General features: G+C 36.1%; 7 protein-coding genes and 4 long non-coding RNA genes across 16 annotated transcripts; 7 read left to right on the top strand and 4 right to left on the bottom strand.

Annotated features, from left to right (window-relative positions):
• Positions 1-38291: 38291 nt before the first annotated feature.
• Positions 38292-39638, top strand: LOC130049652 (uncharacterized). The gene has a single exon (XM_056147531.1). The coding sequence runs from the start codon at positions 38292-38294 to the stop codon at positions 39636-39638; it is 1347 nt and encodes a 448-aa protein (XP_056003506.1).
• Positions 39639-42105: 2467 nt separating this feature from the next.
• Positions 42106-46350, bottom strand: LOC125675261 (uncharacterized). 6 transcript variants are annotated; one of them, XR_008798046.1, is made up of 5 exons: positions 45939-46350; positions 44099-44230; positions 43624-43757; positions 42722-43425; positions 42106-42575 (listed from the first exon to the last, which is right to left on the bottom strand). It is a non-coding gene; the product is annotated as an uncharacterized LOC125675261 (long non-coding RNA). The 6 variants fall into 6 exon arrangements; XR_008798043.1 differs by having other exon boundaries at positions 43294-43425; positions 43889-44230; positions 45939-46342; XR_008798044.1 differs by having other exon boundaries at positions 43294-43425; positions 43952-44230; positions 45939-46339.
• On the top strand, positions 42138-44510 carry LOC130049513 (uncharacterized). Its single transcript, XM_056147283.1, has 3 exons — positions 42138-43460; positions 43573-43700; positions 43885-44510. Exons 1-3 carry the CDS (start codon positions 42138-42140, stop codon positions 44462-44464), a joined length of 2031 nt encoding a protein of 676 aa, XP_056003258.1. The 3' UTR covers positions 44465-44510.
• Positions 46351-46756: 406 nt separating the features above from the next.
• On the top strand, positions 46757-48091 carry LOC130049653 (uncharacterized protein K02A2.6-like). The gene has a single exon (XM_056147532.1). The coding sequence runs from the start codon at positions 46757-46759 to the stop codon at positions 48089-48091; it is 1335 nt and encodes a 444-aa protein (XP_056003507.1).
• Positions 48092-59496: 11405 nt separating this feature from the next.
• LOC125661313 (uncharacterized) lies at positions 59497-62254 on the top strand. Its single transcript, XR_007364862.2, has 3 exons — positions 59497-59634; positions 61504-61611; positions 62141-62254. It is a non-coding gene; the product is annotated as an uncharacterized LOC125661313 (long non-coding RNA).
• A 14820-nt stretch (positions 62255-77074) lies between these two features.
• Positions 77075-78390, bottom strand: LOC130049654 (zinc finger MYM-type protein 1-like). Its single transcript, XM_056147533.1, has 2 exons — positions 78321-78390; positions 77075-77934 (listed from the first exon to the last, which is right to left on the bottom strand). Exons 1-2 carry the CDS (start codon positions 78388-78390, stop codon positions 77075-77077), a joined length of 930 nt encoding a protein of 309 aa, XP_056003508.1.
• A 6841-nt stretch (positions 78391-85231) lies between these two features.
• Positions 85232-85822, top strand: LOC130049655 (dentin sialophosphoprotein-like). The gene has a single exon (XM_056147534.1). It carries the CDS (start codon positions 85232-85234, stop codon positions 85820-85822), a length of 591 nt encoding a protein of 196 aa, XP_056003509.1.
• Positions 85823-86640: 818 nt separating this feature from the next.
• LOC125663021 (uncharacterized) lies at positions 86641-87408 on the top strand. Its single transcript, XM_056147535.1, has one exon. The coding sequence runs from the start codon at positions 86641-86643 to the stop codon at positions 87406-87408; it is 768 nt and encodes a 255-aa protein (XP_056003510.1).
• An 11619-nt stretch (positions 87409-99027) lies between these two features.
• LOC130049518 (uncharacterized) lies at positions 99028-99599 on the top strand. The gene is made up of 2 exons (XR_008798060.1): positions 99028-99143; positions 99527-99599. It is a non-coding gene; the product is annotated as an uncharacterized LOC130049518 (long non-coding RNA).
• A 5889-nt stretch (positions 99600-105488) lies between these two features.
• Positions 105489-107435, bottom strand: LOC130049520 (uncharacterized). Its single transcript, XR_008798062.1, has 3 exons — positions 106944-107435; positions 106362-106446; positions 105489-106029 (listed from the first exon to the last, which is right to left on the bottom strand). It is a non-coding gene; the product is annotated as an uncharacterized LOC130049520 (long non-coding RNA).
• A 16965-nt stretch (positions 107436-124400) lies between these two features.
• Positions 124401-125592, bottom strand: LOC130049514 (uncharacterized). Its single transcript, XM_056147286.1, has 3 exons — positions 125280-125592; positions 124995-125108; positions 124401-124826 (listed from the first exon to the last, which is right to left on the bottom strand). Exons 1-3 carry the CDS (start codon positions 125378-125380, stop codon positions 124601-124603), a joined length of 441 nt encoding a protein of 146 aa, XP_056003261.1. The 5' UTR covers positions 125381-125592; the 3' UTR covers positions 124401-124600.
• Between the last annotated feature and the right edge of the window lie 1838 nt (positions 125593-127430).

Consider the following 127430-nt stretch of genomic DNA (forward strand, 5'->3'; position numbering starts at 1 on the left):
GGATCAAGTGGTATTTGGTAAAAGCCACTGGATGCATCTAACTTTGAGAAATATTGTGCTCCTGTAAGATTCGGTGCTATGTCGTCCAGGTTGGGTCGCATATAGTGTTCTCTCTTTACTGCATCGTTCAGCCTTTTTAAATCAACACATATTCGTACGTTTCCATTTTTCTTGACAACCGGAACCATTGGTGAACACCAGTCTGTAGGTTTCTCCACTTTCTCTATGATTCCTTCACTCTCCAGACGACGGAGTTCAGCTTCTACTTTGGTTAATAAGGGGAATGCAACCCTTCGAGCTGTAGTAAGGCAATACGGTTTATAATCTCTTTTGAGTGTAATTTCAACTGGGTCACACTTGACTAGTCCAAAGCTCCCAAACACTGGTATATTAGTCTGTACATTATTAACTTTCAGAATCAGACCCATGGTACTAGCTGTACATCTTCCTAGCAGGTTACTGTTACCTCTGATGACGTGCACAGGAAATGAGTAATGTTTGTCCTTATGGGTAGTTGCAGCATTGAACTTCCCTAAACATTGGAGTCTTCCTCCTGGTCCAAAGAGAGGTTCTGCTTTTTCCAGTGGTCCCGGATGATTCAGTTGACGAAAAGTGCCTTCACTGATTACTGAGGTGTCAGCCCCTGTGTCTATTTTGAAAGTTACAACTTTGTCACACAGTTTCAGGTTTACGTTCCAGGGCTCGTCATCATCCTTGCAACCGGTCACTGCTCCTAGGAAAAGTGGATCCCCTGCTGCAGGTGAGTGGTGCACATCGTCCACGGCCTGTCGAGTACAACAAACTGCGAAGTGGTTGTAACCATGTCAGCTGCGACATTGCTTCCCTTTGGCGAAACATTTATCTTTGTTGTGTCGCAAGTTGCACTTTGAACATCGGCTCTGTGATTGGAACTGGTCTGTGCTGTTGTTTGTACTACGAGGGTGACGTGTGTTTTTGGGTGGACCACGACGTCTCCGATTTTGTTGTTGACTGTGATTGTTATGGCTAGTACCATCTGTGCTTTTATGGACTCCTTCTACGTGTTTGTGTGATAAGGACTGATCCTTAATTTGTGATTTTACCATCTCGCTCTGTCTCGCTCTCTCAATAGCGCCTTCAAGCTTTAAATCTGCTGTTAGCTGAAGTTTCTCGGAGAGGCCCCGATCTAGAATCCCTAGTACTATTCTGTCTCTGATTTGGTCATCCCTATCTTTAAAATCACAATGTTCAGCAATCTCATATAGATTCCTAACGAAAGTTTCAACGTTCTCACCTGGATTCTGTCTACACTGATGAAACTTAGCACGTTCATGAATTATGTTGCGCTTTGGCACAAAATAGTCATCAAATTTCTTGAGGACTGGTGCAAACTTTTTAGTATCCTCTTCATCATCAAATACGAACGATTTAAATACATGCTCAGCCTCTTTGCCCATCACATAAATCAAGGTACTTATCTGTACACCTTCAGCTTCTTTCCCTAACTTGGGAGCTTCTTGGAATCGTAGAAATCGCTGCTTCCATTCGGGCCACTCCGAAGGATTTCCAAAGTTGAAGCTTTTCGGTGGATTAAATCGCAATGCCATGATGCTGAACTAACTAGGTATGTGTATAAGTCCTAGATCGTTTCGATCACACCGAAGGATCCCACTTCTGACACCATGTTTCGTTAGGAAATAAGAAAAGTCAGTGGGTAAATTCAACACGTGCTTTATCTAGCCATTACTATAAACTACAACATAAAACATGACGTAATACACAATACACACGTTACCAGTGTTGTATAAAACTAGGAATGAAGGGTTGGGTAAACATAGGCGTGTCCTTATACTAAACAGTGTTGTTTAGATATTCCTGATTATGTTGTTCATACATTGCAATGGAGAACGTCCATAGTGGAGAAAACAAGAGGCCCAAGGGCCTAGAATCGCTCTTCTGATAAATTGTACAACCCCACCATTTCTATTCTTAGCCTCTTAGTATTCTAAATCTTTAGTTAAATCCTAAGAATTCAAAAAAAGTAGGTCAATGTGACCTACTTTTTGGTTTACACATTTTGAGAACCCAAGAAATATCAACTGACAAAGTTTGATGATTTTAAGCCAATTAGTATCTGAATATTGAAATATAGCTGTCAAATTCCAATCGTAGGTCATGGTGACCTACTTTTTGGTCAGCGAACTCCGAACATGCAAGACCCAGCAACTGACAAAGTTTGATGACTGTAGGTCAAATAGTATCTGAAATATATAAATATAGCCGTCAAATTCCAAAAGTAGGTCAAGGTGACCTACTTTTTGGTCAACACCCTTCGAACATGCAAGACCCAACAACTGACAAAGTTTGATGACTGTAGGTCAGATAGTATCTGAATTATATAAATATAGCCGTCCAACTCCAAAAGTAGGTCAAGGTGACCTACTTTTTGGTCAACACCCTTTGAACATGCAAGACGCATCAACTGACAAAGTTTGATGACTGTAGGTCAAATAGTATCTGAAATATATAAATATAGGTGTCCAATTCCAAAAGTAGGTCAAGTTGACCTACTTTTTGGTCGAAACCCTTCGAACATGCAAGATCCATCAACTGACAAAGTTTGATGACTGTAGGTCAGATAGTATTTGAAATATATAAATATAGCCGTCAAATTCCAAAAGTAGGTCAAGGTGACCTACTTTTTGGTCGACACACTCCGTTGACTCAAGATGCATCAACTGTCAAAGTTTGATGCTTGTAGGTGAATTAGTGACTGAAATATTTCAATATAACTGTCAAATGCCAAAAGTAGGTCACAGTGACCTACTTTTTGGTCGATACACTCCGAAGACTCAAGATGCATCAACTGACAAAGTTTGATGATTGTAGGTCAAATAGTGTCTGAAATATAGTAATTTAGCTGTCAAATACCAAAAGTAGGTCACGGTGACCTACTTTTTGGTCGACACAAACCGAAGACTGAAGACGCATCAACTGACAAAGTTTGATGATCCTAGGTTTTACAGTGCCCAAAATATGCATCTAAAATTGAAAATGTGAAATTTGAATATCTGCAAAATTCAAAAAGTAGGTCACTGTGACCTACTTTTTTATAAATATGTTTCAAGGCCTCAAGATGCATCAACTTACAAGATTTGATGATTCTAAACCTCTCGGTATTTGAAATAACAACTTAAAATATATCTAAAAATGATAAGCCATAAAATTCAGAAAGTAGGTCACGGTGACCTATTTTTCAGTTGACGCATTTCAAGGTTTCATGATCCATCAACTGACAGGTTTTGATGATCATAGGCTTCAAAGTGTCCAAGATATGCATCAAAATTAATTTTAAAATAAATACCTGCAAAATTCAAAAAGTAGGTCACCATGACCTACTTTTGAGACATCTTGACACAAGGTCCTAAGATGCATCAACTGTCAAAATTTGATGATCCTAGTCCTTATAATGACTAAAATATCTAAGATTTAAGGAATTTAAAAAAAATTTAAATTTAGGTCAACTTTGAAGTGACCTTGAGACCACGCCCTTTGCCCCAGGGTAATGCCTTGAACAATTTTTAATCTACAACATATCCTCATCCTTATGTGTAAGTTTAGTGATAATCTGCCCTGTGGTTCTAGAGAAGAAGATTTTTTAGCAACCACTACTTTTGTTTGTATTTTCCTGATTGTCTCCCCTTGTTAAAGGGTCACATCCCTTTATTTAGTATGTATGAAAGCCCTTGGGCCAATGATACCCTGTAACAAATTTGAAAAAAATTGGCCAAGGGGTTCTTGAGTTATAGCCCTTTTTCTAAAAAGTTTACGCACACCGCACAAATGGCCATAGCATTAGCTCTTTGAGCCTTTGGCTCAGAAGAGCTAAAAATGGAAACTTCAGTGCGCCGTAAATGCAATAAATATTGACGTACGCATGAAAGAAAATACCGAGAACATCTTGTTCAAAGTTACTTTCTTTGTAACGACCGGAGCGATACAAATCCAAGGGAATTACAAAGACTGTTTTATAACTGAAATATTCCCATGCTTAATGACCCAATTTTAAGTTGACACCCCCAAATTGTAAGCTGCCTGCAAATCAAACATTTAACAATAGATCGCAGGTGGAGTGACATCTGCAGACACTGTGGTCGGGGGCTACCCCAGAGAGGTGCTTTGATAACAATAACAGCCAATATCTCCAGGCATTCTTTAGATCTTGAGGAAGCCCAGTTTTCCTGAGTTTTGATAGCAATGGCCTGTCCACATCTGCTATTTTCTTGTAATTCAATTGTTTTTAAAAAGGCCCCTGAACAATGCAATTTCAATACAATTGTAATTTTCCCCTCTATATACCTGTACATGTATTATAAATTACATAACCAGAAATCAAACAATAATTTGCACAGAGAGAGAGAAAGAGGGGTGGGTGTAGAATGTGTTAGCTACCCTTAGGAATACAACCATTATTCAAACACCCCTTCAGAAAATGGAATGTCATTGAGATATAAAAGATTTTATTGTGAATTACTACATGGAAAGGAGGGGGGTAATCATAGGTGTCAGGTAAGTAAGTTTTTACGCACTTGGTAACAGTTTACGCTTTCTTATAATCCGCGAAGCGTAACTGACCTAAACCAGGTTATAATCGTATTAACTTGCCCCAGAATTAAAGTCATTTCTTAATAAACAGAGAAACTAAATGCATTTTAAATTTAAAAAAAAAACTAGAGCAAAACTCGGTCCTCCGTCGGAGCTGTGTAACATAAAAACCTTGAGATTGACAATATGTCCTTGGGTCAGGTCCTAATGCAGCCTCAGTTAACATGAAACTATGTTGTAAGTATGAAATATAAATGTTTCTTCATTACTTGATATGGCCAGGACAGGGTTTGTATTTCCTAAAAAGTGAACTTGACAATGTGGCCATGGGTCAAAGCCAGGACATTCTTTGATCATATGGAAACTTTTATCAGTATTAATTAAACATGTTTGCCATTAGTAAGATATATTAAGACTATAATCAATGACCTTACATTAAGAATATTCATGTTATGGTCATTAATAATCTTTATGTGAAGAATGAGCTTACGGTGTAGTTTTAAAAGTTGTAGTCTGGGCACATTTGCACGGATAGACGGACTTGGCGATATCTCAAACTTTATTTGCTGGGACTATAATTAGTGTTCGGTAATATTGTTGTCTGTTCTTCCAGCTTGAAGAGGCAGTCTCTTTTGTTAGATTGTCAGATATTAATGGGAAGGATTTATAAAAAGTAGTGTTTTATATTGCATATTGTAGATGTCATAAAAAACATTGCTTTTCCGTAAGCGGCAATGGGCAATAACGGTGACGATTTTCCATTGAATTTCAATGCCTGTTTTTGGACCGATAAAATGCTGAAAATTGTAACTGATGATGTTTTTCATCCTTGTGTGGAAATATGTAACACCATTCCCCCTCCCCTCGACAAAAATTGTTATCCTGCTTTCCCATTGCATCCACAGATACAGAGCAGAGAAGAGTGGTCAGAGAGAGAGGACTAATATTAGTTTATTTCAGACCATACTTCGAGTCAAAGCACCGTATCCTCCTGGTTTTTTTTTTTTTTTTTAGTTCATCCTCGTGATTTTATGATTTATTGTAGATTTTCTACGTCTATACTGGTCTTTGAAAATGTCGACATCTTTGGGTTTCTACGTCGGGGTAAGGGGCTTAAATCTCGAAGCCCGCGGAGCAGTTTTTTTTTATTCCATAAAGATATATGTAATTCAGCATCTGATTGGATTTAATTTAACAGATCTATTCTTTCCATTCTCCTGGATGACGAGTTCCTATCATGCTCGTCTGAGCAATTTATGGAAATATTTCCTGAATATACCTTCGTTGAGAATTTGAGAGTTAAGGGGAAGAAGAGATCAGTGGTTGTGTCTATGTAAGCGAAGTTTTATAGATATAATCAAGAGATGGAGTTTGATATGTTTCAAAGAGATAAAAAAAAATGCCCTGAAGAGGTTGTAATGGATAATTGACTTTCTGTAGCAGCGAAAGAAGAATTTTTGTTGTATCTATTCTGTTTTGCAATATTAACTTAAAGCTAAGAAGATGGAGAATTGAATCAGATTTCTGTCAATTTTTGTAGCGAGAAAGAAGCAGAACCTTCCGACATTAAGACTGCAGAACCGTCAGCTGACAGTCTACTGGCGGAGGTCAATGCCATGCTCGTAGAGGGAGGTAGCTGTAAAAAGGGGATGTAGAGCAGAGGATGTACATGTAATGATGAAACCTGGTTCAAAAAGGGGTTGTAAACCAAATTTGCATACTATTTGAAAGATGTAGTCGGGCAATGTTTTTGATATGTATTTAGTGATTTCAGTACATGAAGATAATGTAAATAGCAAGGAAATGTTGGCAGTTTCAGTCATTACGGATAGGGAAGATCAGTTTTATTAAATACTCTAGACTTTAGGAATTTTCTTTTCTGATAAGGGTGATATTTAAGTCCAAAGGCTCAAGTAAGCTTTTCTACTCAAAATTTGTCCATTGTCTCTCGTGATCGTCATTGTCTTAAACTTTTCAAATTTTCTATTTTTCATCAAGAACCACTGGGCAAAGCTGATTAGTAGTGACGGGTAATCGGACCAAAAATCATAATCGATTATCGGACACATATAATCGATCAATAATCGGAATTACCGTTCAAGTGTTTTTCTAAACTTAACCAACCCCCCCCCCCCCTCATAATGATAACAGAATCATTAAACATGTATGGAAACAACATTTGAATTCTTCTTTGTTTCTTTTGTTCACATGTAAATAAATCAGAATTTCAATATATCAAGTAATTGAATTTATTTACAATCACAATGTGAATGTCTCAAAGATATCAGAGTTCACAACCAAGACAATCTAATTGAAATTAGATGTTAGATCCGCTTGCATACTCGCTACACAAACATCTAACAACATCCCGTAGAGGGTCACGTCAGAGGTCAAATTCGATTGACCAATGAAATCACCGCTGGCAAAATCATTGAATGTTTGTTGAATCCGATAAGTCTAGAGTGATACCGAATTTGACCTCTGACGTGACCCTCTAATGGGATGTTTTTAGATGTTTGTGTAGCGAGTATCCGAGCGGATCCAACATCTAATTTTAATTAGATTGCAACCAAGACAAAATAAAATTTTCTATTTGACTAGAAATACTCTAAATAAAAAAATTATGATATTGACTGACTAGAAATGCATAATTTGTCAAAATTACAGAACAGTAACAACTGTAACAATAACAACAAGTAAGTTTTCTAACTAGAACGGTATCAGAATTCAGAAATGAAAATAAATTTCAATCAGACAATCACCAATACTCAACGTTTCTGTTGAGAAACACAAGGAGGTCAATGTTGTTTGCACTTAACCTACATCTTTTTTTGTTCATAAGGTTACCACATAAACTGAAAACCCTCTCTGAGGAAACAGATGAGGCGGGTATCGCTAAATATTTCCTTGCAGTGTTTCCAAGTCTAGGATAAAATTGTTCATGACATTAAAACTGATGATTTTTCAACACTATACACGACCATTCCTCACAATAAATTAAACACTAGACTTTTTGACATCATAGACAGTTGCTTCTTCAACAAAACTGGAAAACGGAAATATTCATATCTAGTGATCAGTCATTCAAAAACTTACTTTGTTAAACACCACTCCGATTGCACGCACAACTCTGAAGTTGAAATTAAAAAAATATGCTAGAGTTCCTCATTGACAATATCTTCGTGGTCTTTGGTGATCAGGTCTTCCAACAGTCTGTTGGAATTCCCATGGACACGAATTGTGCTCCTTTGTTAGCTGACCTGTTTCTATATTCATATGAAGCAGAATTTATTCAAAAACTTCTACGTGAGAAGAAATAATCGCTAATCTAAATTATGTGAAAGAAGTTTTAATCGAGGATTGTTTTGACGTTTTCCGCCACACTCAACAATTTTTCAGTTATCTGGTGGCGCCCAGTTTTTACTGGTGGAAGAGAGAACCCAGATACAATGTACCTGGGAAGAGACCACCGACCTTCTGAAAGTAAACTGGGAAATTTTCTCACTTACCGGCACGAGCGGGACTTGAACCCGCGCCGACCAAAGATGAGAGGCTGTGTGATTTTGAGCGCGATGCTATAACCACTCGGTTACATAACTGATATAAAAACCCTGGCTTACCCCTGGGATAATCAAATGTACAATTTTGGATAAGGACTACCTGCTCTTAAAGTATAAACAGCCCATAAGGCTTCAGTGATTCTGGGGTCCTGAAATTTAAAATGTATGTACCCTATATCTAAAAGATGCTATGATACAAAATTTGAAAAGAATTAGAATGGTAGTTATTAAGAAGTTTAAAATGTATCAATTGTTAATGCACAACGGATGATATATAACGTTAGATGACAGATTACAACCGATTGCAATAGGGCAAATGTCAGGCGACATAGAAATTCTTGTTCTGAATATCAAAGATAAACTTTATCATTAGGAACAGTATAATGATAAAATGTGTTTTTAAAACTTAAGAAATATGTTTGTAAAATGTTATTAATTGGGTTTATATACTTTTAGAACATAAAAATCACGGTACTGGAGGATATGGAAATTAGATCCATAAACAGTCGGTACAGTGTAACTGGTAAAACCAACAAATTCCTGCTAGCTGCACTCGTTGAAGACGAAATACAAAATGTTGGTACATTCAAAGAGGAATTTTCAATGAAACTTCAAAAGGGGAAACAATATAAAATATTCCGCATTCAATACCATGATGTCTATGGTTTTGAGATAAAGAAGGATAGTGTGGTAAGCATTCAGTTTTTCAGACAAATATCATTATACTGTTAATTAAACATATTTAAATAAACTTAACAACATTTGACATATAGTAGCTAAAACACCCCTGTTAATTAAACATATTTAAATAAACTTAACAACATTTGACATATAGTAGCTAAAACACACACACCCCCTACACACACAAACACATATATATACACAAGATAATTTTGATGCAAAGCATCAAATCGGCCGCCAATTTTTTAAGCATTTTTAATTATTTGGATTTGAGTAAAAGAAGAACACATGACTTTCTGCAGAAGTTTATTGTTTTTTTCAAAATCAGTATACAAAATTGCAAAAAGAAAAGAAGTGGTACTATACTTTCAAAAGAAAGAAAAAGATATCGTGATGCAAAGGTTTTGCGTTGTTGACATGCTGAAGGGATAATATTTTGTACATTAAATTATTCATTACACAAAATGAAAGGGCAATAACTCTTCGTTACACTCCCCAAAATGAATGTAAATAATGTATAAACACAATATTTTTAAAAATGTTAAGTCATTTGGACGTTAGCTTTTTTAATCATGCAGTTTACTAAGAAAATGTGATTTTGACATATACTTCTGTTTATTTATGTTTTACCCTGTTAAAAAAGATGGAAAAATATGCATTTTGCGTGATTACTGCATCACTAATTTGGACATATAAATTGAGGGTGGAGTCATCTTCATTCATGTATATAAAAATTAAACTGAAATAATAGGAATGTTTCATCATCAAAATGTTTGTTTGAGGATGAGAAAGAACAAAGAAATATTGTACAATGTATATACCCAAAATTTATAATTATGAATATGTCAATGATCTTTGACAATGAAAACATATGAATTTTAAAACTTGAACATTTGCATGTGGAATGTACACATCTTACGCCTTCCTTAAAAGGGATTTAAAATCGTATACTTGTAAATACAATCTCTCACCAGAGGGCGCTTTACGCTGCGCTACAACACCTCTGTCAACGTCTAAATGTCAAGATTCTTGGCAAAACTTACCTATACCTATAGCATCATGGATAATAATTTTATAAGTTTAAGTTTTATGCTTTAAATCTTTAAGTAGGTTCACAAAAACAACGAATTCCATGATTATACTAGTATTATTGAATGAATGAATATTTATATAAACCTTCTAATTCGCTCAGGTGTCTCATATTTACCATCTTCTGATTTTAAAAAAATTCAGAGAAGTGTTTGATTTGCTCAGATATTATCATTACAGTTCGATATGCTAAGTTAGTTTTTGTATGTTTTGATATAACTCTTTAGACGTTGACAGAGGTATTAGTGGAGCGTAGCGGGAACGATAACTCTGGGTAGAGATTGTTGTAAATAGTCAACAAACATGTTTTTATGGCATTATTTTCAAGCATGCAATATAAGTGTACATGTATTACTATTTCATAACTTATATGAATTTTGTTGTATAAAGTATTGTCATTAATTCAAAACTGGAAAATTATAACAGAATATTCATAACAGAACTTATATAAACATGTTATTAAAAAATATTTAACACTGTTAATATCATAACACTGTTGTGGATTTTATAAAAGGTCAACATGTTGATACACTAATGGAATGCTAGAAGATTTAAATGCATTATATTAAAGACTTTACCAGACGAAAAATTTTTTAACGCACATATTAACATTTCAGATGCTAAGAAATTGCGTAATGATCAATAAACGTGCAAACATAGAAAAGAGAAAAAAAAATTATTCTGTGCCTTAGAAAACATTATGCAGTCATTGACATGATACATGACAAAACAAAGGCATTGAACATCTACAATTGTGTAAAACATGCAATTTCATGAAATATGATAAAGTGGACTAAACTCCTTGTAAAATGTACTTATTAAACATATAGGTAATAATGCCACAACTGTAAATGTGTATTCACGCTGCCTGAAGAATGCAAATGTACATAAATCATTGAAATAAGCTTTGAAACTCTCTCTAAGTGCGAGAAATATAAAATATTGTAAAGTAGACAAAACTCCTTGTAAAATCTACACATCATACAAAAACATAAAATTACCAAACAGCAAACTTTCACGGCAAAAAGATGGTCACATGATAAGATTTACATTTTTTTCATGTTATAGAACTTGTTGTTTACCCTTTTAGCTTTAAAATGAACCGGGAGTTTCAGAGACAAATTGTACAGCAAGTCATCAGAACTGGCAAGAGTATGCTGATCAATTGAGAACAAAGAGCATACATCATCATTGAATAGGGATGCTGTAGTGCACACATTTGTATTGCAGTTTTCTGCTTCTACAGTAATTCTGCATCCGTATGTGTTGTTGGACTCCTTGCTACAAATAGGGCATTTGTTGTCAAGTATTTTTTTTTTTGCGACATCTTACAAGAAGGAAAAATTAGTATTCATCAGGAGATTTATCCATGAAAAAAAAATTGGAACAATAAGGGGAACTCCTTTAATTAACTGAAGCAGTCTTCTCTGAATCTTCGGTTGAACACAAGTTTTTTGAACAGTTGAAGAGTTGATGTATATGTAATCTTATAAACAAACTTTACTGCAATTCAACATTTACCTTCACTTGAACAGCACAAATATCTGTAGGCATCAGAAATCATATTTATCTGAAAAGGTTCCCCATCCGCAAGATCCTCTTCTATGTCAAAATCATGATCCTCAAGAAAATCTTTCTCTGTAACAGGTAAATCTTTGAAATTGTCATCCTGGACAAACTGAAAAAAGATGTCAGATACAAGTAATGTAAAAGAGTAGTACTGTAATTTATAAAATGTATATTATATAAAAGCAGATTCATCTATAGTGAAAATACTGAAGCATCAATCTGCATTTCCATGGTACTTGTTACAGGGATATAAATAAATGTAAAACTGTTTGTAGCTGCTGTAGTACCTGGCATTTTGTGCTGACTGATCCTGTCAGTTGCTGTGCACCTTGAAAAATCTTCGGATATACGGAAGTGACTTGTAATATTTGATCCCTTTCGAACTGCATTTCTGCTGTAGATTCGAAAAGGCATATCTTTGCAACACCAGAAGTGTCTTTTAGGGAGATACTCCTTACGACGAGGGTACCATTTCTCCTTCGTTTAAGTGGAGAGATCTATAAAATAATTTGCAGGAAACTCACAGAATTGATTAAGAATAGAGAAATAGTACAATGGTAAACCAGAAATGCACAAAATGGACAAATACCTCCCCACTTGAATTTTTAGAAAAGATACCAAGTAACCAGAAGTTTTTTATGGATCTTAAGGTGTTTACAATTTGTTAACATCAACAGTGAAATTTAATTGCTCATTGTATTTTTCTTTTTTTTAAGGAATGATAAACAACTAAACCACAGCTTAATAAAACAGGGGAAAAAATTGTTCAATCAAGATGAAAATACCAGGTGCATATATTTATATGGTGAATAATGAGAGTACAAATTTTCAGACAAATGCATGCAGTAGTCTCTAAGAACATGTCTGGACAAAATCATGTCTACAGACAGACGGACATCCCAATTCCAATATACCTTTCCTAAACTTTGTTTGAGGGGGAATAAAAATAGCTCTCATGGAAATAATACCTATACAACCTTCCCTTTAACTGTAGATTTGTGAGGACAATGTAGTGCATCCTTCAGACACCTAGATGCTCCTTCAGGCTTCTCATTTTCAGGGAGTTCCATGTCCAATGTGGTGACATTTTTCAGAGGAGCAATACAACCAATAGTGGTGGTACTGACAGCCCAGAATGTGTCTCCTTTCTTAATCATATCTGGAAAATAAGAATTAAAAAAAAGCAATGTTAAATACAATTTGTAAAACCAATCGTTATTTGGCCATCTCTGTTTTAAAAAATGTTAATACACCTAAATTTCAAAATCTTGAACATGCATGTCTTATAAAATGGAGCAATCTAAGAAGTTAATTTGTTTTGATTATTTTCTGTGCTTTATATACCTGGGGATAATTTCTGATAGTTGCATCTTGAAATGTTAGATGCCTCAATGTCCCAGCTAGTTTCTTACCTGTGAATCTGTATGACATTCCTTCTTTGATGAAATTATATTTGTGCTTCAGATATACTCGAACAATATAAGTACCATCTTTGTTGGCTGCTACCAAATTGAAATATGTCACCAAGGAGTCTCCTTTCTTGTAAGACTGCAAAGCACTTGATTTTTTAATGATTTTGAAACTTAAACTAACTTTGTCATCACCCTGGTAAAACATGAAATATTATCTCTGTATAAATCTTTTGAAGTTCTCATGAAAGTACACTAAAGTTGCACACAAATTCAGAAGTATTTTGGTTATACTATCATAATGAATGAACAATCTGAAATATTAACCACAGTATAATATAGTGAGGACCAATTTGAGCACTTATTTTGAATACTGAATTGAATGATACAAAGCATATTGCACTCTTTGTAATATGTAATATATAATGTTAAATTCTCTTAGGCATCTGTGATATTTAATTGAAAGGTACAGTTCAGATTTCTATATCCATGCGAATAAACAGTTCATATTTTGTGCTAAAGGTATCTAACCACAAGTGAATAAATTAATGTATTACAGGTATTGAAGAAGTTTTTAATCATGAAGATATATATAGATATCTTTCATCAATCACTACTTATCTTAAAGAACATTGTACAACTGAAATAATTTGATAATAAACATGAAAGTTTTTGTCACAAGAAGATAATGTAGATTGTCAAATATTTTGCACCATTTTCACTCTCTAATACATTGCAATATCTTACTTTGAAGAAAATACTAAAAAAACAAAAAATTTCTTAATCTTTCATATTCCTCTAAAACATCATCTGGAGGTACCACAACTTTTGGATCAAACTTAAGTAAGATAAGTCCATCTAATGTACGTAATCGACTTAATGCGACATATGCCATTCCTTTTTCAAAAATATTACTGCCTATATCCAAAGCAAGTTTAGAAAAAGATAAACCTTGAACTTTATGAATAGTGCAGGCCCATGCTGGAATTAGGGGAAACTGTTTTCTAACAATATGTCTGCCACAAACTGTAAAATGATGCTCAAATCTTTCTATACTTATAGAACTACTATTGTTAAATGATGACTGATGTAAACGACCAACATTTCTATCATCAAACAAAACATTGATTTCTGTTATTTCCTCTCCAATCCAAGTAAAAGAGACAGTGCCCATGGCACCATTAACTAGTCCATCCTTTGTATTAGTGTTTCTGATTAACATTATTCTGCTATTTACAGAAATTTGTAATGTTTGCAAAAGTCCACCAGCATCACGCTCATCAGTAGGTATTAAATAACTTGGTATATTTTCACCTGGGTTGATATCTGCTGTACAAAAATAATGTTCTGCTATTAAAGAATATGTATGTTCATCCATACCAGTCAACATTAAACTGTTATATTCTGCAACATTTCTTCGTAATGGAAAAATATGTAAACAGTCAGTATCTCTAACATTAACTCTAGTCAAAAGCAACTTTACATCATGTGATGTTAGTAGACCAACACGTGCTCTGTTAAGCAATTGTGCATAAGAAGGATCTTCAATTTGACGAACATTTTCTGTTAAAAACACTGGTGAAAACAGATGCCATATGAGTTTATTATGAAATGCATATTTTCCTTTTATAGGTTTCAGCTGAAAAAAATCTCCAACTACAATTACATTTAATCCACCAAAAACAGCATTATTTCTTTTGATTTGTGATAACCTTCGACTAATATAGGTTAACATCATATCACTGACCATACTTATTTCGTCTATCACAATAGTATGAATATTCAAAAATTCTCGCTGCAGTTTACTGAGCATAAAACTTGAAAGTTCTTCATAAGAAGTGTAATTTTGAACTGGAATACTCAACAGTGAATGTAAAGTTAGCCCTTGAATATATCTAGCTACTGTACCTGTTGGAGCACAAACGACAACTGGATTTGATCCTGGTATCTTACTGGTGTACATTTCCAAATATGCAATAATTATATTAGTAATAAAGGACTTTCCAACTCCTGCACCACCTGTTATAAATAAATGCAAAGGTTCCTTTGCTGACTTTTGATAATGACAATGTACAATGTGAAGTGCTTGTTTTTGGCTCTTTGTTAGTTTTCTTAAATTTGTTTCGTAATCCTCAACAGACATTCTACAAGTTAAAGAGTGATTAAATGTCACATCTTCATTAAAAACAGGAATAGCAAAAGCATGTGATGAACTTTGTTGAAAATTTGATGGTATATCTACTATTATATCAGATTCCTGTTCAAGAGAACTATTGTCAACAGAATTAAAGTAAATTCTTGCATTGAAATTTGACTCGCTTTCACATAAATGTATTCTTCTCACAATATTTGATATTTGTTCAGTCAATGATAGGTACTGAAAATTGAAGCTAGTGTCAAATACATGTCGTTTTGCAAAAAAAGCTGCTTTTGCAGAATCATGTCCTGAAAGTAATTCCTCCTCATTCCTATGTGGTAATAAAAGAAGAATAAAACTATAGAAGTAATCTTCACTGAATAATGCAAAATTTGGATACCTCAATACAACAGGTTTTGTACGCTTTTTTAACCAAACACCATGTTTGTCAATATAAACTCTTTCACAAGCTTTTCTATGTAAAGAACCTTTTGGTGGAGTACATTTTTCATACCAAGAAGCAAATCTATAAAATGAAAAACTTTCCAATCCATGTGGTCGTTCATGATAGTAATCCATTAAATTTGTATAGAATATATCTGTACAATTATCATTCATTTCCTCAATAATTTTTTTTGGTTTTAACATTTTGAATCGCTTCCTTGGAAAACGTGTATTTATATACACAACTTTCCTTGTACTATGAATTAAATGTAAATTTCCAAGACGGTAAGCTGCTTCTTGTGCACTCATTCTTCTATGTTTTAAAACACAGAGACCAATCTGCAATAATTTTTGATACTTAGATAAATTTGGATTTTGTCTAAAAATTGAATAAATAAGGTTTCCTAGTGCATTTCTTAAATCATCTGGTTCTGACTTGCATAAATAGGAACAAACATAATATGCTGCCCCTTCAGCATTTTTAATTAACTGAATATCCATGTTAGCTCTCCAATGGCGTAAAAGAACTGTATTGTAATCATTAATGAAAGTGCTTTCTTGATTTCGCTTTGTTTCATAAAATTTGGCTTTTGATTTGCTAAGTAAATCAATATTTGGTAAAATTCTAGTAGTAGAAACAATTTTTCTAGGAAATCCAAACCTACAATTTAATCTGTATCCACGACTACAATATGATGAATGATGATGTGTTTGCAATTTCTTTACAAGTAAATTTAGTTCATAATCTTGTTCAACATCTGGAACATTTGATGAAATTGTTCTGTCAATATAATGAATGAATTCAGATGATGTATTATGATTAAGTTCAGCAGGTAACCCATCAATCCATAAAAACATGTGAACATGAGGACTCCCCCTATTTTGAAACTCGATGCGTGCAAAGTAATCCAACACTGTTCCTAGAGGTTTAGTTTTTCCTAAAATAACATGTTTTAGCAATGCTCTAAATCTTCTATCAAAATGTGTAGCAGCAAGTAAAGGATCTTTCCTCATTGACTGAAAAAAAGATTTTCCAAAAGCATCTTTAAAATTTATATTTTGAAGTGTCATTCCCAATTCTGGCCAATGTAAATCATCAGCTGACAATGTGACAAAGAGTGTAGGAGGGCCCAAGCTTTTAAATATTGCCAAAAGATCATACAAAACATTTCTAAAGTAAGCAACGGTACCTTTAATGTTCTTCATGAACATGTAAGAATTTTCAAGTAAATCTGAATTTTCATTCATATTTTTAACATCACCAGCTGTAACAAAAGATTGGTCTCCCGAATGTACAGTCTTCAAAATTTTCATGTGAATTCCCAACTCTTGTTTTAATAAAGACATATTATAAGATGCAGCAGTATGCAATAAATATGTCATGTTTTTTCTGAAATGTCCTTTTTCATTGTAAAGCCTCACTTTGAAATACATCGATGGATTTATTTTTAGGGGGCGCTCTGCACAAAAACCATTTTTTCCATTTACGAATAGCCAAGGAAATGCTAATTCTTCTCCATGTTCTGTTAACAAGATATTTACAGGTTCAGACTTACTTCTTTGAACATGAATATATGCATTTTTTGAAATATTGCAACTATTATCCACTGGAATCATTACAGCTTCTTCCAATTCTTCTTCTTCCTTATTGTATGTACTGAAATTTTCATTCAACTTGTTTAAATCATTAACAACATCACTTACATTGAAGCTCAGATCAGTGTAGTAACAATTATTTTTGATTAACCAATGCATTGCTTCTGCATACTTTTTGCTTCTTATTTTATGGTGATTACCGACATATAGAGATCCATTACTATTCTCAAACTTAAGTTCTATAAGAGGACACTGTTCCAAATTCTGTGGAAATTGTTCAATTATGTTTTCAATATTCACTGGAAGATTTAAAACCAATCCTTTCTGAGCATACTGTCCCCCAGGAAGAAAAATTAATGTCATAAATACATTTATTTTACTAAGCATTTTCTTTTCAAGAAGAGTTAAACCTTCTAGCTCTCTGGGGACTAAACCTGTGTCTAAATTATTTCCTTTTAGACTAATGCTTGGTATTTTATTTTGTTTCAACGTAGTTTTACATGTGCTACATAAATCACTGCTTACATTCAAATCAATACTTTTACATGCATCATTGACCTCGGACATTAAAAAAGTTTGATCTTTAAATAGAATTCTAAAACAACATGAACAACACTTATCAGGGGACTCTCTTATCCTTTCTTCATACTCATGTACATGAAAAGGCAGTTCCAAATAGTCTACATATTCAACGCTACTGTCTGTTGACACATTACATTGTTCACAAACATCTAACATATCTATTTCATAAACCATATAATCAACTGGTCTGTTTACATCAGATTCAATGGTTTCAGAGGCATTTCTATTTTCAACATAACAGCGTTTTCTCTTTTGTCGAGCTCTCTTTTTGCAGTTAGATTTTGAGACATATGAATGATCATTACAGACACATTTATGTTGTCCATCACGTTGATTGGGGTCAACATTTGTACTGTTATTTACCTGGTTGCTTTTTTCTACTCTTGTGACTGGAGTGAGTTCATAATTAAATGATGAATAGCTAGCACAAATGTAATGGTGCAATTCTTCAAAAGATTCAAAACTCAACAACACCGCCGCACCATTATCTGCATCTTGAAATCCAAATTGATTCCTCTGATGTGAATCAAATACCAATAACCGATTGTTACTTATATCTGCATGCAAAGCAATAGTAAGATCATTTAGAGTCAACAAGAAATTTGAAGATATAAGCATTGCTTGTGATAATGCATCATACAAATTCATTTGTCCAAATTCGTCATTTTGTGAAACAGTGACAGTCCCTGTATCTACGATTCCATAATAATAGTCAAGAAAATATTCCAAAGTAAAGTCGTTATCTTGGTAATTCAACACTTTTGGCATTTGATTGTGGCCTAAATATTGTAATGATTGAAATTCTTGAGAAATAGTGGCATAAAGTTTAGTGCCATCGTGCAACATCTGATCTAACTGAACACTACTGAAATCTGACGTGAAGTCAAACCGGGGACTTCTGAAGCAGGTCATAAATGTTAGCAAAGCAATGAGTGCTACTGCCGTACATTGCACTCCATTAAATGGTGCAAATATTTGACAACCTTGATGAGTATTTGCTAATACACCTCTTACCATTTTTGACGATGCGTTTCCATCGGCTGTCAATTGAAAAAGGACGCAGAATCTGCACGTGCTAATACCCGGATCTATGTCACGTGACGAGATGATTTTTGCAGAAAATGCTGTAACTTGCCCCGAAATGCGATATTAGGGTTGTTTTTTTCAAAACACAGGATAATGATGCACAAAAAGTGAATTTAAACTGAACATATCTTTTTTTTTACTAACTTTTGTCTTATTTTACTGAATTACTATCCGGAAACTCATATTCATAACGAGTTGCTTTTATATCTTGCACACTCCTCACCTGGGGAGCATTTATTGTAATAAAAAACTTCAATAGAATCATTAATTAACATCTTATGAACGTTAAGAAAAAAATAAAATAGGTTTTTAAAAATCAAGTAAGACTCAATATAGAACAATTTTAAAATATCTTATTCATGACTTTTATGACTGTAATTAATAAAATATCATTCTATTGAAACAGGAAAAATAACGTCTCATTTCCCCATGCGCACTTCCTAACACAATCACAAATAGATCTGCCGCTCCTGCGGCCGATAATAAGCATGGAAATAGGAATGAACTCTTAAATTAACATAACTACACAGCGAATTTCACATTATTTGGATACACACCCCGGGCAGGGGCGGAAGTGAGTATCCAAATAAAGTGAAAATTGCTATTATATATATATATATATATATGTAAAAAAAAAAACCTTATTACATATATATTCCTATACTTTCCATGACTTGATAATATGCATTTTTTAAAAATAATATATTTCATTAAATCTGTAGCAATGTTAAATTCAATATATAATTTGTATTTAATAAGTGTTCACAAGTTATTTCACACGCATCCTGAATCAAACAAGAGGTCCACAGGCCATATCAGTCGCTTGATTACTGGTTAAAAGTATCATTAGTCCTGAAGGCCTGCGGAATTTAAAAACAATTTCCTGTTCTGAATATGCAAGGTGAAGATAACAAACAGTGATCAATCTCATAACTCCTATAAGCAATACAAAATAGATAGTTGGGCAAACACGGACCCCTGGACACACCAGAGGTGGGATCAGGTGCCTAGGAGGAGTAAGCATCAAGATAAATTCTACTGTTCATCAACAGTATGAAACAGGATCTGTTCTTAAATCTTTAATGTCCTTAAAGGGACTGGTTCACGTTTTTCCAAAAATATATTTCGTTTTTGATGTTAAAAATTAAAAATATAACTCATTTAATGTTGGCAACTAAAATTTGGACTTTTTGAATGCAAGGATAAGAGCAGTATCTTTAAGCTTTGATTTTGTGTTATGTAAACAAAGACTCGAATCTTTTTATGTAAATAAACAAACCAGTGAAACCTGACTGTTGTAATTTAAAGCATCTTCATTTTGTAAAATCATAAATTCTAACTTTGAAATGAAACATTTTACCTAAAGTATAATTGAAATGTAATATATCTAATAAACTTGGATAAATATCCATTTATTTTGAAAACTTCGTACACACTAACGCACATTAATCATTGTTTTCAAAACAAATACTAAACTCTCTATAATGAGCTTCTGTCATGATTAATTAACCTTTAATTTCTCTATATACGAGAGACTATAGATTTTGATCATTTAAAGTGGAAAACAAAATTTAGGGGGAAATTGTGAATCAGTCCCTTTAAAATTGCATACATTGATGAACATGCAGCTTTACATTCAGAAGATTTGGTGACAGATGGAGAGAAAATATAAAAATGTCTGCCTTTGTAACAGAGAAGCCTCAGAAGACATATTTTTGACAATATAGTTCTATGGATCTTAAATTAAAAATTTATGTAAATCTGTCACAATTTCAATGTTTCTGAAAATAATCAGAATTTACGAATTTATACATCAATGTACTTTTGTTTCAGATCATGGAAATTCAATTTAACTGAATTGGAGAAAAAAGTAATGGAGGAGTTTTATACTCCTCCATTACTTTCACTAAATGATGCAGTAGCCATAGAAAATTAAAAGAGAATATCAATAGGGCCAGTGGGATTCCTGGAAGTATGTTTTTTGCATATTCCATGCCAATAAATATGCAAACATCTAATCGAGAACCGTATCGGCACCTCGGCCTTAGTGTTGATTCATTTAATAGCAGAGGAATTAAAGAGAACGATGCCAGACCAGACACCCGAGATCGAGACCCTTCGAGCGCAGTATCTTCACGACATGTACATCAAAATACGAGAAAATGCGTAACCTTTAATCTGGCCAACAATGAAGTGTATCTGCTACCCGAAGAAGATCGAAAAAGTACCTGGATGAATGTAGCCGCCGATCGATATCGATTCCAAAGAAGAATTCAGAGTCTGGAGAACATTTTAAAACCTATCTTAGAAAAACGTTTCATTTCTTTGTATGTGACATGAATAAAATATTGTTTAAAAACAGAGATTGTGTTTGTCGAGTCTCTCAGAGGAAGGATTTATTTTATTACTCGGGAGAAAAATCCTAAACGTGGATTGACAATCAGGTAGAATAGGGTGTTTTCTATTGTATTACAGGTTATTGGCCATTTTTATAGCTGTACATGTCCGAGAAATAAAAAGTTTAAGTGCCTGTGTTAGTGGATTTCACCCCGAATCGAGCGCTTTAATCTGTTTCTTTGAAGACTATCCGTCTTAGCAAAATAAAACTAAGCTTAACGAATTCAGCGTCTCAGAATCGATCAGATATAATCTCCAATTCAAAGAAATTGGATGTATAGAAAAAGAAAATGAGAAAAAACTCCCCTCTCGAAAGCACAGATATGGCATTTTGTCGGTCGCCATCTTGGCTTCGTCTCCGAAACGAGGGATGTTTTCGAAGAGGTCCGAGCTCTCGTTATATAACGACGTTCTTAGCAGTTCGCTTCACTGGTGACCCAGTAACATTTGAAGATTTTTAAGAACAACAATGTCGGAGAGCGGAGTGATCTTTGCCACCTTGCCGGGAATCAGATACCGGCTGCAGCTCGTTACCGAGCCGAACACCGGTGGGGGATGGGAAATCAGGAGCACCCGGGAATTGGCACAATTTAGCCCTCTTGATAGCGTGGGGGCTATGGAGCTCGTCAACCAAATGCGGCGGCGTTACGAGCGCCCTGGACGGGGTCGCACCCGTCGTAGGACAGCCCGCATGTCCACCACCCCCAACCAACAGACAGCCCATCTCAACCCGGACCCTCGGAACAGCCCTCGCCATCGATACTGGAGGGGTACTCGCCCTAATCGATGTCGCCGCAGCCGCCCACTAGCCCGAGAGCGAGCCTGGAAGCAGTGGTGCTCCAAACACCGACACCCCCGTCAACCCCTGCGAGACCTCGAGCACGACCTCGTGGTGCTGTTCGTGTCCTGTCACTCCACACAACACTGGCATCAGCAGGACCGCCGACAGAACACGAGACCGTCGTCCCGGGGTGGGCAGATCGAGTATCATCGATCTGGTTTACCTGCCCCATCTGTCTGCAAGACTCCAACCACTTGCAGCTAGAGTGTAGCCACTGTAAACAACGGGCGGTGTGCTGCGAGTGTGTGGTCCAGCTGGAGGGAGGACGATACAGGCAGTGCCCCCTCTGCATATTCATCGGGGTGTAGAAAGGCACAGCTACAGAGCAAATTCCCCGGCCCTTTATTTAGGGCCACCCACATCTTTTGAAAAGATGCTGTTTATCAGAATGATTGAGAAACGTACACAAATTAACACCAACTGCACTTTATTTCCCCCCAAACACAATTATGTTTTAATGACAATATATACTTGTTAATCATACCTAGAAGCAAAATCATGAATAAATTGTCTGTAATGAGTCCAATTTCCTCCCGCTAAGCCACAACCAATCTAATAAGGGAAGGCTAAATTTCTCAATTCACGTAAACATTGTTGAAACCATATTTCTCGCTGTTCGGGTGTATCTCGATAGCGGTGAATACGCTGAGTTCCTTTTCCATAATCCCACTGGGCTAAGAAACAAATCACATCAGGATCGGTAGCATTTGATAAGATGCGTAACATGCCAGGAATTCCTCGATCGGGTTCTATGGCTAGATTTCTATGGCCTAAGGGTTGTCGAGTAGCACAGAGATTCGCCCATGGAAATTTGTCCGCAATACTTTGACTTAACCCAATAGGTTTTACCGTTAAACAATTACATTGCTGTACAAGCGCATCCACTGTTATACTCCGTAAATCGCACTACACATAAATCACACTCATGTTTATGAACTGTTGCTTGAATAAGACACTATACATATCATTTTGGAATGACAATAAACACTTGTTTATCGTATCTCCGAGCAAAGTCTTGAATGAATTGTCTGTAATGAGTGGAATTTCTCACTAAACCACAGGCAATCTTAGAAGGAAGGGCTAAAGTCTTGTACGATAATCTGCCCAAATTTCGCAAGTACTGTTGAAACCATAGTTCTCGTTGTTCACGGGGGTCTCGATACCGCGGAATACACCCTTTCCCGTAATCCCATTGTCCTAAGAAACAAATGACATCGGGCTGTGTAGAACGATGTAAAATGTATAAACTTCCAGGAACTCCCCAATCGAGGGTTGATCTAGGAATTGCCAGTCTTTGCGTCAGGGCCAAATTATTCCGGCGAGCAATATTTCCATTTGCCAATAAATTATATTGTTGCACAATAACATCCACCAACATAGAATATATTATATCTTCTTCCACATAAGTCACGCTCATGATGTGTTTTTGTTGAGTGTCGATGCTACAGCTTTCGTTTTCATAAGTCACACTCACGAGGTGTGTTTGTTGAGTGTCAATCACGAAGGTTTCTTTGATAAAGGTTCGGGGGCCTATCAAAAGTGAATTAAAATATGATAAAATCGATTTTTCTCTATCGATCTAACTATCATAGGGGTTTCTACTACCTCACAGACGTGAGAAATTAAAGGGGTCGAGAAGAAACATCGAGCCTCGACTCGAGCTCTTTGATCTCTGTTTCGTTGAAGACTATGCGCTGTAGCAAAATAGAATTAAGCTTAACGAATTCAGCGTCTCAGAATCGATCGGATGAAATCCTCAATTCAAAGAAAATGAATGTGTAGAAAAAGAAAATGAGAAAAAACTATCTTCTTTAAAGCACAGATTCGCCATTTTGACGGCCGCCATCTTGGCTTCGTCTCCGAAGCGAGGGATGTTTTCGAGGAGGTCCGCGTTCTCTCGTTATATACCGGCGCTCTCGCCAGTTCGCTTCACTGGTTATCCAGCAAGCCTCTAGAAGATTTTGAGAAGAAGATAGAAGATGGCGTATTAGCTCCTAGCCAGGATAATGGCGAGGGTCAATCCGGTGGAGAGGACCGCCATGCCCCCCCCCCCCCTCCATTACCAACCTTAACGTGGTCCCGGGATTGGGAGGCAGAACTCCGGTTAGTCGAGCGGCCCCCGCGACGCATTGTGTTCCGACTGGACGGGTAGTGCGAGTGGCACTTCTTCTATGAAGGAGTGCCAGATGCACCCAAGCAACCCCTGAAGAAGAGGCGCCGCCGCCCCACCGAAAGAACAAGGCCGCCAGGCAGTAAGGGGGTAAACAATTCCCAGCCAGACAGTGTGGGGGCTTTAATAGCCCCCAGCCCTTTTAAGGGCCACCCACATCTTTTGAAAAGATGCTGTTTATCACAATGATTGAGAAACGTACAAAAACTAACACCAGTTGCACTTTTATTTCCCCCCAAACACTTTTTTGATGGTCGATAAAGTTGCACAGTTTTGATGGTTAATAACTTTCCGTGTTCTTCATAATCACCCGTCATGTAACGTAGTCTTTCGGATGCGAGACTATTCTCACATGCTTTCCAGCAACGCAGAGGATGAACGAAATACATCATGTTACGCTTCGTTCTTCGGTGTTTCATTTGAATCAATCCTCTTAACGTTTGTTGATCTCGGGTCATGATCAAATACTGGTATTCACTCTGAAGGATTTTAGCAATATCCTCCGGTCCTGCATTGTCTAAGATAAAAGTCCATGTTCTACTTTTAGGAGTTTATCTCACTCTTATAACTCTACTATAAACTGGGACCGTATTCCATTTTTTTGCAGACTGATTTCGTTATTAGGGCAAACCTATCTTATATAGGTACACACACAACACAAATTTTATTTTCTCCATTTTTATTAACTAGAACATATTTACAATGATACATAGACAAGTTTGTCCTTTATGCGTTCTAGGTTTACCAAACCTCTCTTTAAACCAATATGCTACATAAAGATCTCGTTGTAACGCCGTGCCTTTCCAAGGAAGTAAAGAATATTGAACCATTTTTCTTATACGATGTCGTTGATGTAAATGATACACACAATATTGTCTACAGACATCCGTGTTCAAAGCTTGATAACAATTCGTGTTATGAAGCCATGTGTCTCCGTGGCGTCGAATAAACTCTTTGATTTCTTGATGCGCCGGGGGTAATCCGTAAGCATCAAAATATTCTATGACGGGGCTGCTCAAATACAAACAAACCCAATGGGCTCCGGGGCGATGCTGGGGGTCCGTATTGACCACATCGCTTTTTGATGCGGCAAGACCTCCGGGTAATACGTCTCTAGGATACACGCCTCCAAACGAAGACCCCAAATCTCGATATAAGACGTCTCTCAATTGACACGTGTCCATCTTCAGTGATCGATGCTGACTTCTCGCTGTTTGTTGATTTCTAGCAAATTGTCAAAGACACCACGCAGTTCAAGGTCTCCGATACCTTGGCCGTGAATTGTACTTCCACTCTCAGGTTCCCCGTCTCTATGAGATGAAATTTATTATTGGAACCATAGAGACGAGCTGACCAAGATAGATGGCATTATAGTCAAGGGCCGCAAGATAGTTATACCAAGAGACTTAAGACGCCAGATGATGGAAGCTGTTCATATTTGGTCACATGGGTGTGTGGAAATGCTTAAAGAGGGCTAGAGACATTATATTTCGGCCCAAAATGTCAGCAGACATAAAAAACATGGGTCTGGAATGTAGAGTTTGCTTAGAGAGAATGAAGTCAAGGAGCCATTGATCAGTCATGGTATTCCAGACTACCCATGGGATACCATAGCTACAGATTTGTTCACATGAATTTTCATTAACTCATTCTAATTATCTCATCTATTTCAGCGTTTTTATATATATTTTGTCAGTGAAACATGTATACAACATATGTCAGATTCTGTTTGTAGGACTGTGTGGTACAGTGGGGACCTCACAAAAGGTGGCAATGCGGAGAGATAAGATATACATTAAGGAGATGGTGATGGATAAAGTAATAACAAGTAACCAGAACAGGGGGATGTGTAGTGGAAGCTACAGAGAAGTACATCTTAACAACAGAACTTAACAACAGAAGATCAGTGCGACAGACACCACAGAGAGGTACATCTTAACAACAGAAGATGAGTGTGACAGACACTACAGAGAAGATCTGAATAGGGAGAAAATACAACATCATAACGATAGGGCCAGTTTCGTCTTACTCCCTCCCACGTACGAGTGCTTTAAAGGATTGCGGCAGACCAAGGAAATATTCAAGTGTTTGGACTGCACTGGCATTGTGCAATATAATCAATGTCCCTATGGACATATTGTATCCCTGCGTGAATGGATGCAAAGACCCCGCCTTTCAAAAGTTAAATTTGAAAACTTCACCAGGTAATCCTATCAGTGACATCACAATCAAAATTATTTGGGCAAGTACATCTGTCCCAAAACTAAACAAGTCATGGACACCAAATCACTTTGTCCCTGTTGTGTCTTCGGCGTCAACGGAGTCAGGTTCCAACCAGGACAATAACTTTAGCTTTAAATTCCCCATGAAGAATAAATCAAAACCGAAACCTGCTTCCAAAGAAACTATACTTATTCCAAGTTCACCACCATCACCTCCTCCGCAAAAAGACACCACCATCATGTCCAGAATAAATGTTGCCGGTTCCAAGAAAGAAAAGACCAAGAGCTGCTAGGTTATCACCACACACAGAAAACTTCTAAGCCAATTACATCACCTTCACCCATCAAGACCTCACCAATGTCTTCACCTATGGGTTCTTTTATGGCATCCCCAGTCTCATCTCTTGACAGCAGTTTCCTCTCAAACAAACTCTAATTCTTAGAGAATATTGACAATCATTATATTATACAATATTTACAAGAATGCGACTATTACAGAAAAAAATGAACACTTATATAATACAACTGTTTATGTACACGAATTGTTTTAAGAGGTAACCTCTATATAAGTCCGTCGGATGGGACGTTAAAGAGTGTCCCGTGTCAAGGATCACAACCCCCTTGGCACGCAAAAGAGTAGGCTCACTGGGGGCCGTCAGGGAAACTCAAACACTCACAACCAAACAACATTCAATTAGTTAACCGCCGTAAAATGGCTGAAATATTGCCAAAACGGCGTAAAACATCAATCAATCCATACCATGCAGTATATTAAGGGAAGGACGTTTGGAGCCTTCCAATTTGGGGAGCTGTGGAGACATTCCTCTAGTTTATCTTCAAATTTATTGAATAAGTTCCAATAACATAATGACTATGTTCAACTTTATTTTAGGGTTCCAAGGACAGAACGATCTCCATCTTATATGAAGGATGCGCTGCAGGTCATTCACCGGATGTCTGCCCACAACGGGATGATTGTTACTTCTGGGATCTTTCTACAGATGAGGGTGAAGTTGTAGAACTCCAAATGACACATTTTTCTGAGGTAAAAAAAATGTTCTTCTCAAACAGAACAAGCTGTTTTAATCCAAGACGAACAGGATATCTTTGATCTCATTTCACAGCAAAATGGGAAGGAGAAGGAAAGGATAGAAGTATCCACTCAGCCAGGTGTTTGTCTGTTGTTCGACCGCCCCATCCTTGGGACAAAAAAGAAACTGCTCCTTGAGGGGTAATTCCTATCAAATATTTAGCAGTATTATGGTGTTTATAGTTTGACCATGTCTCAGCCCTTGCTAACAAATTTGAGGGTCTTTCAATAAACACCTCAAAACAATCAATGACGATGAACACTTTAACTCCAAAGTACTTTCTGAAGTCCACAGGCATAGACATTCGGCAACTCTTCACGTTCTGGCCACAGTATTAATGGCTTAAGCCGTACGAGCATCACATGAATGACGTCCTGAAATGTTTTTGATACACAACTTGTTGATACATTAAATCTGTATCCTATGTCTGGCATGCTTAAATTAAGTATAAGTTTCAGGAAGACTAACATCAGTTTCTCAAACTTTGTTAGAATGCTTTTTGAAGTTTCTGGTATGAAAGGTTCCAAGAACTTGAAAATTGCCATCAGTGTTATGAATTTTAACCCAGTGTAATGTTTTGTTTTCTCTTCATCTTTCTCGAGGGATTCTGGGGGTGAAGGTTGTTGCTTTCAATTTATCCTCAAGTGTCACATTTTCAATTAGAAGTCCTTGATATTCCTCTCGAAGATTTTGGACAATCTCAGGTTCTTCTGTTTGTTCACTCTGTCCCATATCTAATTGTGCAAGTAAATAAAAGTTGCATTTTTGGCCATCACATTCACTTTCAATTTGCTCATATTGACTTTCAGGTTGGAAGTCCAATTCTTTTGCTGCCTTCATAGTGACCTGTTTTTTCTGTCTGGTTTGTGCTCGTTCGTATCTCTTGCAAGTTGATAGAGTAGTTGCTGGGTCTTGTTCCATGGGACCAAGCTTAAGAGAGGGTGCCCAGTCAGGATTGTTTTTGTCGTACAACTCTTGTCTTTTTTTCCTGAAAAAAGAGGAATGCTTTAATATCAAATACATGGCACAATACATCTAGACTGTAAAATCCATTGTACATGAAGGTATTATTTTTCGTTTCTGTTTTTTTTTTTTTTTTTTGGAGTACCCGGAGAAAACCCATGTGTCTGACACCAACCATACCCAAAAACAATATTGCGCCACTGTCCAGTATTACAAACATTACAACATCTTTTTTTCATTAATGTAGAATTATATCTACCACTTTCTAATGCAAGTTTATGTGCACTTACTCTCAGATCTTTTTCTGAGTACTTCTTTACACATGTATGTCAACATGTAAATGTGAAACAAACCGGTTTTGTTAAGTAAAAGCATATAATTTCCATGCAAACATGAACTTATCGGTTATGAAATGGTCGGAACACACTTTAAAGTGTCTTTTGGTGGGATCTGGATCAAAGTCAGCACGGTTTATGCGGGCCAACCATAACATTCTCCTTTCTCTCGAGAGTTCCTCGGTCTGGTTTCCCTGGTGAGTAATTACTTTGGGTATGTCAAAATAGTGTCGTTTTAAATCACCTTTCACTGCACGATTGTTGCAACCCCATACAACACAAGTATTGAACATGTCTAAGGGATATCATATAGCTTAATCAGTTTGTTTACACCTCACTGCGTCTCCTTTGTTACTGCCTTACAATATGGCCACCGATAGAATTATGGGTATAAACGTGACGTCATAGGAAAACTATCTATCGTTCCAGTGGAGGAGGCATTGCTGGAAAGTTCTGCACGATGTGAACCTGTTGCTTCCCAATATTGATAAGTGAGCAGATCCACCACCAGAATTTTCTGCACTCAAAAATGTTAAAGAGTCAAAGACGCAATGGCTCAGAGCCGGATCTACACATCCACACCATGATCTTCGAAAAACAAATTAGCCCTAGCAGGTACAAACCACCGACATCTAGTGCGTTTTCTTCAGGACACACCAAGTACAGCTTATGTAGAAGTTTAACTACCTACCTCCAAAGAGTGGAAGCCAAACTAAATGCACCTCGAGCTAAGTTAAAATATGTCGCCTAAGAGAAGATAATTCTTAAGGAAAGGGCATACTTAGAGACGCACTGCTAAAAGTAGTAAATGCTAAATGTGAAGTGGAGATGCAGGGAAAACAAATAAGAGGCCACGAGAGAAACGTACGAAGTTGACAACGAAGACCCAGAAATGTCTTCAACAAGGCGGTAACGCACTGAAGAATACGTTAACAATATTCTTAATATAGAACTCACAGACGATCAACAGACTGGTACTTCACCTATAGTGGTCCAGAAAGTCAGAGAATTTGTTCAAGAGACAGATCAAGTAGACAGCTACACTAATGCACATTGCGGACACACTAACGTGGAGACATATTCTCATTCACCCCAATAGAACTTCACCTCGTAAAGCCCCGATGATCACATCCCCTGTTTACGTTCCAAATTTCATCAGTATATGTGGATATCCAACACGTGTCTCACCATCACCAAATGCATCTAACCAAATGACTGAATTCACCAAGTTCTTGGTGAAAAATGGACTTACTTCTGTCACGACTTACCAAGTATGATGATAATCCTATGCTATATTTTAGATGGAAGTTAACATTCAAATGCATAATGATGGAGTTAACCACTTCGATAATCGAGGAACTGGACCCGTTGGTAAGATGGCTGGGTCCCGCATCCGTTGGTCTAGAGGTTATAATGTTCGTCCCACACGCGGAAGGCCAGGGTTCTAATCCCGGCTGCGACAAACCCGAGTCGTTAAAATAAGATACAATCAATCAACCTATCGAAATAACATACAATCAATCAACCTATCGAAATACGTTGTATTTACATGTGAATTTTAAAATGATGCTCATCACGAGTTACATGTAAATGTTGGAAAGATGGGAAGTGTTCCTCGTAACAGGAACCCAACCTCCCTTCTGCGAACTGGAGATGTCATTCCCGACTTACCTCTCCATAGTTCTTTTGGAGATGCTGGTGGGATCAACAGTCGGCTCGTTGCAGTCACATCGCATTCGTCAGGTGTATGCAGATGTAATTGTTGCATATTACTGTTATTCAATTCAGATTTGTGGATCTTCATATTTGCCCCACATCGAATTTACATTTAACTTTTTATGTATTGATCATACATATAATTTGGAATTGCTTTAATAACTGACCATTTTGGCCTCGCCCTGATACGAAAACCTCTACCCCTGACATCATCAAATTTACAATTTTAGTAAAGAATTACATTTTCTTTCTAAATATTCATTTACTTTCAATCTAGTATCAATAACGCTTAAGAAGATATTATTTAAGTGTTTTACACATAGACACTATATACCAAGTTTGGTTCTTCTCTGGGTCCGATCAAAACATCTATCCTGGGGATAATGAAATGTACAATTTTGGTAGTGTCCTTCCTGCTCTGCATTCTGGTTCCTGTAATTCATTGGTACAAAAATATTCATATATATGTTATTGGTAAATGTTAATTAGCTGTAAGAGTAGTAACAAAATGAATAGGGTCTTCATCTAGATGCAATAATGTTGCCCTCTGATTTTTTTTTTTTAAATTCTGACATCTTAGGATAGGGCTCAAAAAAACAACAACCAAAGATTAGAGGGTTACTTCATTGCAGCTTTGTCTTCATCTACTTCTGGGCCATAAACTTAGACAAGCTCACTTTCGGATCTCAGTCTCACATACACAAAAATAATTTTACTGTGGAAAAGTGAGATTGGGTTCAAAATTGAATTTATTTAACTCTATGACACAGGAACCTAACCAGGTCCAGCAAAATCTCCCTCTCTCTCTATCTCCCTTCTTTGTTTTTGGTTATATAGCTTTATTAAACTATATAGCTTTATAAAGCTATACATATATTTGAAATATCTTGATTAATCTAGTTTAAATTGAATTCCTTAATTGAAGTTGTATAGCTAAAAAATCAAATAATAAACTTTCAATGTCTTTATACTTTGAACTAACCACAGCTCTATTCTAATCAGAGTTCATAACATTTGAAAATTGTGAATCAAAATTCTTCCTTGGGAATTGTAGTTATAACTGTTTAAAAATAATGTTTTTGTTTACATTGTGTTGTTTGCACTTCAAGGATGAAATACGTTCACTAACCGAAATTCGATTTTTATGCTTTTAGAATTTGATAACAGATTTGAAACAGTTAAATCAAGCTATTTCAAATAGCTTTATATAGCTATATAACTAAATATAGATGTTGTGCTGGACCTGCAAATGCCACGTTCATTTCCAAGAACTTTTCGAGGAGAAGTAACTCTCATCTTCTTAATTTTTCGGGGGGAAGGCACCGGACGTCTAATTTTTTTAGCGAGGTAACTTGTCTTTCCATGCTATCTGATGATAGTTAAGGCTTCTTTCTTTGCCACAGAAGATTTGGCCATTGATATGACTGCCCATGAACATGAAGCACAGGAAAACGCTGGCGTTTCTGGTGGGGGTTAATATCACATCAAGCTCCTCTTCAATCAATTCTTGCAGAATCATGTTAACTCTGTTTATGACAGCAGTCGATTGTAGACTCTTTCTTCCACGTGACTTTCCTTTAGCTGTAAAGGTCTTCCCACAGTTACAACAACTGCTCGATTCCATAATATTTAGTTCATTTTCGCGCCGATTGTCAACAATGTTTTGGTTTTTCAGCGTGCTGTCCATATATGGGTAAGCTCCGCCTCTTCTGCTCAACGAGATCTCGCGTGAACAAGCATGGCGGAGTAGATGAAGAGTTTTACTTCTTGTGCATGATATTTAATGAAAAACACCTTTATTAGACACACCCAAGCAAAACGTTAGTAAACGGCATTTGGGACTAATACACAGAGATTATTATCGGTTATTCATTAATTTATTTTGCACCATTACGGAGATCCTATGGAATTGTAGCCCTATCCTGAAAACGTCAGAATAAAAAAAATCGGATAGGGCTAGATTATTGCAGCTATTAAAAACCGTTTCCTATGACCTTTAAGAGCCGCCGCGGCGTTCCAAAAAAATAGTTATGGTCTAGAACAGATATTCTTCCAAGGCCGCCACATTTCATCGTCGCGAACCTGGATTGTTTAAAAAAGACTTTATAGGTACGTCTATGATAGTCCCTGAAACGTTCTACTTTCCCACTGAACGATGAACGCACGGAGAGCGAACGATGAACCCACGCAGAGCGAACGGTGAACGCAAAATTGTCTCTTCATTCGGTATATTTCCCCTTGGATTATACTTACTTTATAATTATTTAGAGAATATAAATATATACAGTGGAGACTCGGTAATCCGGACGACATTAATCCGGACGCTTCACCTTCCGGACGGGTTTTCTAGGGAACGGAATTTTTATACATTATTTTGAATCATTAATCCGGAAATTCGCGTTCCGGATCCGGACGGTCACTTTTTACTACAAAACGTTATAATGCATTGAAAATAGTACCGTTAATCCGGACGGTAATTTTGTTTAAGGAAGGTCTGTGTCGGACAATTTTAGCAAGGCGTAAATTATAAAGAAAACAAGACGAACTGTCTAATTGAAGCGATTACCTGTACTCTGTCAACACCTCCCTATAATTAGGTGGTGTATGATGATATGTCAATTACATAGCACGTGCCGATCGAGACATTGTATTGCCAATTTTCGCACATAAGATTTTTATTGTGTGTCGTGTTGAATTTTGTAAATAAATCTGTAGCATATTATTTTATAGTCTTGATGAATAGCCAATGCAAGGTGAAGATAACGAACAGTGATCAATCTCATAACTCCTACAAGCAATACAAAATAGATAGTTGGGCAAACACGGACCCCTGGACACACCACAGGTGGGATCAGGTGTCTAGGAGGAGTAAGCATCCCCTGTTAATATTAATAGATTAAACATCATGCCGTAATTATATTTTTTTTAACTGCTACACATATCAGTTGTACTGATTCGTAAATTGATTATCGATTTATGCAAATCTAAAGAGTGTAGATTATACTTCTAGATTCTGGATTATATACTGTTGATTGGCGTGAAATATACATGTATGTTAATGCACATGTATACGTAGTAAGTTTTTAACGTTTAGAATGTCACGCATGTAAAATGTACCTGTGTATGAATGATTCTTGTTACGATGCTGTAGAGCTTTATTGCTTTTGAATTTTTAAACTCTGGATAGAAGTGAGAAAATTACCATTTTAAGGAAAATGACAATTAAATGTTAAGTTTCACCCGAGTTTTGTTCCGCTGTTATCGCATGAAAATAATAGATGCGCCTGGCTAGATCAAAGCAGTAGTAGGTCTTGATATTACGAGCTTGGATGATTTTGTTCTCTCGGTATTGTCTTGGATAATTATCGAATAAGAAATATAAAGTCTGGCAGATTGAATTTTGGTTAAAGAATGTTGTCAACTGACATGATACATGTAATCACGAAATTCTTATATTAACTTTGGACGATGAAGATTGTTTTAACAGACCGCCGAACCCGTGAATCGTGACAGATGGAAAATACCGTCCTCTTTTTAAGAGAAGTAAAAGTGTGATGAAATGTTTGAAGTGTAAATGATAATGTTAGTTACTAATGATTTATTTACTTATAGTTACATGTAAAACTTATATGGTACCAATTTTGATGCACCAGATGCGCATTTCGACAAATAATGTCTCTTCAGTGATGCTCAACCGAAATGTTTGAAATCCGAAATAACTATGAAGCTTTAGAGCTAAATATAGCCAAAAACAGCGTGCCAAAAAAGTGGAGCCAAATTCGTCCAAGGATAAGAGCTATGCATAAGGGAGATAATCCTTAATTTTGAAATTATTTTTTAAATTTTATAACAGAAATTAAATATACATCCGTATTTTCAAGCTAGTAACGAAGTACTTAGCTACTGGGCTGTAGAGACCCTCGGGGACTAACAGTCCACCAGCAGAGGCCTCGACCCAGGGGTCATAATGTAAAACTACATAAAGTGCTTCATTATTTATTTTAGTGCATACGGTACACAGTTTTGTATATTTATTTGTAGGGCTCATATATATGCACAATGTAAGCACGGGCAAATACACTGAACACGTACATTAAATATTAGTGCTTTGAAATGAATGTAAATGTTAACATTATCATAATTTATTTACTAATGCAAATGGTCATATCCAATTATAGAATGTGTTTAATTCATTATGCATCAATGAAGTAGGCAATAATTTGTTACTTATGTAAAGATAGAAAATATGCGATTCAATTATCCGGACGATTGTGCTGGGAACCAAAGTGTCCGGATTAACGCGGCTAATATTTTAACTAGTAGTTAGTAATAATGTTTTGCACCATTGAGTTGTAAGATGGATTGTGGTATACCGAGATGACGCACCAATATTCATGATTTATGAAAACGCTAAGAATTCTAAGTATTATGTTTCTAATTTACATGTATACATCTGTGATACTGTAAACCATGTACAGATGAAATTTTCACATTTTTTTTCGTGATGCAGAAATACTATTACGTAAAATTTTGTTTATGTTTACCAGATGAATTCATGTTAAATGATACCAATATATAATACATTAAATTGATTTTCATTGTGAACATGCCATTATTACAAGTTATTATATTATATAATTACTAGGTCTAATAAATGTTTCTCTAAAAATGATGAAATATTTGTAGGTCGATGAACGCAAAATTCACCACATAGAAGTATCAACTAGAGGACAGAGCAGAAACTCGAAATGGTTTGAGGTTTGGGAATGGAGGCTAACTGCATCACGATTTGGGGAAGTTTGCAAGGCTACTTGTCGACGCAATACAAATAAGTTATGTAGTTCCCTTATGTGCTCAAGTATCAAAACCAAAGCTATTTTACATGGGGAAAATTATGAAAAAAAAAGCTTTGAAATTGTTTGAAGACAAGTTTTGTATAAAAACAGAAAAATGTGAGCTTTTTTTGTGTTTAGACTACCCATATTTGGGAGCATCCCCAGATGCAGTTGTGGATGATTCTGCAATTGTTGAGGTCAAATGCTCCTACAGTGGAAAAAATGAAATGGTCAAACCAGGAGCACATTTCAAATATCTTATGTTTGATGACAATGAAAATGTTGTATTGAAAAAGTCCCATAATTATTATGATCAAATACAGGGTCAGCTGTACATAAGCAAAAGAAAATTTTATTATTTTGTTGTTTTTACTCTTAGGGATCTTTTTCTTCAGAAAATCCCTCTTGACACATATTACTGTGAACATTCTTTGTTGCCAAAGTTGAAAGTATTTTTTGAGAAATATTACAGACCATTCATTGCATCAAAATTATGAAAATATCTGCGACTTGTGCTAATTTACATGTAAAATACCACATTATTAGAATGTGGTATTACTTACACAATTTTGATGTCATGATGATAAAATACAGGGCCAGCTTGTCACAAGCAACAGGTCATATAAATTATGTCTCCTCCTTTCCATGGGGAGACATTGTTTTTGTATTTTCTGTCCATCTGTTACAGGATCTTGTGAACGTTTATCCTCATATGGCAGATATCCGATAGACTTGACAAGAGTGTGATTTTTCCTCTTTTCAGAGGAAATCCTCTGATTCGCTCAATTTTCGGAAAAAAAATGAAACACTCTGGATTTGATCTAAAGTGGCAGAAAATGATATTTTTCCAGATAGGGTGAGGTGTTTTCCTCCCTTTTTGACCAGTTTTCCTCTGATTTCTGAGGAATTCAGTCACATCTCTGAAATTAAACTACTAATGAAATACTGAATAAATCATTATGTATCATGTTGCAATTAAATGAACTACTGTACGCAGTCAATGTTGTCTCTTTATCTTCTTTTATTCCATACTTGGTATTTAAGAACATATGCAACATTTTTAAATTTTTTACGACATTCTATCTCGTTTCTACAAAAATTCTTGAGGTATATTACCACGTCTGTTATAGAGTTAGCATAGTTTAAATTACTAGTTAATCCAACCACTGAAATACCAAAGCCAATACACAAACTACAATATAAAATTGAAACTTATTTCGGAAATCATACATGAACTCCTCCAATTGAGATGATTTTTTTTTTTTTTTAGAAAATATCATAAATGTTGTGTATGCCCTTAATCTTCAAAATTATACTTTCATCAAGCAGTACATGTAACAAGTATACATTCTATGTATTCATGACTTCAATGAATTCTTTAAGTTCTGGAAGCTCTGTAAGTCTATGCATTATTGTGTACAATACACTTCCTGAAATTAGATATGGCAAAACATATGAAAACTATTCTAGAACCTAACATAATTTTGCTGCATGGTATGCCATGATTCAGAATTTTGTAACTCTTGCTTAATCCAATAATTCTCTCGATATGAATACGTTTTGATGATATTCTCCTATCTTTGACAACTTCATGAAGTCACCTGAGAAATTTCTTTTGATAGCCTGTTTTTTGGCAGCTATACGTCCAGGAAACATTCCCTCGCTGAACTAAGCATCGTCAGCTGCTTTATTCTTCACTGGGCTAGGTAAAGGGTGTCCCTTAAGGATTCTACTGGAAACAGCTATGGCCCTTTCGATGTCACGGAAAGCAGCATTTCTGTGGCCTACACCTACATTATCCAGATATTTACGTCCCCATGTAGGTGATATAATTTTCAAACTGGTCCTTATACATTATAAGCCAACTAACTTGACCCAATGATGCTTCCTACCACATTATATAACGATAACCAGTTTTTATCGCATCTTAATTGTACTAAATCACTTACAGTGACCTCGATCTTTTCGAATAAGATTCGTACGATGTAACAATATGGAACTATTAAGTTTCATTGTCAATTCGTACAATAATCATTTCCTATTACTCGTGTTATTTTACTGATCATAAGAAAAATTCATTCTTGGTCAAATCCTAATGTTTAATATTCAGTGTATTTTAAAAACAACATGAAAAAATAAGGGAATTAATGATCATTTATTTCTTAATAAATGTCCCCCTCTTTCTTCTCTGATATTTGTCAAGTTTTCATGCCTAAAACTAATTTACATGTGTTTTAAATGAAACAGTTTGCGTAGTTTTCGAGTTTGAAAGCGATGAAATTCAGTACCATTTACCCCTAGGGGCACTACTTAAAGGACACATCGCATGTTTTTAAACTTTTTAATTTTTTCAGCAAAATTAATTCATTTCATGCCTTAAACTACTTTACATGTGTTTTAAATGAAACAGTTTGCGTAGTTTTCGAGTTTGAAAGCGATGAAATTCAAATCTTGCGATATGCATATTTTCTTCCATAGTTTACGCGCCATTATCTGTGACGTCATATGCGACCTCGAGCGAGAAGATTTGAAAACAGTTGATAGCCATTTCATAAACAGATTAGATTTAATTGACAAACAAACAATTATCACATTACCAGCTTGTAAATAACACTGCATTAGGGTGTTTTGTGCCGTTTAAGGGTGTACTTGCTGTCAGTAGAGAGGATTTGGACTGGGTTTTTTTCAATTTTCAAAGGAAGGTATGAGGGACAAGACGTGAATAATTTTTGTCGGCACAACGACTTTGCCATAAAAAACCCCAGTAGAATTTGTAACATTATGCAATTGTATGTGCTTATTTTTAAGTTAGAGTTATCTTTCTTGCATTATCTTGTTATCATAAGTGTGAACCCCACTGCATGTAACTGCACTTCCGGTGGACGGAATACAAAGTGAGAATACACACGTGAAACTACAAACTGTCTTGTTTTATTGTTTTACTGTGACATTCCTTTACATGGTGTCAGAAAATTCAAATCATTATGGATCTTTCTGGAATCCCGCATCCACATATGGACTGGAACTCGACAAATCTGCCCGAAGCGTGGAAAAAATTTAGACAGCACGTGGAACTGATTTTCAATGGACCCCTCAAAGGGAAAGACGAACCAATACTGTGCTCGTACCTCATGTTATGGGTCGGAGATAAAGGCAGAGACATTTTTAACACTTGGAACCTCTCAGCGGACGACAGTAAGAAATTAAATAAATACTATGAACACTTCCAGGCTTATGTACAGCCAAAATTGAATCCGGTGTTTGCTAGATACAAATTTAACAATCAAGTGCAGGGTGACGCGACATTTGATCAGTTCGTAACCCAACTTAAATTACTGGCTGTTGATTGTTCGTACACAGATCCCAACGAGATGATAAGGGACAGAATTGTTTTCGGAGTGAAATCTGCTAAGATTCGTGAAAAACTTATCAACGAGGGAGAGAACCTAACTCTCGAAAAAGCAGTTCAGATTGGACAAAACATTGAGTATTCATGTGAACAACTGAAAACCATGAATGCAGCAGCATCGGAAGTTCACGCTGTCGCCACAGGATCACGGGGAACTACGCGATATTCCAAGGGGCGTAACTCGCACTCTCAGAGACAAAATCAAGGAAACCGCGCGTCCACAAGAAACCCAAAGAAACCTAGCGAATGTCCAAACTGCGGCCGTAATCACAAGGATGGAACGTGCCCAGCCAAAGGAAAGCGCTGTGATAAATGTGGAAAATGGAACCATTTTGCAGCAGTGTGTCGTTCTTCACAATCTAACAATAACTCTAAAAGTGCTAGGGTCAATGAAATATTTGTAAACACACAACCAGGTATGGGTAGTGACCAAGATTCTGATTTCTATGTAGATACTATTCATGTAGACTCAGGTACATCAGGTAAGACCCCTGACCAAGCATTTGTTAATGTGTCCATTGGCCTAAATGAGTCATCTGTTAGATTCAAATTAGATACTGGCTCGCAGGTGAATATTTTGCCCGCCACCGAGTACAACCGCCTAGGCATTCAAAGCGTGCTTACGAAAGCCACTAAGCATTTATCAGCTTACAGCGGGACAGCACTGAAAACGTTAGGTCAGTGTAAGCTTAAATGCGCATATAATGAGCGATCCATTGTTGTTGATTTCTTCATTGTAGAAACTCAGTCAACCCCCATATTAGGTATGCCCTCATGTTTAGCCCTTGAGCTTATTCAGCTTATTTACACCGTCGATACCACTAAGCCGCCCCTCGATAAGAATGCAGTTTTATCCGAGTTTAGTGATGTGTTCAAGGGAGTTGGCAAATTTAAAGGGGATTGCAGTATTCGCATAGACTGAGAAGCCACTCCTGTAGTTAACCCCCCTAGGCGAGTGCCTGTTGCATTACGCGATAAGTTACAAATCGAATTAGAACGCATGGAGAAAGCGGAGGTCATAGTTAAGGTCACTGAACCCACTCAGTGGGTAAACTCACTTGTCATTGCTGAGAAGCCGGGATCAGACAAACTGCGGATTTGTCTAGATCCAAGGGATCTTAACCGCGCAATTCTGCGACCGCATTACCCATCCAGAACACTGGAGGATGTTCTTCCTAAACTAGCCGGAGCTCGCTACTTTTCGAAATTAGATGCTCGATCGGGCTACTGGGCCATAAAACTTGATGAAAGTTCATCATTTCTCACAACATTTAATACCCCATTTGGGCGGTACCGGTTCTTGAGAATGCCTTTCGGAATCAAATGCGCGCAGGACGAATTCCAAAGGAAAATTGACGAGACATTCGAGGACTTACCGGGTGTAACAGCACTAGTCGACGATATTCTAGTATACGGCACCACGCGCGCAGAGCATGACAGAAACTTACAATCGGTACTATTGCGGTCACGCGAAGCTGGCATAAAGCTTAACGCAGACAAGTTGTTCGTTGGCTTGACCGAGGTACCTTACTTTGGCCACTTGTTATCAGTAGAGGGTCTTAAACCCGATCCCAGTAAAATTTCAGCCATTAAAGAAATGGAACCACCCAAGAACAAAGGTGAGCTGGAAACAATACTTGGTATGGTTAATTACCTTGCTAAAGGATTCGACCCGGCATTGGCTGTTTATGGCCTAGCGAATGTGGAAAAAATAAACACTGATTTGTAATAAATCTGAGTGTTTATTTCTTCTGTATAGGACAGATACCGTTCAACGATGGGGGGCTTAAACATGACCGGATGCTGGTAATAGTACACTAAGTGCTAAAATCAACAAAAGACTATATATTTCCGGGAAAATCGCCGATTTAGTCAACCTTGAGCTCAAATTTATTTAATATCGGGTTATCGACGGCAAAATATTAAATTAGAATATGAAAATTCAAACATTTGAAAATAGTTTTGAGTGAAAAAAAAATGCCGTCAGGAACCCGCTATATCGAAATTAAATTAATTAAGAATTAGCGGTAAGCGCTAAAACTGTCGTCTGGTCATCGGCGTCGTCGCGTCTATAGAAACAGCGATGCATTTCACAGCAACTGATTAACACGGTGCAATCCAAAATCCACTTTCAAGGTAAGTTCATTGATAGATTATACTAAATAATGAGACTATTCAAAATGTCTTACATTTACACTGTCATGTGAAGGAGATGTTTATAGTTCATTTAATATTCTGGGTTAAGTTGATAAATATTTTTCCCACATCTATGTATTAGCCTTACATTTGTTAGTAGAAGTAATATACAGAGCCTATCATATCGCTAAGAATAAATATAACTTTTCTAATTTAGAATGATTACATCATTAAATGCACTGCGTTCCTATTGAATTTACTATCTTAAAATATAGGCCTATATATACGATCTCCCTAACCAAAATCAGCGACATTATGCAGCATGTCGAATGTAATACATTCCGAGAATGTTGTTGTACATTACTGTCACTTTAATACTACACTACTCTGAGTTACAAACTTCCAAAATATGTCATGCTCAATTTTTTTTAAATTTCTTTATAACTTCTGCCGCGGATCCTAATCTATGACGCAATTTGTTAATATACTTCACATGAATTTATCGTTACGAGTTAGTAAAATGTAAAATCAAATTTTATATATCCGCATGTATAACACATTGACTAAAATCAACTTTTGGTGTATAAAAAGGTTTATAATAATATCTTGTACATTAAAAAAAAATATTACATGACAACTATGTAAAATATTCTTTATTGAAAGACTATGTAATCACCATAAAGGGCGATAAATCTGTATGAATCACACGGACAGATCCCCCTGCTGAAAAAAATGTATTTAACAAAATAATTGTGCAATATGATACTGTATAATTATATAGTGTGTTGTAACATGTAAAACAAAAAATCTGCAGTTTTGTCTTCTTGTGTTTTTTTTCTTTGGTAACTATAATTATAATTTCAAAGAAAATTACAAAAATGCAAATAATTAATGCATGCATTTGAGTACCTGAAAGGAAATATGGACAGAATATTAATCAATAATTTTCAAGAACAAATTAAATATATGAAACATCTCTTTCCTGAGTAGGTGGATATATTTTTAAGTCTAATTGATGGAAAAGGGTAGTTTGAACAATTAATTCAATTAACATTAATCATTAAGGCCTTTAGTTAGTTTAAAGCAAAGCCCTGGTGGGAGTTCAGTGGGCAAAGCCTTCCAAAGCTCTAGGATTTTGAGGGTTTTTAACTTTTTTACTTTTATAGGTCATACTTGCTATAAGAAAAAAGGGGGGGGGGGGAGTGGAAACAACCCCCCCCCCCTCCTGTAAAGTAACATAGAGAAAAAATATGTAAAATGAAACAGATTTTATTTGACATTTCAGATGCCTGGTAAGAAATCTTACAACTGTTGTAATTGTCCACGCGTGGTACGACAGAAAGACAGATACAGCATTGCAAGAAAATACAGAGTCGTTATCTCCAAACTATCTGGGAGAACACCAGGTGACGATGACTTCTTATGCAACAGATGTAGGTGCATGTGTGCACGTCACATAAAACGCAAAGGTCATAGCATGGCGAGCACGACAGATTGTCAAGGTGAATCCGCACCATCAACATCATCTACAACTTTAACACCTCAGTTCAGTCCACCATCAGTAACTCTTCCTTTTCCTTGCACATCAAGAGGACATGCTGCATGTTGCATCTGCAAAAGGCCAGGACCAAAGCTAGTTGTGGTTCCAGTGGGATTTCGTCATCGAATCTTTATCACCAAAGAAGTCATAATTCCTGCTGGAGCTCGTTGCTGCCCAAAACACCTGCAGAGAGACATTGAAAGCTTGAACCCAACAGCGAGAACAACAAAGTTCAATAAAACTTCAATAACTGAGCTGATCAAGTTCTTAAGAACTGAGATTATACGAAGTGAGAAAGCAAGGCTAGATTTTGACAGTGAAAATCTTACAGACACTGAATATGTAGATCTCCTGGGGATATCAAAAGCTTCTTTCAATGACATGATGCTGTTTATCGAGGGGAAAATCAAAATAACTCCTGCTAGAACTACCAGAACCAGCCTTGCAATCTTTTTGCTAAAATTGAGAGGAGGGGAGTCAAACAAGATTTTGTCCACATTGTTTAATATTTCCAAATCCAGTATACAAAGAAGTGTGCGAGCTGTCCGCAATATATTGATGACTGGAGGTTTTGTCACAGAAAACCTTGGATTTGGTCACATAACGCGAGAGGAGATAATCAATAAGCATACGCGACCCCTTGCCCAGACACTTTTTGGTGATGACACAACTCAGCAAGCCATACTTATATTGGATGGGACGTACATCTACATCAACAAAAGTGGTAATTTTAGATTTCAACGTCAATCCTACAGTCTCCACAAAGGCAGGCCACTTGTGAAACCTATGGTCATTGTGTCATCGACAGGCTACTTTGTTTCTGTATTAGGCCCTTATATTGCAAAAAACAATGATGCCTCCATACTCAACCACATTTTGAAAAGAAATATCGATGACATACAGGGATGGGTTTGCGAGGATGATGTATTTGTGGTGGACCGTGGTTTCAGAGACTCCTTGGATTACTTGGAGGAACTAGGTATCAAGGCACAGATGCCATCCTTTATGGCTCATGGAGACAGGCAGATGTCAACTGAAAGTGCAAATATTAGTCGATTAGTGACAAAGGTAAGTCTTATTTTTCATGTGAATTTTAGGTTTATTTTGCAATGCAAAGAACTTAGTTACAGAAAAATATATCTTCATAATATATTTATGTAAACATATTTTAAAATCACAGATAAGATGGGTGGTTGAGTCAGCGAATGGTAGGATAAAGCAATGGCGTTACCTTGGGAAAATCCTGCCAACGAGCCAGGTTCCGTACATTGGAGATTTTGTTAGGATTGTTTGTGCCATCAGTAACAGGTATATTATAATCAATTCCAATAACTTGCAAATAAACATGCATCTCACAATGAAATCCTGTAAAGAGATGAAATTAAAATGAAATCATAATACCATGACCTAAGTAATTAGATACACTAAGTATATTGATACTTAAAAAACCCAGAATGTTTATATTCAGGTTATGCTTGATTTATCATTATAGGTACTTGAAAAGTATTTCTAATGGTAATGCTGAAGATGACCAGATCCTTGGTACAAAAATGATTTACTTATCAAAGCAAATCAACACCCTTCGGCAGCATGTTGAAGAAAACAAATTGGAAAGACGATCAGCTTGTTGGGAGGAAATGGATGATATCACTGACTTTCCAAACCTGGATGAAGAGCAACTGAGGTCTCTGACATGTGGCACGTACCAGCTGAAATTATCCCCAAGCTATGCCCAGGAACATATTGAAGGAGATTGTGCCATTCATGTCCACAAGGAGGAGCCAGGTCTAGTACGAATCAGAATGCAGAGTCGTCATGTGTCATCCAGGTCCTACCTTCTGTGGATAAAGTATGCAGAGGGTGCAATAATTGCATGGTATTGTAAGTGTAAGGCTGGTGCTCGTGTTGTTGGCATGTGTGCACACATTGCAGCCATTCTATGGTATGTGGGGTATGCACGGCACCAACCAGCGGGGCGAATAGGTGTGCGTGATTGGGGGGAGTTTCTGGAAGATGCCACTTTGGTTGATGAGTCTGAGAGTTCCAGTGAAGGCAGTGAAATAGAAGAGTAAAACAGTTGTACCAGAGAAGAAGATATTGATTGCTGAGAGAGAGAGAGAGAGAGAGAAGATATTGATTGCAGAGAGAGAGAGAGAGAGATTTTGTATCATCTTATAAGTTGTTTTTATTTCAAACATCATTATTTCCTATATATTCAACTTATATTTATTTGGAAGATTCCTTCATCTCACTTTGTGATCATAAGATGATACAATCAATTATTTTTATATTAACATGAGTAATTACAACAATTTTCATACTCTTATCCAGATCTACTTTGTCAGTTTATCATAATTGTTAAGCAAGCATTGCAATACATTTTACATTTATCAGATGTGATATTTGGCAATTTCAGTTGCTCACATTGGGGTACATTTTATATTTCAAAGAATGCAGTCTGATTTAAGTGAAAGATTGGGAACCTTTACTTTGATGTATTTGCCAAATAATATTAACTGATTTCATATGAAAGACAAGATGACTATTGTCATAATTATTGAAAACATTTTTGCAATGCTTGATAACAGTATATATTATATATATATTGAATTTAATTCTCCATGGAGAATTGCACAACTTGATATCTATATTTTAGGGGATGTTAAAAAATAATCCATTATTTCTTAGTTTGCAAACTATGAAATAATGGATTACTTTTTAACATGTCCTAAAATATAGATATCAAGTTGTGCAAGTTTGTAACAAGATCACTTGACCAATGCCTTTAGTCATCTACATCTACAATAGATGCTGAAATATGATATCATTATTAGGTGAAGTACATGTAACAGGAAAGGATAAAATATTCATGATGATTGGCGGGTGAAATTATAACTACTGCCCATTTATCATCGTCGGATACCCAAGTTATTCATGTCCAATGTGCATGTCTATTCCCAACACTAGTTTACATTACTTAAGTACAGTCTGCATGACCATCACCAGGACCGACAGTTGAACTTGCCCCAAATGTAACATAGTATCTGGAATATGGAATCTTTTTGATAGACTTATCATAATACACAAGACAACAGTCCTAGCTTTATCAATAAAGGTTCCTGTGTACTTGGCACATTTATAGTTCATCCATGGCAGCAATGCTATGCAACATATACAGTGTACATATATCATATGTACATTAAACCACAGTGGACATATCTTCTGGATTGTGGGAAACAATATAAAAATAAGTGTGTATTTCAAACGATGTATTGATTACCAATCTTTATCAGAGCGACTGCAAATGTGATTTCAAAGAGGATTCATATTTTATACCCCCCCCCCCCAATCATGCAGTAACTTGTTACAAATAAGTAGGGGATGCTATGTAGGAGTAACGATTACAAATTTTACCCAATATATGACACATGCCAAACTTTAAAAAAAAAAATCCGAAATATATAGGGCATGATTGATCTGATAGTGAAAATCGCGCAAACTTTCGTATTTCACTAGGCCTAATTGTTATTGAATAAATTCACTTACATCATGATCATTAGTTGCTTCTGCATACTGGTTGTTCCACCAAAGTCTCGATTACCTCTTCACTGCTAATCTACTATTCATTTGCAATGTAATGAATGCTACGCGATCAGATGCCGTATCAGCTGCGTTCACATGCATCTGTTATAGAAATGCGAAAAAATTCGAGCTAACAGAAAGCGTCATAACACGGTATCCTTTTAATTCGTTGCCCTACTTTTCGGGCAATTTTAAAGCGAAACGTTGGCATTTACATCATTTATTTAAAATGCATAATTGTTGAATGAGATGTTAAATATTAGTTCACGCTAGGATGAAATAATAAAAAGTTCCATGAAGTATTATGCAAATGACAGTCAAAATACTAATACTGTGACATACTTCAATACACTCTCGGTAATATCGATCTACCTATACACGGTGTTGAATAAGTGTACATATATATCAAACTCTGTGGGAATATTAATAGAAAATGTTATCAGAGAGAATATTCAATTCCTTTATACATAATGTGCTGTTTGTAAATTTTGTATATGTGAGGTGCTGTATATATTACATATATATACTGATATAATGAAAGAGATCAGCACTTACACAACTTTGACGTTACATTGAAGACAGCTAGTGACAAAAAATGCCCTAATTTTGAAGACATGGTATTTAAATACTATTAAATATATAAAGAAAAGAAAAACGATTACAAATAGCACAAATCCTTGGTAATATTTCATATCAAAATCAATCATTTTTAAGACTAGGCCATAGTTGGTGGTTTGTGGGTCAAATCCTTTTCACCAAACCTGTCAGCAATCACTGCCCCTATGCGGCAATTGCTCAGCAAGGAGGTCGAATTCATTTGGGATCAACCCCAAAACGAGGCTTTTGAGGAGGTTAAAAACATTTTGACCTCAAGCCCTGGACCGGTCCTCGCCTATTTTGACACGGCCAAGCACTTAACCTTACAGGTCGATGCGTCAAAATTTGGGCTAGGTGCTTCTCTACTCCAGGAAGGAAGACCTATAGCATATGCCTCTAAATCACTCACACCAACGGAGGTAAACTATGCTCAAATAGAGAAGGAGCTATTTGCCATCCTTTTCGGATGCAAAAGGTTCCACCAGTATGTCTATGGAAGACGTATTATGGTTGAGACCGACCACAAGCCACTTATATTCATTATGAAAAAACCTATGGTCTCTGCACCACCACGTTTGCAACGCATGATGCTTCAGTTGTATCAGTATGATCTAGAGCTAACCCACAAATCTGGTAAGGAAATACCGTTGGCAGACACTTTGTCTCGCAAGTTCTTATCAGACAGCTACCCAGAGTTATCAGAGGGTATGGATGCACGTATACATTCCGTCATATTTAGCATACCCATCAGCGACAAAAAACTTAAACACATTCAGTCTTTATCTGACTCAGATCCTCAATGTGTAGCACTAAGCAAGGTCGTGAGAAATGGTTGGCCTGACCGACGGGCTGACTGCCCCAATGAGTTGCATGAATTTTGGAATTATCGTGATGAACTATCTGTCATTAATGGCATGATCTTTAAGGGTCAAAAGATCTTCATACCCAAAGGCTTTAGAAAGGTCATACTAGGTCACCTACACACTGGTCACATGGGTGTCAATAAATGCCTCAAACGAGCGCGTGACATATTATTCTGGCCCAAGATGTCGGCTGATATTGAGGATATGGTCCTCAAATGTAATACATGTCTAGAAAGGCGTTATGACAACCCTAGGGAACCCCTGAAATCCCATAGTATTCCAGAGCAGCCCTGGCAGGTGCTTGCTTCTGACCTATTTAGCTGGCATGGCCAAGACTTCGTGCTGGTAGTTGACTACTACAGCAGATATTTTGAGGTCAACAGACTCGAGGATACACGCTCAAACACTGTTATTCTTAAACTTAAGAAAACCTTTTCGCATCATGGTATCCCAGAGAAACTAATTACAGACAATGGCCCACAATATTCGAGTGGGGAATTCAGAGAGTTTAGCAAGCAGTATGGATTCGTACATGAGACTTCAAGTCCACATCACCCCCAATCTAATGGGCTTGCCGAGAAAACGGTACAAACCATTAAACATATATTCTCAAAATCTCAGGCGAGTCGTACAGATCCCCTATCTGGGCATTCTTGAGTATCTAAATACACCTTTAGAAACCGACTTGTCTCCAGCTCAACTTCTGATGAGCAGGAGATTGCGCTCCATCTTACCGTCGACGCTGGCTCAGTTACAACCAAATGTGGCTAATCATGAGAAATTCCGCAAACAGTTGGCTGAAAACCGTGACAAGCAAGCGAAATACTATTCATCTATCGCAGAGCCGCTCAAACCCTTACAAGCCGGTGAAACAGTGCGTCTTAGGCGTGATGGCATATGGACACCTGCTACCATTACGCAGATACACAATCCTCGCTCATACCAGGTTCAAACACCTGACGGACGTGAATACCGACGTAACCGCCGTCAATTGCTTAAAACGGGGGAGAATTCTGTTGAAAATGTTGATCCATGTCTTGCACTTGCCACACCTAACAACCACCAATTTGTCCATATTAGAGAAAGCGAGATAAAAAACTCACTGCCGCCTACGATTCACTCAGCCACCCCACGTCCAACCATGACAACTCAAAAAACTCAACCCATATCACAATCGATGCCTGAGTCTGACCACAACTCTCATTTGTACACTACCCGATCTGGACGTGTGATCAAACCACCAAATATCATGAACCTTTGAAAGAAACTGTTTGTAAGAAATTCACTAACAATGAGACTTGCTGTTGTTAATAGACTTTATAATTAGAAACTCTGTATTCAAAATATTGTAAATATTTACATTTCAGGGGAGATGTAACATTATGCAATTGTATGTGCTTATTTTTAAGTTAGAGTTATCTTTCTTGCATTATCTTGTTATCATAAGTGTGAACCCCACTGCATGTAACTGCACTTCCGGTGGACGGAATACAAAGTGAGAATACACACGTGAAACTACAAACTGTCTTGTTTTATTGTTTTACTGTGACATTCCTTTACAGAATTTGTCCCTGTACTTTTTCCAATAAACACTTGGACAAAGACGTAGATAAACTGCGAGAAAATGGTTCTATCGAAGCTACGCACTGTTACATATACGCCTACAGCATATGCTTTCCGTTCTGCTCTCGAATTCAATACACACTCGCACCAACTGACCTTCACCTTGTAACAACATATAGGCAGAACTTTGCTAGCAGTGTCTACCAACTGGTAGTTTTAAAAAAGAAATTCAAAGATAAAAGATAATTGAACTTTCAATTATAAATAATAAAATATAATATTTCCCGACTTTGAATTGAATTATAATGCTCTCATTTTTTTTAAAGAACGCGTACGTGTTTACAATAACAACACACCGCGCTCCCACTTCCTAAGTAACAACCTCTTGATAGCAAAAACTAATGATTAGGCGTAATAAAATTGCTTTAATAAAATAATTTAAAAGTATTGTGATTTTCACAATAAGTTTGATCGTTATTATTATTATTTTTTCTCTCCGAAATGCACCCGTGACAGTAGGCCTATAGTTGCCAATGATACATAATCGTATCATAATTTAGGCCTATCTAACTTCTCCAAAAATAAATTTAATAATAATTGCACTGTTTATTTAAGAAAAGCAACAACGCTAATTACAGTTGTTTACAGAAATGGCATTACCAAATTGTGTTTAGACAGTGATCCCATGTAAACATTATTTACTCGCAAATTTATGCAGATTTCATATTCGCTTTTCTCGCTACATTTGGGTTGCTATTTGTATGCATTGGTGGCTAAAAGATATAAGACTCGGGAAATTTGTCAACATCGAAATAAATGTTATCCATGGTAAATAAATTAGGTCCCTAAAACCCGAGCATTTAAAGATATCTAACACTACTTTTACAACAAGTTGATCGACGAAGGTCGCATATGACGTCATTGTACCACGTGACTACCTATCTAATTTTAACTAGGCTTTTTGAAATCGGGGCGTAGATTCAAGTCCGTATTGTGGTTAATTATCGCAATACTTCAGCGAACGAACTATTACAATTAATTTCTATAAGCATAAGGAAGACAAAATGCATATAATTCTGTATACTTTGAAAACACGAGATGTGTCCTTTAAAGGACACATCTCATGTTTTCAAAGTATACAATATTACAGGCATTTTGTCTTCTTTGTGCTTATAGCAATTAATTCTAATAGTTCGTTCGCCGAAATTTTGCGATAATTAACCACAAAACAGACTTAAATCTATGGCCCGATTTCAAAAAGTCAAGTTAATAGCTTAATTGCATATCACCAAGCGCCTAGGGGGCTTTTTTTCCCCTAGCGCAAAAGCGATAAGGCGGAATTAGATTCATCACCGGACAAACAAACTTGACACAGTTAATTGTTTGCACGTGTTCTTCGACTCCTAGTAATGCAAGGTGAAGATAACGAACAGTGATCAATCTCATAACTAAAGTAATGCCGGTAAAACATTGTTGTTATGGCGATTGTAATAGCGACTCGAGATATATCGGACAGAAGTCGTATATGGATGGTGTAAAGTTCATTCCCTTCCCGAAACCCAAAACGCAGCTGCAAAAGTGTCAACGTTGGGTCAGGCTGTGCGGAAGGAAATACTTCACTGTTGAGAGCATTCGGAAGGAGACTTATATTTGCTGAAAGCACTTCGTTGGAGGAAATGGGCCTACAGATTCACATCCAGATCCGCTACCAGCAGTAAGTACGGAATTTGAACGAAATATGCTGTCGGCCAAGAAAAAACGAAAAGCACCAACCTCCAGACCTTCACCTAAGAAACGCCCTAGAAAGTGTCTGATAGATGATCAGAAATCTCTAGACTTCGCCGATTCCTGTAGTGAGTCATTCATTTTGGAGACGGTTTCAAATGAACATGATTATACACCACCATGCCTAACTTCCAATAATATTAGTATTGAATCTACAAGTCATATTCAGGCACCTGAGGTTGAGGATATCTGGTTTGATGCAGCCTGTGAAGATCCTAGTCTAGCAGGTTAATATTTAATAGTTCTACAGTAAGATGAAATAATTGTTTTCAACATATTTTGAAGTATCATAAGTCACATAAATGTAAATAATAATAGTAATTTTAAAATGATATCTGATTATCATAGGGGAGGAAGAAGTTTCTACAACAACATCTAATGGTGTTCTTGTACAGACAGACTGTGTTTCCATGTCTGATATTGGAACCCAGACATGTGTACATTTCCAACATATTCAGGAATATGCTGATGAGGATTTGATGGACAGACGCCAAATGAGCAAAAAGTTGTTCCTGTCATCAGTACTACAGGACAACAACAGCTGCAAATTTTACACAGGTACTTGTATGTCATTTTGTGCAACTGCCTGTCTTAATTAATATAAATAACACAAAGTTTGGGTGTATATAATCACAAACATTTTTTCTCTTAAATTCAATTACAGGCTTAAGTTTGTCCATCTTCATGTTCTTATTTGAATGGATCAGGCCAAAAGCAGAAAAGCTAAACTACTCGAAAGGACAAGATACAACAGATTTCAAAGGCGTGAGTCCCCCCCCCCTTCTTAAAATATTGAATGAACATGTTTTTCTGTATATTATATACATGTATAATTATTTCAAATACTTTGAAATTGAATATATTGAAATTGAATCAAATTGAAATTTGAATTGTACTTGGTATTTTCTAATATATTCAATTTAATTCTACAGGCTCGAAAAGCTGGTCCAAAGCGGAAACTTTCACTGAAAGAAGAATTTGTCATCACTTTGGTTCATCTTAAACGTGGATTTGATGTTGGGTGATATAGTTTGCATCCATCCATCAAGTATCAGTCGGATTTTCACGACATGGATAAAAAAAATTTGTATCTGGAGTTAAAGTTTTTGATTTCGTGGCCAAACAGATAACAGCTAATTTACCAAAAGCATTCAAATATTTCCCTAAGACCAGATCAATTATAGACTGAACAGAATTTTTTATTCAAAAACCAAGTACACCATCTTCTCAGAGAGTAACCTGGCCCCAGGATCATGAAACATCTTAAGCTTAAGTCAAAATCTGAATATTGTGATGAAATGATTGAGAAGTCAATCATTCCAAAATAAAATTGCTATTCAATATTGTTTCATTGAATTTCTAGTGTCTGCAAATTAAGAGTTTCAGTTCAAAAGTAATGAATATTTTACAGGTGATTGAAATTTTGACTTAAGTCTGAGTTTGTTACATGATCCTGGGGCCAGGTCTAATTATAAGCATTACAATACCCTCAAGGCACTTATCTCCATTTCCCCACAGGATCATTTACTTTTATTTCAAAACTTTTCACTGGTAGCATTTCGGACCGACGTATTGTAGAAGAAATTGGTTATCTTGAATATTTAGAACATGGAGATGATATTATGGCTGACCGTGGATTTTTGATACGTGATCTCTTAGATCATGTACTCTAAATATTCCACCATACTCTATGGGTAGACAGTTGAGCAGTAGAGCAGTGACAAAGACGAGACGGATTGCAAGTGCCCGGATCCATGTAGAACGTGCCATTGAAAGGTTAAAAACATTTAAAATTTTACAAGGAACTATGCCTTTAAGACTACACCCTTTGTTTGATCAAGTTTTGGGTGTTTGTGCATGCATTTGCAATGTAGACACAAAGCTAGTCAATTGAAATGTAAAATCAATCAACAAAGCATGTTCACTTTATTCAAATAGAAAATATTCTTATTTTAGGAAGGCATGATCAAAAAGTTTGCTCATTTAATAAGTCATAAATTACTTTAATGAAATATGTACAATTTGTCTTGATCAACACTGAAGTAGAAACATAAAATGTGATTACCCCCACAGCACCTATGATGATTTCTGTTTTGTATAGCTCACATTCTGTATTGTTTCAATGGACTTTTGAGCATGTTTACTGACTATTTGTTATCTTCATATTTCATACATGTATAATATCAAATAAAATACAGTGAATTTTAACTGTTAAATCCATTATCCATTCATTCTTGTAATTCTGAAGTTTACAACTGTTTGCTGAATTACTAATTATCTGACATTATTAAAAAAAAAATTAAAAGCTACAATAATACATGTAGTAAAATAAAGAATTTACAAAATATAAACAAAGAGAATTTGTTTCTTATTGCTTCAATAGAACAGGAAGAACATAGTTCTTATGAAACAAAACAAGTTTCTGTACCATACTAGAAAAGAATTCCTCATCAAAATGAACATGAGACACATGAATTCTATGGTTTTGAGATAGAGAAGGATAGTGTGGTAATCATTCAGTTTTTCAGACAAATATCATTATACTGTTAATTAAACATATTTAAATAAACTTAATGACATATAGTAGCTAAAACACCCCCCACACACACCAACACACACACACACACACATATATATATATATAAGCATGGAAATGGGAATGAACTCTTAAATTAACATAACTACACAGCGAATTTCACATTATTTGGATACACACCCCGGGCAGGGGCGGAAGTGAGTATCCAATAAAGTGAAAATTGCTATTATATATATATAAACTTATTACATATATATTCCTATACTTTCCATGACTTGATAATATGCATTTTTTAAAAATCATATATTTCATTAAATCTGTTCGTTATCTTCACCTTGCATCTGTAGCAATGTTAAATTGAATATATAATTTGTATTTAATAAGTGTTCACAAGTTAATTCACACGCATCCTGAATCTAAAAACAAGAGATCCGCAGGCCATATCAGTCGCTTGATTACTGATTAAAAGTATCATTAGTCCTGAAGGCCTGCGGAATTTAAAAACAATTTCCTGTTCTGAATATGCAAGGTGAAGATAACGAACAGTGATCAATCTCATAACTCCTATAAGTAATACAAAATAGATAGTTGGGCAAACACGGACCCCTGGACACACCAGAGGTGGGATCAGGTGCCTAGGAGGAATAAGCATCAAGATAAATTATATTGTTCATCAACAGTATGAAACAGGATGTGTTCTTAAATCTTTAATGCCCTTAAAGGGACTGGTTCACGTTTTTCCAAAAATATTTTTCGTTTTTGATGTTAAAAATTAAACATATAACTCATTAAATGTTTGCAACTAAAATTTGGACTTTTTGAATGCAAGGATAAGAGCAGTATCTTTAAGCTTTGATTTTGTGTTATGTAAACAAAGACTCAAATCTTTTTATGTAAATAAACAAACCTGAATTTTGTAATTTAAAGCATCTTCATTTTGTAAAATCATAAATTCTAACTTTGAAATGACACATTTTACCTAAAGTATAATTGAAATGTAATATATCTAATAAACTTGGATAAATATCCATATATTTTGAAAACTTCGTAAATAATAACACACATTAACCATTGCTTCTGTCATGATTAATTAACCTTTAATTTCACAATATGTGAGAGACTATAGATTTTGATCATTTAAAGTGGAAAACAAAATTTGGGGGAAAATTGTAAATCAGTCCCTTTAAAATTGCAAACATTGATGAGCATTTCCGTCTTCTCCAGAACCACGGAGTAAATTTCAACCAAACTTGAAACACAGCATCATTGGGTGGAGGGCTTTCGAGTTTGTTCAAATAAAGGGCCATCCCTCTTCAAAGGGGAGGTAGTCACAAAAAGCTAAATTAGGGTTGGGTCATTTAAAAATCTTCTTAAGAACCACTGGGCCAGAGGAGCTGACATTTACATGAAAGCTCCCCGACATGGTGTAGATTCAAGTTTGTTCAAATCATGGCCCCCGGGTGTAGGATGAGTCCACAATAGGGGATTAATGTTTTACAGAGAAATATATAGGGAAAATCTTGTAATTAAGCCTTTATATGTCTATGCGAACGCTAGTCGGTACATTGTAAATATTTATATTTACATTCCCCAATTTTTTTCCTATTAAGATCATCTCGATTCCTTCTTCGTTAAATGCCTATAAATGCTGAAACCTAATCACGACGTATGAATTTATGCGTTACCTACAAGAATGCATTTCAAAATTAACAAAACAAAACTAAGGGGATAAGAATCCCTGCATCAAAGGAAGATATCCTTGAAAATCGCAGCCAGTATTCTCAACAAAGCATAGAAACTGAAAGAAGACGAGTTGTATGGTTGGCCATAGACAATTTGATAGGCCAGAATGGTGGATGATGGCAAGTCAATATCCGTGCTTAAGGGTCGGACCGGCCATTAGAAAGTCTGAGAGATAATTTTGTTTGTTTGTTTCGACGTTTTCTGCCACACTCAACAATTTTTCAGTTATATGGTTGCGCCCAGTTTTTATTGGTGGAAGAGAGAACATTGGAGAAAGGGGAAAGTTATAATCAATCTTAAGTTAAGCGACGCAAATCTTCCAAAGTTTTATTTATTCATTATTGGTTGTTGACTCCTTAACTTTAAAGAAATGCATACAGCCCAGTAGCTAAGTACTTCGTTACTAGCTTGAAAATACGTATGTATATTCAATTGCTGTTATAAAATTTAGAAATTCATTTAAAAATTAAGGATTATCTCCCTCATGCATAGCTCTTATCCTTAGACGAATTTGACTCCACTTTTTTGGCACGCTCTTTTTGGCTATAATAGCTCTAAAACTTCACTGTTATTTCGGATTTCAAACATTTCGGTTGAGCATCACTGAAGAGACATTATTTGTCGAAATGCGCATCTGGTGCATCAAAATTGGTACCGTATAAGTTTTACATATGACATTTATTGAAACTCTTATTCAGCCTTAAATGTTTGACTTAACTATTTTTTTTAAAGGACTTGTATCATTCATATAAAGTTTTGAATTTCTGCATTGAATCCATTCCTTCAGTTCAGTTATACTTAAAGATATAACGAAAAGGATAAATAAATGCCAATTTAAAACACTTTTAAGGTGCGAAATTTGAATATCGCAATAGGCATATTTCAAGAGAAAATCACGCACCATGGCCTGTGACGTCATATGCGAGCCTCCTTGGAAGGAGTAGTAAGAAAACTCTGCAAGTTGGGGCGTTTTCATAACGAAATTTTCTATAATAATGAACGTGAGTAAACATGAATTGTAAATCATGAAACTAATTTTACACCTGATTTAAAACACAATTGTGTCGTTTACATTTTTATCACAAAATGACAATCTATTGCTGAAAGTATAGTATGTAATTTTAATTTGTAAGCATTATCTGAACAAAGTCTTAAATATAAGTGATCATAAGTCGACGCATTCGATATCTTGTATACTAGGGCTTCATTTATAAAGTTGTACACGCTAAACACCACTCGACCTACCAGCTGTTGCGAAAACAATTATCGTTAAAAATATCTAAAAAAGGGTAAAATAAATATAAAAGTTCAAATGAATATAAAAACAGTCATACTAATGAATAAAGTGCACCACCACGGCACATGATACGCCCGTCACATATTGTTAACAGTATAGATTGTACCCATTAAAACATTTTTTTTTATATCACCTTAATTAAATGTCACAGTGACCTTAAAGTAGGATGCGACACACCTTCTACCTAAGATGCATTAGTTGACCAATTTTGGTGATTCTAGGTCTAATAGTTTTCAAGTTATGAGGCGGACAAGTTTTTGCCACATATGGCCATATCTTCTTAATGAAAAGTCACAGTGACCTGGTTTTAATGTGCGACACACCTTCTACCCAAGATGTATCTACAGACAAAGTTTGATGATTCTAGGCCTTGTAGTATTTAAGTTACGGGTCGGACACGAAAAAGCTAACAGACGGACGGACAGACGGATATCTTCTTAATGAAAATCACAGTGACCTGGTTTTAATATGCGACACACCTTCTACCCATGATGTATCTACAGACAAAGTTTGATGATTCTAGGCCTTGTAGTATTTAAGTTACGGGTCGGACACGAAAAAGCTAACAGACGGACGGACAGACGGATATCTTCTTAATGAAAAGTCACAGTGACCTGGTTTTAATGTGCGACACACCTTCTACCCAAGATGTATCTACAGACAAAGTTTGATGATTCTAGGCCTTGTGGTATTTAAGTTACGGGTCGGACACGAAAAAGCTAACAGACGGACGGACAGACAGACAGACGGACGGACATGAACGCTATACCATAATACGTCCCGTCTTAAGACGGGCGTATAAAAAGTACATCAAATATAAAATACACGACTGAGAGACGTTTGTTACACGCTTTGACAACAGACACACACAACACGTAATACGATCACTACCATAAATGCAACCGACATCACAGTTCGTAAGAGCATTCATTCGGAATACAATAATATCACACAAACGCAGGCCGTTACCCTTGTCACCGATACCAGTGGAGACACAACGACACGGAACAGCAGTTACAGTACCCCCTCAGACATACCCCTTGAAAGTAATAAAAACACCGCTGATTATTATTTCTTCGTATTCTTAGTCATCCCTTTGTTCATTTGTGCCTGCTGCTATATTCGACGTAAAAGATCACCTAAGGAAGGTGACATGTATGTGGAACTTCGAAAATCATTGATTAATGACGATAGTGACGACATTACGATCTATCCGATACAACGCGAGGCTTATGTGTGATAGTTTTAACTTCCAACATCCCCTGGGTACACAATTTTTTGGTAATATATGTGTGCATGTATGAACATAAAAGAATACGAAAAAGGCAAAGAAATTCTTTTTTTATCAAAAGTCAACATTATTTTGAAATAACAAAAAAATCAAATTCCATTTAAAAAAATCGGTTAGACTTTAATGCGGTTTAGATAAGGCTAAGACGTTTGAAAATTATAAATTCACTATTTTTGCACATGCTATTATTTAGCAGATTGATGAGCTGTCAAGAACAGGAACCACTTCAAGGAAAGAGCTACTACAACTAGCTTTAGGGCGAGGGGGCAGAACAAACTGCAATAACTTTAGGTGTCACATATAATATTATGGCCTTTAAGGCCGTCAAAGATTTTCGCGGCCAGCGGGCGTACAATTCAACACCCTCAACAACTTTCCAGGTAAAACAACATCCTTTATTTTCTAATTAATCCTCTAAATACAATTCCTTTGTGAATGGCATTATTTTGAAGCACGTGCTGACCGTACAAACTGATGGAACCGAAGAAGTGGTTAGGATTGTCGACAGAGGGTTCGTAGAGAGCGGGCCTTACATCGATAAATTGCCCGATGACATGATTGGAAAGATTGTCGACATTTCCACATATGCTTTCTTAAATATTCATGGTCCAAATATTATGTTTAAAGTAATTTTTTTCTGACGTAGACCTTATAAAGCTGCTCAATATACATTTTTTGTTGCCATGACAATAACCAATTTAAATTTTATTCAGGATATAAAAAGTGCTATTTTTTTTAGTTTTAAAATAACATTTTTCTACAAATTAGGATAATCTTATAAATAATACTCTTTTCAAAAATTCTACCAGCTTTTTACACCATAAATTTGCCTCGTGTAGTTTTTATACCACTAGTATTCCCTTTTGTACAAGGATCCCGAAAATGTAAAACATCACAAAAATAAGCCCATCAGGTCAAAAAACGACACGGACGATTTTTTTTTTTTTTTTTAAAGTCAATTTTTAAAAGATAAATTCCTACTGAACATATTGATATGTAACATGACTTTGTTCGCCACATATCAAAATGTCGCAAACCTTGCCTTAAGCAGGTCAAAAACTTGAACTTTTACATCCTAATTTATATCTATTTGATATCAACTTCACAAGTTTCATATCCAATAAACTAATGATATCGGTCTTCTACTGAGGTGAAATTCATAAGGTAGTCAAGCAATCTTATGTATACAAGTAGGGTTTCCTCATAGAATTAAAGTTCTTTTAGTGAAAAAAATTGCATACAAGTTATATGTAGGTAGCTGGTGTTTGGAATGCGACACCTTGAACATCGGCTTTTGAACCAAACGTACGATACAAAAGCTAATAATCCTTAGAATTATTGAAATTTATCTTTAAAAAAAACAACAAGAAAAGTCTTATTTTTATTGTACAGTATTAAAAAAGATTTTCAAAATTTTATATGAAATCTTGATGATTACAAAGGAATGTCAGACTATGTCTAAAACTACTGATCTTGTCACCATTGCAAATTTGCTACTTTCGGTTACTCAGGGCAAAGACAGGTTTGAAACCCATATTTTTATTTGTAGTATTTGTGCAAAATAATCTGCAAGATTTTTTCCAAGTTGCATCCTGTTTTCAAATCATTTCAAATACAAATGTATTTATAATTTACATGTAGTTCATATAACATATACAAGTGAATTTGTAGTTCCCGAAATCTTGCCTTTATGATATTATTTAGCAGCATCAGCGTTTTCCAGTGACAAAATCATAGTCATGCAAGCTAGGCTGAATTTTATGGTGCTATTTTTTTCCATTAAGGGTTGATGCTTCAGAGGAAGAGAAGACGGTTCATTTGGACGCCTGTTAAACGATTATCATCTTCATCCAAATTGTAAGCCAAAAGTCATTGAGATAGATGAGAAGCCAGTTATTTGCTTTTACTCTCTAAAACCAATACCTCCAGATACAGAACTGTTGTATGATTATGGGCCTGGTAACATGTATCCTTGGAGAAGAAAGGTAATGAAGCCATATTTGCATGCTTGATTTTTTGTGTGTGTATGTGTGATTTGAGGTGGATGAATATACACATGTAAATATTCAATCTAATTTCAGCTCATTTGCAATGCTAAATTTCATGTTAGCTGAATCAAAAATAAGATATCGATTGCATGACTCTTTTATCTGTAGACGTCCAAAAGAAGTGCAAAAAATACTAATCCATGGAAAGGTCTTATTTTTGTGCATTATGTTCTTGTTTTGTTGAAACTTATCACCAGAATTTTTTATTGAACTTAACACTCATAGAAAAGCAAATTTGTAATATTTATCTATCTTCAATATGCTAACTTAAGACTATGGTTACAACCCGAGTACAACAGTTTTGAAGCAATTTACTGAATTTCATCTTGGATTTCATCTTTTTCCAACTTATATGAAACTTGAATGAATACATAAGCTCAGAAGTTGTGAAATGGTCAATGTACAGTGTTTATACATACAGCAAATTTACTGGACCTATAACGAAAAGTGTATATATTTGTTTATGGTTACCCAAACAAACCCTAATTTAATAGCTTTCTTTAGAATATATTTTATGCTGGTATGAAATTTTCACTGTTTCACTACTGCTGCAAATCACTTTTTTTTTTTTAGAACTTTATTTTTATGTAATGACTTGAGACTGTCTGCTTACATGTATTTTTAATGTTAAGGATTATTTTCAACAATATACAGATTTCTATAAAAATTCTGTCTTGCTAATAAATACCAAATGACTTTCTTGCAAAAATAAGTGTCAAAAAGATTTGGTGCTCTACAGTGTGTCAGAACTGTTGGTTAGATGGACAATCTATTGTTTACTACCTTGTGTTAAACAAACAGTGGGTTTCACATAGTTTTTCTACTTTAGACTAAAAATAGATTGGGAATTTCCCGTACTAAGAAAGGAGAAAATGTATGTCTGGACCAGGTATCGAACTGAGACTCCTACATCACTAGTGCAGGTACTCTACCAACTGACCTATCCAGGCAAATATACATGGTCTAAACCATTACATTCCAAAGTGATGTAATTGGTTCATTCTTGTCATCCAATGAAATACCTCATTTCTTGCTACGTTAGGCTATGACTTTAGCATATGTAAACAAACTTGCTGAAATGGCAAATTTTGCTAACTCAAATGGGAAAAATACATGCAAATTAAGTTTTTAATTACTCTATCATGGACTAATATTCAAATGGGAAAAATACATGCAAATTAAGTTTTTAATTACTCTATCATGGACTAATATAGTTTTTAGAATGCTTGAATTAATCTTTATAAATTATGTAATAGAATGCAGATTGCAAATTATTCTATTTTATATCAAATGGTGGATCGGTCTAACTACACAAAAGTACCCTGAAATTAGTGTTCATTGTAGAGAGGGTCATTAAACATGTTAAAGCAAAGTTATTTTCATTCCGTTTCGCTGTAAACCATGTTGACAACTTTAACAATATAAATTACGTTTATAGAGCAAAATGGTCAGTCCTTAGTATTTTGCTATAGGGATGTTTTACTGTACATGTATTTATTCCCCCTGTGGAAGTTTCATATGTAGACTTTCTATACTTACAGTGTTTTAATGTAGAATTATGACCACAGCATTTCTTTTATCATGGTAGTAACTGTAAGAATTAATATTATTTTTCATTACTAATGCCATAACATCAGGGATCCAAGGCCTATGATAATTGTGCAAAACTTAAAACAAAAAGATGGAGGCTCATACCTCACATTACAAAGGTTTTGACCTATGAATATGTGTGTATATCATAAAATGGCACTTTCTATTCTGGTTTAAATATTTGTGTTTTTAAAATTAAGTTGCAATTTTTTCCAGAGGAAGTAAAGGATATTGATGCCAATTCTTGTGTGGATGAAGAGGATCAGAGTGAGGAGGAAATAGATGACAGTCAAGACAACCAGAATTTCCAAACTGTGACTCCAGGTACTGTATACACACTGCATGAAACAATTTTGAGCATCAAGTTTCTTTACTTGGTATTGTAAGCATAAGCCCAACATGGACTACATGCATGGAAATGTGTAGTTCTCAAGACCTGAAATGGGGTTTGTGAGGGTGATTATACTCGAGAATAGAGCAAGGTTTAGCTCAGGACACAAGGTATTTGCATTGAGTGAACTTTGCTAGTATGAAAGACATTGTACTTCACACAAAAGTCTTCTGAATGGAGATGGGGGAGCTGAGATTAAATTCCTAGTAGAACAAAGTATATAACTTTGTGCATAGTTAACCACTCAAGTACACATACCATTCAATTAATGAAAGTATTTATTACCAGTACACATAAATATGTAAACAATCACTCTCCTAAATCGCATTCATATGATAAAAATCACTTCACTCTTCCCAAAATATTTAGCCAGTCATGATGTACCACTTTCTGAGCAGTTTGCATTTTCTTTAAACATACCATACTACCAACCAAAATAATAGTCTGAAAACTTGATTTTAGGGAAGAAGGAGGCAGTATCTGATAGCGGATGCTCCAGAGAAATGGATGAGTCTTCATCCAAGCGACAGAAGTTACAGAAAAAGCCATGGACTTCATCTGAAATGAACTCCATTCACAATCATTTTTCACACTTCATTACCATGTTGAAGGTACCTGGGAAAAATGATTAACAACAAATGTTTTGAAAAAAGATAAAAACCTTTCAAAAAGAACTTGGAGAAATGTAAAAGACCAAGTCTACAATCTAATTAAAAACAGAGAAAATGTTGATTTCGATACTACTTTGATTGTTCACTAGAATTGATGTTATCTGTATGAAAAATGATATTTTTGTTAACAGTTCTTACAATTTACATAGATTGTACATAAAAGAATTTGTTGAATCATTATGAAAATAGATTTTGACAAATTACAGCTTTTTAGCTCATCTGGTAGTGGCTTGTATTACCCATTCAGTAGAACCTGTTATGCTTGGAGAAGGTGATTAAGCCCTAATGAGTTTTATTTATAAGTTATAGGTTGATACAGGTATATATTTATAAGTTATAGGTTGATACAGGTATATATGTAAATAGTCAGTCATATTCATACAACCCCTAAATGTGTGGGGTATGTGTGTATGCTGTTTTGAATCACAATCTGGGTTTCAATTTCAGCCATGTTGATACACCCTCTATGAGTCGGTGTACCTAGGCTGCAAACCCTTTACTGGTTGTGAGTGGTTAAGCCCGTAAATGTTCGGGGCAGGTATGGTTGGGGTTTCTGTTCGGTCATGTTTGTACAACCCCTCATTGGTTGGAGTGTATGTAGACCGTAGCGAACCTATAAATTGTTGTCATTAATGTAATAAAGCCTCAAGTGGTTGGGGCATTACTGGTGGGGTTTCAGTTCAGTCAGGTTCATACACTCCCTATGATTGTGTATAGAGGCTGTAGCGAACCCCTAATGGTTATAAAGTAATATATGCATAGTGGTCTTTAACATTTGTAATTCATATATATTAAGTACTTACAAGTTTACTCTTGATATATAGTACATATTTCATACCACAGTATTAAGTACAAGTGCAATAATTGTCCAATTGGATAACAAACATTATGGCAGAGTAATTTTCAATTAGAATAATTTATGCTAATTATTAGAATATTATATATAACAATTAATATTGAATAATGATACATTCTGTTGCAACAAAATTTAGATGAGTGATACAACTGGCTTAAAGCGCCCAAGAGGCAGGAAGCCCAAAAGAATTGAGACTGCAGCAGGATCCAGGGAACAACTGGACAATATGAGCAACTCCTCTCGTGTAGAGCAGCCAAAACGCAGGAGGGCAAAAGGAGTGGGTGTTGCAGCAAGGTCTGGGGCTGAGGAACACCTTAGAAAAACGGGAACACAGATGGAAATCATAGACCAAAATATGCAACCTGATTTTGTAGCGGCTGTTACCCAGCAGGTCCTCGACACACTGTGTCAAGAGAGGGTGAATGAGTCGCGAAATGTTGACGACAGAGGTCGAAGTCAGAAAAAGGGGTTGTAGGTGAAAGAAGAGGAGAGCACGATCACCATCAACATCAGGTACTTCGTCCTCCTCAAGCGACAGTGAATAGGGGCTGGAAAGCTCTGATTCTAGTGAGGGTGATTATGAGGTTGATGACAACCAACTGTTATCAACCCCAATAACAGCACATGTTGATGCAAAAATTAAAAACAAAATCTGGCAAAATATGTATATAGATTTTGAGAAACTTCTTCCTACAGAAGATTTTGGTGCAGAGGAAATGTCAGTACACCTACGAAGTTCAGGAAAATCAGAGTTTAAGTTGGTGAAATCCAAAAATAGAAAGAGCATCTAGTATATTGATCAGTGGACCGCTGCCTTTTTGAAGTTTTTGGCTATTTACTCTGAAAAATTTCCTAAACTTATTCCAAGCGTAATAAAACATGGCGAAATAGTCCGGGAGCTAGCAAGTAGGCGTACTGGCATGTCTTGGTTGTTGTATGATAAGCAGGTCAGAAAAGATATTGAGGCAAGAGCAATACCATGGGGAAATCTACATTACGAGTATTGGCCACTACATCAAAACAATCAAGTAGTACACAGAATTTTCGTGCCAACACACAATTTCATAGCAAAGGGGGGTCTTACATTGGTAAAAGAATCCCCAGAGGATTCTGTTTTGCATTTAACAGGCTTGGAAAATGCAACGGTCAAAGATGTCAATTTAAGCACAGTTGCTACCAGTGTGGAATGCCACACTCAGTTTTCAAGTGTTCAAAAGGAGATCAGTCATTTAGCGATTCCGGAACTTCTCAGCAAGCAAAACACACAGGGTAGTTCAACACATCAAAATAAGTCAATAGTTACACCTGTTAAATCAAGCATCTTAAATCATTTTCTGGAAGGTTATGATGACACTCTTAAGTTATTTTTGTGTGAAGGATTTGAACAAGGTTTTCACTTCGAGTTTAAAGGGCCTAGAGTTCCCAGGTTTTGTTCAAACTTGCAGTCTGTTAGGCAAAAGGGCATGCATTGCAAAAGTTACAAAAAGAGATATTTTGAATAGAATTGCAGGTCCTTTACAGTTTTCACTCCCAAAAAGGAAGTTAATGAATTTCGTTGAATTCACCATTTGTCCCATCCTCAAAGTAGTTCTATAATATTATACCAGATGAGTTATGTTCAGTGGATGATGTAATTAAGGTTATAAAGAAAACAGACCGAGGGTGCTTGCTGGCAAAAACGGACCAGCGTTTCGCATATTACCTGATGATCACAAATTGCAAGGAATACAATTTCAAGACCACGTCTATTATAAGTGTCTTCCTATGGGTTGTTCCATATCATGTTCTCTATCCGAGTCTTTTAGCACAGCAATGTATTGCTTGAAAAAAAAAATTTGGGATATCAAGTATGTTGCAGATATTGGATGATCTCTTGTTCATAGGGCCATCAGATTCACCGATATGTAGTTCATCTCAGAAACAGTTTATTTCAGTGTGTGATGTGGTAGGGGTTCCCATCAAGTCAGAACAAGAGCAACGCCAACGTGGCGTAATACGCCCGTAAATTTTGCTCAAGGAAAACATATTTTAGTGGGATTCATATTTAAGTGAAGTTAGCACTGTCCTCTGTGAGCTAATTCATTATTATGCTTGTAGATATGGATATCAAGATATAAAGAGGGATTGCCTTAGAATGCGCTACTTCATAAATATGCTAATATACCACACGCCTTTACTTGAAACAGTTAGTGCTAAAGTATAAGTACAGGTACAGTATACTGAAATGCAATATTTAAAACACAAGTCTATAAACTTACTATAGAAACAATAGGCTTCCTCCACTTGGAATAAGGTAGATGCGTATTACATTTGAAACTCCTAGCCCCAACGGTTCGGTCTGTATACCTACAAGGTTTTCCTACTAAGTAAACCTATCACCTTGACCTCTGACCTTGAAAAAAAAGGCATCTTCCTCTCATCATGGTGATCAAATATACCAAGTTATAATATCCAGGAGCTTACGGTTCGGTTTGTATCCTGCCCATAAGGTTTTCCTAATAAGTGATACTACGACCTTGACCAACAATAGGCACCTTCCTCTCATCATGATGATCAAATATACCAAGTTATAATATCCTGGAGCTTACGGTTCGGTTTGTATCCTGCCCACAAGGTTTTCCTAAAAAGTGATACTACGACCTTGAAAAACAATAGACATCTTCCTCTCATCATGGTGATCAAATATATCAAGTTATAATATCCTGGAGCTTACGGTTCGTATCCTGCCCACAAGGTTTTCCTAATAAGTGATACTACGGCCTTGACATTTGACCTTGAAAAACTATAGGCATCTTCCTCTCATGGTAATCAAATGTACCAAGTTGTAAAGCCCTAGGGCTTATGGTTCAGTCTGTATGCTGCCCACAAGGTCCGGACAGACAGACGGACGACGCCATACGACGGGCGTATAAAAAACGGAATGTCCTTCAACTTCTATAATATTTCTGGGCATAGAATTGGATACTTGTTTAATGGAAGCTAGGTAACCCCATGATAAGATAGAAAAGATCAAAGTTGCATTGGAATCTGTTAAGAAGCGAAAGAAAATCAAATTACGTGACCTTCAATCATTAATTGGCCTTCTGAATTTTGCTTGCTATGTAGTTGTCCCAGGGCGAGCCTTTTTACGTCGTCTGATTAATTTGACAATAGGTGTACGTAAGCCACATTTCAGAATTAAGCTGAACAGACAAACTAGGTTAGATCTAAGAGCATGGGCAAAATTCATAGATAAATTCAATGGAAAATGTTTTTTCCTGGATGAAGTGTGGCAAGATTCAGAAAAACTGCACATGTTTACTGATGCTGCTGGAAGTTTAGGATATGGAGCTGTTTTTTTTTTTTTTTTTTCCAAATGGTTTTATGGTAAGTGGGTGGATTTAAATTTGCAGGATTTCAATATCACTTTTAAGGAACTCTTTCCTATAGTGGTTGCCATTGAGTTATGGGGACAAAAGTTGTCTAATTGTTAAGTATTGTTCTTTTCAGATAATCTGGCAGTTGTCCACATTATTAATAAAATGTCTTCTAAGGACGAGGCAGTTATGTCTTTAGTAAGAAGACTGGTTTTGGTTTACCAAATCTACTGTCACGATTGCAGGTAGAAAAATTCAGAGAATTGGCTGCATATATGGACAGTTGCCCAACCAGTGTTCCTCTCGAATACCTTCATATTTGACTGAAACGGCATCTAAGTTATTGGATGCGGCAGTCGCTGAAAGCACTCAAACATCTTATAATACTGCCCTGTCAGCATATAAAAAATATTTTTCCAAGGGTTTTAAATGTGCTCCTGTTTACCCATCATCAGTGATGCATGTCTTATTCTTTGTGGCATAGTTACATGGTCAAAATAAATCCCACAATACTATAAGCACTCATTTAGCAGGGAACTCTTATCATCATCGGATTAGAGATCTTGCCGATCCGATCCTACTCAATTTTTCATTATCAAAAACTGCATGTGTCAGGCAAACCTGATGTTCGTTTGCCCATTACACCAACACTATTAAGTCAATTGGTCGAAGCATTGCAATATACAGCATTAGGAAAATACAATAAACACCTCCTGGTGGCAATTTTCACTCTAAGTTTCTTTGCTTTTCTGCGCATTGGCGAAATAACAGCCAAATCTTCTAAAACCTCACAGAAGAACATAATTCAATTACATAACATTGCTGTTGAACCACAAGGAAAAAGAAGTCTTTTGACATTAACACTCCATCATTTCAAACATCACGACTCTTGTAGACCAGTGTGTTTACAGATATCAGCTCAAAGTAACAGGTCTATATGTCAGTGAGAGCAATTTCTATATACCTCAAAGTTCGGGGTAATTCGAAAGGCCCCCTTTTTACTATTGATGGTAGGTTACCTGTTACTCAATCCTTTAATTCATCAGAGTTAAAAAATGTCCTTTCATTCATTGGTTTAGATTGGTACCGTATAAGTTTTACATTACGACCCCTGGGTCGAGGCCTCTACTGGTGGACTGTTAGTCCCCGAGGGTCTCTACAGCCCAGTAGCTAAGTACTTCGTTACTAACTTGAAAATACGGATGTATATTTAATTGCTGTTATAAAATTTAGAAATTCATTTCAAAATTAAGGATTATCTCCCTCATGCATAGCTCTTATCCTTGGACGAATTTTGGCTCCACTTTTTTGGCTATATTTAGCTCTAAAATTTCATAGTTATTTCGGATTTCAAACATTTCGGTTGAGCATCACTGAAGAGACATTATTTGTCGAAATGCGCATCTGGTGCATCAAAACTGGTACCGTACAAGTTTTACATTATGACCCCTGGGTCGAGGCCTCTGCTGGTGGACTGTTAGTCCCCGAGGGTCTCTACAGCCCAGTAGCTAAGTACTTCGTTACTAGCTTGAAAATACGGATGTATATTTAATTGCTGTTCTAAAATTTAGAAATTCATTTCAAAATTAAGGATTATCTCCCTCATGCATAGCTCATATCCTTGGACGAATTTGGCTCCACTTTTTTGGCACGCTGTTTTGGCTATATTTAGCTCTAAGACTTCATAGTTATTTCGGATTTCAAACATTTCGGTTGAGCATCACTGAAGAGACATTATTTCTCGAAATGCGCATCTGGTGCATCAAAATTGGTACCGTATAATTGTCTTTATGTGCAACATAAAGTAATTTATACCTTCTCGATTAATTATTGTACAACTACCCAGTATTTTATTAACAATTTTCCCGGAATTTGACGTGTTGAGCTTTTGGGTTTTAAGTGTTATTCAATCCCACTTTTTTCTTCACTTTCGCCATCTTTGTTTTGTATATGCACCTCAGTAATTTATAGTTCGAAACTTTTAACCCACCTCTTCCCCAAACATCCATCTTCTATCTAGTTATTAACTTTTTGTTAGAATGACAGACAGGACAAAAACAATATGCCCCCCCCCCCCCCCCATTCTTCGATCTCGGCGGCATAATACGGATGTATATTTAATTGCAGTTATAAAATTTAGAAATTCATTTCAAAAATAAGGATTATCTCCCTCATGCATAGCTCTTATCCTTGGACGAATTTGGCTCCACTTTTTTGGCACGCTGTTTTGGCTATATTTAGCTCTAAAGCTTCATAGTTATTTCGGATTTCAAACATTTCGGTTGAGCATCACTGATGAGACATTATCTGTCGAAATGCGCATCTAGTGCATCAAAATTGGTACCGTAAAAGTTTTACATTTAGTTCTTTGGTCTTATCATAATCACTGATGATGAATTCCTAACAAACAGAAAACAACTAGTCGTCGTAGAAGGAGAAAGATCAGAAACAACGAAAGTAACATCAGGAGTTCCACAGGGGACAGTGCTAGGACCTACGCTTTTCCTTATTTTCATTAACGGTATTAACGATAACATTCAGTCAACCGTTCGTACTGTGTTCTCTACCGGCCAATAACATCCAGATATGACCATCTAGTTCTACAAAAGGACCTGAATACCATCCAAAAATGGGCAGATACTTGGGGCAAATGGAATTCAATGTCGCAAAATGTGCAATTATGCAGGCCACAAATAAAAGAGAAAAGAGCAACTTTAACTACCAAATGCAAGGACAAGACCTCACCATTGTCAATCACCATCCCTATCTTGGAGTAGAATTGAGTGACAACATGAAATATAACCTGCATATAGAGCAAACAACATCAAAATCCTCACGAGTACTTGGCTTTTTAAAAAGAAACCTAAAGAATTGTCCAACCAAAGTAAAAGAGAGGGCATATACTAGCCTAGTAAGACCAAGACTAGAATATTGTTCAACCATATGGAGCCCTCATACAAACAAGAACATCAACAAATTGGAACAAGTGCAGAAGAACGCAGCCAGATTTGTGTTGAATACGCCTTTAGATTACAAAGACCAGATAGTACAACAGATTTGGTAAAACAACTCGAATGGAAAACACTCCAAGAAAGAATAAACACCGCCGATGTCATCCTAATGTACAAAGTTGTACACCAACTTATAGCTGTTCCCGTATTTTACCATCCGATACCGGCGTTAATAAGATCAACAAGAATTTCGCACGAACTTAAATTTCAAACAATCCGTACATCAATAACAGCATATCAATATTCATTCTTTCCACGAACCATCATCTTGTGGAATCAGCTACCCTTGATGCATTCAAGGTGGCAGTGAGAGACTAAATGAATGAATATAATTGTACAGTGTAAATATGTTATTATTTTAAATTGGAACTGACTTTTAACTTTTGGCACTGAGGCTCCAAGGTGCACGTATGTACATAGTAATCATTAGCGGGATGTCTACATAATGAATTTTGCTGATTATCCTTATTGCAATTGAAATTGACTGTCCCTTTTACCGCTATGAACCTTTGTAATTCATCATGACGGGGTAATTCACACACGTCAGAGCAGACTCCGCGTACTCCACGTTCAGGTTTGTATGACAAGAGACTGAACCACCAGTCTCCTTTTACTCGTAGTTACAATGTTTATTGCCGTCATTACCTGGTCACGTGCAGAGAACATCTTACCATTGTGGAAGGTCAATATACCTCCTACCATGGTGTATACATTACTATCGTAAGGTGTATTAGTGTGCTTAGCGATTCAGATCTTAATGTCCTGTATCACAAGATATATGAGAAGTATTGTGAAACTATTCCACTCTTCTTACTAAATCTTCGACCATCGACAATATTACGTACGAACTATCATTTTACCACAAGTAGTGGGCTAATTACATCGATCGTATAATATTTCGTGAATAAGCGGGACAAACTTGCGGATACGTTATTTACACGCAATAGCTTTCCTAAAACCCTTACCTGGCTAAACAAATATCATTTACTATACGTAATAAGTATTCAATAAGTGGTATCTATGAGAAAATATATTTTGCATTAGTCAACTCAATTGTTTCGACTTTAGTCGTTTCGGCCTAGCTTTTAAATACCTTCATTTAATAGGTATGTAACCGTCATGTATTTAAATTAAAACACACAGGTGGTTCGGGTTCTAAAGTTCTTTATTGTTATATCCTAATTCTGGAGGATGATCTTAAAAAATATGTAAAATACATGTAATTAAATTATCTCTCACTCTATCATTCACACTTTTAGTTATATTAAAAGTATGATTACAAAATATTTATAAATCAATGTAATAGATAAATATTTACCAATAGAGTAAATTCAAACTCTTACCGTAAACTCGGAAGAACAGAAACTGTAGTAAAACTTAGTTTCTTTGATATGACAATACGTGAATAATAAGTCACTCAGTCCGGGTATGGGTTGTCGCTGGGTTAGTTTCTGGAATTGGCGCGAATCTTGCTTATATAGCACCAAACCAGTAAAACAACTCACAAGATACTCACAACCACACACAAACCAAACTGACCTTCCACACTCCTCTCTCTACCAATCAGCGTTCATCCCCATGAATATGAATGAAATGAAACGACTTACGATGAAATCAGTAACGTAATGAAATTATATTAGTATGTTAAATATGAATTATTTCAGCCTGTGACATTCTCCCCCTCTTAGAGAAAATGTCTCCTGACATTTCTAAGATCAGAACTCAGGACTGTAATAAAATTCAATTAAATATTAATAATAATACTAATGCAACTGATCTGGAAAGGAATCCTCTTCTGTAAATAAGAAGATCAAATAACAGAAGCTGCAACATGTAAATACTCATGGCCGCAACATGCAAGATAATCAGTTTTAGTGCACATTGTAATGTCATAAATAAAATTCGATCAGATACTGCTCTGAAAAATAAATTAAACTAATTTCCTAACTAATCATATGAATAAATACGAAATATCCTAAAACTATCTAGACTGTTTCATCCTGTGACATTCTCCCCTAAATATACCATACTTACGCAGTTTGTTCACCTACAACCCACTCTCCATATCTATCTGGAGGTTTTCGTACGCGATCTGAGCGACGGATTTGTGGACTGAATGTAGACCGGCTCGATTCACTATTTCTTGACGGATTATTTATATTTACGTTCGAATAATCTGCAAAAGAATTTGTGTTAGAGCTATTCCGGAGTTCAACAGAAGAAAATGTTTCTTGTTGTAGTGAGGGTCTACTATCGTCAACACTAAAAGTATAGATTGTCCCTAAATCACCTGATCCCATATGTTCACTTGAACTATTGAGACAAGTATTGTGATTAACACCTGAAGTGTTTAAGACATTTCTATCCGTATATGATACGGGTTTGGAAACAAATATAATTTGATCCCTCTCTGAATCGCTTGATTCTGAGTCGCTATCGGTACTTATACTCTCGCGTTCTTGTTTCTTATCTGTTGTATTCCTAGTGTACTTGCTTGGCTTGGAAACAGTTTGGGGAATTTCTGAAGTGTAATCATCATCTGAAAGATACATAAAGGGTAATAATAAATTTCTATGTAAATATCTAGATTGACCCTTGCCAGATGATCTTTGAACTTTGTACACAGGAATATCGTCATTTGGAATGTCCAAGACGACATAAGGATCTTTTTCCCATTTGCATGATAGTTTACTTTTCCCTTTCTTTGCTAAAAGTCTAACTAAGACACGATCACCAATCTCTAATTTGGAATAACGTACTTTGTTGTCATAGTAATGTTTATGCCTGGAATTATTTTTCTCTATGTTTTTCTTAGCAACATTATATGCAAACTTTAGTCTTTTCTTAAGTTTTTCTGCATAATGTGCACGACTAGTTGGCTTTGATGTATCCGAGTCATCTAAATTTAAAAATGCATCGACAGCAAGTCTAGGATGCCACCCAAACATTAAATAATGAGGTGAAAATCCTGTGGTGTCTTGTCTTGTTGCATTATATGCGTGTACCAAAGGAAGTATATATGATTTCCAGTCTTCCTTCTTGTAATTTTCTAAAGTTCCCAACATTTTTATCAAGGTTTGATTGAATCGTTCCACAAGACCATTTCCCATTGGATGATAAGGTGTAGTTCGACTCTTATTGACACCAGCAATTTTACATAATTCTCTGATGACTTTACTTTCAAAATTTCTACCTAATTGCAACAGAAATGTTTTTATGTTCTTTGGATAGCTTACATTGTCCTTAATGCTATATTAAAAATCGCCATCAATTGAAATTTGCATTTTATAGATTTTTGGGGTAAAAATCACGGATTTTGAAGAAAAATCGCAAAAAACTGAAAATCATAGATACAAAGCTTTTGTCTTAAAAATAGGCCATTTTAGTTATTTGAAACGATTTGAAAACTAAATACTGCATCATAAGGAACAAACATTTAATTTCTAGCAAATTGGTACCGTACAAGTTTTACATCATATATACGTATTTTGGGGACAAAAATGTCATTTTGGTGAAAATTAGACAATAATGTGATTTCTAACAGATAAGATTGATAATTAACTCTCATAAAGCAAGTTCTATTTTGTAAGCCTCTTAGATAACGTTTAACAAAGTTATAATGTTTTGATTCACAGCTATCTTTTACATCTCGTCTTTATTCCTATATCTTGCTGTTTTTAATATCATGAATCATCGGAATCTTCATTTGGGCTAAAACCGTTCTTGCAAGTTGTGCCTCGACACTCGGTACATGCTATTGAGCATTCTAGTCCATGTTTTCTGCAGTTGCAACGATTGGTATCACAACTGGTTTTGCATCTACAATAAATAGTTTTTAAGAGTTCGCCAGGTGCAGGAGGCATGGTTGATCTTACAGGTAAGCACATATTCCCTTCAATGGTCCATCCAAAGTCCGTCAAATTCATGTTTTCGTTATTACCAGTCCATTGTTTTACTTGATAGAATTCCCTAAGAGAATGATATTTTGTTGCATTTGACGTTGGTGGAAGAGTGTGCACTTCAACAAATTTCATTGTTGTACATGTAATTCCTAGGGCTATTTATCCTTGAAATGTTACTTTAAATTGAATATACACTAAAATTTTCCCTCTCCGCCACACTGATCTATAGGTTAGAGCATTCCTGCCGCATGGGGAAGGCCGGGGTTCGAATTCCGGCCGTGACTGAACTAAGTCGTTAAAATAGGTAGTGACAGTTTCATTGCCAAACGCTCGGCATCAGGTGTGAATGTCACGGTTCCTCAGAAATGACCTCAAGAACGGATGTTTCGTGTCACAGTAGGTGTTTCACGCTAAAGAACCTCACTGCTCAATGGCCGTAAATACCGAGCAAAGGTCTAAAGTTGAAGCTCTTCACCGGTCTTGGTGACGTCTCCATATGGGTGAAAAGTTCTCCCAAGAGACGTTAAACAAGATACAATCAATCAAAATTCTCTCATATATATATCTCTCTCTCTGAAAAAGTTATTGTTATGCGGATTGTTACTCTAAAATTAGTAGTAAGGTATACACTGTGCAGTCACTTTACAGTCAAGATGACGTCATAGGGTTTTTCAGTCCCTACCCACACAGGTCATAATTGAGGTCAAACAGAGGGTCGTGGGCACATTCACTGATGCCTGTGTCACTGTAGGGTAAATACCACTCGTGCTCATTGAGGACGTGATGCAGAACACCAACCCACATTCCCTAAAATTATGAAATATTACAGTAACAAATCCTGATGCATTTAGCCAGTTTTGTGAATTTGTACTTCTACAAAGGGGAGTGATATAAATATGTATTTATATGTAACAGTTCATACTTTTATTAGAAATAAGTATTACATACCATGAATTCATCAATGTTGTTCGCTGTTTTGCAGACATACCAGAAATGATTTACAATATCCTTGGACCATTTCAGTAGTTCTGAACAGTTTTTCTCCTGTCCAGCCTGCAACATGCATTGATACAGTAATTACTATATAAAATAGCAGGACATAGGTCTATATTGCTCACCAAAGGACATACTGATAGTTGTTCCTGCAAAATGACCTATTCGAGGGCACATGATATCAACAAATCTGTTTCTGAACTATATAATGTTGCTTACCTAATTAAAAGTTTACGGTAAAACTATAAGGTATTTATTTACCTACATCTATGCCTAAATATCAACCTCTTATCTTGATTATTTTTAATTTTGTATCCAAAAAATGTTTTAAGGTAGTACTCTACATCGTCATAATGGCAGACTTCCTTTACAAATATGGATGAAAAAATCGATATGAGCAATATTTGACTTTTCCTTCTCCATTTAAATTCCTAGCCGAGTAGCTCAGTAGGTTAGAATACCGACTGTTGAACTATAGGTTGCAGGTTCGAACTCCGGGCCTTCCGCATGTGGGACGAACGCTCTAACGTCTCAGCCCTCAAATCCACGTGTTTTTCACATGTGTGTAAACAGCCGGAGTGCACCTCAGGAAGTAGCCTCAGCTACCAACAGCAAATAGTTCCTTTGTATACACTTGGTTATTTCTACAAATTTCCTAATCAGGGGTACAAAAATTAAGAGCAAAGAAGAGGAAATGAGAAAAATCGCACAAAGAAAAAAAAAATTCTCTAAATATATCTGCCTGTTTCATCAGTGAAATATGAAGCGCGTGTGGTACTTTTTTAATTGTAATAACTTTGTATAAAATCAAAATATTTTCGCAAAAATGGTTTCATTAGAAAGAAGAATTGTGAAATTTGCTATTTCAATCACTTATTAATCCTTGGTTTTTTTAAATTATTCAAGTGGATCAATAAAAAATAGATGCCATAAGATATTGACCTGTGCCCGTCAACATTAAGCAGCTTCGTAGTTTTCTTGGATTATGCTCTTATTATCGTAAGTTTATTTTCAACTTTGCAAAAGTTGCTCGTCCATTAAATTCCATGACAGAAAATAAACCATTTTTGTGGACGGACGAGTGCAACGCGGCTTTCCAGCAGCTAAAATCTAAACTAATGCACAGTCTGGACCCTCAAGGCTCAGAGTTCATCCTAGATACAGACGCTAGCAACAAAGCCATTGGATCTGTGCTTTCTCAAATTCAAGATGGTAAGGAGAAAGTAATAGGCTATTTCAGTCATGCATTAGGGAAATCCGAGACAAACTACTGTGTAATTCGCAAGGAATTGCTCGCGATTGTAGAGTCCATAAAACACTTCCACTGCTACTTGTATGACAGGAAGTTTCGCCCACGCACGGACCATGGGTCAATTCGGTGGCTTATAAATTTCAAAAATATTGAAGGACAGTTAGCTCGATGGCTGGAAGTTCTTGGCACTTATGACTTTGAAATAGAACATCGAGCTGGAGCAAAACATGTTAATGCTGACTTGATGTCGCGCCGACCTTGCCAAGAATGCTCATATTGTGAGCGAACTGAGCAAACTTTCCGTCAAGAAGGAAAATGCAATGTTGTCCGTAAAAAGACTCAACCTTCCTGGATAAATGGGATATCACAATCTCAAATGTCCAAAGCCCAAAGAGACGATACGACAATAGGTGTTATTTTCTCAAAATTGCAGCAAAGCCATACCAAGTCTAAATGGGAGGAAATCTGTTTGGATAGTGTGCCAGTGAAAACTTTGTGGTCTCAGTGGCAAAGACTGGAATTCAAAAATGTGTCCGGCATCGGAGATGGGAAGATGATACAGGGAAGCGAATTTCGTGGCAAGTGATTGTGCCAGAAATATATCGTGCAGATATATTAAAATCGCTTCATGATGCCGTTGCAGCTGGTCATCTTGGAGTCAACAAAAATTTGTCTCGGATACGAGAACGATTTTATTGGCCGGGTGTTGGATCTAGTGTAAAAGACTGGTGTCGTAAATGTGAACAATGTTCGACAAGAACAAGTCCATCTAAATCCTACAAGGCCCCTATGAAGATCTACAATGTGGGAGCTCCAATGGAGAGGGTAGCCTTGGATATCATGGGTACTGTAATGTTATGTCATTAAACTGAAGTTCATACACTAGTCAATGAGTTATTTTCCTTCAGATTAATAGGACTACACATTATAACAAAATTTGTAACTTCCTTAGTATGACTAATGACCTGGGTAGACTGCCCAGTCATATAAAACACTAATAATAATCCAATGGGGATTATTCTGCCCCAGTTCACAAACACGAAAAAAAAAAGTCATAAGCACAAGTTATTCATAACTGACACATCCTAGAATCTATTCGTCAAAACGCTTCGGCTTCCGCACTTCTCTACCAGATCGCGTCCGATAATTTTCAGCTTCCGGTGTGGTTTTGGGTTCCAAAGCAATAGAATTCCTTGAATCATCAAGTTCTGGTAAGCTGTTAGTTGCATCATCAGGTAAAAACACTGGTTTCTTTCGGAATGTCTTTTCCTTGAAGATTAGAATGTCTTTGCGATTTCTTCTGTATTTGTCGCCTTCTGGTGTGGTCATCCAGTACGATCGATTGTCGTTCTTCATCACATAGCCCGGTTTCCATTCGTCCTTGTGTCTGAAACGAACGGCTTGTCCCTTAGAGATTTCTGGATGAACTCGAGTTGATCGATTGTAGTAATATTGTTGCCTTCTCTGCGCATCTTCTCGATGGTCAACGTGTCTGCATCAATTGAGGGCACTTTGGTTAATCCAATAAATTCCTCTTGTGGTTCTAGATTTTCATTTACATGTCTAATCACAAGCACAATTTGTTCACGGTTTGATTTGTCTGTGGTTTCATCTGCCATGATCGAGTAGAACACAGAATTCTTTATGTTCTGTGCGACATCTCTCAGAATGGATAACGCCATGATTTTCAACATTTCATTTTGGGACTCTGCACACGTATACTTGTCATTTTTACGTTTTATCCAGTCTAGAATTTTGGAATCATCTTCACCTCTGAGCTTCAGTAACTGTATATAATTACTTTCACTGTCGTCACCATCACCGCGCAACGCTAATCCTTGGCGGGCAATGAATCTGATTGAAGATAGGACCTTTAACAGACACTGTCGGTTGACTTTTTTGTCATTTGCATGTGACACTGACAGCATTTCACCTACATCCTTGGTCACTTTTGGCAAGGTGACCACACGCTCGACCGCTGCCTGGTGGCATTCTGATTTCTCGTGGCTCTTGAACCCTGCCGTTGCATCTTTCCAGTTTGAGAATCCTGACTCAAGGAACGCCTTGTCCGCTTTAGTAGATGTGAGCTTGCCATCTCGTTTAGCTACCATGCACACGTGACAGAACGCAAGATCGCGGGGCTCATCGTAGTGTAACCATGGACGAGAATCGAACCAACTACCTTGGAATGATCTCTGAACAGGGGCTTTCTTACCTGTAGTAAAATAAGTTAACTTTAAATATAATAAAAAAATTATTATATTCAAATTGTTTTGAAAACTATTTTAACAGTCTTACAAATAAACTTACGGACAGCAGTTCAATGGCATTTTAATAACCAAGTCATGATAATGTATATTTTTACTATTTTTAGGCAAAATGTTAGTTTAGTGCAACCCAACCCTACCCAGCCCTACCTAGAAAACCCCCGACCCTAGACGAAATTGGCCTTATTTTTATTCATGTAGTACGGTAGGCATTCCTACATACTTGCACTATACTTAGCCAGAGTTTGTAATATTAAATAGTGTTTCAATATTTTAACAGTAAATGTTCATTTGGTTTTAAAAACAAATTCACACGATGTAAATATTTCCTTACCAAACGTTCGTTTTGGAAACGAAAGTGCCTTTGGCTGATTTGGTTCGGATGGAACCATGCTACACGCCATGATATTCTATTTCATAGAATTGCTGAATAATAGAAATTTATGTGCGACCAGCAGTAAGATTTACAATATTGTAATTTGAAGCTTTTGATGCACACACCCTTATATACATTACCTGTCCGAAGCCACGTCGATGTCAATTAATGTCAATTAAGAAAATTGCACACTTAACACCCGAAGTAGGGCTACAATGTACGTATACTGCTACCTTCCCAATTCACAAAGTGTCTCCTTGCTCAGCGACGCAGGGGCCGATATCTACTGCCACACGCTGTGTTAGGGGCTAGCAGTGTCAACTTGCCAATTAGTGGCGCGTGTTTACATGTACTGGGATTAAGCATCGCAATCTGCGTAATAGGCCTGTTAAAGGAAGTAAGCAATAAAACCTGCAATTTTTCGGATTTATTTATGGAAAAACCATAAAAATACAAAAATCGGAAAAAGTTGGGTTGGGCATTATCGGCCGAAATATTGGTCCGGCCATGGCCGGACCGCCGACGACGGCCTTGACTCCATACATCATTCTCTCTCGCTATGTACACACTCCGTACATCATTCTCTCTCTCTCTCTCACTATCAACACACTTCGTACATCATTCTTTCTCTCTCGGTATAAACACACACCGTACCTCATTATAAACCTCACCATAAACTTCAATGAGGTTTCTGTAAAATTGGATTTTATTTAACTTAATAGAAATCAAGAAATAAATCCATTTTGTCGTTTTACTAGTACTATCTTTAGAAAAAAATTGAAACATTATTCAAGTTACTTGATATAGAATAAGAGGTATATTTTCCTTAGTGATAGCACTATTCAATTGATCGTTAAGTTTTGATTTTCCCCTCGGCAAAAAAAAATATTTTAAAGTATTCCATGTATAATGAAAGGACAACGAACAATTTTGAAGGATTTAGATCAACATAAAAGTTTATTGTTAAATAATAATGAAAGTGAAGCAGATGAAATTCACATGACTGGTAAATGATTAGAAGCTGACCTTTTTTGCACTTAAGACTTTTTGGAAGAGTTGTCTGCCCTTTGTAAAAATAAGAAAAATCAGATTTTTCTAAAAATGTGTGTGGTCAATGATTAATTTTATTTCATATTTTCATAAAAAGAAAGTGTATGTAACTTTCTACCAAGAGATAATTATGAAAATATAATGTTTTTAAAATATTGTAATAAAACATGCTTTTCCCATATACTTCAATGTTAAATTCTAGGTGAAATAAATCAAGCAGTCAACAAAATTTTAAAAATTCCTATGGTGGATTATCTTTATTTGATGAACCATCCAAAATGATACCATGATTACAAATATTCCACCATCCATTTATTAGATATGAAATATGGTCATTATACATTGAATACCTTAAATTTAATTTGACTACGGAATATGTCGTCTACCTGATCAAAATATAGGGCTCATGGCGGTTGTAACCGATCAACAGGGGATGCTTACTCGTCCTAGGCAATTAATTCCACCTGAATATTGTAACCGATCAACAGGGGATGCTTACTCGTCCTAGGCAATTAATTCCACCTGAATATTCGGGGTCTGCGTTTTATGCCTTTCTCACAGATTTGTATTGTTTGAAGTTTTTTTTAAATCGATCACTATTCGTTATTTTAACCTTTTTCCTTATTATTTGACGTATCAGAAATGCATCTCCCTTGGTTAATTCAAAATGTACATGAAATGAAAAGAGTAAAGACAACGAACAGTGATCGATCTATAAAAAAAAAACAATCTGCAAACATTACAAATCTCTGAACAAGGCACAAAATACGAGCCCCTGAAAATTCCAGAGTTGGAATCTGGTGCCCAGGAGTAAATATACGAAAAATATTAAAAACTGGTAGTATATCTATATTTTCAATAGACACTAAGTCTTTCGAATTATAATCATAATAGTGACAATATTTCTGCCAATAATATCAGGATGGTTTTTATTACTGAAATCATTAGAAATATAATGTTTAGCTCCAAAATCCCTACGTATGCACATTGAAATTTTTGTCACGATCTTCAAAAAGTAAGATACTAAATTTTTTCCTGCGCATTTTAGTTTACAATATTTTCAATGAAAATACTGGAAAACCCTCATAATACTATACTTTTTTCGCACCTAACGAGAAATATTGAATTTCAATTAAGGTATCCATCTGTCAAGATTGACAACATAAAATAAATTATTGTTCTTGAGAGTCTACATGAAAAAGATGAAGGTAACGATAATGATAAAGGAGATATGAAATAATTTTACTAAAAATGAAACAATCAAGAGCGTACATTTCCCAAGTTTATTTGTGTTTCCCCTGTGTTGTTTACATACTTCTCTGCATTGAACATATACAAGTTTAATGAGGCAAAACTGCATTCATAGAATGATTGGTTATTAATATGCAATAGTCGTTGAATGTATGGCACACAATTATATAGCAAGTGAATTATCAAAGTTTATTACCTACATGTATTTCACATCTCATGCAGAACTAAAAAATGAACGAATATTCCTGCATTGTTCATAATTACACGCACACACAAAACAAAAAACTCCAAATCAAATCTGAAATCAGTTATCTTGCTTACCTATGATTTCGTCTGCCATTAAGTCGACTTGTCAGATAATTTTGTCGTCTTGACAGATAGTGATGTTGTCTTGTCAGATAGTGATGTAGACTTGTCAGATGTGATGTCGACTTGTCAGATACTGCTGTCGACTTGTCAGAAAATTATGTTGACTTGTCAGATAAACATGTCGACCTGTCAGATAATAATGTCGACTTGTCAGATAATTATGTCGACTTGTCAGATATTCATGTCGACTTGTCAGATCTTTATGTAGATTTGTCAGAAATATATGTTGTCAACTGGATGGCACAAACTGGGCATGGACAACTTTTCATGTTGATTATTTAAACACATGAATAAATAACAAGTCGACAAAAACATGACAAGTCGACATAATTATCTGACAAGTCAACAAAAAGATCTGACAAGTCGACATAATTATCTGACAAGTGGGAGGCAGAACTATACCACCATAAGAAACAGTGGCAAAGTTCAGGTTCATCTACTGTAAAAAGCAATATGAATTTTTCTCATATAATCAAGATATATTTATGCGTTTGAAAAGTACTGGGAACAATTTCTGTCTTGTATATTAACGGTATGATATATATAAGAATGTGGACAATTCCGGTAATTTGCTAATGACTGTTGATATGTTGTTAAATTATAGCATGTTTAGTTTGAGTTTGCATTTGGTTCCAACACTTTTCAGGTTAAGGATTTTTAATCTTTTCAGAGTATATCAATAAACATTCAGCTGGTTACCCGCATGAACCTGGACTTTTGTTCACAAGTAAGGTTTCTTGCTGTTTTCCAAAAATAAAGTGTTACGTGATATAGCATATTCAATTGACGTCACGGGAAATTACCATGAGGGGAATATACGGTAGCTCAGTCACAGTCAACATATGGGTAGTATCGTTTCGGTGTTTAACCGTAACAAGTGTAATGATACCTGTGAATTTGAGGTGCAATTTCAACCCATGATTATTGTGCATTTTACTATGGAAGCCCTAACTTAGTTGCGCTGATTTCCTATAGTGGGTTACATTATTAACAAATTAGAGTAAACCTTTATATGTTGATTTACAGGCCAAGTTTTATAATGCTTCTGGCTGATATGAGGTTTTCATTTGTTTCTTTAACTGAGAAATAGGTTGTTGAAAAACAATTGTGATGTACAGTGCCTGAGGTCCGATGCATCATTTTTTACACCGGACCGAAATGTCCGATGTCTCAGTGTCCGGTTTTGAACTTTACTATTTTGATGCGGAGTCATTTAAATATTTGTTATAAGAAAAAATAGCACACAAATCCAAATATGTAAATGAATGTGATTAAAACCGCATGGACCGTCTTAAGTATTATACGGGAGGGATCCCAAGTATAATAAATAAGATTTCCTTGGTTTTGCATTTTCACGTGTTTCACTTTTTACTTTAGGTTTTTCGGTCTGACAAAATTTGGTTCGGTCCGGTGTGTTCATTGATTACACAGGACCGAATGTCCTGTGTGGTCCAAAAATATTCGCATAGACTGAGGGGGGGGGGGGTGTTTAATATTTTTGATAGAGGGGATATATATGCACTTTCCCATCCCTCTGTCTATTAACTTTCATGACCTGGTCATATTTTTCACTCTGTGGGACCTTAGAGGACTATAAAATCTGGTCAGGGTAGAGTACAGGTCAAATAACCATAAGATTTGAGTGTTATTAGAACATGTAACAAGTTTAAATTACAGGAGGGATTTAAAGATATGGTGGTCCCACGTACAGGACCTAAATTGTATGGGGCAAATATGTATAATGTCCATTTTGTGATTGATGTACATGCCATGTCACATAATTCTAATTACCGTTAATACCGTAATACGTGAAAAAGGTTGTGAAAAAATCTATAGTTACCAAAAATCGTAGTTATACATATATACATATTGAATAATTCCCAAAATGTTTTTTCCAAATCAATACAGCATAAGGTAGCTTGTAAAATTGTTGTCGCATCACCATTACATTTTGATATGTTTTATGTGTTATGATACAATTTTTAGTTTGATAGCATCAATTTGACAACATGATACAAAAGAAGCCATGAGTTGATCAGTAAACAACAAACATTGTTTCAGTTTTGTTTTTATTTGTCACTGGATTAGTGATTTAATGTTATGGACTAGTGAATTTAAAGAGCTTGATTAGTCCTTGGACCAGTGAATGTTTAGGAAAATTCAAATGCCTGTGTAAGCATGCTAAGGCATTGAACCTCATCTGGGTTGAAGGTGTGGACAGTATCATGACCTAAAGTAGGTCAAAGTGAACTGCTTTTTAGATTCTATAACTATCTTGATCATATCTTTCATGCTTTTAATCCACTGAACAGCCATTTTATGTATCATTTAATGCTTTAATTTCAGTATTTTAATCTTTTAAAATTTGGATATAACTTGTGGCCGTTTCTTCAAATAGTATGCTTTTAGCCAGATTTGTTTATTTCATTGTGAAAATTAATGTTGGCGATGAGGTTGTGTGTTTTATGATACATGTATGTTGATGCATAATTTTTATTATTACAGTCATTTTATTGACTTATTTTTCATTAAAACAGTATTGATACTACAGAAAACAGATCATTTGGAAGATTACTAAATGATGAGCACCACAAAAAAAAATTGTAAAGCAAAGATAACTGAAGAAGACGGTAAACCCCATGTATATTTTGTTGCTGTCAGAGACATAAACACTGGGGTAGAACTACGATATAACTATGATCCAGGAATTTATAGTTGGAGAACATCTAAAACGGTATTTGAAACTTTTTGTTTTCCATTATTTAACTCTTGAAAGAAATTTGGGTTTATAAAGGAATCGTTTTATTATCATAATGTTTGCCTATATCCATCTGGTACTTTGCTAATTTGTAAATGTTCACATAGGGCTAAAGTTTTGAGTTATCAACTGGCAGTTTATGACTTAAATCAAGATTTTACAAGTTAAATTAGGAGATGATCGGTATTCTGCAACCGTAAATGTGTAACCAGGCTAGTTTTTTTAATGGGATCAAACACTTAACTTCAATCAAAATAGTCAAGATGTGGACTAATCAAAATAACATGTCATGTCTGTGTTTTTGACTGCATTTGTTATCAAGAAACTTTGCAAATATTGTAAGGAAATCAAAAGTTTTACTATTGGTGACCTTAATCTGAGAATGGCCTGTTAAATTTAAAATAAGGAGTCATTTGACGACTTTGTCCCAAAGTTTTTTTGAGCCCTGTTATTGAGGTCAGATTAACATTAAATGAATATTATACATGTAGTATTCAGATTTGTGCGTTTATTAGGCAAAAAGAAATATATATTGGTTTCCACTTTCATCTCAATATTATCAAGGGTCGGTAGGTACATGTAGGTAGTGTGTTGTTGGTTGTTTTTTCTCTCTCGATTTTATAGGTTGAATTATTTTTTAATGATTCAGTATTCTACTATACATGAAATATATAATTTAGTAATCAAATAAACGTTATATGATAAATAAAAACAGTTCTTCCACTGTACTGTATACGAAAACTGTTCCTGTGTTTTGGAAGCATGTGCATAATAGTTAACTTAAGTCAATAAATATACTCTAGTTGTAGTGATGACATTCTGTGATAATGGGGGGGGGGGGGGGGCAGAAAGTTTTAGGGTGGGTCGGGAGAGTGGAAACCAATATGTATTTTTGGGCCTTATAAAGAATGATGCATGTTTGTAGCTTTAACTCGGTATAGAGTGAAAAATATATTTCGCATGTATAATATGAATTAAGTGATAATAAAGTTTTCTGTCATCTAATGCAAATTTGAATTAGTGTCTTTTCTTCTTGAACTGCTCTATATTTACACTGTCTATGTTGACATTTAGAAATGTATTTAATTAAGTAGGACTTAATTCCACCGAAGGTACTAAAAGAATAAAAACACTTCTATTGACAGTAATGCATAACATTTGTGAATGCTGTTAATGATTTTTTGAAACATTATTTAGCGCCAAAGATGCAACATAGGTGGAGACAAAGACTCTAAGCAAGGATCCACCAACAAAGATTCAGACTCTACGCGAGGAGCCACCACCAAAAATTTAGACTCTCCGCGAGGAGCCACCACCAAAGATTTAGACTCCGCGAGGATCCACTACCAAAGATTCACACTCAGACTCTACACAAGGATCCACCACCAAAGATTCATATTCACACTCTACGCGACGATCCACCACCAAAGATTCACACTCTATGCGAGGAGCCACCATCAAAGACTCAGACTCTACACAAGGAGCCACCACCAAAGATTCACACCAAGACTCTACACAAGGAGCCACTAACAAAGATTCAGACTCTACACGAAGATCCACCACCAAAGATTCAGACTCTATGCGAGGAGCCACCACCAAAGGTTCACATTTAGACTTTATGCGAGGAGCCACCACCAAAGATTCAGACTCTCCGCGAGGAGCCACTACCAAAGGTTCACATTCAAACTATGCGAGGGACCACTACCAAAGATTCAGACTCTCCGCGAGGAGCCACCACCAAAGATTCAGACTTTCCTCGAGGAAGGAGCCACCACCAAAAATTCAGACTACACGAGAAACCACCACCAAAGATTCAGACTCTACACGTGGATCCACCACCAAAGATTTAGACTCAAACTCTATGCGAGGAGCCACCACCAAATATTCAGACTCTCCGCGAGGAGCCACCACCAAAGATTCAGACTCTACACGAGGAGCCACCACCAAAGATTCAGACTATGCGAGGAGACAACAACCAAAGATTCACACGAAGACTCTACACGAGGGACCACCACTAAAGATTCACGCTTAGAGGTATATAAATATTACTTACATCGAATTCGCATATGAATTAGATGGTTTTATCGAAGACAGTACAATCGCAGTTATTCCCCGTTTGTCTAATGCACCGAAGTCCATTCTGATTATTTCCCTTTGCGCTATATATAAGCGGCGGCGTTTTGTCTGCCTCTTCCTTTTACAAACTTTATAGCATCATATCAGGTCGGTGATGAAATCAAAGGTTTCTTGTCTGTAAAATTAGGTGCAAATTTGGCTGAAGTTCTATCCAAGAGTTAATGCAATTGTTTCTTGATTGATTAATTGCAATTTTAAACATACTACGAAGAATTTAAATGTAAATTCCACCCCGATGTTGATGTTGATTTTTAATTGAAACATTAGGCCAGTTGTGTCACGAGTGTTAGCGTGGGTAGCCATTTTGATTAAATAATTTGGCTGAATTTCTATCCAGGAGTTAATTCAAATGTTTCTTGATTGATTAATTGCAATTTTAAACGTAGTACGAAGAATTCAAATGTAAATTCCACCCCGATGTTGATAGATTTTTAATTGAAACATTAGGCCCGTTGTGTCACGAGTGTTAGCGTGGGTAGCCATTTTGATGAAATAATTTAATTAAAGTAGGCAACTTAATCAACTAAATTCATAATACAATAATTGATACTTTTTAAGGCAATTAAATCATTACATATTTTCATTGCATACGAGTATGCCACCAATTCGGAAAATAAAAAGGACACAGAGGTCGAAGGCCAAGTCCTCGGCATCAAAGGCGGCGGTATCAACCCCCCTACAGATATGCCGAGTCAGGGTCCCGCACTAATCACAATGGCTGAGTCGGGTCAGGAAGGAGAGCTTCAGATGTCAGCTACGAGCCCGGTTAATTTAGTCATGGCAGCTGTACCTCAGAGTGTGGAGTTGTCCTCGATGGGCCTACAGAATTCTCAAGAGGCGATGAATTTGCCGGCACCTACACCTTACATTAACAATATAGGTATGCATGTTGTACAAGCCATTCGGCAGAAAATTATTGAGGGTCGGTACATTGATTTAGTCTCTCTGTTGCCACCAAAAGCTGGGGGGGGAGGGAGAGAGAGAGAGAGAGAGAGAGAGAGAGAGAGAAAACTCGTCATGAATAACCTCGGGGAAATAGTAACTAGGGACTCGACACCCAAACGTATAGAGTCTATAGAAAAATGGACGGATGTCATGTTGAATTTTGCAGCAATCTACTTAAAGGAACACCCTGCTAAAAACATTGACCTCCTTAAGTACATTCAAACAGTAAGAATGGGGGCTGGTAGGGGTTATAAGTGGTGGTATGAGTATGATATTCAGTACCGCCTTCGCAAGGTCAATGACCCCGGTAGCTCTTGGGGGGAGGTCGACTCGGAACTTTGGCTTATGTATATGACCCCATCTTCTGTGGAAACTCATACTCTGAGTCTGAAACAAGCCCCGGCAGCCGCAGGGAAATGTTATGATTTCAACTTCCAAGGATCTTGTAGCAAATTTCCTTGTTTTTATGATCATATGTGCTTGCGATGTAATGGGCAGCATGCCATGATGCACTGTCCAGGGGTTTATCAACCGTAAGAAAATGGACACAAGTCCCTCAACAATTTTCGCTTCCCGGTGAAATATCAGTTTTCGGCGTCAAATTCAGCACCCACTTTCAGAGGGCAACAAAATCAATCATTCACTTATAGAGGGCCGATTCAGGATGGCAGCTCATAACTAAATTATCCTTCCCTGACCACTGCAGCGTTAATGCATTCATAGACTCCAATAAGACTTCAGTCCAGTATACTTCATTTGATGAAGTCGTCCAAATGATAGCTCGATTGGTAAGGGAGCATTTATTGCTAAATGTGACATAAAATCCGCATTTAGACTTTTACCCATATATCCTGGGGATTTTGATCTTTTGGGTTACAAATTTGACAATAACTATTACATTGATAAATGTCTGCCCATGGGATGTTCTATATCTTGTAAAGTTTTTGAGGAATTTGTCACCTTTTTGAATTGGTTGGCAATTAATCAGTGTGGCTTTGATTCGATTGATCACTATCTCGATGATTTTATTTTTGCTGCTCAAAAGGTCCATGGGTGTAAACGTATTATATCAACTTTCAAAATATGTGACGTGAACTTGGGGTTCCCCTAGCAGATGACAAATCAGTAGGTCCAACAACCTGCCCAAGGTATGAAACGTTTGAGGCATACTCCAGATAACAGGCTTCCAATAACAAAACATATTTTAGTTAGAATATTTCAGGTGCTTCCATGCATTTGTAGTAATGTCTACGAGTCTGCTTTGTTTTCCGCTGCATTCTCATTAGCTTTTCACGGGCTGTTCAGGGTACCATTACATATTCTAAGACTGACCAGGTGGGCAAGGGTTCAGTACTTAACATTCCTAGAGTAGGAGATTCGACATGCCCGTTTTATCATATGGATGTTTTTCTGAATGTTCGCCCTAATGACTCGGGCCCCCCTTTTCTGCCATATCGATTTGTCCCCATTGACCAGATACCATTTACTGCTATTTTCTTATTTCTGAAAAGCAATTAAAGTACTTCAATTGCCAGGTAAGTATAAAACTCATTCTTTTAAGATTGGGGCGAGTACGGAACTAGCAATCAAGGGGTTTTCATCCGATGTCATTCCGAAATCTGGTAGATGGCGATCTAGCTGTTATAAATCATACATCCGGATATCAAAGTTGTAATTTTCAAGCTCATTTATTTTGTAGAGAGTCAAATCGTTTGGTTAGTGGGCTCCTCAATATTAAAGTGGGCACAAACAAATCATTGAAGTTGATCACTTACCTTCGACAAAATCGAGTGCTGTAGTTGGTGTGTTCAAGAAGCAATTTTCCCGGTTAGGTATACCGTGCGTTCTTGTTTCGGATGGAGGACCGCAGTTCTCATCCCAAGAGTTTAAGAACTTCACCAAAGATTGGCGAATAAATCATGTTATGTCTTCGCCAATCCATCCGTAATCAAATGGCAAGGCCGAAGCAGCCGTAAAAATTATGAAGCAAATGCTGGTGAAGTGTGTACAAGATCACTGATCAGTACGAAGCGTTATTGGAACAACGCAATACCCCACGTCAGGACACTGGTTTAAGCAGGTTGGGAACAATTCCCTTATAGCGAGATCATCTCGCCAAAACGCGATTATCCCTCTTTAGCGGGAGAAAATATATCCCGTGAAACCGAGATAAATACTCGACTTCCGGCTTCATTAGCATTTACCTGTCAAAGAAGAAAAATCCGTGAGCATGTCGACCCATGTGGTAAGTATTTCATATCTAACTTGGAAATATTTGCCTTTAAATACTGTCTCTACAGCTGCCTATGTTTGGAAATTGTAATATATTAACGAAGGGGTCGAATTTGAGGCCATTTTCCAGCCACATTTTAAGTTAGAACTGAAATTTATAGCGTAGAAACGAAACATATACCTCTCACACTTCAAATGTGCATCTATCTGCAGCCATTGAATCCTACTTTCATAATGAAAAATATCCAGACCAATCATCAAGCGCAAAAGATCACGTATAGGTGCACATTTTCTACGGAACGTCATTAGTGTTAATAATCAGTAACATTCTCTACCCAGGGATTGAATAAGTCGTCCTTTTTTGTTTCGACTTTTCTTTCCAGTTGCAATTTCGCTAAAAATGAAAAAAACATAACGTGAGCTTGTGTTGAATAAATTATATATATATTTCTTAAATTTTAGCAACAATGATTTTGTACAAAAATTAAACACAAGCACAGATACACACTTTCAAACATTATCTAACGTATAATATAAATAGTAAAAACATATCAATAAAAATATATCGATTTCATCATTATTATGATAAATGGATAAATTTTTTAACTTCAATCTACTCCAGAAAAAGATATCCAAATCTGGCAAAGAGAGCATGGTGGCAATAGGTGGATAAACGGGAGAGGAAGAGACCGGCGCAGATGAACGACAAGGCTGCAAATGTCATAAAGTTATTCTGCAGAAGAAAGGACACATTAATTGAAAAAGTATTAAAAATGTCACTATTTTGATAATATCTATAATACGTCAGTTTGAATTGTTATAATTTGAAAGTTTGCAATAAGTGTTCATATACATTTGACTAATTCTGTAGATTTGTTAAAAACTTTATATATCCTTCTTTTTTCCCCTTTTTGATTTGTTTCCATTCCGATGTTAATTTTTCGTCCATATCGAAATCTTCAATTTTTTGTTTTAGTTGATTTTTTGTCATATAGTTGTAGTCTTCTGCTCGTTCTCTTTGTTTTCTGGATAAGGCTATTGGTTTCGGTAGTCTTCTGCTCGTTCTCATTGTTTTCTGGATAAGGCTGTTGGTCGCAATCGTTTTTCAAGTGATTTGGTTTCTGATACGTGGCCAGTATAAGCCTTCAAGTTTTGAGAACAAAATTCGGTAATTTTTTTTATGCCCTCTTTAAATTTCTCTCCACACAGTCCCTCCAATTTATCAGCTGACAGGATGCCGTGATCTCGAATGATGGCTCTAAATACCAAATTTCCCTGAACAGCAGCGGAAGCAACTTTATTTTTGTCTTTTGATCCATGTGTTTAAATTTCACTCTGTGTTGAAAAACTGTGTTTTAATTCTTGAAACTTCTGAATAAATTCAAGTGAATTTGTGTCTGACTTTTTGTCTTTCGTTAAATCTAAATTAACAGTAGGTTTTGATAGTTCCCAAAGTGGAATATTAGGAATTTGTAATTCAGAAATAACATTAAATCTATGTTAGAGTCTTTAAAGCTGTATGACCCGATGTTCATGTATTATTTTTGTATATAATTACTTTAAAGCAGATTAATTATTTTATAAAGTTATTAACTTTCCCTTAATTACATACTTGAAAACACCCGTATGTAAAAGAAAACTGCGAATATTATTTAGAAAGTAAATATAGTGGCTACATATATAAATCATCCCGTAATAGATGTCTATAAATTGACCCACGCGCGTCAGGATAATCCCAACATGATGCATTAACTCATACGCAACTGTCTAGTTTTAAGGCTGAAAGAGCGTTAAACAACGAATTACTAAAAGGTATTTAATATTTTTATTTCTATTAAACTTATGGTACGGTACTGTTATAACAAAATACAGATAAGACCACCGATGATCTGAAAGTTTGAACTGGTCACGTGACTGTTACTTGAAATGGCAGAGTGACGCGGTTATTTGTAAACATCGATTTAAAATCAAAATATTTGGGTTAAAACAGGTGAAATAATTTATGATATGTCGTACAGTCTCATAACTACATATGTGCGATGATTTAATAGCGTTTTTAACGAGATGGGAAAAAATATTGTAATTCGGACCATACAGCTTTAATATGTTTTTGGAGTCTTAATCCAAGTGGTTTAATAACTTTTGTGTTTTCATTATATTTTGTTTGAAATTTCGGTTTGAATACACAGTTACATGACGGGTGTTTTGGATTGGAACGAAGTTTAATGATATACTGAAGACTTAATTTTATACGTCTATTTTTAAGCGAAGGTTCGTTTGCTTCTACATAGATGCTATCTATGGGGGAGGTTGGAAAAGCTCCTAAACAGATACGTATACCTTGGTTATGAATTGCATCTAAAGCTTGGAGATACGATTTTCTAGCAGATCCATAAACTATACAGCCATAATCTAACTTGGATTGGAGTAGAGATCTATAAAGTTGAAGTAAAACTTTTTTGTCTGCACCCCAATGAGTATTGCCGACAACCTTTAAAATGTCGAGTGCTTTAGAACATTTAGTTTTACGCATCTTAATATGTGGAACAAAGGATAATTTACTATCAAACATTACTCCTAAAAACTTAAATTCTTTCACTACTTTGATCGGAGTTCCATTTAATTCAAGGTCTGGATCATTATGGTGTTTACGCTTTTGACAAAAATGAACGCCTGTTGTTTTTGATTTCGAAAATTTAAAACCATTATTGTCTGCCCAGTCTTGAATTTTGTTTAGGCAAAGTTGTAGTTGTCTTTCGATGTTTGCCATATTTTTTGAACGATATGAAATGGCGAAGTCATCTACAAATAAACAACCTTCGATATCATTTTTAAGTACTTGTGCTAAAGTATTGATTTTAATACTGAATAATGTTACCAATATAATACTTCCTTGTGGAACACCATTTTCTTGATCACACAGGTTGGAGTATGTGGACTCTAAGCGGATCTTAAATTGACGTTCTTTCAAAAAGTTTAAGACAAATATTGGTCAATTACCTCTTAATCCCATATTATGGAGATCTTTTAAAATTCCATACCTCCATGTTGTATCATATGTATCAAATGGGACCAAGGGAAAAATTTCGAGATATTCAAGAGCTATAGTCGTTAAAATACATTTTTTTTAAAATGTAGGGAAATTTGTGTGCCTTCAAACTCATCTGAACAATCGGGAATATCATATAATGCATAGCATTTTGTGAAGAAGACAAAACTTGAGAAGAGCATCTCCTATTTTCACAAAGGAAAGTCTGGCAAGAATCCATTAATGGTGACCAGTAAGGTAAACTTATTAAGGTCTTCCGTAACAACGGAAGACCCTCTACTGATTGTGCTGGTTAAGATTATTCTTATTATTCTTTTTGTCTTCTTTTTCCTAGACGCTAACTTTGAAGCTTCATATCTCGCTTATTTATGCATGGAGTTTGCTCAAAGTTTCAGGGTTTATAAACTTTACAGAACAATTGTAAAATCATGTACTACATTTCAGATAGTCCCTTCTGTTCACGAGTTATTCCCCTTTGAATGAAATTTTAGGGGCTTTGGTTTCCAGACAAAGGCTGCGAGACTGTATACGCTTGAGCAGAAATATTGGAAACTACATGTTCGTCTTAAGTAAGTCTTGGTAATCTTTTTTTTTTCAAAAATGCTGAAGAATCAGTTATTACAAAAAGGCTAACAGAATTTAGGGCACCCGTCAGACTCACTAGTAAATCGGATATCATCAAACTTAGAGACTACACCAAGAATATTATTCAAGAGTTATCGGGGGATGGATATTGTTGGCTGGATAATGCAGAGTTTTGCATGTTAAGGGATGCACTTGTGTGTAGACTTACTCTGTTCAATGCAAGGAGAGGAGGAGAACCTAGCAGAATGGTAAAATCCGAGTTGAAAGATGCTTTGGAGGGCAAATGGATTGATCAGTGCAGAGTAGAATTTGTTAAAGATGAGATTGAAAACAAAATTACTTTGTGATACAAAAATGGCTTATTTACATCCAAGATCGCCAAACTTGTTCCAGTTTCATTACCGAAAGACTGTGGAAAGCATTAAATGATATCCTTAATATTGAAGTAAGGAGAGCAGTAAGAATTATCCTCATAATGAATTTGTTTTCCCGAATACTAAGAACTCTGTGGGTCATGTAATAGGGTGGGACTGCGTAGACCGAATGAGCCAGGCAACGATATTGAAAGGCCGGATAAATGCGGCACTGTATTGCAACAGAATATGTTCCACTAGATGTTGCACCTCGTGACATGTATATATTTTTTAAGCATATGGGACATTCAGAATCAATAAATGAAAACATTTATCAGTGTCCACCTGCACTAAGGGAGATAACACATGTTGGAAAAGTACTTACGGATGTTGACACCAAGGAAGAGGGTAAGCATTATTTTGATGAATTTTACACGAGTAGTACAGTGTCTGAATTCTGTGATAAGAAATAAAGATCGTGTGCAACACAATTTGTCAGCTTAAGATGAAAAATTAGTATGGATGAACTTTTAAGATATTTTGCATTGGTTTTATAAATTCATGATTTGAACACAGGGGTCATGTTATATTTAATGATGCTACTTCATTTTGTGCAAGATTTAATTGGATGCAAATGATTCTTACTCTGCCAAAATATCAATTGAATACCACACTTTGAGGATTAAAGATATATTAAATGATTCGTTGAACACTTCCTCTGGTTGGTTGAGTCTAAAGTAACTAACACAAAAAAGAGAAGGAATGATCACCCACTCCAAATATACCACTACCTAAATATACCACTACCTAAACCTACAAGTACCTAAACCTACCACTACCTAAATCTACCACTACCTAAACCTATCACTACCTAAATCTACCACTACCTAAACCTACCACTACCTAAATATACCACTACCTAAACCTACCACTACCTAAATATACCACTACCTAAGGGACTTTTGTCCCACCTTTGATGCACATATTTTATAAGTTGTTATGTCAAGACAGTTAAGTGCAATCCTTCATACTTTTTGGTCCTCAGGATTATCCAATTTTCTCGTCAATTCAATATGGTAAAATATCACAGAAACAACATTAAAACTATCATTTTACAGTAATTTCTTATTAATAAATATCCATTCATTCAATATGGTTAACATTTGACCATACTCTTACTTTTTAACACTGCCAAGCAAAATATCCAGGTGAGCGATGTGGCTTATAAGCTTGTGGTTTGATGAAAGATATGGTGAATGTGCAAAACAGCATAGATGAAATTGGTGTCAATGATGAAGATGCCGATCAATTGGAAGGTTTGTGCATTCTTCTTATCACAGAATAACTTTTTAAGTAAAAATACTTTCTAGCCTATCCTAAGCCAGTCTGATTTAATTTCAGAATATTGACTTAAATTGTATTTCATATACTACCTTGTACTTTTTCAAATCTGTCCTATTTGTTTACAATTGATGTTAGGGTCATTGTTTATCATTTTGATATTTGAAAGAACATGACCCACAATATGCCATTTTTGGCCTACCAAATTTGGAAAAATTAAAGAACACTTTAGAATAAATCTAAGATTATATTTTTTATCCATAACATGAGCCAAGTTGTATTGCGCAATCGTTTCCTCTCACCGGATGTTTAAAGCACTCAAGTAAATGCCCAAACCTACCGCAGTTTCACGTTTTCCGGGAAAATCGCATAAAGTTGCCAACTTCAGTCTATAAATTCACATGGGCCGCATTACTCACGACTCAATTTTGCAAACTAAAATTGAAATGCAAAGTTAGATTAACACTTTCCATCAAAAAAATTAACTCGTCAGCAATGCGGCCATGTCGAAAAAAAAATAATAACAAAAGTGTCGTCTGGAAACGTCAGATTCCAAGGAAGTCAATACATACACCTAACACAGTTGATACGACTCAAAAAGAAACAGCAAAGAGGTGAGTTTTTATGTTCTTATATATTTTTTAAAATAAAAAATCAATATCTAAACGAGTAAATATGAGAGCCATGGCCTATGGTAAAAAGGTACAGGGGAGGGGAGGGGGGGGGGGGTTAACCTATCGTGTATGTTTGATTCCGAAGTCCGTTCCGATGGCTTTAAAAGTACCGGTTTCCCTACCTTTTGTTACTTTAAAAATGATATTGTTCGAAACAGAATGAATGTTCGAATCAAACATACAGTACAAACTTATTCGGCCATACGGAATACCCTAGTTAGAATAATCTGTGTCTCGGGACAGGCCCTCACCACAATCGGTGCCGTAGGACATTATCATTTTAACGATAGAACATTCTCTCTAGGAATACCCCAGTAAACATTTCAATTAAACAGGCCCAGCATGTACACATGTATTACGCATGGAGATGTGCGATATATATTCAGACAGTATGATCTATCGTATGAATTTGTCCATTGGTTCTCATAATTTTTACAAATTATGTAGATCTACGTTTAATTAATATAGGCTACAGTTCAAAGTTTCTTATAAAATATTAAGTCTGTCAATCATAACTGTAAAGTTGTAGCAACGTGTTACATTAACAAATGTCCGAATATTACGGCAATGTCAAACACGGCTGTAAGCTCTATCTATTTTACATTTGTACTTGAGAATTTGAACGCACAATATTCATACATCGAACGGAGATAAAATTATGGTTTTGTTTTCAATTTCAACTATTTAAGTTCGTAAATTCATAAGTCCCTTGTATATACGTGGAAAGACTCCTACAAAAACACACAGAAAGTTTGTTTTTAATGAAGTAGGTCAATTTAAATACATATCAAAATATATCTTGTTAAATAATATTTGACATAACTTGTGTTGAAATGTAGAGTATTCTCTTAATTATATTTACTTTTTTTCGATTGAAGGGCAATAACTCTAAATGGAAAACATAGTTTACTAGTGGAGGATCCTAGTTTTTTTCTTTCGTTTTGTTTTATATATACACACGAAAATCAAACGCTTTAATTGATTTTAGAATTTTTATTTTGTGCTATAGACAAAATTGATATTGAAAAGATATGTTTTAAATGTTAGGAGGAAAAAAAACCAATCTATAAAGGTGAAACGGCAAACCCCCACCCCCCACCCCCCCGAAAATGTATTACAATACTACTGATAATTTTTCTATTATCTATATTATTTCATGTATGGAGATGTGCATGGTTTTTGCACCAGTTTTCTTTTTGGATTAGGAAAATGGTTTACTTTTTCCTTAGAAAAGGACTTTGGAAGGGTCCATTAAACAGACCCAGGTTGGGAGATTTCAGGCTCTCATGGACTTAATTTCCGTGGAAACGAGGGGGTTATTTATATTCGGTCTTTCCTACCCCGGGATAGGAAAGACCGAATATAAATAACTTCCTCGTTTCCACAGACATTTACATGGACTACATAATAGAAATAAATTAACCATGTAATATACATTGTTGTAAACCCCATACCCCCTCTATATGTCACACTGACATTAATCAACAAAACATTTGAAGATACACATTTTCAGTTTATTAGTGGAAAAAAAATAATTCCAAGTTTTTGAATACAATTTATTAATTGATTCACCAAGCATTAATTAACAAGTTAATTGATTTATAATTAGATTTTAGGAAAAATAACCTAGGCTAATGGGTTTTAACATGAAGATAAGATTTTCATCCAACCCAAATAGTATATTTTAATTACATGTATATGACATGAATATTTCAGATATGCCAAGGAGTGGTCCCTAATTCTTTCTCTGTTTCAACTGTCCATGGAGAGTAAAACCAAAACACAGATCCAGGATTTCAAAGAAATATAGGTCAGTGATCACCACTCTGATAGGGAGGGCACCATCTGATCATTATTTTCTGTGCAATATATGCCAGAGTGTGTGTGTTGCTCCCATATTAAACAGACGAATATCAAGTCGGTTAGGCAACAGATTCAAGACAGTCCAGCACCACCACCACCAGCAGCAGATCTTCCAATTAGTCCCCCTTCTGTATCACTCTCATCCCCATGTACATCAAGAGGGCACACTTCATGCTGTATCTGCGAGTGACCAGGTCCAAAGTTAGTTGTAGTCCCAGTAGGAGTAAGGCATGAAATCTTCATTTCAAAAGAGGCCATCATTCCTGCCGGGGCTCGCTTCTGTACAAATCACCTACAACAAGACATAGAAGAACTTGAACCTATTGCTGACAACACCATGTTCAACAAAACAGGAGTGACATAATTAATCAAACAAGTTTTTGAGAGCTGAAGTTTTGAGAAAAGAGAAAATAAGGTTGGATTTTGACGACAGTGAAAGTCTAACAGTGAGCATCAGAATCTCCTGGGAACCCCTAAAGCTGCTTTTGAGGACTTACTGACATATGCAAACCTGTAGAATATGGAAACTTGTGCTAGATAAACGCTTTATAACCTTTCTACCAGTGATGTATTTGTTGACAATAAAAAGGGTATTTGATTTTAGCAGAATAATTACTTATTATGAACTACTAGTATTATCATTATGATACTTAACTGGCAAATAACAAACAACAAACATGATTTGTAAATGTTACTTCCTGTATAGATCTACATGATACTTCTATTTTGGGAACATTATGAAAATAGGCCAATTTAGATTATTTCTCATTCTGTGGCATTTACATGCATGTATACATTACATGTAAATGCAATATAATCCAAACAATTTAAAACTACAGTGCCTTAGGATATATCCTATTTCAAATATGTATCTAGATGTAATTCTATTCAAATCTATATTAATGCCTGGAAGATTTTTAGATCACAGCTCATGAATTACGTTCTGTCAGTCAATAATGTATTGCACAAACATTTTTAAAAAATTGTTGGTTAAAAGACCTCAGTATCTTTACAGGATTAATACGTATAGGAATATACAATTATTGATCAAGATAAATACAGTAAAATTTATACAGTATCATTTCTCAAATCGTATTTTCAGAGTCAATAATATACTGACTCTGATCCCCTATATCGGTGTTGTGTTGTTATTATTCACGCTATGAAATCTACATGTACATGTAACAAAAAGATCATTTGATACTTACTATTAGGTGTCTACAGTAATTTTCCTTTAATCAGGTTTCACAGCAAATGCTCGTTGAACGTGTAATTCCGAGTAAATTCGAATTGAACATGTTTTGACGAGACGCGGTGTCAACTTATTTCGTTACCATTGCTTTCGATACTCGGTCGTTTTAATACTAAAAAAAAAAAAAGAATAAGAAAGAAAACAAAAAAACCCAAAACTATGGAATATGATATGAAACAAAATTGTTCCAATGATTCACTTCTTTCACCATGTAAATAAACTACATACTATATTTATTCTTCTTATTTCAGTATTTTAAAATTCAAGTAAAAATAATTTAAAAGTAAAGTTGAACAATCAATGCTTTGAACATCATTTCCAAAATATTTCTTATTTCTATTTCCCAAATTTGGTCAAAAATGCTTATTATGATCATTGAATAAGCCATTCTAGCTATTTGAGTGCATATAACTTGATATATTCAGAGATTTATAGGTTCATGTACATTGTACATGGTCATTGGAGGTTTATTGTTGTGACGTGTATCCCGAAATGTTAATTTTTTAACATTAAATACCAGAATATTCAACGTCATATTAACAAAAAAGTATAGAATATATGAAAAAAAGAAAAACATTTCAAGAAAGCCTATATCCCGAAGATTATTATATACAGAAATTATCAATATCCCAGGCTAGGCCATTTTTCATGGTTCGTGGGTCATGTTCTTTCGATGGTTATTGACATAGATATTGAAACAGCCAAGTTATTTAGTTTGTAGGTCCCTCCTTTTGACTTCATTCATGTATACTGTTTGTAACACTTCTGTTATTCTGTGAAGATAAATAGTGAAACAAACAATTCTCTATTTTCAGATATTCTCAATGAAGAGAATGAAAGTGCTGTTTCAGCTGCTGCACCAGTGGATGATGCTTTAATCAGGATGGAACATGTTGATGATATGCCCGTTGTTGGAGATGATGGTAGGTGCATATATCTACTCATTTGAATTTATCATAGTATGCGTTGATTGAAACTACAGTCACCGGATGTGATTGCCATTTTCAAAATGGCTGACACACAATGCATGTACACTTGGCGAAGTTAAAAGGTTGTTTGTTGAGTTAAGAATTACCTAAGCATTGAGTCAGGTTTCTGATTACCACATTAACTCGTTGAGGATAGAAGATAAAGGTCTTTTTAATAGTTCAGTGGTATATTTTCCCATAAGTGTTTCCAGTGACTGTAAATGATGTACATGTCTAATAACCACCTATTAAACACAATTTATTAGAACTTTAAATTGATGCCTTTTTTAAAAAATACAAATGAAAGAAGCTAAATATTTTTGTGTCTTGCATTTCAGATAATATTGTAGAAGATTTTGTGAATGATGATGGTGTGGATATTCTTGGAACACGGAAAAGAGCCAAGATGAGTAAGTCATGTATGAGGAACATGATTGATTGAAAATTGCAGTCTTCTTTCTTTTATTGCAATGCAACTTTGCTTATCTCCTGAGGAGTACTGCCTAGATATAAGGGAACTTTACAGGTAGAAAGTCTAAAATTGATAGTAAGCACTCAAAGTTTTCCCACATTGCAGTTGAATGTACGCCATTTGGCATACAGATGTCAACATTAAACCATTAAAGTGTTTTGGTGGGGTTTTTTTCCCATTAGACACAAGAGAAAAATGGTCCAAGAAAGAAGAAGAGTTGAGAAAACATTTCTCCAGTTACTTTAATAGAACAACAAAAAGAACCTGCCCAACTTGGAAAGAATGTCTTGAAGCAATTGCGAAAAGTAAGGAGTGTGGGGGATGTTTACACAAGCGAGGATGGGAAACAATAAAGAAAATCAAAGGCCTGAAGGACCACAATGGCGTCGTGCTAAGAAAGCAAAGATTATAATGAAACTATGCACTGTCCAGTTTATCAATGCTTCATCAATGCTTCCGCGCTTGGTTTGTTTACAATAACATTAACACGTGCCAGTGTTTATATACCGAGTTGACCAATGATTTGCAAACCTACAGATGCGTTAATACCCTACTGAGAATGCTACAGTCAAATAAACATTACCTACCCTAAAATATAATGACCATAAATAATCCGCGATACACTATTTCTCAGTTTAAATTTCGCCAACAGCACGCAATGTTTACAAACAAAAATACACAAAATTGCATTATATTGTGGCTTCAATATTACTTACGCATGGTTTTTATCAAGGTATTAAGTTACTCTTACCTTCTATAACTTCTTTCCCTGTTTTCTTTGCACTTTCTTCGTCAATTTCGTCAATTTGTCCTGTTGTTTCCTAAACCCACGCTATCTTTCGTCTAGACACGCTATCGTTTCAGATATCACGTGACTTTGCAAATGTAGTTCGCATTGAAATTGGAATTTTTATTCGATTTGTTTTTATTTTTTGTGAAAGTTTTTATATGTTAAAGTAAATCAATGTGATAATTTTCATTTGTTTCTCATTAACAACTTTAAAATGTCGTAAATCATTAAACAGTACAGATATTCATACGCCATTACAAAAAGCGCGGGATTTTTCCGCGGAAGCATCGATAGTCTGACACCTTCGGTCGCGTAAACTTTTCAGCTGATTCAGTCGTACACGCTGACTAGATGCCGTTCGAGCAAAGCTCGACGCTATAAAAATGAACAATTGGATCAAGAAGATGTGAAACTTTTCGGCAAAATTTCAAATCAAGTTCATTTTCTCAAAGGGACATAGAAAGTTTTATTCCAAGAAACAATTTTAGCCCAAGTTATTAGCTCACCTGAGCCAAAGGCCAAAGTGTATTTTGAGAAAAAGTGACAAGATATTGGGTTAAAAATTAAGCAAATAAATCTTGAGTGATTTCAGTATTGTAAATTTTTTAATATGAATGGGTCAAGTCTCCATTCTGAAATTGCTTTTAAGCAAAAAAGTTTTTCTACACATTTTTTCATCGTAAAAAATGAAGTTAACCCATAATGGGTTGAAAATAAGGATTTCTCATATATTTTTCCCATTTCAGCAATGTTGTCAAAATGTGAAACATCCTTTTAACTCGGTAAATACATGTATGGAGTCAAATATGGTGTCTCTGCACACTGTGATGAATACTACCTTTTATGAATTGTCAAAATGACACGATTCAGTGTTGTAACTGTAACAGTTGGCTACATATACAGTGTATATCCATTTCTTCGTCACAACTGAAAATGTGGTCCCAGCCCCTTCTCAGCTTCCTTTGCCAAGAATGCTGCTTCACAGACAATGAGTATGACTTCTCAAAAGCCCTTGCAAGGTAAGGAATATTTAAATCATTCATTACCTATGAATAAAGAACACCGATCTTCACATAAGCGTGATATATCCTCATTCAAAATAGACTAAAACCGTCAGACGAAAAGAAACGGAATTGATCATCAATAGGATAAATGAAGTATAAAACTATATCATATGATGTTGATTAATAAAACAATTGAATTAGCGATTAAACCTCTTTTAAAACATAAATAAGAGGAGGGGGGATCGTGTCACAGATCTCAAAGTGTTCGGTCGATGATAATGGGACAATAATGCATTAAGTAAACTTTGTTGACAATACAGCAGTTCTTACACAGAAAAAGAGTTGTTTTGTTTTTTTGTCCACTGTCATTAAGATGTACGGAGTCACTGGAATAATCCTGATTAAATTTTATCTTTCTTGTCGATATCACTGACGCGGATTTCAAACACTTCAATCTCTTGTTGATTTTCTTCATTTGGGCTTCATATCGGTCACTTGTTAGTTCCTTCGAATGTTTGAATTTTCCTCTTGTGAGAACTTCGCATACATATATAAATCGCACTTCTTCCTTGAACGTGTCAACCAAGTTCGCAATGTTCTGAAATATTTCGCACGGAGAGGAATTGTCACTAATGTCATTTCCACCAACTAAAATAATAACAATATCAGGTCTGAATTGTCTAACTTCCAATACTTTTTTAACAAGGTATATTGTCTGCCCGCAAACCAGGCACACCAAAGAACTTAGAAATACCAGGTATCTTCAAGTCGCCTTTACAAAAATTTTCGAGTCGGGTGATGTAACTTGAACCAATCAATGCTACCTTTGCCGTGACTGTTTAGAACTGTGGACATACGGAGAATTTATCGCATATTTATATGAATTGTCGCTTGGTGTAAATTATACATTGAGCACAATATTCAAGTTATAATTGACGCTAGGTGTTAATTATAAATGATCACGATTCAATTTGACCGATGCTCAACTGATTGACGCCCGGTGATAATCATCAATTGATCACTATTCACAGTGACCAATGATCACGTGTCAATGAATTATCATTATCCATTAGTTAAATTTACACCTTTTTATGAAACACACAGATTCTCAACATCATGTACACAAACACCTGAGTTATTTCCACCAATCGTTTCTACACTGTTTCGCGGCACGTGCAGCACAAGTGCACAAAGTAAGAGAAGGATCATTTGGACTTTGAACATGTACAAATCCCTATCACATGATGGGTATAAATTGAAAGTAATTTACATTTGGTGAATAGCACGAATTATAGCAGAAACTCAAAGAAATGGTGTCCATGAAATGACAACAACAAAAAAAAAAAAAGAAGAAAAAAAAACAAATTTGCTTTAACGGAATTTAACGAAATTTAACGGGGACCGTTACATAAAAAGATATGTCATTGTAAATCAGTAGCAAATAGTCATTTTATTTTAGCCTTTACTTACATGTAGTATGTTTACTATGGTCATATAAAACCTCAATATCAATATAATTTGATGAAAAACAACGTTATCGTCGTTCAAAAAATGAACATTCGAAAAACGATGCACGCACATGCAGAAATTCTTCAAAATAATAAACAGAAAAAACTTTGTTTGGGGAACATAAAAATGAACATTTAGTGCACATCAGTGTAGTCATATGAGGTTTTACAAATGAGAAATATGGTATACCCGTTCGGCGACAATTAAGATTAATTAAGATATTCAATATATGTATAACGGTCATATTTCAAATCTAGTAAATGGATGGTGGGATATTTATAATCATGGTATAATTTTGAAGGATTTGCGAAATGTTTAGGATAATTACGTACAGGAATTGAAAGCATTATTCCTTGTATTTAACGGAGAAAAATGAAAGAAACGCACCTCAACAATAACAGATTTTTTTAAACAGATGCATTATCACGATTTCAGGATTTCCAGTGCTCCTCATTCCACGACAAAGGAGTTAAAGATGACAGTTTCATCGGAAACCCTCCTCCTAGAGACAAACGATGTAAAACTCCCAGAACTAAGCAATCCGAACAATCAACCCGTGGATCCAGTATCTAAAAACATTTTAGCACTGTTTCACCCAGCGATTCTTTCAGCAGTGTTCCCAGCCCAGACCGTTGGCGACGGAAACTGTTTGTACCGCGCGGTATCTCGTGCCATGACGGGGTCGGAGTCGCATCATATACACCTATGATTGTTGACTGTATTAGAAATTCTTCAAAATAATAAACACTACGACTCTGAACACAGAAAATTTGTAGATGTAATCAAAGACAACAGGATCGTATCTGGTTCTTATTCACAGCTTTTAAAAGATGCTGTAAATTTAAATGTCTTTTCTTGTATGACTCACATTTTCGCTCCAAGTGCAGCTTTAGGTCAACCGATAAGGTCGTATTACCCTCCACAACTTTCAGCAGAGTTTGTTTCAGAACCCTACTCAAGGAAAGTTGTAGGCAGGGGTGTAAAGATATCAGAGTTCCCCACCATTACCATCATATGGACTCAAATGCAGTTCATTTCACCCAATGCGCCATTTTTTCCAAATCACTTTGTTCCACTTATCAAGATAGATACAACAAGAGAGGAGGTTGGATGTTGCGATGTGAGCATGAATGAAAGTACTAGCGAATGTGTGAGCGAGACTTGTGACATTAAGAGTGAATGTGAGATTGAGGGCGATTCTGAAAACATAAGAGAGGAGGTTGTATGTTGCGATGTGAGCATGAATGAAAGTACTAGCGAATGTGTGAGGGAGACTTATGACATTAAGAGTCAATGTGAGATTGAGGGCGATTCTGAAAGCATAAGAGAGAATGCGTGTGACATAAGTATACAACACGAGCAAGACGAGAGAGAAACTGCAGAATTTGTGATGAATGAATCTGTTCATGATTTAGCAAATGGTTGTTTGGACAAAATTTTTTTAGGTGTCAATGACCTGGTGACATTGTTACAGACTTATTCACATACTGATTCGCATGTTTCAATTCCCACTGGGTTAAAAACCAATGTGTTCTTTGTTGTGCAGAATAATCAAAATCAAAGTAAACGGCCAAAAGGTCAAAGGAGCTGTTTATCCCATGATTGTGGAGTGTGGAACTCCTCTAAAGGCAGTACCCCAAAGACTTGTTTTATACGGACAGACAGTGGGGAGCTAAATAGTGTCTTTTTAAAAAACGGGGTTTACTGCACACAGAAAAAGGTCAAAGGTAAGCGCACGTATGTTCCCCTTGACCCTCAACCGGAAAACTCGGCCGTGATCGAGTTATTCCGCCATTACACGACTCTTAAACAAGACTCATCATATAAAAAAAGGGTCTCGTGGCTTAAGGAAGGGGAACAAATTGCAGTGGTGGAGTATTTAGGGACTTACCTGGGCCTTGCTCCACACGGTAATTCAAAAGAAAAAGCCGAGTACATGCGTACACCTGCTACCGTAATGCAGGAAATGTCTGACCTCTTGACCAGTAAACGACCCATGGACGTATACAACAAACTGACATCAAAATATAACCAATTACAGGGACCGACTGGTAAAAAACCTCAAAACCAAACTTTCCGACACTGACACATCTAGACTTGTATTTGGTTCCGACGAAGAAAAGGCGTTAGTCAACGCAATCACGACAGCATTTCTAAATTCACAACATATGCTTTGTAAAAGGCATCTCTATCAAAATACCAAACAAAAGCTTGTCGATGATTGCGTTGATAAAACTGACAGACAGGTAATTTTAGATTTGATTTACAGTACAGTGGACCCTAGGACTTTTCCAGAAGAGAGGAGTGCTTTTACAGGAATTTTGGTGGAAAGCAGATCCTACGGTTTAACTGACTTATTAAATTAATCGAGAATCTTTTAAGTTCGTGCAGATATTCAACAAACATCTGAAATACTTTGCATTGAACTTTATTGTTGTACTCCACATAGATCGTGTACAGTAATTCACTACTGATATCGTTTAAGATTATCTTAGTTTAAAGGGAACGTAGGGTATAAAAAAAATATTTTCACATTTCAAATACTAAATATTTAGTAATTAAGTCCACTGGTTATTTCCATTTGATTGTAATCTGTTGTGTAGAAATCGGCTATTAAATATAGCTACACATCATCTGCTGGAGGCTGCCATTTTGCAAGATAAAGTTATCGCTCTTTAAGATATTTCCCACAATCCCATCTGTTTATGACGTATACCGGGCAATTGCCTCTCAGTGAAAGCATCTGATCATGTCTGACTGCAAAGGATATCAATATGAGCCTGATTATAATGAAGAGGAATTATTAGCAGATTCAAATGAAAACACTAGTGCATTGGGATAAATTGCTGAAAACGACACTCTTAATTCTTAAACTTTTAATTTTGTATTCTTTATACAGGATTGTTCATTATCTTCATTTCTTCATTCTTCACTTGAACATTCCTTAGCACATATGATGGACAATGACTGGTCAATTCTATCTGTATTATGTTGCACAAAGTTGATTTATTCTTCAATATGGATTGAGAGTGGGATATTTTTGTCACTATTCATGTCTTCATTGAGCTGAAAATATAAAAATGAAATCAAGCCATTAATTTATAACTTTAGTAATGAATTTTCATGAAAGTGCAGGTACATGTACATGTATTTCACACAACAAAGAGTTTATTTTTCATAGTAGTTTTCTCTCTTTCTGATTTATTAGTACATCTGTTTACAAGAGAATCTTACAATGTGAATCTGTATACAGCACAAATCAGTTGATTATCACTACACCCCTGTAGTAATTCTCACGTAAATGTCAAGACTTGAAAGATTAACTGCACAGGGGGAATTAAAATGACCTTGGTTGTAAAACTTTGTTAATCATTTAATAGAGAAGTGCATCAAATTACCTGTTTCCTTAGATGCTGATAGTCAAGGCTGGTCAATAGGTTCTGCATATGAGTTTTCATTGGTTACCAAAAGAAAATGGATTAGCTGAAAAATAATGACTACTTAATTATATATACTTACTTCATATATACTATACTTCATATATACTATACTTCATTTGTTTACTTGTACATTTTCAATTTCTTTAAAAACAATAGTATAATACAAAATGTGCTAGTGCTGTGATGATTTTTGAAAGTATTACATGTATCCTGCTTTTCTTCATCTTTTTGAGCTATTTTCTCTTATCTCTTAGGCTTGCTGCCATCAAACATTTTAGTTACTGCATCTTCTTTTTAATAGGTTTTGGTGTGTATCCCAATATCTTAACTTAAATAGATATTAATTTAACTTTGAATATTTAAAAAGCAGTGTTTACCCATCCCTTCATATTTAGCCTGTACAAAATGTTCACTGGATAAGGATAGATTAGATTAGAAAATTATTATATAAGTAAACGTTTGTTGTAAATAAACTCTGGTTATACACATTAAGAATTATTAGTATTTACTGAGTAAAAAGCAAATATAACTGGTACTTACCCTGATATCCTCTTTAAAAGACTCTTTCTCAAAATGCCGTTCAAAAACAAAAGATTCATTTCCAAGGTTATGTATCCAATTATTGCACAATGTTCATAGTTTTGGGGGGAGATCAGGGATGCTAAAAGGTACATACATGTATTCCTTTTCCTTTGACCACAGTGCAAAATTTTGCTTGAACTCCCGATATTTAGATCATAGATACTCTGTAACCCATTTAGTGCTAGGCACAGCAGTTGTAATGAATTGCCGCATACACGTCATCAGCCGCCATGATAAGAGATTCTCCCATTCAGCTCAGTTTTTAGTGTAAATGACAGATTAAATCTTGTTATCAGCAGCAATTATTTTTTCTATGCTAGATTTTGTTGTCTGCATGGTACCAGTTTTCAAATATCAAAATTTTATTTTTGACCCTACGTTCCCTTTAAGGACTAAACTTCTGAAAGGGGGGGGGGGGTTATGTTACAAAATTTTAATACATAACTTCTATGATTTAACTGTTAATATATTTTTATGCATTATGATAGGACTTTATCTATTTAAATGAAACAGTAGTGAACAAGAGGTACTGTGAGCAATGCTCACTAAGAATACCCCCCGCTTACCCCAATCTCCCAAAGGGTGTTGGTAATAGGTATAAACTACCTCTTTTCTGAGTGTAAAAAACAAATGGCATGACAAACCGAACCATATTGCTACTTCGATGTCCAGTGCACTTGACCTTTGGACCTCAAAATCGATAGGGAACATTTTCATCCCATGGGTAGTCCATATGTATGATATGGTGACTGTAGGTGGAAAGGATAACGCTTTAGAGCCCGGAAACCATATTGCTACTTCGATGTTCAGTGCGCGTGACCTTTGCCCTTTTGACCCCAAAATCAATAGGGAACATCTTCATCCCATGGGTAGTCCATATGCATGATATGGTGATTGTAGGTGGAAAGTATAACGCTTTAGAGCCCGGAAACCATATTGCTACTTCGATGTCCAGTGCGCTTGACCTTTGACCTTTTGACTCCAAAATCGATAGGGAACATCTTCATCCCATGGGTAGTCCATATGTATGATATGGTGACTGTAGGTTGAAAGGATAACGCTTTAGAGCCCGGAAACCATATTGCTACTTCGATGTCCAGTGCGCTTGACCTTTGACCCTTTGACCCCAAAATCGATAGGGAACATCTTCATCCCATGGGTAGTCCATATATATGATATGGTGACGGTAGGTGGAAAGGATAATGCTTTAGAGTCCGGAAACCATTGCGTCTACAGACGGACGGACGGACAAACAGACGGACAACCCGATTCCAGTATACCCCCCCCCCCCCCCACAACTTGTTGCGGGGGGTATAATTACTGTGTAAATAATTGCTTGATGTTTGATTCTTATAATTGTGTTCTTCCCAACTTCTTGAGATTCACAGCAGGTACCGTCTGGGAGGGGAAGCTTTCTAGCTAGCCAGTCTACTAATCTCACATTTATATCTGTCATTGTGGGGATGCTCTAATATAAAAGGGGGTCAATGTTTCTCAATGACTGGTAGACTTGTTGATTTTGAAGATGTCGGAGGAACATTTGAGACGTGCGTGGAGATTTGGTAATTAATTAATTGGTTTTCATAAGGATTTCCCATGTGACACCCATTACTACACCGAAATCTCTAGTAAACTTATTGAACACCAGTAGGTTTCGGTGAAGTTATATACTGTTAGCTAAATTATTAAAAAAGCTGCACACCCAAACCCATCATATTGGTTATTTTGGGGACATAGCACTAATTTACAACCAACTATTCAAATTGTGCTGTAATTTGGTGAATTAAACACCGAACTCCACCGAAATATTTACCACGGTGTGAGTTCGGATGTTTGGTGAAAACCAATTCTCGGTTATATATTAATTCATTTATTATTAGGTTCATTCTCTTATCATTGGGGAGATAATGGTAAGCAAGTGAAATACTATTAGATTAGGGAGTAAAGGAGGTTGGGAATTTATTGTGCTTATTTTAATTCTTTCTCATCTATTGTTTTAATTATCATAAATATGTAAATAAATTGTGGAATAGAATCTAATGGTTTTTATTTAGAAAAGGAAAATTGAGGTATATTGTTTTACACTGGTGTTTAAAATTTTAATTCAAATCTACATCTGGATTTACATACTGTGGAATTATTGTGTTATAAAATAAAATATCAAATAATCTTTGCTTCTAAACCACGTTTCCTATTGAAATCAACTTCGCTAGCCAAGGGTGACGCTCCACGGCGTTTCTCTTTGAAAAGAGACGGACTGTGGAGCGTCACCCTTGGCTAACGAAAATGTATTGAAATATGTGTTGACGAGTTCGCCTCGCAACACAAAATTTACGGCATTCTGGAATTGTTTTGACACATTGTCCAAGGTTCATATTTGATGTACATGTAATTTACTTGTTGTGAAGAACATGGAATGTTATCTTGAATAAGTAAGATTTTTTTAATATCTATTTGTGTTTTATTTCTCATGTCTCGTCCATAATGACGTTTCCTATCACTAACTACAGAGCACAATTTTTAGTCACTTTACGCAAGCACAAATTCTAGTCAATTACAAATATTCCTTTGCATGTCTGTAAAGGATGAAGTGAAATGGCTATATAAAATGGTCCCCAATATATTTACAAAACTGAAAGGTGAAGATAACGAACAGTGATCAATTTTCATGATTCAAACTTATTAACATTTGCACTTCCATGATTTAAATGTTACACGGCGGATAAATTAGCCACAGATGGTAGCTAACTCCGAGTTTAAGCTTGGGGTTTCCTCATTAGTTGAAATTCCCATAGGAATTTGGCCCCGCCCATACTTTTACAGATATAGAAATATGAGCGTTAACTGAGAATCGCCGTACGTGACACATTTGTTATGTGACGTATTTCCTTTTTTGCAGTCAAATTTGGACAGATTCTTTAAGTTAACCCCCCCATATTTCTTAAATGAACAGTTGGATAGCTATGGTTGGTATGAATTTCAAACATGTTTAATACTTCATATTATTCACGTAGATTGTAATTTTACTCATTTGTTTATACAGCATTTGATCGTCGTATATGGTCACCCCTGCTTTGACCACATGCAGACACCTGTAAAGTACCAAAAATCTAATATTTTCTTGACGTTTAATACACAATAAATTTGAAATAATTAGAATTGTCAAAAATACCCTACGTAAATTAAAAATTTATAATTAGCTAATCTTTCCTTACTAATGAAACAATTTTTATGCGAATATCTTAAATTCCTGCAAAGTTTTATAATTTTAAAAACTGTACCTAGAGATGTATATTTCACCGCGGAATTTATCAGAAACCATGATAATTCCAGGGGAATTAACCGCCCTTTTCATATTGTAACCCTTCGCACGAACTAATATTCCTAACAAACAAACATATAGGGTCGTACAAGGTAATATTCGTGGACTGGGCGTTCACTATCATTACCAGTTATTCAGCCTGAGGCTTGACTAATTACGATAGTAAGAACTAAATGCGTTTGTAATACTTCTACACTGCTTGTCTGCAAAGATGTGTGCAGACACTCTATGTAACAAAAAATACGAATTTGACAACGTACATATGAATAGTACGTTTCACTTTTGTGTAAATTGAAATTTATCCGAATGGAATTGAAATTTCCGCTTTACGCCTATTCCTCGACATTGTGCGCTCCAAATAAAAATGAAATTGCATATTGTAAATTGTATTTACCAGCTTAGGTAAAACCTTACATTTTCAAATGTTAACTTAACACGGAAACATAATTTTGACTGATTGATCCCCCTCAGGGACCCTTTTGTCAGAATGCCAGTCTGGCAGCCTGATATACGATACCAGCCGATGCTGATACAAGCAATATTATTCTGGGAGAAGGTTTAATGATGAGGGAGAAAAACTCTCTGCATTATTGGGGGATATTTTTCTTTAAGCGATATACTAGGGCATACATTTTAAGAGGAAATGAATGTGGAGAATTTTGCGAGTCGGTATTATTTTGATGTTATATTAGTGGGTGAGTAAGTAGGATTTAATGCCTATTTAATTCAGCTCTGTACATTTTACACGAGGGCGATGTCAGTGTAATCTTGTAATGGCCGCTGAAGGTTATATAAGAGACGTGCACATTCCCGCCACTTGTACTTCTCTGGGTTATTGTAGCAGTCTCTCTCGATATTTCATGGCAGTAACCGAATTCCTCAAATTGTATAATGGACAAGTTAGCGGATTGAGTGAAACAGTACAATGCATGTCGGCGAATTACAACTTCTCAGTTATATCGACAAATATTTAGTGTGAGCTATTTTGATTTTGTAAATCACTTATCACACATTGTGAGGATCACGTATAAATATGAAGCAACGAATACTGAATCAACGTATTGAGACAAAGTTACACAGTATAATAATAAAATTGTTTCCATACATCGTACACATAACCTTTATTCTTCTGAATTTAATTATGAGATGAAAAACAACTTGTACATCGGCAAATAATCTGGAGACAAGTTCCACAGTATAATAGAGGTCCGCTGTTCGTTTCCATACACAATACACAGAACCGTCTGGTTTGCTCCATTACCTTTTTTTCTTGATTTAATTGAGATGATTAACAACATGTATGTCGGTGAGTAGTAATCTGAATACTTCTGTAGGCGGAAGATGATTTATGTACTTGTGTAATATTGTGACTTAGGTGGAAATGTAGGCACATGTGGTTGTGTGCCATTGTCTTTGAGTTCTTGAAACAAAAGTTTTGATCTCGTTCCTTAAAGCCCCAAATACAAAGGAATTTCATGCAGTTACTGTATGACCGTCGCTGCTTATTTTAAACATAATTTAATTGGTTTGTTATCAGAATCTATCAACAGGTATTTAACTCAGCTGTTTGTATAGAGCAGGCGAGTAACAGAAAAGCCAGCACAGCAACCCTGTACAACACTGTGTATCATTGACAAGGAAAAGTAAAGATCCAACCATTGTTTTAATCAAATTTATAAAATGAATAATTAACAGTACTTATAAAATAAACCATATTTACACAAAACAATTACTTCTGTCACCATTATCACTGTCTAAACTGTATTCAACGTCTTCCAATATGTTGAGGGATTTGTTGACAAGGATTGTATACGCTCATCAACAAAAGCAAACGTTTTAATACTCGCACTGTAGCTCTGTGACGCGGAGTTTGTGCACACGCTACAGTATTTACTGATGTTGTCGGTCTATCAATCTTTTCATTACAGTCCAATATTGCTAGTATACTTCTAAGTTTATACATTGTTATCTGACACTGAACTCTTTTATCCATATAGGCTAAAATCCTGTTGTGAAAAGTTTATTATAATGTGTGTTAAGACTAAAAGCGGACTTTGCTGAGGAAACTCCTGTGAAAAATTCGAATTGGTTGTCGTCCGTTCACAAATGAACATTTTTAATTGCAATCCCAACTCTTTTCAGTTTTGGTATGAAGCATATTTGAGACAAAGGGGCATAAATTGATAAGTTGTAGATTTCAGTTCTTTTGTACCCCTGGGGTCTTAAGGCGGGGCAAAATTGCCAAAAATCATCAATTTTCATATCTACAACAGCGCATGTGTAAGAAAAAGATAAATGCAGCGATGTAGAGTAGGAAGCTCTTTACCAAAATTGTAAATGTTAGGATGCAATGGGTAAAGGTTCTGACAAACTTGGTGTATAGTGTTTATGTGTAAAATACTGTAAGAACATGTTCTTTTGTGCTATTGAATTGAATCTAAATGGATATTTAGACAGAACAGATAGTCCTTTACAAAAACTGTAAATTTGTTGATCCCAGGGAAAGAGGTTTTGGTATCAATGAGGGGCAAAATTGGTCAGTTAATAAGTGTGCGAACAATAGAACATTTTTAACTTCTTGATAAGGACTATTTCAATTCCTTTCAAATTTGGTATGAAGCATCTTTGGGGTAAATGGGCATCAGTTTTAAATGTCGGGCTCCTGCACCCCTGGGCCCTGAGCAAAAACTGTCTTAAATTGACGAATTTTCAAAAATGTCCTCCACAATCGCCCATCTTTAAGTAATACTAAATGCATAGTGTATTGTAAAAAGACCTCTACAAAAATTGTAACTTTTAAGATTCCTGGGGTAGAGATTGTGGGTGGGGTAATAAGATTTCTTTAAATTCAGCTTTCTTCTCCATGGCAGGTTTTCCTCTCCATAGTCATAACATATTTCCTCGCTATTACAAATCTTCCTTGTAGATAAAAGAGCAAGATGAGGATTCCCATCTACCTCCAATCATTTCATAACGGACTTATGTTTGTTGTTTGATCCGCAGCATTCACAAATTTCCCAAACATAACAATTAAAGATTACACAACAAGAACAAAACAACACAAACCTCACACTATTTCTACTATCCCTTCATTTCTTGAATAATGCTTTACAGAATCTTGGGCCAAGTACTCTGTGTGGCGAAGTTGGAGGGACCAGGGCATCTGTAAATTGTTGTAAAACACATAAAAGTTATATACATTAAATGTACTGGGACATGTTTGAATGCAGGATTTTTCTTCACTTAACCTCTTGCATCTGAGGATCTGCATTTCTTTCTCTGATTGATGAGATGTTCCACGGATTGGATATCCAATTCACCAAGTCATGTATCATTTGAACCGTGGAGAACGTTAGTAAACTTTCTTGGTTTAGTACGTCTCTTAATATGTTGGAGATTTTACCAGAAATCGTCAAAGCAGTTAGTGTAGATTTGTCGGATGTGTTGATTTCTAGACTGGATGCCATATTCAATTTCACCAAAGAAAGCAGCCAACCATGAACCAAATAATGAATGTAGATAAATTAGAGTTCCATCAACTAAATTTCAGGAAAACTTCTTCATACTATTTAAATATTCCATTTATATGTATCATCAAATATTGGAGGGAAAGAATAAAATGTCTTCCCTTTGTGAAAAGTAGTGGACTTGTTCCAAGGCATTGACCCACGCCTGAGGATGACGATGGGGACAGACTGGATTCATTGGGACAGAAGGACCATCTGTATCCTGTTTACGATTAGTATCTGATGATAGACTGGTGAAATCTTGTGCAGTCCCAGCATTGGCAGTTGTATAGCTAGTCTTTTGATTATGATTATATTTACCACAATTGTTCTAGTAGTTCATGTAAAGTATACCCATAAAATAATAGGCTATGGTCCTTTAAATTATTTTCCATGATCATTAGTCCCGTGGGAATCCGGGTTAGAGTAGGTCCTCAGTACCCCCTTGCTTGTCGTAAGAAGCATCTAAATGGGGCGGTCCTTCGGATGAGACCGCAAAAACCGAGGTCCCGTGTCACAGCAGGTGTGGCACGATAAAGATCCCTCCTTGCTCAAAGACCATAAGCGCCGAGCATAGGCCGAAATTTTGTAGCCCTTCACCGGGAATGGCAACGTCTCCATACAATATTCAATAAATCAATCCATGATCATTAAAGTTATTATCCTCTAGATACATCTTCTGTCAGTTGATATCTATTTAATATCTTTATTTCAAATGAATTTATGACTATTGTCTTTGTAATAGATATTTACCTCTTCATCACACCTTCTTAATTTGATCGTTAGCGGCCTCAGGCCGCTAAATTGTTTCTCAATGGGGACTCCACTTCTCTGAAAGAAATAAGTTTGTAAACAGAGGTCAATCTCAAAACTTCTATGAGAAATTCAAATTAAATAATTGAGCATGTGAAGGATAAAATGTTATCTTCTTTACCTTGACCCTTCGGATATGATCTGGTAGGTGTCGTTTGGTGATTTGGTACGCCTTGGGCTTCATCCTGTAGAGGTTTGGATTTTCAGGATTCAGTTCCCATCCCTCCAATACTGGAAATTAAATATTAGAGATAAATAAATAGATGAACAGATAGATAGATAACACAGTTGGTCTCCTCAACAGGTAAATTGTTGAAATATTGTTATCTCGAACTGAGGATTAACCGTCAGGTTTGAACGGATCCGCTCTACCGCCTCACTCACAACTGCCTCTTCCTCCTCGTTTAGACGTGCATTCTGAAATTATTTTATTTAGGTACTTGTATGTGGGTACCTGTATGTCAGTACATGTATGTAGGTACTAAAATGTGGGTACCTCAATATTGCTACTTGTATGTGGGTACATGTATGTAAGTACTACTGCTTGGGTACCAGTATATTGGTATATGCATATTGGTACCTGTATGTGGGTATATGTTTATTGGTACCTGTATGTAGGTACCTGTATGTGGGTAACTGTATCTGGGCACATGTAAGTCGGCACCTGTACATGTGTGTGGGTACAATAATTTTGGTACCTGTATGTGGGTATTGGTATGTTGGAACTAGTGCTTGGGTACCTGTATGTGGGTACATGCATGTTGGTACCTGTATGTGGGTGCATGTATGTGGATACCTCTGTGTCGGTACCTCAATCTGGGTAGATGTAACTGGGTACTCGATTTTGGATACCTGAATGTGGGTACCTGTATATGGATAAATATATGTAGGAACTAGTATATGGGTACCTGTATATGGATAAATATATGTAGGAACTAGTATATGGGTACCTGTATGTGGGTCCATGTATGTCGGTGTCTGTATATTAGTACATGCATTCGAGTACCTGCATGTGGGTACATGTATGTAGATACTAATATTTGTGTATCTGTATTTGGGTTCCTGTATGTTGGTGCATGTATGTGGGTAACTGTGTGTCGGTAACTGTATGTGGGTATATGTATGTAGATACTATAATTTGTGTACATGTATGTAGTTACTAGTATTAAGGTACCTATATGTGGGTACCTGTAAGTGAGTCGGCTGGTAAGTTTGCTGTGCAATTATCATGGTTCGGACAAGTTACTTGGATTCCCCTTCTCCTCAAAACTTCACCCTGTTTGCAGAGTTTATTTCCACAATATACAGAAACATTTTTTCCCCTTTTCGTAACATTTTCACACATTGTGTATGTCACTTGGTCCCCGCCTGGAACGGTGTTCTCCCCACCCCACTAAACATGGAGTTGTTGTATCTGGCATCCTCTTCGACACGAATCGGTGTAGTAGCAGGAAGTCCGCATATCACATTTTGTTTCTTGTAATTCACTTCTAATCTTCTTCATACTCATTTCGTTGACCTGGGCTACTTTTTTGCTTACTTTATTAGCAGTCTCCTGCATGCTGCTGGCTGAAGCAGGAAGGACGTTGGCTGTCAGGAACATTCCCCGCATTCCCTCGGTGGTAAGGCTGGTGCCCATTTGCCCCAGGGACATTGCTACATTAAGTTGGGCGGTTTTTCTACCCGGCCTAGTAGACTCTACTTCCATGTACAACTTTTGGCGAGGACTCTGGTACCCACACTTGGTACAACTTAGACACAGAATCCAGGCCACTTTTAAAGGTACCTTTATGCTGCTACCTGTCTTTGGGTATCTGTATGTGGCTACCTGTGTATAGGTACTTTGTTGGTAACTGTGTGTGCGTACCTGTATGGAGGCACCTGTATATAGGTACCTGTGTGTGGCATAAATATCATATCTGCACATGTAATCCATCATATATAACACAACATACCTACATACTTAGCACTATATACCTCAATAATTTACACTACATACCGAATAGTATTATCCTACATATCTGACATTTCATACCATAATGCAGACATGCAAGTTATATGAGAAAAATGTGTATGTTATAATGTATGTCTTGGATTTCCATCTCAAAACTCTGACACGATCTGCAATCTTGTTTCGCCACTTGACTAGATGTGTCGGTATGTGTCTGTCAATGATTTCTTTGAGATTTACCTTTACCCTCCAAGGATACTGCCGTACCAAACCCCTGTTGTAACTGAAATCCTCTACAGCAATGTCTTGGTTTGCAAAGAGGAGCAGCCTTGGCTGCCCATCCACCATCACAGACCTTGCCACGGCGTTGGTATCTGCCACACCGTCATTGACCAGACTACCAAGACTACCGTCTTCCTCGGTTGCATCCAGCCTAAAACATGTTTGGGGTTATATAGCAACAAATTTGAAAACAAAGTAACACATGGAAAGCTTCTTACAGTACAAATAAACTGTATATGATCGTTTATTGTTTTTCAAAACATTCAACAAATTTTCAGCATGTGCATAAGGTAGCAATCAAAACATACCGATAATCTTTCCCATTCAATTGGAACTCAAACATATATGTGCCGTAGCCACTACGACACAGCTTTCCCTTGTACTCAAGGAGAAAGTCCCCTTTTCTGAATTCCCTTACAGCAAACACACCTCTTCCTGGAAAAATTGTGAATGGGATATTGGAAATTGAATAGAATTCATGTTTCTTACTATTTTCCTATAGAAAATAATGGTGGTTCATATCATACCTTTCAACTCGTCGATCCAATTGATCTTGAACCCCTCAGGATCGTCTCCACTCCTCACCACCTGAATGGCCTTTGCGTCGGGTGTTTCTCTGCGGGCCATGATAGTTCTGAAGTAAAATATATTCTATTGAAATCAAGTTACCAATTTCACTGCCAACCTTACATGTATGTAGGTACTAGTATTAAGGTACCTGTATGTGGGTACCTGTAAGTGGGTACAAGTATGTAGGTACTAATATTTAGATACCTGTATGTGGTTAACTGTGTGGGTACTTGTATGTCGGTACATGTATGTAGGTACTAAAATGTGGGTACCTCAATATTGCTACTTGTATATGGGTACATGTATCTAAGTACTACTGCTTGGGTACCAGTATATTGGTAAATGCATATTGGGTACCTGTATGTGGGTATATGTTTATTGGTACCTGTATGTAGGAACCTGTATGTGGGTAACTGTATCTGGGCACATGTAAGTCGGCACCTGTATGTGGCTACATGTGTGTGGGTACAATAATTTGGTACCTCTATGTGGGTATTGGTATGTTGGTACTAGTGCTTGGGTACCTGTATGTGGGTACATACATGTTGGTACCTGTAAGTGGGTACCTCTGTGTCGGTACCTCAATCTGGGTCAGATGTAACTGAGTACTCGATTTTGGATAGCTGAATGTGGGTACCTGTATATGGATAAATATATGTAGGAACTAGTATATGGGTACCTGTAGGTGGGTCCATGTATGTTGGTACCTGTATATTAGTACATGCATGCGAGTACCTGTTTGTGGGTACCTGTATGTAGATACTAATATTTGTGTATCCCTTAGGAATATAACCATTATTCAAACACTATGACCATGCAGAGGTCCCTGAGACAGGTCCTGTGTATATCAAAACTATATTTTAAAAAAAGCAGGGACAGGTAGATTTCTACCATGTTCTATCTCTGTGTATTTCTGTGGGTGCCAACGGGATATACCAATTAAGACTTGTTAGACTGTGGCCACTCCAAGTAAATAACATCTGTTTAGATTAGGCTCCGCCTACATTTTAACCAACCGTACGGTCATGAGATGGGTCTTTAAATACTTTTTGTTAAATTGTCAATCCCTATTGTTAGTTAAACTACTTTTTCCTTTACAAATCTATGACGCTTTGTACAGACGGACAATCTATAGATTACAGATAGAGCTCCAGTAAGCTAATTAATGATTATATATTCCATAAAACATATGTTTTGAGACTGATTGAGTACACATACCTTGCCTGAATCTTGTCCTTAACAGTGTGAATGGAACATCTGGTGATTCATGCAGTTTCATGACTTGAAACCCATAACATACTCCTAGCAACAAAACCAATTATAATCAGATCCTTTATCTTGAAACCCATAAAAAACTAGACATTTCATGATTGATAATAAACAGATTATTTCAAATTAATACTCTTCAAAACTACTAGTTAAACATGTGACATTAAAATCACTAAATACAGTAAATATTGATACATTTCATAGATATAGCAGGGTAATCATGTAATACATCATACAAGTGAAAACCTCGAAATAAATTCTACCCAAATAATAATGATCTACATGTATAATAATTATTTTCCTACCATGAGGACAAAACATTGTGAACACTCTTGGTAGAAGGGAGGGGTGGCCCTTTGAAAATTTGGAGCATAAGTCCTCTTTCAGCTTTGATCCCTGTTTGTCAGTTACAAATAAACCCCTTCTCCTAATTTTTGGCAGAGAAGGGAAAAAACTTGAATCCTCCTCCTCATCTGCTTCTTCTGATGGACACATATTCTTTAAAAAAGGATCAAATACTTTTTGGTGTAGATGAGGAAGACAATTTTTAAGTTCCTTAAATGGAAATCCATCTCTCAGTATCTCGGAGGGGATTTAAAGAGACCACTGTATCATTGATATTTACCATTGTTTCTTCATCCTCCTCCTCATTCTCCATCTCCCCTTCCCTCTCCTCCTTCCCCCTACTCTTCTCCTCCCGGACCTCCTTCTCCCGCTCCTCCTCCTTCCTACCCTGATCTGCTCTCTCATCATCCTGCAACATATGAAATAATTTCAATGGTTACTGAAGATAGGTATCTGTATGTGGGTACCAGTATTTGGTGTATGTAAGTATCTGTATGTGGGTACATGTATGCAGGTACTAGTATTTGGGTACATGTATGTGTATGCCTGTTTTAGGAACTTCTATGAAAGTAGCTGTATGTGGGAACCTGTATGTGGGTATCTTGATGTGGGTACCAAATTGTAGGTACCTTTATATGTGCTTACATGTAGGGGCATATATGAATATTCATCAAAGTATGTCAGATATCATTTAAGGAGAACACCATATCCTTGGTAGTTACCTCTTCCCTAAACACTGGCCAGAGCTCTGCCGTCCCACCTCCCTGCAGGCCCCTCAACGTCTTCGAAACTGGTGTGTCCGACACCTTTGAAATATAAAAGCATGATTGAATACTGATATATATTGATACATATGGATATATATATACATATCTACACATCCAATATTACATACCTAACATTATATATGGGGCACCAGTATCTTAGAAAATGTATGAATGTTACCTAGGTTGTTCATATTGAATTCAATGTATACATTACTTTTAAAGACCCAATTTTAAGTTGACACCCCCAAATTGTAATCTGCCTGCCAATCAAACATTTAACAATAGATCTCAGGTGGAGTGACATCTGCAGACACTGTGGTCTGGGGCTACCCCAGAGAGATGTTTTGATAACAATAACAACCAGTATCTACAGGCATTCTTTAGATCTTGAGGAAGCACAGTATACCTGAGTTTTGATAGCAATGACCTGTCCACATCTGCTATTTTCTTGTCATTCAATTGTTTTTAAAAAGGCCCCTGAACAATGCAATTTCAATGTAATTGTAATTTCCCCCTCTAAATACCTGTATATGTATTATAAATTACACAATCAAAAACCAAACAATAATTTGCACAATAATTTCTAAAACTTGTAACCTATTGAAATAATTTGTCATCAATTTATGATACCTCTATATTATAACAGAAATTATTCATTGAGTCAATGACAGAGAGAGAGAAAGAGGGGGTGGGTGTAGAATGTGTGTCCGCTACCCTTAGGATTAATACAACCATTATTCAAACACTATGGCCAAAGAAACTCTGCAGAGGTCCCTGAGACAGGTCCTGTGTATATCAAAACTATAAAAAAAAAAAAGCATGGACAGGTAGATTTCTACCATGTTCTGTCTCTGTGTATTTCTTTGAGTGCCATGGGATATAGCAATTAACACCTTGGTAGACCCTGGCCACTCCAGGTAAATAACATCTGTTTATATTAGGCTCCGCCTACATTTTCACTGACCGTACGGTCATGAGATGGGTCTTTAAGATATAGAATTGTTTATCAATGCATACGAATGGCAGTGGGTCGTCCTCATCTGTTATTTTCTCAATGATTGGTCCAGATGGGCCTGCTTCCAGTGCCTGTGCCTAATGGTAATACAAATATGAATTTCAAAGAATTGTATTTTCCATGATTGAAAATTCATGTCACTTCTTGTATCTAAATTAAACAAAAATATACCTCTTCTTGATGTCTATGACTCGGACCATCCGGACTGAATTTTTTTTCTGTTGGGTCAGCATATAATATTTGTCTTGGGTTGCCGAACGGTGGCTCATCTGCTGAGCCAGTGGGTCCTTTGCTTGAGGAAACCTATGACGGACCTGGAAAAAAACCCGGACCTTCTATGTATTCACTCATTCATCTATCAATTTGTTTTCTATATATCTTTCGTATGTTACATTATCTACCGTGGTCGCTGCTGTTTTCCTCAACTGCGTCGCAGACATGTTTTTTCTTCTGGTCAGCCTCCGCCCGAATTTTCTTGATGGCCTTATCAAGTGATGAATTGGTCATCGGCATGGGTTGGTGTGTCCTGCCTGGCCACGTCAGGAAAACAGCGGCCCTGTCCTCGTCTAGGTCCGCGTTGTATCCTGGAAGACGCGCACGAACTTCCAGTAGGGTCTCTAGGCATCCCCACAAGGTGGATCCCAACACCAGCGTGGCTGGGGCAATATGTCCCGTCTTGTGGTCTGCAACCTGAAAAATCCAAACAGTACCGCATCGAATATTCCCCTCAAAGTCGAACTTACAAGCCCTATTGATGTGTAAAAATTAATAATAACTCACGACAAGAATATGGTCCTCGCCAGAAACCTCGGCATGGCGAACATGCCAAAGCTTAAGATTAACAAGGGTCCCTGCTCTTTGGGCATTATCTATTAGGATGTTTATGAGAAGGAAGTTTCTCATTATGGTAAATTCCGCCTCTGTTGGGTCCCTGCTGGCCGTCAGAAAACTAGCGAAGGTCTTCATCGCTCTTTGACAAACTCTAGAGTCATTACAGGCAGACGGACGGAGAGACAGACAGAGTGATTTCTATATACCCACCTGACCTTTGTCCGGGTGTATAACAACACCTTGATTATCACCTTCACATCAAAACTCAATTTATTGATTATCAAAGAGTAAAAATTAACTTACCGTCATCGTTCGTCTGCCCTTTTTGCGACCCGTCTCTTGTGGAGCTCAGTCCGAAGAGACCGGAGCCCACCTCCTGATCTTTCGTTCCGCCACATGGAACGCGGGCGCCTCAATCAAATTACCGTCCAGTAAAAACTCAAAGAAATCCTTGAGTGAGCCTGCAAAAACATGATGTACTGTGAGCAATGCTCACTAAGAATACCCCCCGCTTACCCCAATCTCCCAAAGGGTGTTGTTAATAGGTATAAATTACCTCTTTCCTGAGCGTAAAAATATGGTATGCCTTTGTAGAAGAAAATTGAAAATATAGTCCTCACTAAGAATACCCCCCGCTTACCCCAATCTCCCAAAGGGTGTTGTTAATAGGTATAAATTACCTCTTTCCTGAGTGTAAAAATATGGTATGCCTTTGTAGAAGAAAATTGAAAATATAGTCCGAACACAAATCCATGGCATAAACCTACAATTTTGACCTTGAGATCAAAAGTCAAGGTCATAAAGAGGTCATGAATGTACATGACACATAGTCTCATGGTGATACACCCATGTCTTATGGTATGACTATCACTTGGTAGTCACAATTCCAACTTTGTATTTCCATTATATACTGCAAAAATATTACCAAGATAACTTCGGACGGTCCCTGGAGCCCAGTCCGCCCTAACCTCCTGGAGCCAGGTGTCCCTTAACGTATCCAAATGCAGCAGCCCAGGAAGGGAGAAAGTTGAGTCAACGCTCCCCCAGATCTTTCTGACCTGGTTACAGTGTTGGTTGGCCTCCTTCTGCGACCGGCTCTTCTCTATGGTCTGCTGCCAGTCGAGAAATTTCCTGAGGTGTTGATCTAAAAATTAAATCAATAAGATGAAATAAACAGCATTTTGATATACAAATCTATATTTACATTTTGTGTGAAACGATGAAAGCTTACTGTCTACTGGCAGAGCAGTCCCCGGCGTTTGTTCTGCTTCTGCTGTCACCTTATTAATGAAGTACTGATTCTTACATTGTTGCAAACAATCAAGTTATAGTCACCAACATAGAAGTACCCACATACATGTACCGAAATAGAAGTACCTACCTACATATATATACATGTATATGGGTAACTATGGTAAAAAATCTAAACAATCGTTTACCTCTTCTTTCTCTTCTCCACCTTCTCGGCCTTTAAAGCTCTACTGTGAGTAGTAAGGGGGGTAGAGAACAGGCATCTACAGTCAAGATGACGCCATAATTGAGGTCAAGGTCAAAAGGGGAAAGTAGGTCATAAGCTAACGTAAATCAGGTCAATGTCATGAAATCAAGGTCACAACACTCATAATTGAGGTCAAGGTCAAAAGGGAAAAGTAGGTCAAGGTTAAAACAGGTCAAGTACATAACATCAAGGTCATATGGTTGAGTTTAGTCTTTTTTTTAAAATTGGGTCAAACTGAAAGTTAAGCGAGGTCAAGTACATTTTACGGTTTCTAGGTCACACATTAACATGTAAATAAAGATCAAGGTCAGTAAATCATTAGACAAGGTAGGGAACAGTTAAATCTACAGTCAAGGTAGAAATCAGGTCAAGGTCATACGGGTTGAGTTTACAGTAATTTTTTTCTTAATTGGGTCATGGATCAGTATGAAGGTCACATTCAAGGACAATTGCTAGGTGTTATAAATTAAAATCCAGGTTTTACCTTTCCAGACTAAAATGTTCCAAACACCAGAGACGCTTTAGTAAGTAAGTACAAGTGTTCGTCATTTTCTCTATTTTACATCTTCAATATAAACATATATTGCAGATTCACAAATTTATAAGGGAGAAATTGAGCAGTATTTACAGAACTTACGAAGATAAAGAATTTTCATGATATGTTTTGACAATCGATGTTATGAAGTTCACAACTCAAAGTTCCGATTCATCGCAAAATCGAAGATCAGATAATCCTGTATATCGTTAAGTGTAACTGTGCATAACTTTCAAGCTCGTAATTCAACATTTAATTAAGATCCGAGATTTACAGAAGCGTAAAGGAACCTTAAATTGTTGTTGTTCACTATTTACTTGTGTTATAACACAATTGTCGTTTAAAATTTCTTACATTAACCGTTTATATAGCACTGAGCAATATTGCACCTTCATTTATATCAACATATATCATAATATTAGATTATGGCAACTTTTTTTTTATTCGACTTGTTGAGAAATATTTTTATATCGATGAAACTGAAACTATGATATTGTCTTTCTATAAAATCAATATTGCAGTGAAGTTGTAAAGTTTATATAATATCATATGTTGATTTTAAAAAAAGGGGGGGGGGGCGTAGAATTGCTTTGCAAAGAGGTTACGGCGAGAAATCTTGACAAAAAATGCGTAATAACACAAGTAAATAGTATACAACAATAAATCCAACAATTAACAAGAATACCTGAATAAAAAAGAATACTGGTATTTTTTAATCTGAATTCCAATGTTAAACAACTTCAAAAGAGAATGTAATTGGACAGTTCGTGCATACCGTCAATCATCAACACTAAATTCCAGTAAAAATTAACACTATCTACATTTTGAAGATAATCCTCATCATTTACAGAGTTTGCTGAATGGACTCTCTTGGGACGGAGTCGGATAAAATGTTTGCTGAATCAACTCTCTTAGGACAAAGTCTGGAGGGGTATTCTCCGTTTACAGTTTTTGCGCACAAAGTCTTTAATATATGTCACCAGGAAGGTCGTTTGAGCCAGATCTGCCTGTATACAGTTGATTAACTCATTTACCGCCTCAAATTCCTCGTAAAGGGGTTGGGCTGACTTTTCTTCCCGCTTTTCAGGAGTCGCACAGCGTGTGCTAAGTGCCTCAAATTTTTTGGCATTATTTTTTCTGTATAAAATAAAACAGCGATGTTAAGTAAAACGAATTGTAGAAAAAATATATGTAGATGTTTATATGTTACTGCATTAAAAAAATACAAGTAATACATACATGTACTAACTACCTCTGTCAAGAGGTAATTTAAGAAAAAGTTGTTTTTTTAATATCGTTGCATACCTAAATGTGTTCAAGATGGCTTGTTCCTCATCTCGCTGGTGGCGCGGATCAGTGGAAATTACTGTCTGATGGTGATGCGTTTTTAAAGACTTCTTGCTTGTAGCATTGTCTTTCCTGTAAAATAAATTTTAAAAAAAGAATATGATAATGATATAAAAAAAATGTTTCCAGAAGAACAAAAAAATCATTTAACATCCTTAGAAAAAACGAACAAAGTAATCAAATCTTAAAATATATTTTAAAAATGCACAAAATTTTATGCAAAATGATATTAATATATGTTACCTAAGTAGAGATAAAGGGATGGAGTCCTCTGTTTCATCAAGGCGCCTTTTTCTGGTTCCATTACTGTCGTCAGATTGAAGGGGTTTTTGTTGGTGAAGCATGACTGGAAGTTTGGTCTGTTCATGGAGGGTAGAAGTGACTGTCTTTGTTTGAGCAGACAAGGAGGAAGGAGATGTCGTCTGACTTAGAAAATCCTGTGTTGTTCCATCATTTCCAGTTAATGATAAGTAGGGATCTAATGGGGAATATTATGATTCTAAAATTGGAAGTGTCCAATCAACCCCTAAGTCAAACCATTCTTTTTCAAAATCACCAAATGATGGACTCGATGTGCGTTTTTCATCCCTCCTATATGATAAAAGAGAGATATATATTCACACTTTCTTATATATATATATATATATATAATTTGAAAAGAAAATGATGATTTCAATAAAAACTTAAAATTGAAATTAATTATAGCAATAATCTCTCTTTTTTTTTTTAGATAAATAAAGTAGGACTGCTGTTGTTACAAGAATTTCTTTTAAGCAAACACAAGTAAAGATCGATACAAATCTCAAATCTTTTATGTAAATTTGAAGAAAAAAATATCACCAATGAAAAGTGGAACTGTACACTGTATAATGGAAAGTGCACGAACATACTTCGTACAATTAATTAAACTTAAACATGATCTCGATATTTTGGAACATTTTGCATAAAAAATAACTAGATTCCAAAGTAACCAACAACAAAAAACTTAGGACAAAAAACTTTTGAGAGTTTTAATTTAAAATTACCAATCTTTTTTTTATTGATGTTAAACGTTTTACTTCAAAATTATTTAGAATTTTAATCTCCATGAGTTAAAAAAAAACCCTCCCAAATGGTATAAGACAAATCATATACTTACAAAATTTCCAGAAATTTCTCTGCCATGATCACAATTGTACAGTCTTGTAGAATTCTAGAGTAGTATGTATGCGTTTTGTACCAAATGGTGAGAAAATGTCATATTTATACTTTAGCAGGTTTTGTGGGTATGTATTAGGGGAGTGATGGATGCTTCAAGAAAAAGAAAAAAAAGAAATCCTTTTATGGATATGGTCTATGATGGATTTTGAAAAACAAATAAAGTTGGTCAAACACTCGACCCCACCCCCCTATTGAAATCAAAGCGTTATCCTAATTTGAACACTCTTTTGAAAAGACGCGCGTTGATCTCGTTCCCATTATTTTGTAAACACGTGTTTTTCTACAAATGTGTTTAAGATAGTATAAATTAACCTGTTTAATTTTGTTATCATTGTACTTTCAATGTCCGTGACTGTATGTACCGACATGGTAATTGTCAATAAAAGTTATCTTATCTTATAATTGAAAAAAAGATCAATTGAATGTGTTTAAGCTTTACCGAGAATATGGTACATATACCTCAATTGGACATATCACTACTGTATTAAAAAATAAAAACCTGAGTATTATAACTAAATATAGGAAGTGAAAATCACCTGAGTAATCTTTGAATAACACTGGGATGTACAATGAGTTAAAAGTTAATGTTGTATTAGAAGGTTGAATTAAAAAGAACAGGGAGTATAAAAACCAAATAAACAGGTTCATATTCAAAATCCTAATAATCTCTATAACATTTACCAATAAACAAGTGGATTTTTCACAAAAAAGTACCTACCTCTGGTGAGCACAGTTTGACCCCCTAAAGTAATCTCGGCCCACCTCCCCAATCACCCAGCCACTCTTCACACACCGATTCACGAGCAAATCAATGGTGTCAGACGTTACCCCTGCAACCTGGGTCGGATGTAAGCCAACAGCAGTTACCCAACCTGGCTCTGGAGATGAGTCAGCAGGTGGCGTTTGGCCATCAATATAGATAGCACCCCCCCCCCCCCCCCTATATGACCTGGACAGGAATATCCTCCGAAATCGGGAGGTGTACAATTCCCTCAGTAAGAGAGACCAAGTAAGGGATAAAATTCAGGAGCATTAACATTCAAATTCTCTCGTACAAAATTATTGTTTATGTCTACCTGTTGAAGTATAAATGCGGCTGTTCTGTTTTCCTTAGCATTATCCATTTGAACTGAATTCAAGGAATCTACATTACTGCATACTTCGCTTAGTGCCCTGAGCTCTCCTTCAGTTTCC

This window comes from Ostrea edulis, chromosome 8 (genome assembly GCF_947568905.1).
Source record: "Ostrea edulis chromosome 8, xbOstEdul1.1, whole genome shotgun sequence".
Lineage (NCBI taxonomy): Eukaryota > Metazoa > Mollusca > Bivalvia > Ostreida > Ostreidae > Ostrea > Ostrea edulis.

What these genes read in the sequence shown, in the direction of transcription:
- LOC130049652 (XM_056147531.1), top strand. Translation starts at nt 38,292, where the DNA reads ATGGATCTTTCTGGAATCCCGCATCCACATATGGACTGGAACTCGACA.
- LOC130049513 (XM_056147283.1), top strand. Translation starts at nt 42,138, where the DNA reads ATGCCTGGTAAGAAATCTTACAACTGTTGTAATTGTCCACGCGTGGTA. An exon ending in TTAGTCGATTAGTGACAAAG is followed by an intron (nt 43,461 to 43,572) that starts GTAAGTCTTATT and finishes TTAAAATCACAG; the next exon opens with ATAAGATGGGTGGTTGAGTC. An exon ending in GTTTGTGCCATCAGTAACAG is followed by an intron (nt 43,701 to 43,884) that starts GTATATTATAAT and finishes TTATCATTATAG; the next exon opens with GTACTTGAAAAGTATTTCTA.
- LOC130049653 (XM_056147532.1), top strand. Translation starts at nt 46,757, where the DNA reads ATGCGGCAATTGCTCAGCAAGGAGGTCGAATTCATTTGGGATCAACCC.
- LOC130049654 (XM_056147533.1), bottom strand. Translation starts at nt 78,390, where the DNA reads ATGGCGTGTAGCATGGTTCCATCCGAACCAAATCAGCCAAAGGCACTT. An exon ending in GTTTCCAAAACGAACGTTTG is followed by an intron (nt 77,935 to 78,320) that starts GTAAGGAAATAT and finishes ATTTTACTACAG; the next exon opens with GTAAGAAAGCCCCTGTTCAG.
- LOC130049655 (XM_056147534.1), top strand. Translation starts at nt 85,232, where the DNA reads ATGCGAGGAGCCACCATCAAAGACTCAGACTCTACACAAGGAGCCACC.
- LOC125663021 (XM_056147535.1), top strand. Translation starts at nt 86,641, where the DNA reads ATGGCTGAGTCGGGTCAGGAAGGAGAGCTTCAGATGTCAGCTACGAGC.
- LOC130049514 (XM_056147286.1), bottom strand. Translation starts at nt 125,380, where the DNA reads ATGCTTCACCAACAAAAACCCCTTCAATCTGACGACAGTAATGGAACC. An exon ending in ATCCCTTTATCTCTACTTAG is followed by an intron (nt 125,109 to 125,279) that starts GTAACATATATT and finishes TTTATTTTACAG; the next exon opens with GAAAGACAATGCTACAAGCA. An exon ending in GCCATCTTGAACACATTTAG is followed by an intron (nt 124,827 to 124,994) that starts GTATGCAACGAT and finishes TATTTTATACAG; the next exon opens with AAAAAATAATGCCAAAAAAT.